The sequence below is a fragment of the Hordeum vulgare genome, chromosome 2H, assembly GCF_904849725.1.
Source record: "Hordeum vulgare subsp. vulgare chromosome 2H, MorexV3_pseudomolecules_assembly, whole genome shotgun sequence".
Classification (NCBI taxonomy): Eukaryota; Viridiplantae; Streptophyta; class Magnoliopsida; order Poales; family Poaceae; genus Hordeum; species Hordeum vulgare.
Window position 1 is genome coordinate 25,356,397 of NC_058519.1, and position 144,179 is coordinate 25,500,575.

Sequence of the window (144,179 nt, forward strand, 5' to 3'; positions counted from 1 at the left end):
GCTTACTAGCTGCTGCCGCCGTTGGTGCTTACAACTGTTGCTCCTAGCTAGCTGTTGTGTTGCTGTGTGCGTGGGTGTGTGCAATGAGTGTGTGTGTTGTGCGTGTGGCCGGTTGGGATATGTCCACTAGTGGTCGGCCCTTGTTTAAATTATCATTAGGTTTAGCTAGTACAGTATAAATTAGTGCTAAATCAGTTTAGTAACCTATGACATATGTGTCCCATTTGATTAGATTAAATAAATAAGTTTTGATATTTCGTAAAGCTCTCACGTGAGGACCCCCAACACTATTCAATTTGGCCAGTCAAATTTGACTTGGTCAATTCAGACTATTTAAATATAATAATTATATAAATTCCTAAATAATGATTAAAATTTCGAAAATTAATATAAAATAATCGGTAGCTCGTATGAAAAATAATTTATATATGAAAGTTGCGCAGAAAAATCTGACGAACCCGGATACACGGTTCATTCGTCTATCACGCGTTCCTAGCATAGCAAACATGAAACTTTTCAATTATTTTTAGTCTGATCGGTAGTAGCGAGAGACCCGGGAAATATCATCTGATATTCTCCTGACCCGTCTATGACGGATGTTTCCGCGTTACCTCATGCCTAGCGCTGCCTTTAGTCATGTCTTACTTTGTGATGCATTTGATTGCTCTGTTATTTATTATGTTTTCCCTACGTTACTTCCTTTCTCGTAAACCCCGAGACCGATGATGATCCGGTGATCGACTACTTCCCGGTCGAGGATCCGTTTTGTGTGCAAAGCAACAAGGCAAGCAAACTCCCCTTGATCATTCCTATATCGCCTATGCTACTGTTGTAGTTAGCCCCTATATCTGATGCATAGCCTATTTTTGATGAACTGCTACTTTTAGTCCTGTACTTTAAATATGCTTAGTATAGGTGGAGCAGTCATCCCCTCTGACCCCGTAGTTCAGTTGCTCCGCTTGTTTTTCAACCTCGATCTCTGATCGACGAGCCAGACCCGGCACATCACATTCACCCCCCCCTTCGTTGTACGGCGCTACAGAGATACTATCGGGTACCAAGGGTGACACCTCACTAAGTACTCCTGATGATGTCTCTGTAGTATAGCTAGTCGGTCGTGGTTATCGAGGGTGATTCCTCTTTTACCATTCCCGATGACACCTCTGTCGTGCAACCCCTCAAGTGTGGGACCCCCGAGGGTGATTCCTCTAAGCCCACCTTGACGGGTACATCGTTCGGAATCCAACGAGGGTGATACCTCGGATTCCCCCGATGTTACAACCACACAGTTACTCGACCATGTTACTGGGATCATTGGTGATTAGTTGTAAGACGGGTGGATTCCCGTGAGACTGTGTTGCTGGCCTAATTAAAATGCTAATGGATTTGGGTATTTGATCTGGGTTGGTCGGAGACCTTTTCGCACTAACCGGCTACGCGGGAAGAATTATGGGTACTCGGCGTCGCGGTATCAGCCGAAGCTTTTCAGATGCCAGCAATGTAGCGGCGCGCGCCCGAGTGGTCCCGAGATGCATCGCGCTTGTGATTAAGGGATGCTAGGACTGACGTCGGCCGCCCACGCCACGTGCAGGAGCGTGAAGGGGAACTGGGCCCACGAACCCTTTGTGCTTAGGATTTAGACCGGCGGGCTGGCCTCTCTGATTAGTCTTAGGTGGGGCTGCGACGTGTCGATATTCCGAGGCCGGGCAGGACCCAGAAAAGTATGTCCGGCCAGAGTGTTATCGAGCGTGACGGGACATGTGGTGCACCCCTGCAGGGATGAAAATTAACTATTCGGATAGCCGTGTCCACGGTTACAGGACGACTTGGAGTTGTGCCCCGATCTTTTACAACTACAATTGTTACTTAACTGGAATTAGTTTGCCTCGGGATTGCTTCCTCGCAGGGAGTCGGGGGAGGATCTTTAGGCGTGACCTCACTTTAATATTGCTGCAACAATATGACTATTAATGTTTTACCCCTGTTCTACTCTCGTCTATTGCTGCAAGACCCTGAAGATGCTAGTCTTTGATAGGACTAGGCCTTCTCTCTCTATTCTCGCATTGCTGCAGTCAGTCCACATATAACCCCCCTTCTTTGATACTGATGCATAATTAGGATAGTTCTGATGTAAGACTTGCGAGTACTTTGGATGAGTACTCACCGCTGCTTTGCTCCCCCCTTGTCCCCTTGATCCGTTGCTGCGACCAGATGATGGAGCCCAGGAGATGGAGGTCCCCGCCGCCGACGACTGCTACCCCGAAGGTGCCTACTACTACGTGGAGGCCGGTGATGATCAGGAGTAGTTAGGAGGTTCCCACGCAGGAGGCCTCGCCTCGTTCGATCGTTGTATCTTTTGTGCTAGCCTTCTCTAAGGCACCCCATGTTTTATGTCTGTACTCAGATATTTGTTGCTTCCGCTGACTCGTGTGTTTATCGAGCTTTCGTATTCTAGCCCTCGAGGCCCCTGGCTTGTAATATGAAGCTGATGTTATTTTATTTGTGTCTAGAGTTGTGTTGTGATATCTTCCCGTGAGTCCTTGGGTTTGATCGTACGCATTTGCGTGTATGGTTAGCGTACGATTAAGCCGAGGGCGTCACAAGTTGGTATCAGAGCCAACTGCCTGTAGGTAGCCCCCCCTTTCCAACTCCTTGGCCGAAGTTGAGTCTAGTGTTTGAAAAACTTTACTAACACTGATGTTGTGGCTTACGGGCCCACATCTCAATTGGGTGGTATTAGTATCTTTTACTCCTTTCCTATACTCTGGGATTCTACTCTCTCTTTTCTTTCGGGACAAAGATTTTGCTAACTCTAACATTAGGTTCTCGTAAATACTTCCTCCCGGAGAGCCCCGTATTCCACACGATGGCTTTATCCCTCAGAAGAACTGCAGTTACTCTTCGATGTTCTCTTGAGCTGTTGTGCTCATTGCTTCTGCAATTTTCCCTTCCTTCGTCAACCACTATGGATGACTACATACAAATGTCGTTCATACTTTCTTCTCCAATTGCTCTTGTTTTACGAGATGCAACGAATTATCTTATCGGGGATTCGTCCATCATCAGTTGTCATGGGTTTCGAAAGTTCTTCAACTTACTATTCGTTCTTCAGAAATCCTCCGTAGCCTAATGTTCATGACCTTTCTCACCTGCTTACATTATGGTTAAATCCATATGACTAGCCGCATTCATTAAAATTCCTTGGTGAATTTTCCTGTGATCTTATTGATTCTACCTTTGGGTGAATGCACACAATCATCTGATGATACTCATGAATTATCTTCCGGCTCAGACGTCCTTCCAGACGGAGCGGGTTCTCGACAAATCAACTTTGGTTGGCTGTCCATCTAAGTCCATTCAACCTACTGGTATTTGACCAGAGCATCTGTTTATGATACACCAATCTGGAAATCCTAATTCCTTTGGTAGTTAAGTATTGATATTTTTCAGATGTTCTATAATCCGATGCCTTGCGTTTTACCCCCTCTGATTGAGCACCGATACTGACATCAGATATTTTGTGTACTGCTATACTCATTCCATGCTATTAACCGACGACATCCTTTGCTTTAGAAAATTCTTGTGATTGCTTCCCGTGACACATGATGCCATTGGTAAATTGTGTCTTCTCCCTTTGATAAGTTGTACCATACGATTTGTCATCCATGCCCTTCAAGCATGTGTTAATTACTCTTGAAGTTTGTCGTATATGTTCCTAAGATGCCCCGATGGGTTGAACATGTGCCTTCCTTAATCAATATGACCTGAAGAGTTTTCACAAGTCTTGCCCTTCTGGTGTTTTGCCAAATGTTCTTTCAAAGCTACAACTTGATCAAAGGCGAGGAATAAATGGGAGGTGATGCATTGATGAAGTGGGAGTCGACCTTGAACTCTGTGTTCATGCCCATGGAAAACTACGTTGATCCTACCATAGAAACTTCTCGTATCAATAATCATTCATTCTGTGGTTTGAATCTGGTATCGGTGATCTTGTCCTTTGCAATCATGGTTCCGACCATGTTGTCCTACCTTGATTTCATTCTCGGACGAGTTAAAGTACTTGTCTTCTTCAGATCAACACGCCGGTCCAAACCTTAAAGTTGATCTACCTCCGAGTATTATTCCTTGTAGCTCGAGGATATCACGGAGCTATGGAACTTCTTGTGAGCTCCTCATCAACTATGATATTTTCCTTAATTCCAGTTGCCTCGTGTTTTAGTTGTTGGACATGCGAGTACATCGATAACTGAATCGAGTACGCATTGCGATTCAACATTTTTTTGTAATCTTCCTTGTTTACGAGTTTGTACTCGATCCTGTCATTCCAAGCTGTTAAGCTACATCATCACCGTCATGTTGGAGCTCGACCATGCTATCTATACCCTTCATCCCTGAAACACAATTCCAACTGTGCGTTAAACTTGCATCGAGCTTTCCACATCATGTTGGTTGTCTTGAAAGGCAATCTCAATTCTAAGCTAGCAGTCTTATCTGTGTTTCCGACAACCTCTTGCTTCATCATTCTCTTGCTTGATGCCATCGCTGATCGATTAAATCTTCATGACATTTCTCGACAGATGTGTCGTGATCATCATCAGCATTCTGAGCTCTTGCAGGGTATCAATCGAATGCATGTTGACAAATACCATCCTTGCCCCTCGATGGTTTGTGTTTTCATCGGCAACCTTTTTGCTTTCCCTCCAACACAAACGTGTTCATGTTTTATGTTGTCCCTTGAGTTCCTTGCTAGTTCAACTTATGTTATCTTCTACCTTGGAGTATTACTATTTTTTCTGTCAAGAATGTTGTGAGCATCATTGCACCTCTTAAGAATTCTTGATATAGTGATACTTCTCGACAACGCCATTCATTTCTTGGTCCCGTGTTGTTTCAAACCGGAATACCAACAAGTGAACTCTGATGTGTGATTCCAATACTTCTGGCAACCCTGTTGCCTTGAGGTTAACAACTGATTGATTCATTCTTAGTGTCTTGGGTGTTGACTAATAATTTTAGCATTTGTCGTGCTACTCACTCAGTAATTCCGAGTGCACCCTTTTACCAATGTTTAATTGTTGTTGTTCCCTCGAGCATACGACATTATACCATTTGATTTGACAAATGCTATCTCTTTGATATTATAATTTTGGCTGTCGAAATTTTGAGGGATTGTTGTTGAGCCCATCAGCCACACCCTCAACTTCTCTATGTTCCACGATGAAGCTCTTGAAATCATTATCCTTGTGCCTAGCTCATGAAGAATATGTGGATAGTAGAAGTGTATTTCCCAAAGTTCACGTGCACTCTTTCCGCCGTGAATATGGAAAGTTTTGTTTCGCTTCCTCTCGTGAAATACCAAATCATTCACGCATGTGCGAAGTGTTATATGTTTTGAAGATTTGCTATCCTCACTCCATATAATTTCTCTTAGCACGTCAAGCTACTGACTGATTTGATCAAGGAAAAGAAGTTCTTTCATAAGAGCTAATCCAGACTTACACATGGAGCCTTGTTATCCTCGATGATGGTGTCCAAATGAGAACCCAGTTGCATTTTGACGTACGAATTCTATGTGGGCACGAATGTCTTGACATTGTGTTCATATGTATTAAATCAAACTCTTGATTCAAGAATTGCTTGTGTAGCTCACCTCATGAGAATCTTGCATTTTCATCCTTCTTCTCAGGTATCTTGAGTCTGAGGTGTCCCGGCACCAATCAGATTTGAATATCGGGCACGTATCCCAATAATTATAACTTTGGTCTTTAGGAAAACCGGTACAGTGATGTCTTGTCTGGCACACTGGGTCGGAGGACCTATTGTTATAAATCCTTCCATATGTAAGGTTTGCCATTCTACCATGAGGAAATTGTATGACTGAGCTTTGTAAGTTGTCCCTCCTGGTTCCTCTTTGCATACCCATAAGTCCAACCTTTATCTGATGACCATGTCGATGCTACCCCAAAGCACGAATGTGGTACTTTAAATTTCAACAGGAACATTGGAAGCACGATGCTAAATTGTTCCCGATCAATTATCCAAACCATATGGTATGGATAAACATGATGATTCTTCTTGTCTCTTTACCAAGATGGTTATGTACTGGATGACCTATTATGTATACCATACTCTATGATTTCCTCGGGAATGGTATACTCTAATACTTGTGTGTGTGAACACATTTTCCCTTCCCATTGGTCTGTTTGATTTTTATTGTGGCATAACTTATCTAAGCAGTGTTAATTCCCTGCTTAGGTAAAATTCTTGGTGTACAACTCTGTCAGGAAGACCGTGTTACTATTGTGGATAACATTCCGGTAGCCGCCGGTGGACGAGAACCTTGCCTATTGGCCCGCCTCGTTTCAACGAGTAGGAAAATGGTTCTATTCGTTCCCCGCCCTTGGTATCGACGATGTTGCCAACATAACTGACAGGTTATCCTCTGACATGTCTTGTTACCAAGACCGTATAATATGTCACCCCTCTACCTACTCCCGGCCCACATGGTGGACCCATAACCCAAAGTTCCACAGGATTGAAACCTGGCTCTCCTGTACATCTTTGACTCCAAAGTATCCTTTGCACTTGGCTCATATGGAATTCCCGAGCCACCGTTCAATGGACTGATCACTCCTTGGTCCAGATGTTATCCAACATGCTAAAGATCAAGTTCGCATTAATTACGACAATCTAAAGGCTGCTCAGTCTCGTCAGAGGAGTCAGTATGACCGTCATCATCAAGATATGGTCTATCAACCTGGCGAAAGGGCTTACCTTCGTGTCACACCAATGAGAGGTGCACATTGTTTTCAGATCAAGGGCAAGTTAGCTTCTCGCTATATTGGTCCTTTCACTGTTCTCGAAAGGCGTGGAAGAGTGGCTTATCAATTGGAACTGCCGGCGAACCTTTCCCAGGTTCATGATGTCTTCCATGTGTCTCAGCTCCGTCGCTGCTTCAAGGATCCTATTCGAGAAGTGGATCATGGATATACTTGAGCTGCAACAAGACCTCTCTCATAAAGAGCATCCGGTCTGCATTCTCGACCAGACTGAACGTCAGGCTCGTCGCAAAAGTCACCAAGTTCCTCAAAGTGAAATGATCAAATCATTCTGAAGATGAGGCCACTTGGGAACGCGAGGATCATCTTCGTGATGAATAACCCGAGCTCTTTCCTTCTACCTCTTAATTCTCGGGACGAGAATTCTTGTTAGTAGGGGAGAGTTGTGACGCCCCGGGAAAATTAAGCTACAATAATCACACACTAATTCTCCCACGTCATCAAGTTTATCTAAAATAAGTTGTCACTTAAATAAAAGCAAAGCAATTATCATATCTAATTTAAAGTCAAATGAGGGAGGTTTCGAATGCAAAAATAAAAATGTCGAATGAGTTACAAATATTCCCAAATGATTTTGAATATGAATCATGCATTTTTAGAAATGATTTAGAGCCTCTAAATGAATAAAACATAAACTATAAAAAATTAACTAAAAAAAAGATAGAAAAAAAACAAATCCCACCGGCCCAACTAGGCCACCGACCCAGCAGGCCGGCCCACGCAGCCAACCGGCTCAGCCCCCTCGCTACAGCAGGGCGTCCCAACCCTAGGAGCGCCCCAGGCTCTCCTGTTCGCTGTCGCGCCGCCAGGAGACGAGGGAGCCACCCCTCGTCACCTCACCAACCCCCGTACCCCCAGCACCCCACGCGCCCCACCTACCGCCCCTGCCTCCCCTCGATCCTTCCTCCCGCGCCCTCGCTCGACCCCCTCTTCCTCCTGCACGCCCAAAGCTGCAGCCGCCATGGCCGTCATCGTCGTGGCCAACAGACTCCCTGTGCCATGAGACCTCGTCCATATTCTCCGCCGTCGGCCACTGCCTCGACTACGACCACCATCGCGAGCAGAGGAGCGCTGCATTGCCGGGATCGACGTCGTCTTCCTCGCTCACGGCCATCACTACGTCGCCCGATCTACCTCACCGGAGCTCCTTCGCCCTGCCAAACGTGTCCTCCGCGGTTACCTGTGAGCGCCATCCCCATTCCCCTTGTCTCCCCCTCGATCCGTCGCCGTAGCTACTGTCCCCGAGTTCGTCCGAATGTACGCGTACGTACGTGCGCGTCCGTGCGTGGCCTCGCTCCTGAAGTTGACTGCTATTGTTGCCTTGGCCGCCACTACCCGACGCTCGCCGCGCGCGCGTGTGTGTGTGTGTGTGTTGTGTGTGCTCCCCTGCGTCCGGTCGCGCTCGTCTTCACGTGGCCGCGCCCCGGCTGCCTGCCCCTTTGTGCTCGCTGCTACTGCTCTTCCAAGCTGCTGGCTGCGGCCGCTGCTACTGCTGCTTGTGTTGCGGCCGCTGCTACTACTGCTATGCACGGCTGTTGCTACTGCGTGTTGCTGCCTTGCTGTTGCTGCTCTTCTTACTGCTGCCGCCGCCGCATGCTGCTCCTATTCTGCTGCTAGCGCCGCTGCTATGGATGCTGCTTGCTAGGTGTTGTTGCTTAGCCGCCACTGTTGCTTACTAGCTGCTGCCGCCGTTGGTGCTTACAACTGTTGCTCCTAGCTAGCTGTTGTGTTGCTGTGTGCGTGAGTGTGTGCAATGAGTGTGTGTGTTGTGCGTGTGGCCGGTTGGGATCTGTTCACTAGTGGTCGGCCCCTGTTTAAATTAGCATTAGGTTTAGCTAGTACAGTATAAATTAGTGCTAAATCAGTTTAGTAACCTATGACATGTGTGTCCCATTTGATTAGATTAAATAAATAAGTTTTGATATTTCGTAAAGCTCTCACGTGAGGACCCCCAACACTATTCAATTTGGCCAGTCAAATTTGACTTGGTCAATTCAGACTATTTAAATATAATAATTATATAAATTCCTAAATAATGATTAAAATTTTGAAAATTAATATAAAATAATCCGTAGCTCGTATGAAAAATAATTTATATATGAAAGTTGCGCAGAAAAATCTGACGAACCCGGATACACGGTTCATTCGTCTATCACGCGTCCCTAGCATAGCAAACATGAAACTTTTCAATTATTTTTAGTCTGATCGGTAGTAGCCAGAGACCCGGGAAATATCATCTGATATTCTCCTGACCCGTCTATGACGGATGTTTCCGCGTTAGCTCATGCCTAGCGCTGCCTTTAGTCATGTCTTACTTTGTGATGCATTTGATTGCTCTGTTATTTATTATGTTTTCCCTACGTTACTCCCTTTCTCGTCGACCCCGAGACCGATGATGATCTGGTGATCGACTACTTCCCGGTCGAGGATCCGTTTTGTGTGCAGAGCAACAAGGCAAGCAAACTCCCCTTGATCATTCCTATATCGCCTATGTCTTTCTTCCTACTGCTTGCATTAGTATTTTGCTACTGTTGTAGTTAGCCCCTGTATCTGATGCATAGCCTATTTTTGATGAACTGCTACTTTCAGTCCCGTACTTTAAATATGCTTAGTATAGGTGGAGCAGTCATCCCCTCTCACCCCGTAGTTCAGTTGCCCCGCTTGTTTTTCAACCTCGATCTCTGATCGACGAGCCAGACCCGGCATATCACATTCACCCCCCCCTTCGTTGTACCGCGCTACAGAGATACTATCGGGTACCGAGGGTGACACCTCACTAAGTACTCCTGATGATATCTCTGTAGTATAGCTAGTCGGTCGTGGTTATCGAGGGTGATTCCTCTTTTACCATTCCCGATGACACCTCTGTCGTGCAACCCCTCAAGTGTGGGACCCCCGAGGGTGATTCCTCTAAGCCCACCTTGACGGGTACATCGTTCGGAATCCAACGAGGGTGATACCTCGGATTCCCCCGATGTTACAACCACACAGTTACTCGACCATGTTACTGGGATCATTGGTGATTAGTTGTAAGACGGGTGGATTCCCGTGAGACTGTGTTGCTGGCTTAATTAAAATGCTAATGGATTTGGGTATTTGATCTGGGTTGGTCGGAGACCTTTTCGCACTAACCGGCTACGCGGGAAGAATTATGGGTACTCGGCGTCGCGGTATCGGCCGAAGCTTTTCAGATGCCAGCAATGTAGCGGCGCACGCCCGAGTGGTCCCGAGATGCATCGCGCTTGTGATTAAGGGATGCTAGGACCGACGTCGGCCGCCCACGCCACGTGCAGGAGCGTGAAGGGGAACTGGGCCCACGAACCCTTTGTGCTTAGGATTTAGACCGGCGGGCTGGCCTCTCTGATTAGTCTTAGGTGGGGCTGCGACGTGTCGATATTCCGAGGCCGGGCAGGACCCAGAAAAGTATGTCCGGCCAGAGTGTTATCGAGCGTGACGGGACATGTGGTGCACCCCTGCAGGGATGAAAATTAACTATTCGGATAGCCGTGTCCACGGTTACAGGACGACTTGGAGTTGTGCCCCGATCTTTTACAACTACAATTGTTACTTAACTGGAATTAGTTTGCCTCGGGATTGCTTCCTCGCAGGGAGTCGGGGGAGGATCTTTAGGCGTGACCTCACTTTAATATTGCTGCAACAATATGACTATTAATGTTTTACCCCTGTTCTACTCTCGTCTATTGCTGCAAGACCCTGAAGATGCTAGTCTTCGATAGGACTAGGCCTTCTCTCTCTATTCTCGCATTGCTGCAGTCAGTCCACATATAACCCCCCTTCTTTGATAATGATGCATAATTAGGATAGTTCTGATGTAAGACTTGCGAGTACTTTGGATGAGTACTCACCGCTGCTTTGCTCCCCCCTTGTCCCCTTGATCCGTTGCTGCGACCAGATGATGGAGCCCAGGAGATGGAGGTCCCCGCCGCCGACGACTGCTACCCCGACGGTGCCTACTACTACGTGGAGGCCGCTGATGATCAGGAGTAGTTAGGAGGTTCCCAGGCAGGAGGCCTCGCCTCGTTCGATCGTTGTATCTTTTGTGCTAGCCTTCTCTAAGGCACCCCATGTTTTATGTCTGTACTCAGATATTTGTTGCTTCCGCTGACTCGTGTGTTTATCGAGCTTTCGTATTCTAGCCCTCGAGGCCCCTGGCTTGTAGTATGAAGCTGATGTTATTTTATTTGTGTCTAGAGTTGTGTTGTGATATCTTCCCGTGAGTCCTTGGGTTTGATCGTACGCATTTGCGTGTATGGTTAGCGTACGATTAAGCCGAGGGCGTCACAGGGAGTCCTTCCCCCCTTTGGCTCGGCCGACCCCCTTGGGGCTCCTTGAGCCCCAAGGCAAGGTCCCCCCTCTCCCACCTATATATACGGAGGTTTTAGGGCTGATTTGAGACGGCTTTTCCACGGCAGCCCGACCACATACCTCCGCGGTTTTCCTCTAGATCGCGTTTTTGCGGAGCTCGGGCGGAGCCCTGCTGAGACAAGATCATCACCAACCTCCGGAGCACCGTCACGCTGTCGGAGAACTCTTCTGCCTCTCCGTCTCTCTTGCTGGATCAAGAAGGCCGAGATCATCGTCGAGCTGTACGTGTGCTGAACGCGGAGGTGCCGTCCGTTCGGTACTAGATCGTGGGACTGATCGCGGGATTGTTCGTGGGGTGGATCGAGGGACGTGAGGACGTTCCACTACATCAACCGCGTTCACTAACACTTCTGCTGTACGGTCTACAAGGGTACGTAGATCACTCATCCCCTCTCGTAGATGGACATCACCATGATAGGTCTTCGTGCGCGTAGGAATTTTTTTGTTTCCCATGCGACGTTCCCCAGCAGTGGCATCATGAGCTAGGTTCATGCGTAGATGTCTTCTCGAGTAGAACACAAAAGTTTTTGTGGGCGGTGATGTGCGTTTTGCTGCCCTCCTTAGTCTTTTCTTGATTCCGCAATATTATTGGATTGAAGCGGCTTGGACCGACATTACTCGTACGCTTACGAGAGACTGGTTTCATCGCTACGAGTAACCCCGTTGCTCAAAGATGACTGGCAAGTGTCGGTTTCTCCAACTTTAGTTGAATCGGATTTGACCGAGGAGGTCCTTGGATGAGGTTAAATAGCAACTCATATATCTCCGTTGTGGTGTTTGCGTAAGTAAGATGCGATCCTACTAGATACCCAAGGTCACCACGTAAAACATGCAACAACAAAATTAGAGGACGTCTAACTTGTATTTGCTGGGTATGCTTGTGATGTGATATGGCCAACGATGTGATGTGATATATTGGATGTATGAGATGATCATGTTGTAATAGATAATATCGACTTGCACATCGATGGTACGGCAACCGGCAGGAGCCATAGGGTTGTCTTTATACTAATGTTTGTGCTTGCAGATGCGTTTACTATTTTGCTAGGATGTAGCTTTAGTAGTAATAGCATGAGTAGCACGACAACCCCGATGGCGACACGTTGATGGAGATCATGGTGTGGCGCCGGTGACAAGAAGATCGTACTAGTGCTTTGGTGATGGAGATCATGGAGCATGTGATGATGGCCATATCATGTCACTTATGAATTGCATGTGATGTTAATCCTTTTATGCACCTTATTTTGCTTAGAACGACGGTAGCATTATGAGGTGATCTCTCACTAAAATTTCAAGACGAAATTGCATTCTCCCCGACTGTGCACCGTTGCTATAGTTCGTCGTTTCAAGACACCACGTGATGATCGGGTGTGATAGACTCAACGTTCACATACAACGGGTGCAAAACAGTTGCGCACGCGGAACACTCGGGTTAAGCTTGACGAGCCTAGCATGTGCAGACATGGCCTCGGAACACATGAGACCGAAAGGTCGATCATGAATCATACAGATGATATGATTAGCATAGGGATGCTTACCACTGAAACTATACTCAACTCACGTGATGATCGGACTTGAGCTAGTGTAAGTGGATCATGAACCACTCAAATGACTAGAGAGATGTACTTTTTGAGTGAGAGTTTAGCGAATAATTTGATTAAGTTAAACTCTAATTATCTTGAACATAGTCTAAGTCCACTTTGAATATATTTGTGTTGTAGATCATGGCTCACGCGACAGTCACCCTGAATTTTAATACGTTCCTAGAGAAAGCTAAGTTGAAAGATGATGGAAGCAATTTTGTAGACTGGGCTCGTAATCTTAAGCTAATCTTACAAGCTGGGAAGAAGGATTATGTTCTTAATGCTGCGCTAGGAGATGAACCACCCGCTACGGCTGATCAGGATGTTAAGAACGCTTGGTTAGCACGTAAGGAGGACTACTCAGTAGTTCAATGTGCAGTCTTGTATGGCTTAGAACCGGGACTTCAACGTCGCTTTGAGCGTCATGGAGCATTTGAGATGTTCCAGGAGTTGAAGTTTATCTTTCAGAAGAACGCCCGGATCGAGAGGTATGAGACCTCCGATAAATTATATGCTTGCAAGATGGAGGAGAACTCGTCTGTCAGTGAACATGTGCTCAAAATGTCTGGGTACTCAAACCGTCTAGCTGAGCTGGGGATTGAACTCCCGCAAGAGGCTATCACCGACAGAATCCTTCAATCACTGCCACCAAGCTATAAAGGCTTTGTGTTGAACTACAATATGCAAGGGATGAACAAGTCTCCCGGCGAGTTGTTTGCGATGCTGAAAGTCGCAGAGTCTGAACTCCGTAAAGAGCATCAAGTGTTGATGGTGAATAAGACCACTAGTTTCAAGAGAAACGGCAAAGGCAAGAAGGGTAATTCAAAGAAGAGCGGCAAGCCTGTTGCCAATCCGACGAAGAAACCCAAAGCTGGACCTAAGCCTGAAACAGAGTGTTACTATTGCAAGGGTATGGGTCACTGGAAGCGCAATTGCCCCAAGTATCTGGCAGATAAGAAGGCGGCCAAAGAAAAATCAGGTATATCTGATATACAAGTTATTGATGTGTACTTAACCGGCTCTCGTAGTAGTGCCTGGGTATTCGATACCGGTTCTGTTGCTCATATTTGCAACTCGAAACAGGAACTGCGGAATAGACGAAGGCTGGCGAAAGATGAAGTGACGATGCGCGTAGGAAATGGTTCCAAGGTTGATGCAATCGCCGTCGGCACAGTTTCACTTCAGTTACCATCAGGATTAGTTATGAACTTAAATCATTGTTATTTAGTGCCTGCGTTGAGCATGAACATTATATCTGGATCTTGTTTATTGCGAGACGGTTACTCTTTTAAGTCAGAGAATAATGGTTGTTCTATTTCTATGAGTAACATCTTTTATGGTCATGCACCCAATGTGAGAGGATTGTTCATATTGAATCTTGATAGCGATACACACATACATAACACTGAGACCAAAAGAGTTAGAGTTAACAATGATGGCGCCATATTTTTGTGGCACTGCCGCTTAGGTCATATTGGTGTAAAGCGCATGAAGATACTCCATGCTGATGGACTTTTGAAGTCACTTGACTTTGATTCACTTGACATGTGCGAACCATGCCTCATGGGCAAGATGACTATGACTCCGTTCTCCGGAACAATGGAGCGTGCAAGTGACTTGTTGGAAATCATACATACCGATGTGTGTGGTCCGATGAGCGTAGAGGCACGCGGCGGATATCGTTATTTTCTCACCTTCACTGACGATTTGAGTAGATATGGTTATGTCTACTTAATGAAGCACAAGTCTGAAACATTTGAAAAGTTCAACAATTTCAGAGTAAAGTTGAAAATCATCGCAACAAGAAGATCAAGTTCCTACGGTCTGATCGTGGGGGTGAATATCTGAGTTTCGAGTTTGGTGCTCACTTAAGACAATGTGGAATTGTTTCACAGTTTACACCGCCTGGAACACCACAGCGTAATGGTGTGTCCGAACGTCGTAATCGTACTTTATTAGAGATGGTGCGATCTATGATGTCTCTTACCGATTTGCCGTTATCGTTTTGGGGTTATGCATTAGAAACAGCTGCGTTCACTTTAAATAGGGCACCATCAAAATCCGTTGAGACGACACCATACGAACTGTGGTATGGCAAAAGGCCAAAGTTGTCGTTTCTTAAAGTTTGGGGATGTGATGCTTATGTCAAAAAGCTTCAGCCTGAAAAGCTGGAACCCAAAGCGGAAAAGTGCGTCTTCATAGGTTACCCAAAAGAGACAGTTGGGACACCTTCTATCTCAAATCCGAGGGCAAAGTGTTTGTTGCTAAAAACAGAGCTTTTCTCGAGAAGGAGTTTACCTCGAGAGAATTGAGTGGGAGGAAGATAGAACTTGACGAGGTTGTCGAACCTCTCATCCCTCTGGATGGTGGCGCAGGGCAAGGGGAAACCTTTGTCGTTGCGACGCCGGTTGAGGAGGAAGTTAATGATGATGATCATGAAACTCCGGTTCAAGTTTCTATCGAACCACGCAGGTCGACGAGACCACGTGCTGCTCCAGAGTGGTACGGTAATCCCGTCTTGTCAATCATGTTGTTGGACAACAATGAACCTGCAAATTATGAAGAAGCAATGGTGGGCCCAGATTCCAACAAATGGCTAGAAGCCATGAAGTCCGAGATAGGATCCATGTATGAGAACAAAGTGTGGACTTTGGAGGGACTGCCTGAGGGCCGCAAGGCTATTCAGAACAAATGGATCTTTAAGAGGAAGACGGACGCTAACGGCAATGTGACCGTTTATAAAGCTTGACTTGTGGCAAAGGGTTTTTCACAAGTTCAAGGAGTTGACTACGATGAGACATTCTCACCCGTAGCGATGCTTAAGTCCTTCAGAATCATGTTAGCAATAGCTGCATTTTTCGATTATGAAATCTGGCAGATGGATGTCAAAACGGCGTTCCTTAACGGTTTCCTTAAGGAAGAATTGTATATGATGCAACCCGAAGGTTTTGTCGATCCTAAGAATGCTAACAAGGTGTGCAAGCTCCAACGATCCATTTATGGACTGGTGCAAGCATCTCGGAGTTGGAACAAACGCTTTGATGAGGTGATCAAAGCATTTGGGTTTATACAAGTGGTTGGAGAATCTTGTATTTACAAGAAAGTGAGTGGGAGCTCTGTGGCATTTCTAATATTATATGTGGATGACATATTGCTGATTGGAAACAACGTAGAGTTTTTGGAGAGCATAAAGGATTACTTGAATAAAAGTTTCTCTATGAAGGACCTAGGAGAAGCTGCTTATATTCTAGGCATTAAGATCTATAGGGATAGATCAAAACGCCTGATAGGACTTTCACAAAGCACATACCTTGATAAAATTTTGAAGAGGTTCAAAATGGAACAGTCCAAGAAGGGGTTCTTGCCAGTTTTACAAGGTACGAGATTGAGTAAGACTCAGTGCCCAGCAACTGATGAGGATAGAGAGTATATGCGCTCCGTCCCCTATGCTTCAGCCATAGGTTCTATCATGTATGCAATGCTGTGCACTAGACCGGACGTTAGCCTGGCCATAAGTATGGCAGGTAGGTTCCAGAGTAATCCAGGAGTGGATCACTGGACGGCGGTCAAGAATATCCTGAAGTACCTGAAAAGGACTAAGGAGATGTTTCTCGTGTATGGAGGTGACAAAGAGCTCGCCGTAAAAGGTTACGTCGATGCAAGCTTTGACACAGATCCGGACGACTCTAAGTCGCAAACCGGATACGTATTTATTCTTAATGGGGGTGCGGTAAGCTGGTGCAGTTCCAAGCAAAGCGTCGTAGCAGATTCTACATGTGAAGCAGAGTACATGGCTGCCTCGGAGGCGGCTAAGGAGGGTGTCTGGATGAAGCAGTTCATGACGGATCTTGGAGTGGTGCCAAGCGCACTGAATCCAATAACCTTGTTCTGTGACAACACGGGTGCCATTGCCTTAGCAAAGGAACCACGGTTTCACAAGAAGTCCAGACACATCAAACAACGCTTCAACCTCATCCGCGACTACGTCGAAGGAGAGGACGTAAATATATGCAAAGTGCACACCGATGTGAATGTAGCAGACCCGCTGACTAAACCTCTTCCACGGCCAAAGCATGATCAACACCAAAACTGTATGGGTGTTAGATTTATTACAATGTAATTCGCATGATGATGTGAGGGCTAGATTATTGACTCTAGTGCAAGTGGGAGACTGTTGGCATTATGCCCTAGAGGCAATAATAAATATAGTTATTATTATAATTCCTGTATCAAGATAAGCGTTTATTATCCATGCTATAATTGTATTGAATGAAGACTCATTTACATGTATGGATACATAGACAAAACACTGTCCCTAGCAAGCCTCTAGTTGGCTAGCCAGTTGATCAAAGATAGTCAGTGTCTTCTGATTATGAACAAGGTGTTGTTGCTTGATAACTGGATCACGTCATTAGGAGAATCACGTGATGGACTAGACCCAAACTAATAGACGTAGCATGTTGATCGTGTCATTTTGTTGCTACTGTTTTCTGCGTGTCAAGTATTTGTTCCTATGACCATGAGATCATATAACTCACTAACACCGGAGGAATACTTTGTGTGTATCAAACGTCGCAACGTAACTGGGTGGCTATAAAGATGCTCTACAGGTATCTCCGAAGGTGTTCGTTGAGTTAGTATGGATCAAGACTGGGATTTGTCACTCCGTGTGACGGAGAGGTATCTCGGGGCCCACTCGGTAATACAACATCACAAAGAAGCCTTGCAAGCAATGTGACTTAGTGTAAGTTGCGGGATCTTGTATTACGGAACGAGTAAAGAGACTTGCGAGTAAACGAGATTGAAATAGGTATGCGGATACTGACGATCGAATCTCGGGCAAGTAACATACCGAAGGACAAAGGGAATGACATACGGGATTATATGAATCCTTGGCACTGAGGTTCAAACGATAAGATCTTCGTAGAATATGTAGGATCCAATATGGGCATCCAGGTCCCGCTATTGGATATTGACCGAGGAGTCTCTCGGGTCATGTCTACATAGTTCTCGAACCCGCAGGGTCTGCACACTTAAGGTTCGACGTTGTTTTATGCGTATTTGAGTTATATGGTTGGTTACCGAATGTTGTTCGAAGTCTCGGATGAGATCACGGACGTCACGAGGGTTTCCGGAATGGTCCGGAAACGAAGATTGATATATAGGATGACCTCATTTGATTACCGGAAGGTTTTCGGAGTTACCGGGAATGTACCGGGAATGACGAATGGGTTCTGGGAGTTCACCGGGGGGGGCAACCCACCCCGGGGAAGCCCATAGGCCTTGAAGGTGGCGCACCAGCCCTTAGTGGGCTGGTGGGACAGCCCAAAAGATCCCTATGCGCATTGGAAGAAAAATCAAAGAGAAAAAAAAATGGAGGTGGGAAAGGAAAGAGGGACTCCACCCACCAAACCAAGTAGGACTCGGTTTGGGGGGGAGTCCTTCCCCCCTTTGGCTCGGCCGACCCCCTTGGGGCTCCTTGAGCCCCAAGGCAAGGTCCCCCCTCTCCCACCTATATATACGGAGGTTTTAGGGCTGATTTGAGACGACTTTTCTACGGCAGCCCGACCACATACCTCCACGGTTTTTCCTCTAGATCGCGTTTCTGCGGAGCTCGGGCGGAGCCCTGCTGAGACAAGATCATCACCAACCTCCGGAGCGCCGTCACGCTGACGGAGAACTCTTCTACCTCTCTGTCTCTCTTGCTGGATCAAGAAGGCCGAGATCATCGTCGAGCTGTACGTGTGCTGAACGCGGAGGTGCCGTCCGTTCGGTACTAGATCGTGGGACTGATCGCGGGATTGTTCGCGGGGCGGATCGAGGGACGTGAGGACGTTCCACTACATCAACCGCGTTCACTAACACTTCTGCTGTACGGTCTACAAGGGTACGTAGATCACTCATCCCCTCTCGTAGATGGACACCACCATGATAGGTCTTCGTGGGCGTAGGAAATTTTTTGTTTCCCATGCGACGTTCCCCAACACTCATGCTACTAGGAGTACTAGTAAAGTACACATCAACATCATGTATATCAAATATACTTCTTTCGACTTTTGCCAGCCTTCTTATCTACCAAGTATCTAGAGTTGCTCCGCCTCAGTGACTGTTCCCCTCATTACAGAAGCACTTAGTCTCGGGTTTGGGTTTAATCTTGGGTCTCTTCATTAGTGCAGCAACTGTTTTGCCGTTTCATGAAGTATCCCTTCTAGCGCTTGCCTTTCTTGAAACTTAGTGGTTTTACAAACCATCAACTATTGATGCTCCTTCTTGATTTCTACTTTCGCAGTGTCAAACATCGCGAATCGCTCAAGGATCATTGTATCTATCCTTGATATGTTATAGTTCATCACGAAGCTCTCACAGCTTGGTGGCAGTGACTTTGGAGAACCATCACTATCTCATCTGGAAGATTAACTCCCACTTGATTCAAGTGATTGTCGTACTCAGACAATCTGAGCACACGCTCAACGATTGAGCTTTTCTCCTTTACTTCATGGACAAAGAATCTTGTCGGAGGTCTCGTACCTCTCAACAAGGGCACGAGCATGAAATCACAATTTCATCTCTTTACAACATCACTTATGTTCCGTGACGTTTCAAAACGTCTTCGGTGCCTTGCTTCTAAGCCATTAAGTATTTTGCACTGAACTATCGTGTAGTCATCAGAAACATGTATGTCGGATGTTCACAGCATCCACAGACGACGCTCGAGGTGCAGCACACCGAGTGGTGCATTAAGGACATAAGCCTTCTGTGCAGCAACGAGGACAATCCTCTTCAAAGTTTGCTACTATCAACTTTCAACTAAATTTTCTCTAGGAACATATAAAAACAATAGAGCTATAGCGCAAGCTACATCGTAATTCGCAAAGACCATTAGACTATGTTCATGACAACTAGTTCAATCAATCATATTACTTAAGAACTCCCACTCAAAAAGTACATCTCTCTAGTCATTTGAGTGGTACATGATCCAAATCCACTATCTCAAGTCCGATCATCATGTGAGTCGAGAATAGTTTCAGTGCTAAGCATCTCTATGCTAATCATATCAACTATACGATTCATGCTCGACCTTTCGGTCTCATGTGTTCCGAGGCCATGTCTGCACATGCTAGGCTCGTCAAGCTTAACCCGAGTGTTCTGCGTGTGCAACTGTTTTGCACCCGTTGTATGTGAACGTTGAGTCTATCACACCCGATCATCACGTGGTGTCTCGAAACGAAGAACTGTCGCAACGGTGCACAGTCGGGGAGAACACAATTTCGCCTTGAAATTTTAGTGAGAGATCACCTCATAATGCTACCGTCGCTCTAAGCAAGATAAGGTGCAAAAAGGATTAACATCACATGCAATTCATAAGTGACATGATATGGCCATCATCATGCGCTTCTTGATCTCCATCACCAAAGCACCGGCACGATCTTCTTGTCACCGGCGTCACACCATGATCTCCATCATCATGATCTCCATCAACGTGTCGCCATCGGGGTTGTCATGCTACTCATGCTATTGCTACTAAAGCTACGTCCTAGCAATATAGTAAACGCATCTGCAAGCACAAACGTTAGTTTAAAGACAACCCTATGGCTCCTGCCGGTTGCCGTACCATCGACGTGCAAGTCGATATTAACTATTACAACATGATCATCTCATACATCCAATATATCACATCACATCGTTGGCCATATCACATCACAAGCATACCCTGCAAAAACAAGTTAGACGTCCTCTAATTTTGTTGTTGCATGTTTTACGTGGTGACCATGGGTATCTAGTAGGATCGCATCTTACTTACGTAAACACCACAACGGATATATATGAATTGCTATTTAACCTCATCCAAGGACCTCCTCGGTCAATTCCGATTCAACTAAAGTTGGAGAAACTGACACCCGCCAGTCATCTTTGAGCAACGGAGTTACTCGTAGCGATGAAACCAGTCTCTCGTAAGCGTACGAGTAATGTCGGTCCGAGCCGCTTCGATCCAACAATACCGCGGAATCAAGAAAAGACTAAGGAGGGCAGCAAAACGCACATCACCGCCCACAAAAAACTTTTGTGTTCTACTCGAGATTACATCTACGCATGAACCTAGCTCATGATGCCACTGTTGGGGAACGTCGCATGGGAAACAAAAAAATTCCTACGCGCACGAAGACCTATCATGGTGATGTCCATCTACGAGAGGGGATGTGTGATCTACGTACCCTTGTAGACCGTACAGCAGAAGCGTTAGTGAACGCGGTTGATGTAGTGGAACGTCCTCACGTCCCTCGATCCGCCCCGCGAACCGTCCCGCGATCAGTCCCACGATCTAGTGCCGAACAGACGACACCTCCGCGTTCAGCACACGTACAGCTCGACGATGATCTCGGCCTTCTTGATCCAGCAAGAGAGACGGAGAGGTAGAAGAGTTCTCCGGCAGTGTGACGGCGCTCCGGAGGTTGGTGATGATCTCGTCTCAGCAGGGCTCCGCCCGAACTCCGCACAAACGCGATCTAGAGGTAAAACCGTGGAGATATGTGGTCGGGCTGCCGTGGCCAAGTTGTGTCAAATCAACCCTAAAACCTCCGTATATATAGGGGGAAGAGGGGGAGCCTTGCCTTGGGGCTCAAGAGGCCCCAAGGGGGTCGGCCGAGCCAAGGGGGGGGAGTCCTCCCCTTCCAAACCGAATCCAACTAGGTTTGGAAGGAGGAGTCCTTCCCCCTTTTCCCACCTCCTCTTTTTTTTCTTTTCTCTTTGATTTTCTTCCTATGGCGCATAGGACCTTCTTGGGCTGTCCCACCAGCCCACTAAGGGCTGGTGCGCCACCCCCAAGGCCTATGGGCTTCCCCGGGGTGGGTTGCCCCCCCCCCCCCCCGATGAACACCCGGAACCCATTCGTCATTCCCGGTAACTCCGAAAACCTTCCGGTAATCAAATGAGGTCATCCTATATATCAATCTTCGTTTCCGGACCATTCCGGAAACCCTCGCGACGTCCGTGATCTCATCTGGGACTTCGAACAACATTCGGTAACTAACCATATAACTCAAATACGCATAAAACAACGTCGAACCTTAAGTGTGCAGACCCTGCGGGTTCGAGAACTATGTAGACATGACCCGAGAGACTCCTCGGTCAATATCCAATAGCGGGACCTGGATGCCCATATTGGATCCTACATATTCTACGAAGATCTTATCATTTGAACCTTAGTGCCAAGGATTCATATAATCCCGTATGTCATTCCCTTTGTCCTTCGGTATGTTACTTGCCCGAGATTCGATCGTCAGTATCCGTATACCTATTTCAATCTCGTTTATCGGTAAGTCTCTTTACTCGTTCCGTAATACAAGATCCCGCAACTTAAACTAAGTCATATTGCTTGCAAGGCTTGTGTGTGATGTTGTATTACCGAGTGGGCCCGGAGATACCTCTCCGTCACACGGAGTGACAAATCCCAGTCTCGATCCATACTAACTCAACGAACACTTTTGGAGATACCTGTAGAGCATCTTTATAGTCACCCAGTTACGTTGCGACGTTTGATACACACAAAGTATTCCTCCGGTGTTAGTGAGTTATATGATCTCATGGTCATAGGAACAAATACTTGACACACAAAAAACAGTAGCAACAAAATGAAACGATCAACATGCTACGTCTATTAGTTTGGGTCTAGTCCATCACATGATTCTCCTAATGACGTGATCCCGTTATCAAGTAACAACACTTGCCTATGACCAGGAAACCTTGGCCATCTTTGATCAACGAGCTAGTCAACTAGAGGCTTACTAGAGACAGTGTTTTGTCTATGTATCCACACAAGTATTGTGTTTCCAATCAATACAATTATAGCATGGACAATAAACGATTATCATGAACAAAGAAATATAATAATAACTAATTTATTATTGCCTCTAGGGCATATTTCCAACAGTATGTCCCAATGTCAAAGGTTGGGCATTTGTTGCTGGTGAATTCTGAATTATCATGCTCTTTTCTGGTTGCTGTCGAATGCTGAATTCTGGACCAATATTCAGTCAGAAATCAGTAGCAACATTGTAAGATTGGAATCATGACAGAAAACTGAAGATTATCACTAAAGTCTTCAAAATTGGAGCCTGTCAAACTATAATTGAAGTTTAACTGAATTCATCTACATAACTGAATTTTTAGCTTCTTTTTCTTCATGTAGTAGCTGATGGATTACAGTAGCTGACATTTTTATTTACTCCATTGGGACTATAAATTGATGAGGAGTACAATAGTAAGGCACTGTAAATTGATCATAATTTTTTTATTACAACATGGGAGTCGTACATGACCTGTAGAACATCTAAAGTTCTGTTAGATCAACTTCTTGGAGTTTATTTGCCAAGGACCGCCACACTAAATTTTGACGTTCTTGGTTTTTAACCTTGTGAGCTGCTGGAACTAGAAGCACTCAAATTTTAGAGGAAATAAAAAAGGCCGTATTTGATATGCATCGTGAAAAGGTGCCCGGACCGGATAGTTTCACCTGTCTTTTTTCAGGAAATGTTGGGAATTCATCGTGGGTTTTTGTAACGCTCCATTATTGCGATTCTACCAATAAAGAAAATAATCAGGTTGGTCAAGGTGAGGGGAATGTGCCTCCTCCAGTATTAAATTACATCTGGTACTCTCTAATTAGATGCATGCTCACTATAATGCCTCATTTTCTTGTAATTTGCAAATTTAGCATTCTACCCACAAGACTTACAGTTATCTCCGTTTAATTTAAGATTAGGAGAGTTGGCTAATCTCTTGTGCATACATAGAGTGTATATTTCTCAACATGGAGAGTAACAAATTGTTTTATCTCTTTGGTGTTGGTATATAACATAATTTTTGTCTTTTGTCTATTTATTGCATGTAATGTTTTGTTACGGGATTGTAAATTTAATAGACATCGAGGTCCGTTTGTATCTATGAGCAAGAATTATCTTCACCTTGTCGTGGCAATGATCAAGATTTCACCGGAATATCTGTCAGAGAGCCTCTCAGATCAATACATATTTTATAATTCTGTAGAATAATTCTTCATACAAGGCCTAGATTATGAGCAATCCAGTAATCCACCCTTTGTTCTAATGGTAGCAATGTGTTCTGAACCCTGATCATGCTTATATTTGAATTTTCTGTGCAAGTAGGGACACATTTGATTGATGGTGATTATGGTTTGAGCAATCAAAGCGTTCTGTCCCCTTTTCATTTTCATTTGCTTTTTTCTCTCTCTTAAGCAAAGAATAATGAATGATTCATATCTGACTGAACATCCAAATCTGTACTATCTATGTAATGTAAACTACTGATAGAATTTAAGACTAACAGTCAGGCCCTTCTGTTTGTTTCAAGACATCTTTGAACTTTGATATGTGACTATGCATGAACAGAAACTACGATGGCGGCTGGTTCCGGGAGGCAGGCCGTGGCCGGTGCCGTGGAGCTCGCCCCGCTTCACTATAGCAAGCCACATCGGTAGATATATGCTGCAAGTTGTCTAGAGAATCAACAAGGTTGAGGCTAGAAGATCGGTGGCTGCATTTACAAATTAGATTTGAGTCATAACAAAAGGAGGATGAAGCTAGAAGAATCAATAGAAGATCGGTGGCTGCATTTGCAAATAAGAAATAAGAATCAAGCAGCAGCCGGAAACTGAAGAAAGATCATAGCAGGTCGGAGTGATGTATTAGCCTATTGTAAAAAAAAAGTTGATCACTTACAAATGTATGTTTATACACATAAAAAATTCTTCCGTTGCAATTTTTGCTAGTATGCAATCATACTTCACAGAACACCCACAATTTTAACAGAAAATACTCCAATATAACCTAGCCTGGCCATCCTGTAGTTTAGCCGCAGCAAAACAAGTCAGATTTGTCAGGGGTCAGGCAACTATGTAATCCACTCTCAGCCGGTCTATCTATCAACCTTCCAAGTTCCAACTAGTCCCAACTCCCATGCAGCATCCAGAGTTCCAGACTATCTACCTTCCCTTTGGATCCAATATCTGCGAGAAGACCCTCGTCGCCACCCCGGCATCCGTCACATCACCAGCAATGCTGCAGCCGCCCGCCCTACTAACCCTGCCCGGAAGCTCCCGGACGCCATACGCAATGCTGCTGCTCCCCTCGCCGCCAGAGCGCAGGAACGCCTCCTGCATCCGGAGCGCGCACTCCAAGTTCCACAGCACGTCGCCCATCGCCGGCCGATCGACGCCGTACTCCGCGAGGCACTTCTCCGCGGTCTCGCCGAACTTGCGCAGCGAAGCCACACCGACACTTCCCGCGAGGTGGGGATCCATCACCCTCTCCAGCTCGCCGAGCCTCTGCCGCTCCATCGCCCAGTCCACGATGCTCGCCTGCTCGCGGGGGAGGCCCGGGTCGATGGCCGGCCTGGCGCAGAGCACCTCCATGAGCACCACGCCGAAGGAGTACACGTCCGACTTGTCCGTCAGGCTCTGCCGCCTGAAGTAGTCCGGGTCGAGGTAGCCGAAGCTGCCTTTCACCGTGGCGGTGCCGACGTGCGCCGCCTGTTCGATGGCCTGTGCCGACATTGACAGCCCGAAGTCGGAGACCTTGGCGGAGAGGGTGCCGTCGAGGAGGATGTTGGTGGTCTTCACGTCCCGGTGGATGATCGTCTCGGAGACGCCCGTGTGGAGGTAATGCAGGCCCTTGGCCGCGCCGATGCAGGCCTCGAGCCTCTGCTTCCACGACAGCGGCGGGAGCGCGCCGGGGCCGTAGAGGTGGTTCCGGAGCGGCCCGCCGGCCATGAACTCGTAGACCAGCGCCATCTCGTTGTCCTCGTGGCAGTACCCGATGAGGGACACCAGGTGCCGGTGCCGGAGCTTGGACAGCATTTCGATCTCGGTGCGGAACTCCAGCAGGCCCTGCTGTGACCGGGGGTTGCCGCGCTTGACGGCGACCGTGGTGCCATTCTCCAGGACCCCTCTGTACACTTTGCCGAACCCGCCGACGCCGATGACCCGGCCCTCGTCGAAGTCGTTGGTCGCCCGCCTTATCTGGCCGATGCTGAGGGAGGGCCCTGAGGATGGGTGGCTATGGCTTCTAGCAGCTGAAACCTTGGATGCAGAGATGCCGGTGTGCGTGTCGAGGCCTATGGAAGAGGACGGCAGCCGGCTGAGGGACCGACGTTTCTTCCTCCGGCGGCGGTGCCTGAAGACCAGCAGCATCCCCACAATGCAGATGACGATGAGCATTGCTCCACCGGCGGTTGAAGCGGCGACAACTGCAATCTCCTTCTTGCGTGCAGCCTTCGATGTCTGAGCGGTATTGAGGGCGTCGACACGGCGCACCGCCTCCTGGTCACCGAGCTTCATGATCTCAACGCCGTTGAGGATGGCATTCGGCTTTGAGTATGACAGACGAGGCGGCCCAAGCTGCAGCAAGATTTTCTCCGACCCTGGCTGGGCATCGGCGATGAAATCCAGGTAATAGGCATTGAACAGGCCGAGCTTGCCGGACAGATCGAAGGAGCTGAGCACGGCGTCGCCGTTGATGTAGACGTCGAAGACCAGGTCGGTGGAGTTGCGGCCGACGATGTCGCAGAAGTGCAGCCTGACGGAGTAGCGGAAGCCCGGATCGACGGGGAACGCCCACGACAGGTTGAACCGCTGGTTGCCCACGCCGGCGTCGGCCATCTCCTGCGCGTCAGCGTACACCGCGGCTGGAGCGGCGTACGGCGGGGTGGCCCCCGCGGGGTAGCGGACGGTAGACGGGTCGACGGAGACGGAGCGCGCGGCCGCGGGGTTGAGGAGGTAGGCGGCGTCGCCCTCCCAGACCCTCCAGAAGGAGTCGTTGAGCGAGGAGGCCGCCGCCTCCCCGCGCGCCGCGCCGGCATTGACGCGGTAGGAGGTCTCGGCGAGCCTGAAATCCTCCGGCAGATTGAGCGGGAGCGGGAGCAGGACGTCCGGCGCCGGGAAGAGCTCGACGGCGCTGAGGAGAGCGAGGGAGCCGAGGCGCGGCGAGACGCGGAGGCGCAGGAGGCCGCCGCCGCGGTGGGGCAGCAGGTACTCGCGGTAGCGGTAGAGACCCGTCGTGGTACGAGAGGGCGAACGGGGGCCGGAGACGAGCTCGAGGTCGCCCGCGGCGACGGCGAACTGGGCGGGCTGGGGGAAGTGGAGGCGGAGGAGGAGATGGCGGTGGGGCGAGCGGGGGACGGGGAGGGAGTAGGTGGCCTCGGCGGAGAAGGCGCGCGCCGTGGAGTAGAGCGGCGAAGATGCCGTGGTGGTGGTGGTGCGGGAGGCGTGGGGAGGGGAGATGGAGACATTGGAGTCCGGGAGGAAGACGCGGCCGTCGGGGAGGGTGATTGGGGCTGGCGCGCCGCACGCCAGGAGGAGAGGGTCGCCGGCGACCACCACCGCCACCGCAAGGTGGGAGAGAAAGAGGAGGAGGAGAAGGCCGCCGCCGCCGCCGGCGGCGGCGTCGGTGGTGGTGGTGGCCATGGCGCAATCTCTCGCTCACTCACTGAAGCAGTGAAGCTCCGTGCCACCGCCCACCGAGCTGGAGTGCTGGACTGCAAAGGGAGCCAATGGAAATGGACTGGGGCCGAACACAAAGCCCATACCCAGACCCAGAGCAGGCCCAACCCAACAAAAAACGAGGAGGGGAACAAGACGGTGGACCGGACGGTGGACCCAGCGCCACCATGCCGCCCCTGACCGCCGCCGACGCCTTCCTCGTGCTCGAGTTCGTCGCCGGCAACCGCCTACTCCCCCACTCCCTCTTCTCCGGCCTGCTCGCCGCTCTCCCGTCCGTCTCCCCCCGCACCTCCACGCGCCTGCGCAAGGCCGTTGCTCTCCGCGCCCTCGAGGCCGCCCTGTCGGGCTCCGACGCCGACGGCTCCGGCGAACTCCCCCGCAAGGCGCGCGACGTCCTCGACGACCCTGGCGTCGCGGCCTTCTTCCCCGACCACCTCGCCGTCGTCCGCGACGACGTGGCCGCACTCAGGCGCCTCGTGGACGCCGAGTGGGCGGGCCTGCCTCCCTCCGCGCTGGAGCTCGAGGCCGACCGGATCGCCGGCGCCGGAGCCCTCGACACGTGGGCCAACGCCGACCAGGACACGCGCAAGATTCTTCGCCTGCTCGGTGAGCGCCGCGTTCCCTTTCCTTCCCATCCAGATCTCCTTGAGAATTCCCAATCTCAGAATGTCCATGGATCATGTTGAAAAGAAAGCACCTCCGACTCTGGGATCTAATCTCGTTTTGAGATAGCTAGAACAAAAATTACATCTCCGTTAACGCAATTTTGTTGGTTGATGCAGTAGGGGAGTCGACGGAGCGTGAGATTTTAGGCAAGCTTGGGGAAGGTCCATCCAAGGCTCCTCAAGTTGATGAAGCGGCCAATGCGCCCGGCACAAGCGGTGCGAACGAGGATGGTCGTGCTCAGCAAGATGATGAAGCTAATCTTGGTAGGGGAAAAGGAGAAGGTAACCATGCCCAAGAGGATTGCGCTCGACATCAACAAGAGCCAGTAGAAAGAACAACGGATGCTCGAATTCCTGAAAAGCCGGTACCAAGCGCAGCAATCAAAGGCAAGGAGCAAGCTACGTCTTCTCATGTCACTGGACAGGCTGCCCCTGACCATAACAAGAGCCATCCAGTAACAGGTTTTAAGCCTAGTCTTATGGAGAGGAAACCTAGTGCAATCGTTTATGAGGTGATTTCACTTTCGCTTTTATTGACACTCTGTTAAAGATGCGATCCTGTGAGGCTTTTGCGTATTTAAATTGCTCTCATATAGCCTATAAAATCGTGCAGCTTCTAGCGATTCTGTTGTGGGCAATATATCAGCTTTCTTAGCTCTTCATCTTTGATGACAAAAAAATATCAACATTTTAGCATAAATCTTGTCATCTTGCACTTGGATAAGCTGGATTTACAGGAAGAATAAGCTGTATGTATGTTCTGGTTGCATGATGTTTGGTAAAACTGTTGGTTACTCTCAACACCATGTCAATTGTCATGCTCCTACTTCGGTGATCTAGGGGATGTCATGTCAGTTTTCTCAAAGTAAACCCAGGTATAAATTTAGGTAAGGACATAAATGCCTGATCACAGATTTGAGTTACAGACTTCACACAATCTGCAACAAAAACACTCGCTGAAAATGCACATGTCTGGTTGTTGATTATCGTTGGCAGTTTAACTCTGCTAGCAGACACAAAAAATATCCTGTTTAATATTGATTGTCTTCAAGGTTGTTTTTTGAGTTGCACATGGTGCAGTACTCCTGATGGTATGCTGTCATCCTGTAAATGCAGTGGGACGATTCGGGCGACTCCGACTCTGAAAGGCCGCCACGTAAGCGCCAGTTACCGACTTATGAAAGGAAGATGAGGCCTCCGCCCGGGGTTCCACACAAAACGAGAAAGAAATGGACCGAGATGCAAGAGAAAACCTTGATCGAAGGGGTTGAAAAGTACTCTCTCTTCTCCCGCTCTTACTTTTCACATTTGAAAGAAAACTTCCCTGAAGAGACCTTCTGTTTTCTGTTTCACCGCTCCCTGATGGTATCGATTCATTTGTTTCTTTGTGCTTCTGGTGCATGAAGCTACGGCAAAGGCAACTGGAAAGAGATCAAGATCGCCTACCCGGACGTGTTTCAAGACAGATCGACGGTATGTATTCCTTGGTTTCTGATACGTGGTCCTTCACCTCGGTGACATGATTTGTCTTTGGTTTTGCACCACGTCCGGGGCTGAAACGACGGTTCCTTTGCGCAGGTGGATATGAAGGACAAGTTCAGGAACATGGGGCGGCACTAACAAGGAATGTGCCTGGACATGGAGGCCATTCATTCGGCCAAGTAGACATTTCCGGCACATATACTAGGCATATGTACATAGAGCGACAAATTGCCATGGCGCAAAGGGGCATGAGATGTGAGGGAGAGCCCAGCTCAGCACCTTTCTCTTGTGCAGGGAGATGTGGGATATCTCTGCTAGCCATGATCTGATGTTCTCTGTAAGTAAGTAACTAACTGATGGGGATGATGATGACTGGCTGTAGCTTGAGCCTGTGCTATTCTTCTTCTTCTTCTTCTGTCTGCATCATCCATCTGGTGCATACTGTGATGCCAAGAGTTGTTTTTGGAGGCTGGCAGACGTCTGTGTCTGGTGGGTGGGCCGGTGTCGGCGTGGCAGATTAGATAGATCCAATCCACCTCTCTGACTGGCACTAATGCATCTCCCTTGGTTAATACTGTACGTGGGTGCAGATTAGTAGTTAAGCATGAGAAAAGGGGTGGCAATGGCATCGAATGAGAGAGCTGAGCTGAGGACGCACGTGATCTATACCTTGACGTCGCTGTTTGTTTGCTTGCGGATGTTAGTTAGTTGTACCAAACCCAAACGGTCTAGATCGTCCGTGCAGTGCAGCATTAACGGACATGCAAGCCGCAGAAAGAAAATTAAATTTGCTTTATGTTTGTTTGTATGTATACAATGTGGGTCCAAAATCAATGATTCTGGATGCAAACAAGCGTTGGATTTTCTGCTTGGGACACGGTTGTGCGCAATCAATGCCCTGTATGGCTTTTGCGGCTCTTCTTTGTGACGCTTCAAGGTATCTCCAACACCGCCCATCAAAATGGGCACGATCTACCCACGGATAGCGTTAACGAAGCCGGCCATCTAACACGGTGCATCAAATAAAAAACACGTAATTTTATTTTTCTTTCAGGATCACAACTAAATAAAGAAAAGCCGGTTCGCGAGCTTTTGAAACTCCAAGGTCGGGTGGAGGTGGATGTTATCGTTCTTTCAGAATCACACTTAAGTAAAGAAAAGGCGGTTGGTGAGCTCTTGAAACAACTTGGCATGCTTTTTGTTTTGAAACAAACATTTCAACCGTGGTATTATAGGAGCATACCACATCATTTGGAATCCTCTTCCTAGGGCGCTCGCCCTCAACATCACTTGTGTCATTGCTGCTGATCTTATAGCGCAATGCACCGCATACCGGGCATGCATTCAAATTCTCGTACTCCTCACCGCGATAGAGGATGCAGTCATTAGGGCATGCATGTATCTTCTGCACCTCTAATCCTAGAGGGCAAACAACCTTCTTTGCTTTGTATGTACTGTCGGGCAATTCGTTGTTCCTTGGAAGTATCTTCTTTAACATCTTCAGCAACTTTTCAAATCCCTTGTCAGATACACCATTCTTTGCCTTCCGTTGCAGCAATTCCAGTATGGTACTCAGCTTTTTCTTGCCATCTTCTCAATTTGGGTACGACATTTTTTTGTGATCCTCTAACATGCGCTGCAACTTCAACTTCTCCTTTTCACTTTCGCAGTTTCTCTTTGCATCAGCAATGGCCTGACCAAGATCATCAGCGGGCTCATCCGATGCCTCTTCTTCGGCTTCTTCTTCTTCTTCTTCTTCTTCTTCTTCATTCTCTTCCCTCATTGTAGTACCATCATATTTAGGGAAACCAAGATAGTTGTCACCATGCTTTTCTTCTTCATTCTCTTCCATTAGAACCCCTCTTTCTCTGTGCTTGACCCAACAGTTATAGCCGGACATGAAACCGTACGTAAACAGGTGGACGTGAATGAATTTTGAGCTAGAGTAATTCCTATCATTCTTAAATACACCACATGGACAACACATAAAACCATTATGCTTGTTTGCCTCAGCTGCATGCAGAAAACTATGCACGCCATCAATGAACTGGGGAGAGCGCCGGGCATCATACATCCATTATCGACTCATCTTCATTACACAACACCGAAAAGACCAAATTAATACAAGTTCACACATAAAGTTCATACACACTTATTCTCATAAAACAACATAAAACTATCTAGCTAAAGCTTTTAAATGCAACAACAAATGCGATTAAAATTACAACTAAGGTAATAATTGATCCAACAACATAATGATACTAAGCCTCTTTATTAACGGCATATTTTCTAATCTTTCTAATCTTCAAGCGCATTGCATCCATCTTGATCTTGTGATCATCGATGACATCAACAACATACAACTCCAATTGCATCTTCTCCTCTTCATTTTTTTTACAAATTTTCTTTCAGATACTCATTTTCTTTTTCAACTAAATTTAACTTCTCGACAAGAGGGTCGGTTGCAATTTCCGCTTCACATACCTCGTAGATAAAAAATATCCATGTCAACTTGAGGGGCATAATTATCATAAACACAAAATGCAACAAATAGTTATAGAATAGAATATACCACATCCGAATCATAAACCGGACGAGGGCCGACGGGCTCGGATATCAAATCCATGGCACTATGTATAACAGACAATCATAGAAGTAAAAAAATTATACAAGTAACTATCTAAATCATACAAATAATATTTTTTTATAAAAATTATAAGAACAAGAGGCTCACCAAGGTGGTGCCAGCGACGGGACGGTGCGGACGATCGACTGTGGTTAGGTCAGGGACGGGAAGGCACTAAGTAAACCACACCTACACATACGCAAACTAAGAAGTTAATTTGAGCTCAAATTGCATATAAATGAAATAAACTCCCACATAATTACTCCCAAACTAAAACCCGCAAAGCATTATACTTATAGAGCATTGCACGAGCTAATCTAGCAATGAGAGATGAAAGGGAAAAAGTTGCTAACTTTGTGAACACTTGGATAGATGGGGTGGCTCAAATCTTGACAAATCTTGGCAAAAATGGAGGATGAGCTCGAGCAAGGGAAAGATAGAAGAGGAGACAAAGGAGAGCTCTTGGGATCGGGCTAGACGAAGCACTATATATAGTGACATCTTTAGTCCCGGTTGGTGATACAAACCCGGGACTAGAGATGGACACCTAGTCCCCATTGGTAGCACCAACCGGGACGATTGGGGATCGCAGGGGCCCAAGCCTGACGCAACCGTGCCACGAACCCCTTTAGTCCCGGTTGGTAACACCAACCGGGACCAAAAGGTCACAAATGAACCGGGTCTAAAGCGTGGCCTTTGGAACCAGGACTACTGGTCACATTAATCCCGGTTCAAAACCAGATCGGGACTAATGCTCCGGACGAAAACCCTATTTTCTACTAGTGACCATACCCCTATGGGCGCCCCCGAGAGAGTGAGCCGACATATAATCTTAAGATTTATGAAGTCACTGTAGGCACCTCGTCGTCGACGGGAATGTCTCCTCCCACTGAAAGCGTGTCACCGAAAATCGTTAAATAAATTCAGAAATAATGCAAGCACGTGGTGGACTGGGGATACCACAATCCCTCTAACCATCCAACCACAGGTTGGTTTGCATGTGTTCTTGAATTTTGATGACTTACATCAGGTCTCAAAATGAGTAGGAGAACGGCGGCCCACAGCTGAGAGGGAGGATCTATAGACAAGGAAGGTTCAAGCCATCCCCCGATCTCCCTTTTTAGCCCCGTCCATAATCGACTATCCCATGATGTCTGGACGGTGAGTTTCGATTTCTAGAAGTTGTTTATTCTTTTCATCTATTATAGGCGGCTAATATTACAAGATCCCAGACATGTCTTCATTTAGAACGCATGAATCTGGTCACCAAAAGCATAGGAAGAAACGGAAAAAATCGAGGATTTAACTCAATCTCAAAAAGGAGATATGGATAAGCAACAAAAATCCAAGTCATGTCCTTCGATAATCAATCGCTTGATCAAGACTAAGCACATGATAATAATGTTGACAATGACCATTGTTCTAACGATGTCCATATGAAGACATAAGATAACGTTGATGCTAAAGAATAGCTGCACTTATTGATATTTCCCATTGTTATGTAACATATATGTTCTTTATACTATTATAGATCATTGTCCTACCTTGATGTAGTTCGTTTTTAATAAGGTAGGGTCCATTTTAAACACATGGCCTTGGACGTGTCGACCCTGACTCTATGGTACGGTGGGTGGTAGCCGGTGCAGCAACCAACAAAGAAGGATGTGGAAACCACCGCCTAACGATGGTACGACCGACAGTTAGGGATACGACGACCGACAAATGGAATGTGAGGACCACATATGAGGATGATGGAGATAGGTGCGAGGATACTGGAACCACCATCCGTCGATGTTATGACTAGCAATCGGGGATGCAGCGACCCACAAATGGAATGTGGGATCACAAATGAGGATGATAGACATGGTTGTGAGGATGCTGAGACCACTAATCATAGCGTTGCTACCACAACCGACATGACTGCGAGGGGAGCGTGTGGTACTGGGGAAGGGGGGCGTCGATCTGCTGCCAGCGATGACTACCAGAGTTAGGCGTGGCGAATATTAAGAGGATGAAGACCTTCATTGACCTCAAATACCACCCAAACAATTTAAGGTGAGTGAAACTGTACACATCAAGGTAAGTGGAAATGCCAAATTATAAAAATACCCCCAAACCAACATTTATCATAGAGTTGATATGTTCACATCGCTTCGAGGGTTTTTACCCTCCCTTCCATCCTCTACTACGCAATCCCCTCTCACATGTTTTTTTACGATTTTCTTCCTAAAAACCACATGCACATTAACTCAACCCTCTTCCCTTGATCTCCCACGTTCTACATTAATTCAATCAAATCAAATTTTATTAAAATCTCAACTAAATCAAAAGAGTTCTTGTCTTCCTTATCCATACCTAAATCAAATCATTTTTTACCAAAGACCAACTAAATCAAAACGTGTGTTGTCTTCTTCTATTCATACCCAAAACAAATCAAATCATACCAAAACCTGAGATATAATGTATATAAGCTTACATCGAACATGATTATGTTGGAAATATGCCCTAGAGGCAATAATAAAATGGTTATTATCATATTTCCTTGTTCATGATAATAGTCTGTTGTTCATGCTATAATTGTATTAATAGGAAACAGTAATACATGTGTGAATAAATAGATCACAATGTGTCCCTAGCAAGCCTCTAGTTGGCTAGCTCGTTAGTCAATAGATGATCATGGTTTCCTGATCATGGGCATTAGATGTCATTGATAACGGGATCACATCATTGGGAGAATGATGTGATGGACAAGACCCAATCCTAAGCATAGCACTAGATCGTATTGTTCATATGCTAAAGCTTTTCTAATGTCAAGTGTCTTTTCCTTCTACCGTGAGATTGTGCAACTCCCGGATACCGTAGGAGTGCTTTGGGTGTATCAAACTGTTGGGGAACGTCGCATGGGAAACAAAAATTTTCCTACGCGCACGAAGACCTATCATGGTGATGTCCATCTACGAGAGGGGATGAGTGATCTACGTACCCTTGTAGATTGTACAGCAGAAGCGATGTGAGATCGCGGTTGATGTAGTGGAACGTCCTCACGTCCCTCGATCCACCCCGCGAACAATCCCGCGATCAGTCCCACGATCTAGTACCGAACGGACGGCACCTCCGCGTTCAGCACACGTACAGCTCGACGATGATCTCGGCCTTCTTGATCCAGTAAGAGAGACGGAGAGGTAGAAGAGTTCTCCGGCAGCGTGACGGCGCTCCGGAGGTTGGTGATGGTCTTGTCTCAGCAGGGCTCCACCCGAGCTCCGCAGAAACACGATCTAGAGGAAAAACTATGGAGGTATGTGGTCGGGCAGCCGTGAGAAAGTCGTCTCAAATCTGCCCTAAAAGCCTCATATATATAGGAGGAGGGAGGGGGACCTTGCCTTGGGGTCCAAGGGAACCCCAAGGGGTCGGCCGAGCCAGGGGGGAGGACTCTCCCCCCCCAAACCGAGTCCTACTTGGTTTGGTGGGAGGGAGTCCTTCCCCCTTCCCACTTCCCCTCCTTTTTTTCTTTCTTTCTTTGATTTTTTCTTCCTTGGCGCATAGGATTTGGTGGGCTGTCCCACCAGCCCACTAAGGGCTGGTGTGACCCCCCAAATACCTATGGGCTTCCCCGGAGTGGGTTGCCCCCCTCCGGTGAACCCCCGGAACCCATTCGTCATTCCCGGTACATTCCCGGTAACTCCGAAAACCTTCCGGTAATCAAATGAGGTCATCCTATATATCAATCTTCGTTTCCGGACCATTTCGGAAACCCTCGTGACGTCCGTGATCTCATCCGGGACTCCGAACAACATTCGGTAACCAACCATATAACTCAAATACGCATAAAACAACGTCGAACCTTAAGTGTGCAGACCCTGCGGGTTCGAGAACTATGTAGACATGACCCGAGAGACTCCTCGGTCAATATCCAATAGCGGGACCTGGATGCCCATATTGGATCCTACATATTCTATGAAGATCTTATCGTTTGAACCTCAGTGCCAAGGATTCGTATAATCCCGTATGTCATTCCCTTTGTCCTTCGGTATGTTACTTGCCCGAGATTCGATCGTCAGTATCCGCATACCTATTTCAATCTCGTTTACCGGCAAGTCTCTTCACTCGTTCCGTAATACAAGATCCCGCAACTTACACTAAGTTACATTGCTTGCAAGGCTTGTGTGTGATGTTGTATTACCGAGTGGGCCCCGAGATACCTCTCCGTCACACGGAGTGACAAATCCCAGTCTTGATCCATACTAACTCAACTAACACCTTCGGAGATACCTGTAGAGCATCTTTATAGTCACCCAGTTACGTTGCGACGTTTGATACACACAAAGCATTCCTCCGGTGTCAGTGAGTTATATGATCTCATGGTCATAGGAATAAATACTTGACACGCAGAAAACAGTAGCAACAAAATGACACGATCAACATGCTACGTCTATTAGTTTGGGTCTAGTCCATCACGTGATTCTCCCAATGACGTGATCCAGTTATCAAGCAACAACACCTTGTTCATAATCAGAAGACACTGACTATCATTGATCAACTGGCTAGCCAACTAGAGGCATGCTAGGGACGGTGTTTTTGTCTATGTATCCACACATGTAAATGAGCCTTCATTCAATACAATTATAGCATGGATAATAAACTATTATCTTGATACAGGAATTATAATAATAACTATACATTTATTATTGCCTCTAGGGCATAATTCCAACAGTCTCCCACTTGCACTAGAGTCAATAATCTAGCCCTCACATCACCATGTGAATTACATTGTAATAAATCTAACACCCATACAGTTCTGGTGTCGATCATGTTTTGGCCGTGGAAGAGGCTTAGTCAGCGGGTCTGCTACATTCAGATCCGCGTTCACTTTGCATATATTTACGTCCTCCTCCTCGACGTAGTCGCGGATGAGGTTGAAGCGTCGTTTGATGTGTCTGGTCTTCTTGTGAAACCTTGGTTCCTTTGCTAAGGCAATGGCACCAGTGTTGTCACAGAACAAGGTTATTGGATCCAGTGCACTTGGCACCACTCCAAGATCCGTCATGAACTGCTTCATCCAGACACCCTCCTTAGCCGCCTCCGAGGCAGCCATGTACTCCGCTTCACATGTAGAATTTGCTACGACGCTTTGCTTGGAACTGCACCAGCTTACTGCACCCCCATTAAGAATAAATACGTATCCGGTTTGCGACTTAGAGTTGTCCGGATCTGTGTCAAAGCTTGCATCGACGTAACCTTTTACGGCGAGCTCTTCGTCACCTCCATACACGAGAAACATCTCCTTAGTCCTTTTCAGGTACTTCAGGATATTCTTGACCGCTGTCCAGTGATCCACTCCTGGATTACTCTGGAACCTACCTGCCATACTTATGGCCAGGCTAACATCCGGTCTAGTGCACAGCATTGCATACATGATAGAGCCTATGGCTGAAGCATAGGGGACGGAGCGCATATGCTCTCTATCTTCATCAGTTGCTGGGCACTGAGTCTTACTCAATCTCGTACCTTGTAACACTGGCAAGAACCCTTTCTTGGACTGTTCCATTTTGAACCTCTTCAAAACTTTATCAAGGTATGTGCTTTGTGAAAGCCCTATCAGGCGTTTTGATCTATCCCGATAGATCTTAATGCCTAGAATGTAAGCAGCTTCTCCTAGGTCCTTCATAGAGAAACTTTTATTCAAGTAACCTTTTATGCTCTCCAAAAGCTCTACGTTGTTTCCAATTAGTAATATGTCATCCACATATAATATTAGAAACGCCACAGAGCTCCCACTCACTTTCTTGTAAATACAAGATTCTCCAACCACTTGTATAAACCCAAATGCCTTGATCACCTCATCAAAGCGCTTGTTCCAACTCCGAGATGCTTGCACCAGTCCATAAATGGATCGCTGGAGCTTGCACACTTTGTCAGCATTTTTAGGATCGACAAAACCTTCGGGTTGCATCATATACAACTCTTCCTTAAGGAAACCGTTAAGGAACGCCGTTTTGACATCCATCTGCCAGATTTCATAATCGAAAAATGCAGCTATCGCTAACATGATTCTGACGGACTTAAGCATCGCTACGGGAGAGAAAGTCTCATCGTAGTCAATTCCTGGAACTTGTGAAAAACCCTTTGCCACAAGTCGAGCTTTATAAACGGTCACATTACCGTCAGCGTCCGTCTTCTTCTTAAAGATCCATTTGTTCTGAATAGCCTTGCGGCCTTCAGGTAGTATCTCCAAAGTCCACACTTTGTTCTTATACATGGATCCTATCTCGGATTTCATGGCTTCTAGCCATTTGTTGGAATCTGGGCCCACCATTGCTTCTTCATAATTTGCAGGTTCATTGTTGTCTAACAACATGATTGTCAAGACGGGATTACCGTACCACTCTGGAGCAGCGCGTGATCTCGTCGACCTGCGTGGTTCAACAGAAACTTGAACTGGAGTTTCATGATCATCATCATTAACTTCCTCCTCAACTGGCGTCGCAATCACAGGGGTTTCCCCTTGCCCTGCGCCACCATCCAGAGGGATGAGAGGTTCGACAACCTCGTCAAGTTCTATCTTCCTCCCACTCAATTCTCTCGAGAGAAACTCCTTCTCGAGAAAAGTTCCGTTCTTAGCAACAAACACTTTGCCCTCGGATTTGAGATAGAAGGTGTACCCAACTGTCTCTTTTGGGTAGCCTATGAAGACGCACTTTTCCGCTTTGGGTTCCAGCTTTTCAGGCTGAAGCTTTTTGACATAAGCATCACATCCCCAAACTTTAAGAAACGACAACTTTGGCCTTTTGCCACACCACAGTTCGTATGGTGTCGTCTCAACGGATTTCGATGGTGCCCTATTTAAAGTGAATGCAGCTGTTTCTAATGCATAACCCCAAAACGATAACGGCAAATCAGTAAGAGACATCATAGATCGCACCATTTCTAATAAAGTACGATTATGACGTTCGGACACACCATTACGCTGTGGTGTTCCAGGCGGTGTTAACTGCGAAACAATTCCACATTGTCTTAAGTGAGTACCAAACTCGAAACTCAGATATTCACCCCCACGATCAGACCGCAGGAACTTGATCTTCTTGTTACGATGATTTTCTACTTCACTCTGAAATTGCTTGAACTTTTCAAATGTTTCAGACTTGTGCTTCATTAAGTAGACATAACCATATCTACTCAAATCGTCAGTGAAGGTGAGAAAATAACGATATCCGCCGCGTGCCTCCACGCTCATCGGACCACACACATCGGTATGTATGATTTCCAATAAGTCACTTGCACGCTCCATTGTTCCGGAGAACGGAGTTTTAGTCATCTTGCCCATGAGGCATGGTTCGCAAGTGTCAAGTGAATCAAAGTCAAGTGACTCCAAAAGTCCATCAGCATGGAGTTTCTTCATGCGCTTTACACCAATATGACCCAAGCGGCAGTGCCACAAAAATATGGCGCTATCATTGTTTACTCTTACTCTTTTGGTCTCAATGTTATGTATATGCGTATCTCTATCGAGATTCAATATGAACAATCCTCTCACATTCGGTGCATGACCATAAAAGATGTTACTCATAGAAATAGAACAACCATTATTCTCAGACTTAAAAGAGTAACCGTCTCGCAATAAACAAGATCCGGATATAATGTTCATGCTCAACGCAGGCACTAAATAACAATGATTTAAGTTCATCACTAATCCCGATGGTAGTTGAAGTGACACGGTGCCGACGGCAATTGCATCAACCTTGGAACCGTTTCCTACGCGCATCGTCACTTCGTCTTTCGCCAGCCTCCGTCTATTCCGCAGTTCCTGTTTCGAGTTGCAAATGTGAGCAACAGAACCGGTATCGAATACCCAGGCACTACTACGAGAGCCGATTAAGTACACATCAATAACATGTATATCAAATATACCTGATTTTTCTTTGCCCGCCTTCTTATCTGCCAGATACTTGGGGCAATTGCGCTTCCAGTGACCCATACCCTTGCAATAGAAGCACTCTGTTTCAGGCTTAGGTCCAGCCTTGGGTTTCTTCGACGGATTGGCAACTGGCTTGCCGCTCTTCTTTGAATTGCCCTTCTTGCCTTTGCCGTTTCTCTTGAAACTAGTGGTCTTGCTCACCATCAACACTTGATGCTCTTTACGGAGTTCAGACTCTGCGACTTTCAGCATCGCAAACAACTCGCCGGGAGACTTGTTCATCCCTTGCATGTTGTAGTTCAACACAAAGCCTTTATAGCTTGGCGGTAGTGATTGGAGGATTCTGTCAGTGATAGCTTCTTGCGGGAGTTCAATCCCTAGTTCAGCTAGACGGTTTGAGTACCCAGACATCTTGAGCACATGTTCACTGACAGACGAGCTTTCCTCCATCTTGCAAGCATAGAATTTATCAGAGGTCTCATACCTCTCGATCCGGGCGTTCTTCTGAAAGATAAACTTCAACTCCTGGAACATCTCAAATGCTCCATGACGCTCAAAGCGACGTTGAAGTCCCGGCTCTAAGCCATACAAAACTGCACATTGAACTATTGAGTAGTCCTCCTTACGTGCTAGCCAAGCGTTCTTAACATCCTGATCAGCCGTAGCGGGTGGTTCATCTCCTAGCGCAGCATTAAGGACATAATCCTTCTTTCCAGCTTGTAAGATTAGCTTAAGATTACGAGCCCAGTCTACAAAGTTTCTTCCATCATCTTTCAACTTAGCTTTCTCTAGGAACGTATTAAAATTGAGGATGACACTTGCGTGAGCCATGATCTACAACACAAATATATTCGAAGTGGACTTAGACTATGTTCAAGATAATTAGAGTTCAACATAATCAAATTATATGCTAAACTCCCACTCAAAAAGTACATCTCTCTAGTCATTTGAGTGGTTCATGATCCACTTACGCTATCCCAAGTCCGATCATCACGTGAGTCGAGAGTAGTTTCAGTGGTAAGCATCCCTATGCTAATCATATCAACTGTATGATTCATGATCGACCTTTCGGTCTCATGTGTTCCGAGGCCATGTCTGCACATGCTAGGCTCGTCAAGCTTAACCCGAGTGTTCTGCGTGCGCAACTGTTTTGCACCCGTTGTATGTGAACGTTGAGTCTATCACACCCGATCATCACGTGGTGTCTCGAAACGACGAACTGTAGCAACGGTGCACAGTCGGGGAGAACACAATTTCGTCTTGAAATTTTAGTGAGAGATCACCTCATAATGCTACCGTCGTTCTAAGCAAAATAAGGTGCATAAAAGGATTAACATCACATGCAATTCATAAGTGACATGATATGGCCATCATCACGTGCTTCTTGATCTCCATCACCAAAGCACCGGCACGATCTTCTTGTCACCGGCGCCACACCATGATCTCCATCATCATGATCTCCATCAACGTGTCGCCATCGGGGTTGTCGAGCTACTTATGCTATCACTACTAAAGCTACATCCTAGCAAAATAGTAAACGCATCTGCAAGCACATATGTTAGTATAAAGACAACCCTATGGCTCCTGCCGGTTGCCGTACCATCGACGTGCAAGTCGATATTTCTATTACAACATGATCATCTCATACATCCAATATATCACATCACATCATTGGCCATATCACATCACAATCATACCCTGCAAAAACAAGTTAGACGTCCTCTAATTTTGTTGTTGCCTGTTTTACGTGGTGACCAAGGGTATCTAGTAGGATCGCATCTTACTTACGCAAACACCACAACGGAGATATATGAGTTGCTATTTAACCTCATCCAAGGACCTCCTTGGTCAAATCCGATTCAACTAAAGTTGGAGAAACCGTCACTTGCCAGTCATCTTTGAGCAAAGGGGGTTACTCGTAACGATGAAACCAGTCTCTCGTAAGCGTACGAGTAATGTCGGTCCAAGCCGCTTCGATCCAACAATACCGCGGAATCAAGAAAAGACTAAGGAGGGCAGCAAAACGCACATCACCGCCCACAAAACCTTTTGTGTTCTACTCGAGAAGACATCTACGCATGAACCTAGCTCATGATGCCACTGTTGGGGAACGTCGCATGGGAAACAAAAATTTTCCTACGCGCACGAAGACCTATCATGGTGATGTCCATCTACGAGAGGGGATGAGTGATCTACGTACCCTTGTAGATCGTACAGCAGAAGCGATGTGAGATCGCGGTTGATGTAGTGGAACGTCCTCACGTCCCTCGATCCACCCCGCGAACAATCCCGCGATCAGTCCCACGATCTAGTACCGAACGGACGGCACCTCCGCGTTCAGCACACGTACAGCTCGACGATGATCTCGGCCTTCTTGATCCAGCAAGAGAGACGGAGAGGTAGAAGAGTTCTCCGGCAGCGTGACGGCGCTCCGGAGGTTGGTGATGGTCTTGTCTCAGCAGGGCTCCGCCCGAGCTCCGCAGAAACACGATCTAGAGGAAAAACTATGAAGGTATGTGGTCGGGCAGCCGTGAGAAAGTCGTCTCAAATCTGCCCTAAAAGCCTCATATATATACGAGGAGGGAGGGGGACCTTGCCTTGGGGTCCAAGGGAACCCCAAGGGGTCGGCCGAGCCAGGGGGGAGGACTCTCCCCCCCCAAACCGAGTCCTACTTGGTTTGGTGGGAGGGAGTCCTTCCCCCTTCCCACTTCCCCTCCTTTTTTTCTTTCTTTCTTTGATTTTTTCTTCCTTGGCGCATAGGATTTGGTGGGCTGTCCCACCAGCCCACTAAGGGCTGGTGTGACCCCCCAAATACCTATGGGCTTCCCCGGAGTGGGTTGCCCCCCTCCGGTGAACCCCCGGAACCCATTCGTCATTCCCGGTACATTCCCGGTAACTCCGAAAACCTTCCGGTAATCAAATGAGGTCATCCTATATATCAATCTTCGTTTCCGGACCATTCCGGAAACCCTCGTGACGTCCGTGATCTCATCCGGGACTCCGAACAACATTCGGTAACCAACCATATAACTCAAATACGCATAAAACAACGTCGAACCTTAAGTGTGCAGACCCTGCGGGTTCGAGAACTATGTAGACATGACCCGAGAGACTCCTCGGTCAATATCCAATAGCGGGACCTGGATGCCCATATTGGATCCTACATATTCTACGAAGATCTTATCGTTTGAACCTCAGTGCCAAGGATTCGTATAATCCCGTATGTCATTCCCTTTGTCCTTCGGTATGTTACTTGCCCGAGATTCGATCGTCAGTATCCGCATACCTATTTCAATCTCGTTTACCGGCAAGTCTCTTCACTCGTTCCGTAATACAAGATCCCGCAACTTACACTAAGTTACATTGCTTGCAAGGCTTGTGTGTGATGTTGTATTACCGAGTGGGCCCCGAGATACCTCTCCGTCACACGGAGTGACAAATCCCAGTCTTGATCCATACTAACTCAACTAACACCTTCGGAGATACCTGTAGAGCATCTTTATAGTCACCCAGTTACGTTGCGACGTTTGATACACACAAAGCATTCCTCCGGTGTCAGTGAGTTATATGATCTCATGGTCATAGGAATAAATACTTGACACGCAGAAAACAGTAGCAACAAAATGACACGATCAACATGCTACGTCTATTAGTTTGGGTCTAGTCCATCACGTGATTCTCCCAATGACGTGATCCAGTTATCAAGCAACAACACCTTGTTCATAATCAGAAGACACTGACTATCATTGATCAACTGGCTAGCCAACTAGAGGCATGCTAGGGACGGTGTTTTTGTCTATGTATCCACACATGTAAATGAGCCTTCATTCAATACAATCATAGCATGGATAATAAACTATTATCTTGATACAGGAATTATAATAATTACTATACATTTATTATTGCCTCTAGGGCATAATTCCAATACAAACGTCACAACGTAACTGGGTAACTACAAAGGTGCACTACGGGTATCTCTGAAAGTGTCTGTTGGGTTGGTACGAATCGAGATCGGGATTTGTCACTCCGTGTGACGGAGAGGTATCTCTGGGCCCACTCGGTAGAACATCATCATGAGCTCAATGTGACTAAGGAGTTAGTCACACGATGACGTGCTACGGAACGAGTAAAGAGACTTACCGGTAACAAGATAGAACAAGGTATGGGTATACCGACGATCGAATCTCGGGCAAGTTCTATACCGACAGACAAAGGGAATCGTATATGGGATTAATTGAATCCTTGACATCGTGGTTCATCCGATGAGATCATCGTGGAGCAAGTGGGAGCCACCATGGGTATCCAAACCCCGCTGATGGTTATTGGCCGGAGAGGTGTCTCGGTCATGTCTGCCTGTCTCCCGAACCCGTAGGGTCCACACACTTAAGGTTCGATGACGCTAGGGTTATAGGGAATTGTTATACGAGGTTACCAAAAGTTTTTCGGAGTCCTGGATGAGATCCCGGACGTCACGAGGAGCTCCGGAATGGTCCGTAGGTAAAGATTGATATATAGGACGGATGGTTTCGGACACCGGAAGTGTTTCGGGCATCACCGGTAACGTACCGGGACCATCGGGACCACCGGAGGTGGCCTCGGGGGTCCACCGAAGGGGGGCAACGACCCCGGGAGGTAAGATGGGCCAAGTGGGGGAGGTAACCAGCCCCTAGGTGGGATGGTGCGCCTCCCCACTCAGCCCAATGCGCAGGGGAGAGGGAAAGGGGGCAAACCCTAAGCCAGGTGGGCCTAAGGCCCACCAGGGGTGCGCACCGCCCCTCCTCCCTGCCCTGGCCGCCGCCCCCTCTCCCATCTGGGGCTGCCGCACCCCTTGGGGTGGGAACCCTAAGGGTTGCGCCCCCTCCCCCTCCCCCTATATATAGTTGAGGTTTCGGGGCTGTTTTGCACACGGTTTCCTCTCTCTCTCGGCGCAACCCTGCCCTTCTTCCTCCTCCTCTCTGCCGGTGCTTGGCGAAGCCCTGCCGGGAGACCTCGTCTTTCCATCAACACCACGCCGTCGTGCTGCTGGAGTTCTTCCCCAACCTCTCCCTCCTCCTTGCTGGATCAAGGTGCGGGAGACGTAACCGGGTTGCACGTGTGTTGAACACGGAGGTGCCGTAGTTCGGCACTAGATCGGAATCATACCGTGATCGGAATCGCTGCGAGTACGACTCCATCAACCGTGTTCTAGCAACTCTTCCGCTTAGCGATCTTCAAAGGTATGAAGATGCTCTTACCCCTCTCTCGTTGCTGGTCTCTCCATAGGAAGATCTGAATATGCGTAGGAAAATTTTGAATTTATGCTACGTTCCCCCATAGTGGCATCCGAGCCAGGTTTTCTATGCATAGATTCTATGCACGAGTAGAACACAAAAGTTGTGGGCGATGATTTGTCAATTTGCTTGCCGCTACTAGTCTTATTCTTTTCCGACGGTATTGTGGGATGAAGCGGCCCGGACCGACTTTACACGTACGCTTACGTGAGACTGGTTCCACCGACAGACATGCACACCGTGCATAAAGGTGGCTAGCGGGTGTGTGTCTCTCCTACTCTAGTCGGATTGGATTTGATGAAAAGGGTCCTTATGAAGGGTAAATAGCTTTGGCATATCATCGTTGTGGCTGTCATGTAGGTAAGAAGGCGTTCTTGCTAGAAACCCAAATCAGCCACGTAAAACTTGCAACAACAATTAGAGGACGTCTAACTTGTTTTTGCAGGGTTTGACATGTGATGTGATATGGCCAAAGTTGTGATGTTGCATGTATGATGTATGAGATGATCATGTTATTGTAATAGGTTTCACGACTTGCATGTCGATGAGTATGACAACCGGCAGGAGCCATAGGAGTTGTCTTAATTTATTGTATGAGATGCAATGCCATGTGCTTACTACTTTTACTTCATTGCTAACGGTTAGCTATAGTAGTAGTGATAGTAGTAGTTGGCGTGACGACTTCACGGAGACACGATGATGGAGATCATGGTGTCACGCCGGTGATGATGATGATCATGCGATGCCTGAAGATGGAGATCGAAAGGGCAAAGATGATAATGGCCATATCATGTCACTATATGATTGCATTGTGATGTTTATCATGTTTTTCATCTTATTGCTTAGAACGACGGTAGCATAATAAGATGATTCCTCTTAAAAATTTCGATAACGTATTCCCCTAAGTGTGGACCGTTGCGAAGGTTCGTTGTCTCGAAGCACCACGTGATGATCGGGTGTGATAGATTCTAACGTTCGCATACAATGGGTGTAAGCCAGATTTACACACGCGAAACACCTAGGTTGACTCGACGAGCTTAGCATGTACAGACATGACCTCGAATACAAGAGACCGAAAGGTCGAACATGATTCGTATGGTTGAATACGATCAGCATGAAGTTGCTCACCATGGTGACTAGTCCGTCTCACGTGATGATCGGACACGGGTTAGTCAACATGGATCATGTATCACTTAGATAACTAGAGGGATGTCGATTTAAGTGGGAGTTCATACTTAATATGATTAAATGAACTGAATTGTCATGAACTTAGTCTAAAAGGTTTGTCTTTATAAATATTGTAGATGTTGGAAACATGCCCTAGAGGCAATAATAAATTAGTTATTATTATATTTCTTAGTTCATGATAATCGTTTATTATCCATGCTATAATTGTATTGATTGGAAACACAATACTTGTGTGGATACATAGACAAAACACTGTCCCTAGTAAGCCTCTAGTTGACTAGCTCGTTGATCAAAGATGGTCAAGGTTTCCTGGCCATAGGCAAGTGTTGTCACTTGATAACGGGATCACATCATTAGGAGAATCATGTGATGGACTAGACCCAAACTAATAGACGTAGCATGTTGATCGTGTCATTTTGTTGCTACTGTTTTCTGCGTGTCAAGTATTTATTCCTATGACCATGAGATCATATAACTCACTGACACCGGAGGAATGCTTTATGTGTATCAAACGTCGCAACGTAACTGGGTGACTATAAAGATGCTCTACAGGTATCTCCGAAGGTGTTAGTTGAGTTAGTATGGATCAAGACTGGGATTTGTCACTCCGTGTGACGGAGAGGTATCTCGGGGCCCACTCGGTAATACAACATCACACACAAGCCTTGCAAGCAATGTAACTTAGTGTAAGTTGCGGGATCTTGTATTACGGAACGAGTAAAGAGACTTGCCGGTAAACGAGATTGAAATAGGTATGCGGATACTGACGATCGAATCTCGGGCAAGTAACATACCGAAGGACAAAGGGAATGACATACGGGATTATACGAATCCTTGGCACTGAGGTTCAAACGATAAGATCTTCGTAGAATATGTAGGATCCAATATGGGCATCCAGGTCCCGCTGTTGGATATTGACCGAGGAGTCTCTCGGGTCATGTCTACATAGTTCTCGAACCCGCAGGGTCTGCACACTTAAGGTTCGACGTTGTTTTATGCGTATTTGAGTTATATGGTTGGTTACCGAATGTTGTTCGGAGTCCCGGATGAGATCACGGACGTCACGAGGGTTTCCGGAATGGTCCGGAAACGAAGATTGATATATAGGATGACCTCATTTGGTTACCGGAAGGTTTTCGTGCATTACCGGAAAAGTTTCGGGCTCATCGGTAGTGTACCGGGAGTGCCGGGAGGGGTGCCGGGGACCATCGGGAGGGGTGTCACGCCCCAAGGGGTCTCATGGGCTATGGGAAGAGATAAACCAGCCCCTAGTGGGCTGGAATAAGTTCCCACTAAGGCCCATAAGGTTTGAGAAGGAAAAAACACAAGGTGGAAAGAGTTTCCAAGTGGGAAGGTGGAATCCTACTCCAAGTAGGATTGGAGTAGGACTCCTCCACCTCCAATTTCGGCCAAACCTTTAGGTTTTGAGGCTGCCTCCTCCCCTCCCTCCCACCTATATATACGGAGGTTTTAGGGCTGATTTGAGACGACTTTCTCACGGCTGCCCGACCACATACCTCCATAGTTTTTCCTCTAGATCGCGTTTCTGCGGAGCTCGGGCGGAGCCCTGCTGAGACAAGATCATCACCAACCTCCGGAGCGCCGTCACGCTGCCGGAGAACTCTTCTACCTCTCCATCTCTCTTGCTGGATCAAGAAGGCCGAGATCATCGTCGAGCTGTACGTGTGCTGAACGCGGAGGTGCCGTCCGTTCGGTACTAGATCGTGGGACTGATCGCGGGATTGTTCGCGGGGCGGATCGAGGGACGTGAGGACGTTCCACTACATCAACCGCGTTCACTAACGCTTCTGCTGTACGATCTACAAGGGTACGTAGATCACTCATCCCCTCTCGTAGATGGACATCACCATGATAGGTCTTCGTGCGCGTAGGAAAATTTTTGTTTCCCTTGCGACGTTCCCCAACAGTGGCATCATGAGCTAGGTTCATGCGTAGATGTCTTCTCGAGTAGAACACAAAAGTTTTTGTGGGCGGTGATGTGCGTTTTGCTGCCCTCCTTAGTCTTTTCTTGATTCCGCGGTATTGTTGGATTGAAGCGGCTTGGACCGACATTACTCGTACGCTTACGAGAGACTGGTTTCATCGTTACGAGTAACCCCCTTTGCTCAAAGATGACTGGCAAGTGACGGTTTCTCCAACTTTAGTTGAATCGGATTTGACCGAGGAGGTCCTTGGATGAGGTTAAATAGCAACTCATATATCTCCGTTGTGGTGTTTGCGTAAGTAAGATGCGATCCTACTAGATACCCTTGGTCACCACGTAAAACATGCAACAACAAAATTAGAGGACGTCTAACTTGTTTTTGCAGGGTATGATTGTGATGTGATATGGCCAACTATGTGATGTGATATATTGGATGTATGAGATGATCATGTTGTAATAGAAATATCGACTTGCACGTCGATGGTACGGCAACCGGCAGGAGCCATTGGGTTGTCTTTATACTAACATATGTGCTTGCAGATGCGTTTACTATTTTGCTAGGATGTAGCTTTAGTAGTAATAGCATAAGTAGCACGACAACCCCGATGGCAACACGTTGGTGGATGATCATGGTGTGGCGCCGGTGACAAGAAGATCGTGCCGGTGCTTTGGTGATGGAGATCAAGAAGCACGTGATGATGGCCATATCATGTCACTTATGAATTGCATGTGATGTTAATCCTTTTATGCACCTTATTTTGCTTAGAACGACGGTAGCATTATGAGGTGATCTCTCACTAAAATTTCAAGACGAAATTGTGTTCTCCCCGACTGTGCACCGTTGCGACAGTTCTTCGTTTCGAGACACCACGTGATGATCGGGTGTGATAGACTCAACGTTCACATACAACGGGTGCAAAACAGTTGCACACGCGGAACACTCGGGTTAAGCTTGACGAGCCTAGCATGTGCAGACATGGCCTCGGAACACATGAGACCGAAAGGTCGAGCATGAATCGTATAGTTGATATGATTAGCATAGGGATGCTTACCACTGAAACTATTCTCGACTCACGTGATGATCGGACTTGAGATAGCGGATTTGGATCATGTACCACTCAAATGACTAGAGAGATGTACTTTTTGAGTGGGAGTTCTTAAGTAATATGATTAATTGAACTAATTGTCATGAACATAGTCTAATGGTCTTTGCGAATTACGATGTAACTTGCGCTATAGCTCTACTGTTTTTATATGTTCCTAGAGAAAATTTAGTTGAAAATTGATAGTAGCAACCTTTGCAGACTGAGTCTGTAAAACCGAGGATTGTCCTCGTTGCTACGCAGAAGGCTTATGTCCTTAATGCACCACTCGGTGTGCTGCACCTCGAGCGTCGTCTGTGGATGCTATGAACATCCGACATACACATTACTGATGACTACACGATAGTTCAGTGCAAGATACTTGATGGCTTAGAAGCAAGGCGCCGAAAACGTTGTAAAACGTCACGGAACATAAGTGATGTTCCGAAGAGATGCAATTGTGATTTCATGCTTGTGCCCTTGTTAAGAGGTACTAGACCTCCAACAAGATTCTTTGACCACAAAGTAAAGGAGAAAAGCTCAATCGTTGAGCATGTGCTCAGATTGTCTGAGTACGACAATCACTTGAATCAAGTGGGAGCTAATCTTCCAGATGAGATAGTGATGGTTCTCCAAAAGTCACTGCCACCAAGCTTTGAGAGCTTCGTGATGAACTATGACATATCAAGGATAGATACAATGATCCTTGAGCGATTCGCGACGTTTGACACTGCGAAAGTAGAAATCAAGAAGGAGCATCAATAGTTGATGGTTTGGAAAACCACTAAGTTTCAAGAAAGGCGAGGGCTAGAAGGGATACTTCGTGAAACGGCAAAACAGTTGCTGCGCTAATGAAGAGACCCAAGATTAAACCCAAACCCGAGACTAAGTGCTTCTGTAATAAGGGGAACAGTCACTGAGGCGGAGCAACTCTAGATACTTGGTAGATAAGAAGGCTGGCAAAAGTCGAAAGAAGTATATTTGATATACATAATGTTGATGTGTACTTTACTAGTACTCCTAGTAGCATGAGGGTATTGGATACCGGTTCGGTTGCTAAGTGATTAGTAACGCGAAATGAAAGCTACGACATAAACGGAGACTAGCTAAAGGCGAGGTGACGATACGTGTTGGAAGTGTTTCCAAGGTTGATATGATCAAACGTCACACGCCCCCTTTACCATCGGGATTGGTGTTGAACCTAAATAATTGTTATTTGGTGCTTGCGTTAAGCATGAACATGATTGGATCGTGTTTATTGCAATACGATTATTCATTCAAAAGGAATAATGGTTACTCTATTTGCTTGAATGATCACCTTCAATGGTTTATTGAATCTCGATTGTAGTGTTACACATTGGTGCCAAAAGATACGAGTTAAATGATGATAGTACCACTTACTTGTGGCACTGCCGCTTGAGTCATGTTAGTATAAATTGCATGAAGAGGCTCCATGCTGATGGATCTTTACTCACCTGATTTCGAATCACTAGTGACATGCAAATCATACCACATGAGCAAGGCCTTGTTTTCATTGAGTTGAAACAAGATAGTAACTTGTTGGAAGTGATACATTTTGATATATGCAGTCCAGTGAGTGTTGAGGCACGCAGTGGATATCATTATGTTCTTACTTCACTGACGACTTGAGTAGATACAGGAGTATTTACTTAATGAATCACAAGTCTGAAATATTGAAAAGTTCAATTCTGTTTCAGAGTGAAGTTCGTCGTAACAAGAGGATGAACTGTCTACGATATGATCATAGAAATGAATATCTGAGTTACGAATTTTTGGTACACAGTTAAGACAATGTGGAAATTGTTTCACAGTTCATGCCACCTGGAACATCATGGTGTGATGATGTGTCTGAACGTCATAGCCACGCACTATCTGGTATGGTGCATACTATGATGTCTCTTATCGAATTACCACTGTCGTTTATGGGTTATGCATTAGAGACAACCGCACTCACTTTAAATAGGGCACCACGTATTTCCGTTGAGATGACACAGTATAGACTGAGGTTTAGATAAATCTAAACTATCGTTTCTTGAAAGTTTGGGGCTTCGAAACTTATGTGAAAAAGGTTTTAGTCTGATAAGCTCGAACCCAAAGCGGATAAATGCATCTTCATAGGATATCCAAAACAGTTGGGTACATCTCCTATCTCAGATCCGAAAGCAAAGTGTTTGTTTCTAGAAACGGATCCTTTCTCGAGGAAAGGTTTCTCTCGAAAGAATTGAGTGGGAGGGTAGTAGAACTTCATGAGGTTATTGAACCATCACTTCAACCAGTGTGTAGCAGGGCGCAGGAAGTTGTTCATGTGGCGCCTACACCAATTGAAGTGGAAGCTGATGATGATGATCATTGAGCTTCGAATCAAGTTACTACAAACCTCGTAGGTCGACAAGGTCGCGTACTGCTGCAGAGTAGTACGGTAACCCTGTCTTGGAGGTCATGTTGTTGAGCAACAGTGAACCTACGAGTTATGGAGAAAGCGATGGTGGGCCCAGATTCCGACAAATGGCTGGAAGCCATAAAATCCGAGAGAGGATCCATGTGTGAAAACAAAGTGTAGACTTTGGTAGAACTACTTGATGGTCATGGGACTATTGGGTAAAATGGATCTTTAAAAGAAGACAGACGATGATGGTGATAAGTCACTATTAAGAAAAGCTCGACTTGTCGCAAAGATGTTTTCGACAAGATCAAACAGTTGACTATGATGAGTCTTTCTCACTCGTAGCGATGCTAAAGGTCTGTTAGAATTATGTTAGTAGTTGCTGCATTATTTATGAAATATTGCACGTAGGATGTCAAAACATTGTTTCCTCGACGGTTTCCTTGAGCAAACATTGTATGTGATACAACCAGAAGGTTTTGTCGATCCTAAAGATACTAGCAAGTATGCAAGCTCCAGTGATCCTTCAATGGACTGGTGCAAGCATCTCGGAGTTGGAATAAGCACTTTGATGAGATGATCAAAGATTTTGGGTGTGTACAACGTTTATGAGAAACTTGTATTTCCAAAGAAGTGAGTGGGAGCACTATAGAATTTCTGATAGGTATATGTGGTTGACATATTGTGGATCAGAAGTAATGTAGAATTTCTGTAAAGCAGACAAGATTGTTTGAAAGAAGTTTTCAAAGGAGTACCTGGATTACGCTACTTGAACATTGAGCATCAAAGATCTATGGAGATAGATCGAAAACGCTTAATAGAAGTTTCAACAAGATGCATGCCTTGACAAGTTTTTGAAAGAGTTCAAAATAGATCAGCAAAGAAGGAGTTCTTGGTTGCGTTGTGAGGTGTGAATTTGAGTAAGACTCAAAACCCGACCACGGCAGAATAAAGAGAATAGACGAAGGTCGTCTTCTATGCCTTAGCCGTAGAATCTAAAGTATGCCATGCTGTGTACCGCACCTAATGTGTGCCTTGACTCAAAGTCTGTTGAGGGTACAGAGAGTGATCCATGATTGAATCACTAGCAGCGGTCAAAATTTATCCTTAGTAACAAATGGACTAAGGAATTTTTCTCGATTATGGAGGTGGTTAAAGAGTTCGTCGTAAAGGGTAACGTCGATGCAAGCTTTGACACTAATCTGAATAACTATGAGTAGTGAAACGGATTCATATAGTAGAGTGGATATTTGGAGCATTTCCGAATAGCACGTAGTAGCAGCATCTATAAGATGACATAAAGATTTGTAAAGAACGCACGGATCTGAAAGTTTCAGAACCGTTGACTAAAACCTCTCTCACAAGCAAGACATGATGAGACCCCATAACTATATGGGTGTTGGATTCGTTGGAATCACATGGTGATGTGAACTAGATTATTGACTCTAGTGCAAGTGGGAGACTGTTGGAAACATGCCCTAGAGGCAATAATAAATTAGTTATTATTATATTTCTTAGTTCATGATAATCGTTTATTATCCATGCTATAATTGTATTGATTGGAAACACAATACTTGTGTGGATACATAGACAAAACACTGTCCCTAGTAAGCCTCTAGTTGACTAGCTCGTTGATCAAAGATGGTCAAGGTTTCCTGGCCATAGGCAAGTGTTGTCACTTGATAACGGGATCACATCATTAGGAGAATCATGTGATGGACTAGACCCAAACTAATAGACGTAGCATGTTGATCGTGTCATTTTGTTGCTACTGTTTTCTGCGTGTCAAGTATTTATTCCTATGACCATGAGATCATATAACTCACTGACACCGGAGGAATGCTTTGTGTGTATCAAACGTCGCAACGTAACTGGGTGACTATAAAGATGCTCTACAGGTATCTCCGAAGGTGTTAGTTGAGTTAGTATGGATCAAGACTGGGATTTGTCACTCCGTGTGACGGAGAGGTATCTCGGGGCCCACTCGGTAATACAACATCACACACAAGCCTTGCAAGCAATGTAACTTAGTGTAAGTTGCGGGGTCTTGTATTACGGAACGAGTAAAGAGACTTGCCGGTAAACGAGATTGAAATAGGTATGCGGATACTGACGATCGAATCTCGGGCAAGTAACATACCGAAGGACAAAGGGAATGACATACGGGATTATACGAATCCTTGGCACTGAGGTTCAAACGATAAGATCTTCGTAGAATATGTAGGATCCAATATGGGCATCCAGGTCCCGCTGTTGGATATTGACCGAGGAGTCTCTCGGGTCATGTCTACATAGTTCTCGAACCCGCAGGGTCTGCACACTTAAGGTTCGACGTTGTTTTATGCGTATTTGAGTTATATGGTTGGTTACCGAATGTTGTTCGGAGTCCCGGATGAGATCACGGACGTCACGAGGGTTTCCGGAATGGTCCGGAAACGAAGATTGATATATAGGATGACCTCATTTGGTTACCGGAAGGTTTTCGTGCATTACCGGAAAAGTTTCGGGCTCATCGGTAGTGTACCGGGAGTGCCGGGAGGGGTGCCGGGGACCATCGGGAGGGGTGTCACGCCCCAAGGGGTCTCATGGGCTATGGGAAGAGATAAACCAGCCCCTAGTGGGCTGGAATAAGTTCCCACTAAGGCCCATAAGGTTTGAGAAGGAAAAAACACAAGGTGGAAAGAGTTTCCAAGTGGGAAGGTGGAATCCTACTCCAAGTAGGATTGGAGTAGGACTCCTCCACCTCCAATTTCGGCCAAACCTTTAGGTTTTGAGGCTGCCTCCTCCCCTCCCTCCCACCTATATATACGGATGTTTTAGGGCTGATTTGAGACGACTTTCTCACGGCTGCCCGACCACATACCTCCATAGTTTTTCCTCTAGATCGCGTTTCTGCGGAGCTCGGGCGGAGCCCTGCTGAGACAAGATCATCACCAACCTCCGGAGTGCCGTCACGCTGCCGGAGAACTCTTCTACCTCTCCGTCTCTCTTGCTGGATCAAGAAGGCCGAGATCATCGTCGAGCTGTACGTGTGCTGAACGCGGAGGTGCCGTCCGTTCGGTACTAGATCGTGGGACTGATCGCGGGATTGTTCGCGGGGCGGATCGAGGGACGTGAGGACGTTCCACTACATCAACCGCGTTCACTAACGCTTCTGCTGTACGATCTACAAGGGTACGTAGATCACTCATCCCCTCTCGTAGATGGACATCACCATGATAGGTCTTCGTGCGCGTAGGAAAATTTTTGTTTCCCTTGCGACGTTCCCCAACAGTAGATGGCCAACGTCAACCTCAATTTCAACGCATTCCTAGAGAAAAACAAGCTGAAAGATGATGGTAGCAACTATGCGGACTGGGTTCGCAATTTGAAGCTCATCCTTGAAGCATCTAAAAAGGCTTATGTCCTTGATGCGCCACTAGGTGACCCTCCCGCTCCCGTAGCAGCCCAGGACATTCTGAACGTCTGGCAAACGCGGAGTGATGACTACTCTCTGGTTAGGTGTGGCATGTTAAACAGTTTAGAAACGGGGCTCCAAAGGCGTTTTGAGCAACACGGTGCATATGAGATGTTCCAAGAGCTGAAGCTAGTTTTTCAAGCTCATGCCCGTGTCGAGAGATATGAAGTCTCCGACAAGTTCTTTAGCTGTAAGATGGAGGAGAACAGTTCTGTCAGTGAGCACATACTCAAAATGTCCGGGTTACACGGTCGTCTGACTTCACTTGGAGTCGAACTTCCGGATGATGCTATAATTGACAGAATCCTCCAGTCTCTCCCACCAATCTACAAAGGCTTTGTGCTTAACTACAACATGCAAGGGATGGAGAAGTCCATTCCCGAGTTGTACTCGATGCTCAAATCTGTAGAAGTAGAAATCAAGAAAGAGCATCAAGTGTTGATGGTCAACAAGACCACTAGTTTCAAGGAGGGCAAGGGTAAGAAGAACTTCAAGAAAGACGACAATGTTGTTGCCGTGCCCGGTAAGCCAGATGCCGGGAAGAAAAAAAAGAATGGACCCAAGCCTGAGACTGAGTGCTTCTATTGCAAGGGAAAGGCTCATTGGAAGCGGAACTGCCCGAAATACTTAGCGGACAAGAAGGCCGGCAACATTAAATGTATATGTGATATATATGTTATTGATGTGTACCTTACCAGCGCTCGTAGTAGCTCCTGGGTATTTGATACCGGTGTTGTTGCTCACATTTGCAACTCGAAACAGGAACTGCGGAATAAGCGGAGACTGGCCAAGGACGAGGTGACGATGCGCGTCGGGAATGGTTCCAAGGTCGATATGATCGCTGTCGGCACGCTACCTCTACACCTACCGTCGGGATTAGTTTTAAACCTTAATAATTGTTATTTAGTACCAGCTTTAAGCATGAACATTGTATCAGGGTCTTGCTTAATGCGAGACGGCTACTCATTTAAGTCAGAGAATAATGGTTGTTCTATTTATATGAGTGATATGTTTTATGGTCATGCTCCGCTGGTGAATGGTTTATTCTTGATGAATCTCGATCGTGATGTTACGCATATTCATTGTGTGAGTACCAAAAAATGCAAAGTTGATAATGATAGTCCCACATACTTGTGGCACTGTCGCCTTGGTCATATCGGCGTTAAGCGCATGAAGAAGCTCCATACTGATGGACTATTAGAGTCTCTTGATTTTGAATCATTTGACACATGCGAACCGTGCCTCATGAGCAAGATGACTAAGACTCCATTCTCAGGAATAATGGAGAGAGCAACCGACTTATTGGAAATAATACATACTGATGTGTGTGGTCCAATGAACGTTGAAGCTCGCGGTAGCTATCTTATGTTTTCACTCTCACCGATGATTTGAGTAGGTATGGGTATATCTACTTGATGAAGCACAAATCAGCTGAGACATTTGAAAAGTTCAAGGAATTTCAGAGTGAGGTCGAGAATCAACGTGACAGAAAAATTAAGTGTCTACGATCTGATCGTGGAGGTGAATATTTGAGTCACGAGTTTGTCACACACCTAAGGAAGTGTGGAATCGTTTCACAACTGACGCCGCCTGCCACACCGCAACGCAACGGAGTGTCTGAACGTCGTAATCGCACTTTATTAGATATGGTACGATCTATGATGTCTCTTACCGACTTGCCGCTATCATTTTGGGGATACGCATTAGAAACTGCAGCATTCACTTTAAATAGGGCGCCGTCTAAATCCGTTGAGACGACACCGTATTAACTATGGTTTGGCAAGAAACCTAAGTTGTCGTTTCTTAAAGTTTGGGGTTGCGATGCTTATGTGAAGAAACTTCAACCATAAAAGCTCGAACCCAAAGCGGAGAAATGCGTATTCATAGGATACCCTAAGGAAACTATTGGGTATACCTTCTATCTTAGATCCGAAGGTAAAACCTTTGTTGCCAAGAAGGGATCCTTTCTAGAGAAAGAGTTTCTCTCGAAAGAAGTAAGTGGAAGGAAGGTAGAACTTGATGAGGTAATTACACCCCCTCTCGAACATGATAGTAGCGCAACGCGGGAAGTTGTTCATGTGGCGCCTACACCAACTGAAGAGAAAGTTAATGATGATGATCATGAAGCTTCGGATCAAGTTACTACTGAACCGCGAAGGTCCACAAGGGCACGCTCCGCACCAGAGTGGTACGACAACCCTGTGATGGAAATCATGTTGTTAGACAACGGTGAACCTTCGAACTATGAAGAAGCGATGGCGGGCCCGGATTCCAACAAATGGCTTGAAGCTATGAAATCCGAGATAGGATCCATGTATGAGAACAAAGTATGGACTTTGGTGGACTTGCCCGATGACCAACGAGCCATAGAAAATAAATGGATCTTCAAGAAGAAGACTGATGCAAACGGTAATGTAACCGTTTATAAAGCTCGACTTGTCGCAAAGGGTTTTCGACAAATTCAAGGAGTTGACTACGAAGAGACTTTCTCTCCCGTAGCGAAGCTGAAATCAGTCCGAATCATGTTAGCAATTGCCGTCTTTTATGATTATGAAATTTGGCAAATGGACGTCAAAACGGCGTTCCTTAACGGGAACCTTAAGGAAGAGTTGTATATGATGCAACCAGAAGGTTTTGTCGACCCTAAGGGTGCTAACAAAGTGTGCAAGCTCCAGCGCTCCATCGATGGGCTGGTGCAAGCATCTCGGAGTTGGAACATTCGCTTTAATGAGGTGATTAAAGCGTTTGGGTTCATACAGGTTTACGGAGAAGCCTGTTTGTACAAGAAAGTGAGTGGGAGCTCTGTAGCTTTCCTCATACTGTATGTGGATGACATATTATTGATGGGGAATAATATAGAGATGCTGAAGAGCATAAAGGCCTATTTGAACAAGAGTTTTTCAATGAAGGACCTTGGAGAAGCTGCAGACATATTAGGCATCAAGATCTATAGAGATAGATCGAGACGCCTCTGTTGGAAATATGCCCTAGAGGCAATAATAAATTAGTTATTATTATATTTCTTAGTTCATGATAATCGTTTATTATCCATGCTATAATTGTATTGATTGGAAACACAATACTTGTGTGGATACATAGACAAAACACTGTCCCTAGTAAGCCTCTAGTTGACTAGCTCGTTGATCAAAGATGGCCAAGGTTTCCTGGCCATAGGCAAGTGTTGTTACTTGATAACGGGATCACATCATTAGGAGAATCATGTGATGGACTAGACCCAAACTAATAGACGTAGCATGTTGATCGTGTCATTTTTTTGCTGCTGTTTTCTGCGTGTCAAGTATTTATTCCTATGACCATGAGATCATATAACTCACTGACACCGGAGGTGCCGTCCGTTCGGTACTAGATCGTGGGACTGATCGCGGGATTGTTCGCGGGGTGGATCGAGGGACGTGAGGACGTTCCACTACATCAACCGCGATCTCACATCGCTTCTGTTGTACGATCTACAAGGGTACGTAGATCACTCATCCCCTCTCGTAGATGGACATCACCATGATAGGTCTTCGTGCGCGTAGGAAATTTTTTGTTTCCCATGCGACGTTCCCCAACAGTGGCATCATAAGCTAGGTTCATGCGTAGATGTCTTCTCGAGTAGAACACAAAAGGTTTTGTGGGCGGTGATGTGCGTTTTGCTGCCCTCCTTAGTCTTTTCTTGATTTCGCGGTATTGTTGGATTGAAGCGGCTTGGACCGACATTACTCGTACGCTTACGAGAGACTGGTTTCATCGTTACAAGTAACCCCCTTTGCTCAAAGATGACTGGCAAGTGACGGTTTCTCCAACTTTAGTTGAATCGGATTTGACCGAGGAGGTCCTTGGATGAGGTTAAATAGCAACTCATATATCTCCGTTGTGGTGTTTGCGTAAGTAAGATGCGATCCTACTAGATACCCTTGGTCACCACGTAAAACATGCAACAAACAAAATTAGAGGACGTCTAACTTGTTTTTGCAGGGTATGATTGTGATGTGATATGGCCAACGATGTGATGTGATATATTGGATGTATGAGATGATCATGTTGTAATAGAAATATCGACTTGCATGTCGATGGTACGACAACCGGCAGGAGCCATAGGGTTGTCTTTATACTAACGTTTGTGCTTGCAGATGCGTTTACTATTTTGCTAGGATGTAGCTTTAGTAGTAATAGCATAAGTAGCACGACAACCCCGATGGCGACACGTTGATGGAGATCATGATGATGGAGATCATGGTGTGACGCCGGTGACAAGAAGATCGTGCCGGTGCTTTGGTGATGGAGATCAAGAAGCACATGATGATGGCCATATCATGTCACTTATGAATTGCATGTGATGTTAATCCTTTTATGCACCTTATCTTGCTTAGAACGACGGTAGCATTATGAGGTGATCTCTCACTAAAATTTCAAGACGAAATTGTGTTCTCCCCGACTGTGCACCGTTGCGACAGTTCTTCGTTTCGAGACACCACGTGATGATCGGGTGTGATATACTCAACGTTCACATACAACGGGTGCAAAACAGTTGCACACGCGGAACACTCGGGTTAAGCTTGACGAGCCTAGCATGTGCAGACATGGCCTCGGAACACATGAGACCGAAAGGTCGAGCATGAATCGTATAGTTGATATGATTAGCATAGAGATGCTTACCACTGAAACTATTCTCGACTCACGTGATGATCGGACTTGAGATAGTGGATTTGGATCATGTACCACTCAAATGACTAGAGAGATGTACTTTTTGAGTGGGAGTTCTTAAGTAATATGATTAATTGAACTAATTGTCATGAACATAGTCTAATGGTCTTTGCGAATTACGATGTAGCTTGCGCTATAGCTCTACTGTTTTTATATGTTCCTAGAGAAAATTTAGTTGAAAATTGATAGTAGCAAACTTTGCAGACTGAGTCTGTAAAACCGAGGATTGTCCTCGTTGCTGCGCAGAAGGCTTATGTCCTTAATGCACCACTCGGTGTGCTGCACCTCGAGCGTCGTCTGTGGATGCTATGAACATCCGACATACACGTTTCTGATGACTACACGATAGTTCAGTGCAAAATACTTAATGGCTTAGAAGCAAGGCGCCGAAAACGTTGTAAAACGTCACGGAACATAAGTGATGTTCTAAAGAGATGAAATTGTTATTTCATGCTTGTGCCCTTGTTAAGAGGTACGAGACCTCCAACAAGATTCTTTGTCCACAAAGTAAAGGAGAAAAGCTCAATCGTTGAGCGTGTGCTCAGATTGTCTGAGTACGACAATCACTTGAATCAAGTGGGAGTTAATCTTCCAGATGAGATAGTGATAGTTCTCCAAAGTCACTGCCACCAAGCTGTGAGAGCTTCGTGATGAACTATAACATATCAAGGATAGATACAATGATCCTTGAGCGATTCGCGATGTTTTGACACTGCGAAAGTAGAAATCAAGAAGGAGCGTCAATAGTGGATGGTTTGTAAAACCACTAAGTTTCAAGAAAGGCAAGGGCTAGAAGGGATACTTCGCGAAATCGCAAAACAGTTGCTGCACTAATGAAGAGACCCAAGATTAAACCCAAACCCGAGACTAAGTGCTTCTGTAATGAGGGGAACAGTCACTGAGGCGGAGCAACTCTAGATACTTGGTAGATAAGAAGGCTGGCAAAAGTCGAAAGAAGTGTATTTGATATACATGATGTTGATGTGTACTTTACTGGTACTCCTAGTAGCATGAGGGTATTGGATACCGGTTCGGTTGCTAAGTAATTAGTAACACGAAATGAAAGCTACGGCATAAACGGAGACTAGCTAAAGGCGAGGTGACGATACGTGTTGGAAGTGTTTCCAAGGTTGATATGATCAAACGCCGCACGCTCCCTCTACCATCGGGATTGGTGTTAAACCTAAATAATTGTTATTTGGTGCTTGCGTTAAGCATGAACATGATTGGATCGTGTTTATTGCAATACGATTATTCATTTATAGAGAATAATGGTTACTCTATTTCCTTGAATATTCACCTTCAATGGTTTATTGAATCTCGATCGTAGTGTTACACATGTTCATGATATTGGTGCCAAAAGATACGAGTTAATGATGATGGTACCACTTACTTGTGGCACTGCCGCTTGAGTCATGTTAGTATAAATTGCATGAAGAGGCTCCATGCTAATGGATCTTTGTACTCACCTGATTTCGAATCACTAGTGACATGCAAATCATACCACATGAGCAAGGCCTTGTTTTCATTGAGATGAAATAAGAAAGTAACTTGTTGGAAGTGATACATTTTGATGTATGCAGTCCAATTGGTGATGAGGCACGCAGTGGATATCATTATGTTCTTACTTCACTGACGATTTGAGTAGATACAGGAGTATTTACTTAATGAATCACAAGTCTGTAATATTGAAAAGTTCAAATCCATTTCAGAGTGAAGTTCGTCGTAACAAGAGGATGAACTGTCTACGATATGATCATAGAAATGAATATCTGAGTTACGAGTTTTTGGTACACAGTTAAGACAATGTGGAAATTGTTTCGCAGTTCATGCCACCTGGAACATCATAGTGTGATGATGTGTCTGAACGTCATAGCCACGCACTATTTGGTATGGTGCATACTATGATGTCTCTTATCGAATTACCACTATCGTTTATGGGTTATGCATTAGAGACAACCGCACTCACTTTAAATAGGGCACCGCGTATTTCCGTTAAGATGACACAGTATAGACTGAGGTTTAGAGAAATCTAAACTGTCGTTTCTTGAAAGTTTGGGGCTTCGACACTTATGTGAAAAAGTTTCAGTCTGATAAGCTCGAACCCAAAGCGGATAAATGCATCTTCATAGGATATCCAAAACAGTTGGGTACATCTCCTATCTCAGATCCGAAAGCAAAGTGTTTGTTTCTAGAAACGGATCCTTTCTCGAGGAAAGGTTTCTCTCGAAAGAATTGAGTGGGAGGGTAGTAGAACTTGATGAGGTTATTGAACCAGTGTGTAGCAGGGCGCAGGAAGTAGTTCCTGTGGCGCCTACACCAATTGAAGTGGAAGCTGATGATGGTGTTCATTGAGCTTCGAATCAAGTTACTACAAACCTCGTAGGTCGATAAGGTCGCGTACTGCTGCAGAGTAGTACGGTAACCCTGTCTTGGAGGTCATGTTGTTGAGCAACAGTGAACCTACGAGTTATGGAGAAAGCGATGGTGGGCCTAGATTCTGACAAATGGCTGGAAGCCATGAAATCCGAGAGAGGATCCATGGATGAAAACAAAGTGTAGACTTTGAAAGAACTACTTGATAGTCATAGGACTATTGAGTAAAGATGGATCTTTAAAGGAAGACAGACGATGATGGTGATAAGTCACTATTAAGAAAAGCTCAACTTGTCGCAAAGATGTTTTCGACAAGATCAAACAGTTGACTATGATGAGACTTTCTCACTCATAGCGATGCTAAAGGTCTGTTAGAATTATGTTAGTTGTTGATGCATTATTTATGAAATATTGCACATAGGATGTCAAAAACATTGTTTTCTCAACGGTTTATTTGAGCAAACATTTTACGTGATACAACTAGAAGGTTTTGTCGATCCTAAAGATACTAGCAAGTATGCAAGCTCCAGTGATCCTTCAATGGACTGGTGCAAGCATCTCGGAGTTGGAATATACACTTTGATGAGATGATCAAAGATTTTGGGTTTGTACAAGGTTTACGAGAAACTTGTGTTTCCAAAGAAGTGAGTGGGAGCACTATAGAATTTCTGATAAGTATATGTGGTTGACATATTGTTGATCAGAAGTAATGTAGAATTTCTGTGAAGCATAAAAGGTTGTTTGAAAGGAGTTTTTCGAAGGAGTACCTGGATTGAGCTACTTGAACGTTGATCATCAAAGATCTATGGAGATAGATCGAAAGTGCTTAATAGAAGTTTCAACAAGATGCATGCCTTGACAAGTTTTTGAAAGAGTTCAAAATAGATCAGCAAAGAAGGAGTTCTTGGTTACGTTGTGAGGTATGAATTTGAGTAAGACTCAAAACCCGACCACGGCAGAATAAAGAGAATAGACGAAGGTCGTCTTCTATGCCTTAGCCGTAGAATCTAAAGTATGCCATGCTGTGTACCGCACCTGAAGTGTGCCTTGACTCAAAGTATGTTGAGAGGTACAGAGAGTGATCCATGATTGAATCACTAGCAGCGGTTGAAATTTATCCTTAGTAACTAATGGACTAAGGAATTTTTCTCGATTATGGAGGTGGTTAAAGAGTTTGTCGTAAAGGGTTACGTCAATGCAAGCTTTGACACTAATCCGGATAACTATGAGTAGTGAAACGGATTCGTATAGTAGAGTAGATATTTGGAGCATTTACGAATAGCACGTAGTAGCAGCATCTATAAGATGACATAAAGATTTGTAAAGAACACACGAATCTGAAAGTTTCAGAACCGTTGACTAAAACCTCTCTCACGAGCAAGACGTGATCAGACCCCATAACTATATGGGTGTTGGATTCGTTGGAATCACATGGTGATGTGAACTAGATTATTGACTCTAGTGCAAGTGGGAGACTGTTGGAAATATGCCCTAGAGGCAATAATAAATTAGTTATTATTATATTTCTTAGTTCATGATAATCGTTTATTATCCATGCTATAATTGTATTGATTGGAAACACAATACTTGTGTGGATACATAGACAAAACACTGTCCCTAGTAAGCCTCTAGTTGACTAGCTCGTTGATCAAAGATGGCCAAGGTTTCCTGGCCATAGGCAAGTGTTGTTACTTGATAACGGGATCACATCATTAGAAGAATCATGTGATGGACTAGACCCAAACTAATAGACGTAGCATGTTGATCGTGTCATTTTGTTGCTACTGTTTTCTGCGTGTCAAGTATTTATTCCTATGACCATGAGATCATGTAACTCACTGACATCGGAGGAATGCTTTGTGTGTATCAAACGTCGCAACGTAACTGGGTGACTATAAAGATGCTCTACAGGTATCTCCGAAGGTGTTAGTTGAGTTAGTATGGATCAAGACTGGGATTTTTCACTCCGTGTGACGGAGAGGTATCTTGGGGCCCACTCGGTAATACAAACATCACACACAAGCCTTGCAAGCAATGTAACTTAATGTAAGTTGCGGGATCTTGTATTACGGAACGAGTAAAGAGACTTGCCGGTAAACGAGATTGAAATAGGTATGCGGATACTAACGATCGAATCTCGGGCAAGTAACATACCGAAGGACAAAGGGAATGACATACGGGATTATACGAATCCTTGGCACTGAGGTTCAAACGATAAGATCTTCGTAGAATATGTAGGATCCAATATGGGCATCCAGGTCCCGCTATTGGATATTGACCGAGGAGTCTCTCGGGTCATGTCTACATAGTTCTCGAACCCGCAGGGTCTGCACACTTAAGGTTCGACGTTGTTTTATGCGTATTTGAGTTATATGGTTGGTTACCGAATGTTGTTCGGAGTCCCGGATGAGATCACGGACGTCACGAGGGTTTCCGGAATAGTCCGGAAACGAAGATTGATATATAGGATGACCTCATTTGATTACCGGAAGGTTTTCGGAGTTACCGGGAATGACGAATGGGTTCCGGGAGTTCACCGGAGGGGGGCAACCCACTCCGGGGAAGCCCATAGGCATTTGGGGGGGTCACACCAGCCCTTAGTGGGCTGGTGGGACAGCCCACCAATCCCCTATGCGCCAAGAGAGAAAAAAATCAAAGGAAAGAAAAAAAAAGGAAGAAGTGGGAAGGGGGAAGGACTCCCTCCCACCAAACCAAGTAGGACTCGGTTTGGGGGGGGGGGGGAGAGTCCTCCCCCCTGGCTCGGCCGACCCCTTGGGGATCCCTTGGACCCCAAGGCAAGGTCCCCCTCCCTCCTCCTATATATATGGGGCTTTTAGGGCAGATTTGAGACGACTTTCTCACGGCTGCCCGACCACATACCTCCATAGTTTTTCCTCTAGATCGCGTTTCTGCGGAGCTCGGGCGGAGCCCTGCTGAGACAAGATCATCACCAACCTCCGGAGCGCCGTCACGCTGCCGGAGAACTCTTCTACCTCTCCGTCTCTCTTGCTGGATCAAGAAGGCCGAGATCATCGTCGAGCTGTACGTGTGCTGAACGCGGAGGTGCCGTCCGTTCGGTACTAGATCGTGGGACTGACCGCGGGATTGTTCGCGGGGCGGATCGAGGGACGTGAGGACGTTCCACTACATCAACCGCGTTCTCTAACGCTTCTGTTGTGCGATCTACAAGGGTACGTAGATCACTCATCCCCTCTCGTAGATGGACATCACCATGATAGGTCTTCGTGCGCGTAGGAAAATTTTTGTTTCCCATGCGACGTTCCCCAACAGCCTCATAGGTCTTTCACAAAGCACATACCTTGACAAGATATTGAAGAAGTTCAATATGGAAAACTCAAAGAAAGGGTTCTTGCCAGTTTTGCAAGGTATGAGATTGAGTAAGACTCAATCGCCGACCACGACAGCAGATAGAGAGAAGATGAGTTATGTCCCCTACGCTTCAGCCGTAGGCTCTCTTATGTATGCCATGTTGTGTACCAGACCTGATATAAACCTTGCAATAAGTTTGGTAGGGAGGTACCAAAGTGATCCCGGTATGGAACACTGGACAACGGTCAAGAATATCCTTAAGTACCTGAAAAGGACTAAGGAAATGTTTCTCGTTTATGGAGGTGACGAAGAGCTCGTCGTAAAGGGTTACGCCGACGCTAGCTTCGACACAGATCCGGATGACTCTAAGTCACAGACCGGATATGTATATGTTTTGAATGGTGGGGTAGTGAGCTGGTGCAGCAGCAAGCAAGAAGTCGTGACATCATCTACATGTGAAGCGGAGTACATAGCTGCTTCAGAAGCGGCTCATGAAGGAATTTGGATGAAGGAGCTCATCACCGACCTTGGAGTGGTTCCAAGCGCGTCGGGTCCAATGACACTCTTCTGTGATAACACTGGGGCCATTGTCATAGCCAAGGAGCCCAGGGTTCACCGGAAGACGAAGCACATCAAACGCCGCTACAACTCCATCCAGGACCATGTCCAGAGTGGAGTAATAGATATTTGTAAAGTACACACGGATCTGAATATTGCAGACCCGTTGACTAAACCTCTTCCACGAGTAAAACATGATCAACACCATAATGTTATGGGTGTTCGATACATCACAATGTAACTAGATTATTGACTCTAGTGCAAGTGGGAGACTGTTGGAAATATGCCCTAGAGGCAATAATAAAATGGTTATTATCATATTTCCTTGTTCATGATAATAGTCTATTGTTCATGCTATAATTGTATTAGCAGGAAACAGTAATACATGTGTGAATAAATAGATCACAATGTGTCCCTAGCAAGCCTCTAGTTGGCTAGCTCGTTAGTCAATAGATGATCATGGTTTTCTGATCATGGGCATTAGATGTCATTGATAACGGGATCACATCATTGGGAGAATGATGTGATGGACAAGACCCAATCCTAAGCATAGCACTAGATCGTATTGTTCATATGCTAAAGCTTTTCTAATATCAAGTGTCTTTTCCTTCGACCGTGAGATTGTGCAACTCCCAGATACCGTAGGAGTGCTTTGGGTGTATCAAACGTCACAACGTAACTAGGTGACTATAAAGGTGCACTACGGGTATCTCTGAAAGTGTCTGTTGGGTTGGTACAAATCGAGATCGGGATTTGTCACTCCGTGTGACGGAGAGGTATCTCTGGGCCCACTCGGTAGAACATCATCATGAGCTCAATGTGACTAAGGAGTTAGTCACACGATGACGTGCTACAGAACGAGTAAAGAGACTTACCGGTAACGAGATTGAACAAGGTATGGGTATACCGACGATCGAATCTCGGGCAAGTTCTATACCGACAGGCAAAGGGAATCGTATACGGGATTGATTGAATCCTTGACATCGTGGTTCATCCGATGAGATCATCGTGGAGCAAGTGGGAGCCACCATGGGTATCCAGACCCCGCTGATGGTTATTGGCCGGAGAGGTGTCTCGGTCATGTCTGCCTGTCTCCCGAACCCGTAGGGTCTACACACTTAAGGTTCGATGATGCTAGGGTTATAGGGAATTGTTATACGAGGTTACCGAAAGTTGTTCGGAGTCCCGGATGAGATCCCGGACGTCACGAGGAGCTCCGGAATGGTCCGTAGGTAAAGATTGATATATAGGACGGATGGTTTCGGACACCGGAAGTGTTTCGGGCATCACCGGTAACGTACCGGGACCACCGGGGCCACCGGAGGTGGCCCCGGGGGTCCACCGAAGGGGGGCAACGACCCCGGGAGGTAAGATGGGCCAAGTGGGGGAGGTAACCAGCCCCTAGGTGGGCTGGTGCGCCTCCCCACTCAGCCCAATGCGCAGGGGAGAGGGAAGGGGGGGGGGGGGGGGGGAAACCCTAAGCCAGGTGGGCCTAAGGCCCACCAGGGGTGCGCACCACCCCTCCTCCCTGCCCTGGCCGCCGCCCCCTCTCCCATCTGGGGCTGCCGCACCCCTTGGGGGTGGGAACCCTAAGGGTTGCGCCCCCTCCCCCTCCCCCTATATATTGTTGAGGTTTCGGGGCTGTTTTGCACACGGTTTCCTTTCTCTCTCTCAGCGCAGCCCTGCCCTTTTTCCTCCTCCTCTCTGCCGGTGCTTGGCGAAGCCCTGTCGGGAGACCTCGTCTTTCCATCAACACCACGCCGTCATGCTGTTGGAGTTCTTCCCCAACCTCTCCCTCCTCCTTGCTGGATCAAGGTGCGGGAGACGTCACCGGGCTGCACGTGTGTTGAACGCGGAGGTGCCGTAGTTCGGCACAAGATCAGAATCACACCGCGATCGGAATCGTTGTGAGTACGACTCCATCAACCGCGTTATAGCAACGCTTCCGCTTAGCGATCTTCAAAGGTATGAAGATGCTCTTACCCCTCTGTCGTTGCTGGTCTCTTCATAGAAAGATCTGAATATGCGTAGGAAAATTTTGAATTTATGTTACGTTTCCCGAGAGATTAATCGTTGAACAACTAAATTATGTATGTTTTCGTCGCAACACACGAGCAATTAGATAGTTAGTGCAAAAATGCCACTATACAGTTGACCTCAAACAGGACGCTTCGACCCGACTCGCTGCGCTAGGATTGTCTCGACCCACCGCCGCCACCCCGCCCAGCGCCGCCGCGGGCAGTTCCTCCGTCCCCTCCTCCCTCCATGAGAAGCACCGGCTAGCCGCCTCCCGCTCCCCCGCCAGCTGCTCCGCCTGCGCCTGCCCCCGCTCTGCTCCGCCGCCAGTCCCCGGCGCCGTCAGGTGGACACAGTTCCAGGTTGACGTTGAGCCGAGCGCGGCGTTCTTCTCAATCCTGTACGTGTTACAGTTCAATTCGTTGTCAAAACTGCATCATACCCCACACATGGTCCGCATGTATGATTTGTTAATTTGGCTATATTGCCACATATCGTGATGAACATAGATACAACCCAACCCTTTTGCGCATACAGTGAGAGATGAGAAGGCTGTCCTACTCTGTCTGTTTCCTGACTAGAGTCGTTCAGTAAGAAATATGTATTTTTCTCTAGCATGTTGTGCTGCTACCAGTTTTGTTATGTGTACCTAATTATTCAATTTCCGAGTGCCATTTTGCTATTATGTTGTAGAGACGAGGACATCGTATCATGTGACATGCTTTTTCAGCGGACGGGGACGTCATAACGCACACGCCAGATATACATCATTTACCATGTCTATGTACCCATCAGGATGCTTCTCCATACCATATAGCCAGGTGTGTTTGAATTAGTTCACTCTTCTCTCTTATGTAAATGCTTCTTTGTCTACTCTATTCTGAGCCACATATATGCCTAAGCTTTGTTATGGTCATTGCAACATTGATAATTGCTAACTTCTTTATGATCCCTTGTTAACATTGATAATTGTATCTAATTCTCTTAGATATTTAATTATTTCATTTATCGGCCAGCTTATATACTTCTGCAACATTTCCTTGGTAGGATATACTAATTCACCCTGCAGTTAGAGGATTGATAGTAGGAACTGCCACTAAACGTTTAAATAGGAGAATATGAACTGCAGCCTGGGGTAATTATGAGACACAAAGTCTCCTATTTTTGTGTGTTTAGTGTTTGCATTTTGTTGTTTCTATCACATAATTTGGATCATCCTTGAAATTAAAACCCTCGAAGATTTTGTGGGTGTCTTGTCATTGTATGGTACATGTATTTCTATTAAGTAATTTTGTGTAATAATGAAAACCAATTGACATTGTTTTGCAGTTTTAACACGGATCCCAACATGAAGCAGCTTCAAGGGATCCTGATTGACATAGAAACAGACGCGGAGCAACTTCTTCTGGCAAGACATCAGGTCTGTCGGTGCTACTGGCTTTTTCTATTCATGCTAGAAGTCTCAGTATTGATTTGTTTTGATCTGTTCCGTGTATGATCAGCTAGTGGAGAACGATAGGATGAGGAATGCTAATAGGGAGGCCCTCACAGCCCTCAGGAAAAGAGCTAAGACAACTAAGACCAGTGTCCCATATCCATTTGAGATCGTAATGAAAGAGATGGAAGGAACTTCTACCAAACAGCTAGTAAAGGAGATATGCTCAACTTGTGGGAATCACGACCCCAAAGAACATACCTGGCTAATGTTTCCAGGCTCGGATATTTTTGCTCGTGTTCCATTTCACGTAGCGCACACTGTTCTAGATAAAGGTATTTACCTTCTTGGGTTTTTGATCCATGCAATCTGATTTATTTCAATTTACTATCTAGTAGGTTTGATATAAGTTTGTACCAACGACTCTGCCATCGATTTCAATATTCAGGTGGTTCATGCTTTCAAATTTATTCACATGTGTTGTTAATCTGCTATGAGGTTTAAATTAGTTATTGTATTTTGTTGTTTTACTTGTATTCACCAAAAATCATGTTGGGCTCAAGTATGTGGTCTTTCGATACCGTTGACATGTGAAGTGGTGCTTGGAGTCCCTGTCTGTTCTAAGGTTGCATTTTATCTGCAACCTCTTCTGAATGCAAAATGCCAACATGGTATGTTGCAAAAGCTTGTTTAGCCGAATGCATCTGTTTATGTTCGCAAATGATGTCTCTGATGCTCATAAGTCTTGATTATCATTGTTTTTGCTACATAATTTGGGGAAATTTCAAGAATATCTTGTTGAAGGACCGTTAGCTCGTTGAGATTGCGCTGATGGTTGCGATTTCCAAATGATGCAGATCAAGAGCGTCTAGACTACAACACCAAGAAGCTGCAAAGCTTTGTCAAGGAGAAATCGTTTGCGATCTCCGAGAAAGGCGCCCTTGCGGACAAGATCAGCCCAGGCATCGTGAGATCCTTCGTCAGCCTTGCAGACAAACCTAAGTAGTAGGCACACGCCGCAAGGGGCAGATGAGTCATGTCCGCCGGTCCTGGTCCTCGACAGCTCGAACATCTCCTGAAATGAAGCTTCTGCTGGGTTCAGCAATTGTTTTATTAACGGCCCCGCGCTTTACCTGCGTCTCGGTTTGGTTTTGCCATGCTGTGAGATTAGGGTGTTGCTAGGAACGAGAGAAGTGTAGTCGATCGACATTTAACCCTTGTTATCTATCATCACCAGGTGTGCTGTGTTGGCAAACCTGAGTCCTGAACCTGAACCTATTCTTGTAGCATGTTATCTTCATTCATATGAAGTTGTAACAGTATTACGACGGGAAAGAGCCAAGACAACTAAAACCTGAGTCCTTTTTCTCATGGATGACTTGTTTATCTTTGGAGTACAAACATGATGATCTATTTTGCCTTAAGTGAGGGCCTTTATCTCTCGTCCATAAGTGAGGGCATGTTTAAGTAGTAAGTACAGTAAATCTGAAATTCAAATGATGGTTTATTTTGCGCAGGTGGACATGAAGGACAAGGTGACAAAGATGGGGAGGCACTAACAACAATGTGGCTGGACAGGCGTATGTATCTAAGCAATGTGGTTGCCAAATAGCCATTGTTGCAAAGGGCATGAGACATGTTGGCTTTTTACGTTGTTGCAACAGGCAAGGCAAAGGTGTGATGGGAGAACCCGGCACATCACTTTTCTCTTGAACAGGAACATGTGTGCTATATCTCTGGTAGCCAAGCCATGACCCGCTGCTCTCTGAAAGTAAGTGCTTCCTTTTTCTTTTTTACTTACATATAAGATTATAAAGGTTTGTCTGAAGGCAAACTTCGACCAAATATATATTACCTCTACAATATTAAAGCTATATAATACGAAAGTTAATTCCATGATGCATCTAACAATATCTGTATGGCATTATGGATGCTGACGTTTTTTCCTATAAACATGGTCAAACTTTTATGAAGATTTTTTTTTTAAATGAAAGCAAAAGATTTGTCTCATCGATTAGTTAAGCCGAAGAGAGGATGAATGAAGTTTGACTTTGGACAAATCTTGTATGCGAAGTAAAAAAGAAACGGAGGGGGTAACTAAAACTGATGAGGTTTGCGACGAAGATGATGATTATGATGATGATGACTGGCTGGCTATAGGTTGGGCCTCTGTGCCATTCTTCATCCGTGTGCATCCATCTGCTCTAGTCACTGGTGCATATTGTGAGTAGTAGTGGTATCTTTTCTTTGTCCTTAATGCCACTTGCCACAGATGCCAAGTCTTCTTCATTGTTCTTTTGGGGGGAAAGTCCAAATACTAGGCAGACGTCTGCATCCGGTGGGTGGACCGGCGTCGGTGCGGCGGATCAGATCCAACCCACCTCTCTGACTTAACACAAATGCACACACCTTGATTAAGTACTCAGATGCAGGTTAGCAGTGCTTCCTTTTGCAGCAGAGCACTTGCTGCTTAATTAAGGTTAAGCATCCATGAGAAAGGGTTGGCAATGGCATGCATCACATGACGACAGACAGAGAGCTGAGGACGCATGTGATCTATGTATACGTTGACGTCTCTGTTTGCTTGCTTGCTTGCTCCCGGTGGTTAGCTAGCTGTACCAAACCCCCAACGGTCCAGATCGTCCGTGCAGTGCATGCAGAGGGCGGCGTTAACGTACGTACGTGCACGCCGCGGAAACAAAATACAAAATCAAAATGACAATCGATGGATCTGGATGCAAGCAAGCAAACAAACCTTGGGTTTTTCTTCTTCATGACGGGCCACGTTCGCGCGATGAATGTGCCGTGCGGCCTTCTGCATGCGGCTCGTCTGATGATGCTGCCGTTGCGCTCTAGGGCTTTACCTTGGCACTTTTTCTACGTGGAGTAGCATATATTTTATGGACTGATCATTGCCGGTTATGGGTGGTGATGATGGAGGAAACAAAAGGGAATGGGGTGTCCATTTTAAATGAGAAAATCATACAAGGAACAGAGGGCAGAACAACACGATGATTTCATATGAATTTAGAGGATTCCAATCCACGATTTCTTGCGGAAGCCCTTTGGATCATAGGACTCTGGGATGATCGAACTAGTACCATGGAATACAATCCTTTGCCCCTCATGCAATAAGAATCCTATCAAATTTCTTAAAGCAACTCCAACGCGTCCATCCATTTCGTCCACGCGCGTTCGTTTGGGTTACGGTGGACAAAAAGTCCGCCCAACGAGACGACCTAAATGGACGCGCGTTCGTTTTTCGTTCGCTCGCGGCTCATTCTGAGTGTAAATTTGACCGTCGTTTGCCTCACCACGGACACGAAGCGGACACACGCCTCGCCCGCGTGCTCCTTCCCCTGACCCTCTAGTCGGCGTCACAGTCTCTCCTTCTTATCCCCTTCCCCCACCCACCACCCGCAAGCACACAAATCCTAGGCCGGCGACCCCATTTCCCCCGGCCACCCTAGCTCTCTAGCAACAAATCCATCAGCGGGGTGCCTCCTTCGTCCCGGTGCGGATTTGCAGCGGAGGCGGGTTTGGCGAAATTTTGCGCATCTTGCCGGAGGGATTTGACGAATCCGGTCGCCGGCAGACTGCGCTTGCCATGGACTGGCCGGGTGTCGGCCCACCAGGTCCGGACAATCCCTCGGTGCCACATGCAGGCGCTCAATCCGCCTCTAGCCGCTCAGGTCTGACCCGTCGCAGGTTTTGCCGGCAAGTCCACGGCTGGCCGTCGCCCTGGCTCGAAGAATTGATAAAAATGTATGTATTAAAATGCATTTGATGAAATAAAAATAACATTCAAATCCAAAACAAAGCAAAAAGGGTGATTAAAAAATGGATGATGGAGAGCCGAGCGGACGAAAAATGGGTCGGTCCGTTGGACGACCGGCCCATTTGCTAAAGAGGATGGACATGTCAATTCGAACGGATAAAAGACGGATAAAAACATGCGTCCGTTTGGGTCGCGCGGTTGAAATTGCTCTTAGAAACACTATTACTACTCTCCCTCTAAAATTCCCGTGTTTTTAGGTGAGATCGCGGATCAAACCTCAATACTCAATCTGCGGATAGAGATTCAAAACAGACAACCGGTGAATCGCATTTGTGAGTATTCATATTCAATTATCTCTTTTTTGGTTTTCTAAGTGTGGTTGAATTAGGAGCTAAAACGTTTTAATGTTGTACATATACGTTGATGTGCGTCTACAAATGTTCTGAATACTATGTAGTTTCGGAAAAAACGATCTTCCCTAAAGCAAAGTCTTACCCATACTAGTTGCCCTTGGTCAAAGAGCAAGGATCAATTTGGGAAGTGTTAGAATAAATGAGCTTGGTCCATTAACAAATACTCCCAGCGTGAGTGATAAGTTTAGAACCACATTCACACGTAATGATCCAAGCATGACATTCAGAAGGAACAAAAAAGAAACGAAAGATCAACTAAGATACTCTTAAATTGTCGGTTCACTCGTGTACTTAGCTAGCGCTACAAGGCTGGACATCTATTTTGCTGTGACCGAATTGAGTAGGTCCATGTCCAACCCGAATGATGATCATTGGCATGCACTTGAAAGGATCTTGCGTTATCTGAGAGGTACTATGAGTTATGAAATTCACCATTCAATGCATCCTACTGTGCTAGAAGGATACAGTGATTAGAACTGGATCTTCGATTTGATCTACACTCCGCGCCGCAAGTGGATACGTATTTACTCACGGAGGTGATCCACTGTCATGGAGGTATTGCAAGCAGACCATATTGGCCGGGCCGGGGCGGAAAGGCGCATAAGTGCAACATGCGCGTGAATGGCCCGTCGAAATTTGGCCCGTTGCCTTGCGGGGGGCGTGACTTCCTTCTGTCATTTTAATTTCTATGTCTTCACGGGCAAGTTAATTATTGCTTGTCCGGCAAGTATATGACTTCAAAACCAAGTTAGTTTGAGATCGTGATCGCCACATGATCACGACACAATACCGACTTCGGTCTTAATACATATACTGCTATCGGTTACGGGCAAAGACACACCGAAAACATCTATGATTTCGCCTCATCTCGCAACTTGCACCATCACCATAATCTACCTCATCTCAAACGTCGGTGTGCATCGGTATGCGGGAGAGCAGGTCTTTGAAACCGTTTGTCCTTGCGATCCTACACCGAAAGAGGACGAATTAGGTTTTTGACAAGCGCTCTGCACGACTGCTCAAATTCGCCATCATGGGTAGCATATTGTCCAAGTCGGGCGGTGCTACCCATCGCCGTATCCATCGTTGTCAACAACAGATCGTCGCCAACATCATCATCAACACATGTCGCTCCTGCAACAGCTGGCGAACAATATGTTCTTCGTGATATGTTAATGTCTCTCTTTGTAGTTGCTACTTTGTGTGTGCTGATGATGTGCATGTTCTGTTATAAACAACTTTTAATAATAATGTGTAATCAACAACATTTCATGACAACAGCACATTCTTGTAAACAACAACACATTCTGTACTTGGGCTAGTTGTGAGAATTATGTACATATAATATGTTTAATATTCCCTCTGTATCACAATACTTGTTGTTGTAGGAAACTAGTTTAGTTCTCTTGAACAACAAATATTTAAAAACGGAGGGAGTACATGGATAAATAATGTTTAAGGTCTATTTTCCATATTATATGAGTATACATGGATACATGAGTTTGGGTTATACTAAAAGATACCCTTACCTCCGATGGAGTTTAAATTTTTCCCATTTATATATCCATTATTATTATTTTACTCACATCCTTATCCTAATAGGTTTTTTATCCGACGGATGTGCAATATTTAAGCTACTTCTAGATGCACTTTAGCAAACCGGGTGCCGAGAAAAGACAAAGCGCGAGGGCTTGACTGATAAAAGCGCAGTCCCCTCCCCCCCTACCTCTTCCCTACAGGCCAGGGTCACAGGTTCAACAGAGAGAGGCAGAGTTTCCTTCTCCCCCGTGCTCACTCACTGCTCCGCTCACCTCCCCTGTCTTGTCCAAAAGATCCCTGGCCCATCCCCCCGCCCGCCGAGATGGGGGGACTCCGCCGCGGCGGAGCCACGGACGGTCTCCTCTCCCACTCCCACCGCCGCCGCCGCCACCCCGGCCCCAATGCTCCGCCCCATCTCGCCGCCGGTACGCCTCCTCCCTGCACTCTTCCTGCTCATTTCCGTCTCCGAATCCTAGCCCCCCTTGAGAAGTTCCCCCCTCTTGGATTCGCTCGTGGGCGCTTCAATGCCGAGTCCGTCTCTTGTGGTTGTGGAGATTTCATTTTCTTTTCTTTTCCTTATCTGCTTTTGGAGCGGCAGCTCGGGGTTCATGTGAGGACCGGCCGTCGGCATTAAGCTCCCGGCCGAAAAAGTTGTGCTTTTCCTCTTCCCGTTTTGCTTCTCGGCCCTAAAAAGCAATGCGTTTCTCATGGGGGGAGCTCCGGCTGGCTCCAGGGCCTTCATCCATCCATCCGGGAGGAGACAAGGGAAAGAAAGAAAGTAAAAATCCATGCCTGCCTTGTCTTTCCGGAGACACTGTCGAATGAATCACGGCATTTCGTAGTCAAATCGGTCTGCCCGCGGCATTTTCGCCCAAATTCACGGCGATGTGCTTTGGATCCTTTCCTGGTCGCCGATTAGTAAATTATTCCCAGCCCCGCTAGATCACGCGAAACAAGCCGTGTTTTCAGGAACATGGCGCCACTCTCAAGGTCAGAAACCGTGCGGGGAAATGTATACTATCCTAGTGATGCGCCCACATGCTCACGAAGCACTATGAAGCTTCGTTGACAATGGGGATTCCGTATTCTAATCGGCAATAAATAAACCAACATGTCGGCTTAAACAAACCTTGGGTTGGGTTGTTTAGCCTCTGACAGGTACATTTTACTGTACTCGCTAGCTGGGCTGAACAGTGTTGTTGGGAGTAGTAAATCTGTACTAAAAGTAAGCTTTGCCTGGCCATTGTGTCGGATCCAAGTTAACACTTAACAGTACTGCTCGTATGTACCTACGCACTATCCGTTGGATGGTTGGTCGTACATAGCTTAGCTTGCTCTATGTATATCTTGCGTCGTCGTTGCTGATTCCGGATCTATCGCTGTCGTCCACCCACCCACCATTCATCAGCTCTAAGGTTTACTGGCACAGAGTGCTTGCAGAGATATCTGCAATTGTTACCACAATCCTAGCGTAGCAACTAAACATATCGGTAATAAAATGTCCGCTCTCCCTTTCCTTCAGTGTTACTATCTTTGATCGCGACGTGCCTCGTTACTTTTTCCACCCTGAACTGTCCCTGTGGAGTTTATTCATCGGTGCCTTTATCTTTGGTTCAGGAGTTGGATCCTCGAGGAAACAAGGAGGTGAACCTGGGATGCATTCCAATTCCTTGGTGAGTGTGTGCTTTTTAATCTTTAAACCTTTTTGCCGTGTGTAGGTAAAATGAAATTCCTAAGCTAAGCCTATGAAAACTACTCACTCCGTCCCAAAATAAGTGTCTCAACTTTATACTAGTTCTAGTATAAAACTTATTTTGGGACGGAAGAAGTATATAGCAAGTTAGCAGTTGACTCAGCTGAGATGACCTCTTGCACAGCTTAAAGTAAAAGCGGGATTAGTTAGTACTTTGTTCTGTAGTAATTAGTTTGAGCATGTAAAAAGGGTTAAACATGTCAAATGCTCTATTGTTTTCAAGCTTTTGTCTACATGACAGTTTATTAGAGAACCAATTTCTTGTAATGTGCAGATTTTAGCTAAGTGCTTCATGGTTCAGTTCTCTCTTCTCTTTTGCTACTAAAGCTATATCTTCATTTCTTACTATGCAGTTCAGTGTGTGATATCATTTCAAGAGCAAGCTAACAATTTCAGATGTAACTTTTCTCTTTCCTCAGTTTGATGGGAGCAGGCTTTGTACACCCAAAAGAGCCGGTCGCACCCCGATGAAAATGCTCATAGACGATGATGTCTACAGAGATGCCACTGCTAGGCATACGTCTCCTGGTATTGTGGGCAGGCTCATGGGCCTTGACATAATGCCTTCACTTGGAGCGCGCATCCAAGATACATGTAACGGGGACCGTTCACAGGGCAGGTCGCCACGGAGTTGCAGTGAGATATCCGGGAATTATAGTGACAGACACGCCTTCTCGGGGGATGTTCCACGTAGGGCAAGCACTGATGAGATTCCGGAATTCAAAGATGTTTTCGAAGTAATGGAGACCACCAGAATGAAGAACCGAAACCGCAACACTTGTTCTGGGCATGAGAGGGTTAACAGTGCTGACCTTAATTTTGTAAGGCAGAAATTTATGGATGCAAAACGCCTTTCTACTGATGAGTCTTCTCAGAGATCGAAAGAGTTCAATAGTGCGGTTGTCGCGAGTGATCTGCCCAGTCTCGGTTGTCCTCCATCCTCTGGCGTAAACCGGATCACGCTATTGAAACCATCCAGAAGAAGTAAGTTTGTTGATGCAGATTTTGTCTATCCACCAGAAGATGACACTGAACGGTGCTTCCACTCACCAAAAGAAGCAAAACATTCTCCAAGGAAGCCTCGTGCTAACTTTTCTAGTGAAGCTCCCAAAGAAGAAACCGGTTCTTTCAGACAAAAGTTGTCCAGGTCAACCTACAGGGAGAACATCGATAAGCGCATTTCACCCACTAGGATTGTTGTCTTGAAACCATGGCTTGATAAAAATCTGAACATGGAAGGGGCATTTCCAATAACCAATGACATGTTCTGCTCCAGTTACAGAAGGTCCGAAGCATGCGTAGATGATGGTACAAGGCAGTATGCAGAGGAATCCGTGCCTCAGACCTCTGCAGCATATTCCGATGCACGGCGCCAAAGAGGTAAGGGGTCCAGAGAAATTGCTCGAGAGGTTTCGACACAAATGAAGACAGCTGCTGTCAGGGGAGATGCAAATGGAAAACAGAAACTCAGTCTAGATATTGGGACATCCAACCGGGATGAACAGGTGTCTTTGTTGACATCCATGACCAAGCTAAAAAGTTCGGCAGCAGTAGAAAGATCTTCCGGTCTACATGATGCTCCAGATGGTCCTTGCGCAGGGACTTCACCGACACATTCAGCTAAAAGATCAATTAGGAGGGAAGCAAGGAGACGCCTAGCTGACAGATGGAAGACGACCCAGAAACATCAACATCAACATCCATCAGAAGATGCTAATACTACATTCAGCACACTTGGGGACATGCTTGCTCTCTCTGACAAAGAGACCTCAAAGTTTACTTCAGGGGCAGCAGCTTGCCGGCAATGGCCAGAAGGCGAGTTGCATCGAGATGTGATGCCAGGATCATGTGGTTATCCTCTTGGTATCAGTAGCAATGATGGCTGGAAAGATGATAACATATGTGGCTTAACAAGGTTGGAGTCTGTTTCTACTTCATCCATCAACCAAGGGAGTCCGAAATCGAGCAGCAGAAAAGCAGGTTGCATGCATGGTGAGTATTCTATGGCAGAGAACATCATCGGATCAGGGCCATATAATTCTGAAGATCTGCATCAGGACAGACCAAGGAGATCGTTAGTCAGAAGTTCGACATATCGCTCTGATGAAAGCGATGTGCAGTCTCTGGATGAAGCGCAAAGTGTGGTGACCGAGCGCGAGATACATGTGAATTTTGAAGAACCAACTTACAGCGGTGCAGTGCCAGAGCTATCTGAAACTGGAGGAAGACTTGTGCATGGTGGAAATTCTGACCATAGTTTATGTGGTGAACTACATGCACCGAAGTGGTCGGACTCTTCCCCGGACCCTGCGCAAGCGGGAGCTACATGCACCGGGCTAACCTTTAGTTTATGTGGTGAACACGGTTTATATAGCAGTCATGCAGTTCCAGAGTGGCAGGGGGAGGCTCAGTCTTCTGCACAGAACATGATTCTGGACCAAGAGCAGACATTTGCAATAGATGACCATTTTATTGTCCCTAGCCCACGATATTCTGCATCTCAGGTATGTTCATTTTATGCTACTCAAGTTTCTTCAAAGTATGGCTAAGCATTCATTTCATATACTGTATGAATTTATTATTTCTAACCCCTCTGCTCGACAGATCGAAGGTTTTTGGTTGGTCTATGAATTACTTATCTGTAGTTTACTATTCTTTATCATTTGTAACAATGATCGACGAACTGACTGTTCTCTGTACTCAGATTGAGAGGAATGAGCACGATCGGTGTGAAGATAATCAAGCTCCATCCGATCATCTGACAGAAATAGTATCCGTCGTGAGCTCCAACGAAGACGAACAACCGAGTCCGGTGTCTGTCCTCGGATCTTCGGTGGACGCAGAAGACTGTTGCTCAGGAGGTTTTGAGAAAATAAGTGCAGACCTTCAAGGCAAGTGCACAAACCGTACACTGCCAAATCCATTTCCCTGGCACTGTCCATATCACTCACTTGCTTACTTTCTCTGCTACAGGGCTCAGGATGCAACTCCGCCTGCTCAAGATGGAGGCGACGGACGACGCGGACGACACCGACCTCGCTCTATTCAGCGACGATGAAACTGCCGCGAGCTGCGAACTATCCAACGAAAGCGCACCGACAGCGTCCCGTGCTTTCAAGGACGAAGACGAGAGGGACTTCTCTTATGTGGCTGATGTGCTCGCATTTCTAGCCAACCAGAGTTCTGAGTACGATCTTCTGCTCAGCGTGCGCTATCTATCGTCGGGGTCTCGGGCGTGCGACGACGCGTACGATGACCTCGAGAGGAAGTACGGTGAGCTCGTCCTGTGGCCGCAACCGGAGAGACGGCTCCTCTTCGACCTGGCGAACGACGTCCTCGTGGATGTGATCGCCTGTTTGACACAGTGTAGCAGTCAGGAGTTGGCGAGGAAGTGTGGGCTGGGCATGGAATGGGACAGGGAGAGGATTGTGGAGGAGGTGTGGGAGAGGGTGTGCCGGCAACGGCGCGAGACGGAGTGCTTCCAGGAGGAGAAGCTGATGGGTGTGGGGTGGCTGGACTGCGAGGATGTCACCGATGAGATGGTGGAAGACATTGGGAGCATGCTGGGTGAGGATCTCCTGGAGGAAGTCATAGGTGACCTCTATCTGCTGGATCTTTTTGGGTAGGGTGGAGGGTTTTTTTCTGCGATTTTCGCGCACCGGGAAATATCAAGATTTGTGAAAGTAATGCTCGTGCTTGGTTTAAGAATGAAAATTGTTAGTGAGAAGCAAAACTCTGTAGCTTGTTTATGCCAGCCCAGGTAGACAGGTGGCTGATGCGAATGTAATATTCCAGTTCCATGTATCTATATTATTCTATATATAGGGACGATAATCGACGGTAAAGAATGTAATTATTTATTTATATATATGGCAGCAGCAGCCATTTTTTTCCTTCTTCTGCGTGTTGTGCATTTTCCAGTATGGATTCAGTAATCAGCTGGTGATCTGTTGGTGTCATAAGGAAGGTTTTTGTTTGTTTCGCGTTGGTGAACCGTTGCCCTCACCAGTTTTCTCATTCATACTAGTATATGTACTTATGTAGAGCGGAGCGACCAGTGGTACATCAAGTGACCGCATAGCGCAGTGGATTAGCGCGTCTGACTTCGGATCAGAAGGTCGTGGGTTCGACTCCCACTGTGGTCGCATATCTTTTTAAATTTTTCCATTCCTATACTGATTTCCTTTTGCTCTCTTTAATCTCTTGATACTAATTTGCATTATAACCACCATCTGCTTCCCCATATCGACTGCAGTTTACTGCGAATTTACTTTCATGTTAATTTGCGTTAAAGATCACAGTTGCTTCCTTTACTGCGAATTTACTTTCATGTTAATTTGCGTTAAAGATCACAGTTGCTTCCTTTACTGCGAATTTACTTTCATGTTAATTTGCGTTAAAGATCACAGTTGCTTCCTTTACTGCGAATTTACTTTCATGTTAATTTGCGTTAAAGATCACAGTTGCTTCCTTTACTGCGAATTTACTTTCATGTTAATTTGCGTTAAAGATCACAGTTGCTTCCTTTACTGCGAATTCTCCCTTTTTTTCATTAAAAAAACTCTCCTTTTTTTGCGGGGGACTATAAACTCCCTCTTCTAATTCACATATATGTTTTATTTTTGCATTTCTATGCTAATTTTAAAATAATAACCAGTTTGCTTCCTCTACTATAACTTTATCTTTTTCATTTTTCACTTCGACTAGTTAGCATGCACGTGCAACGCACGTATCTCCAGTGATATTGTCGGGGCGACGACCTCATAAATGATACCGGTTAAGTGCGCAAGGCATGTTGGAGCAGTGAACGTCGGGGCGACGGCCTTGATAGCTTTGCAACTTCAACGACATTCATGCCGGTTACAACTATTGTAGACATATGAAACATTCGGATGGGTTAGAACTATTGTAGACATATGAAATACGTATATCTTCATCGCCATGGGACAGTGCATGACTTCTTTCAGACAATAATGAAAGAGCGGCTTGGTTGACGGAGCGAGTTCCCCAACTAACATGCACGTGCATTGCACGTCTTAATAGAATTTAAAATTAAAATATATACATATTATAATGTCAATTCACATGTAGTTACTTGTGTCGCAATCCTACATGTGCAATAATTTGTAGAGATCAAATGTTGATGGAATATTTTTGTTTGCAAACATAATTAATTACATTCACTTTGAGGCTTATTTGTTCCCATATCCCCTTCCTGTTACCATTCAAACGTTACAATAAATACATCTGTATTTCAAGCATTCAAGTGTTGCAAAATAGTACAATGAGGTACATGTAACGGTGAACATTTTCATGGCCTAGTGACCCGATAATTCTACTTCCGCTACATTTTTACTATGATTCAAATGGGATTTGAAGGCATTAGACATTACAAAACAAAGACATAGAACTTTCATAATTTACAACAGGCTTTTCGCTTCTCGAACCATTTCCTAAGTGATCTGCTGCTTGTACTTTCGCTACAATGATGTAGTGATACAAGTAGGATCTGAAGGCCTTAGGCACTACAACAAAAGGAACATAGCTGCCATAATTTAGAACATGATTTTGGTTTCTAGAACCATTTCATGCCCAAGTAATCTGATGCTTGTACTTTCGCTACAATGATACAACGATATAAGCATGATCTAAAGGCATTCAGAAAATCTTCGCCGTTCAGGAGATCAAACTCATCACTGTTACTGAAAAAGGGAAAATCCATGTAATCACCTTCTGGCATTGATGCATCATCTAAACCAGGCATGCAAATCCCACCATCTGCTTGCAATGCTAGATGGTCTCTGTTGGCTGTCTTTATTTTCTTACCATCAGTAAGAGTGAGTGTGTCTGTTTCATCAACCCCGTTCCAGATTGCTTCTCCACTGTTATTAGGAGGGAAATGGACGTGTTCAACTCCAACTTGATCAGTAATCAACATTTCTTTTGATTCTGCTACTTCATTGCCGCATTGGTTGCTAGATGCCAATTGTTGAAACTGCATAGAATCCTGAAAATCTGTAATACCTCTAAGAGAGACATTGTTCACTTCACTTGGCTCAGGAACTTTTTATGCGTAGGCGTCATACATTTGAATGTCTGAATAGACATATGGTGCATTATTGGTGGCATCTTCATTTTTTATCATGCTCCCAGGATGCTGTGCATGGAAAGAATGACCATGTATTTCAGGATGTGTCTGTTGTGCACCACTGTAGCTTCCACCTACTTGCGCATAACAGCTCACTGTACTCATCCCTGGTTCAATATTTTGAACTACATGCTGATCATGTGAAGGTTTAGGTATGCCTCCACAGACACACTCCCCACCAATCGCCATGCAAGAACAAGGGGCAATGAGAAAACCAAGGTCGTTGGTGTTACAGGGTTCATTGCATACTCTCTTTCTCATCGCGTAGTATAAATTCTTGACACTCTCTATTTTCCGCTTCTGAAATGAGAAATCTTTTGCCTTTGAGTTGACAAGTTTATGTAGCTTGGCAGGGTTGGAAGTGGAAAGTTCAGCCTCATACTCAACCATCCGAGCAGAAGCTTGTGCTGAGATCTCTGGGTCATATAGCAATGAAGTCCAACAACAATAGGATTCATAGCCCAACCCTTGCAGTAGAAAACTGGTATGCTCTCAGGCAAGCTGATCGACTTCGGTATCTAAGTTCTCCGGCAAACCAGAGTGCCCCTCAAGAAATATACCTTTAGCTTCTTGCATGTCCTTGCAGCCATATGCATCAATGCCTTCAGTTCCAGCTCCATTGGCATAAAATTCTGAACTAAGTTGCTGAACTGATTGAGCCTTTAGCTTCTCTAATACCAATGTGAAGCTAAGCTCATTTTCCTGCTCGGCAGATTGTTGCTGTTGTTGCACTTCAACGCCCTTACTGAACAGTGCATGATCCTTCCACTCTGGTGGTGTCTCTTTGCAATCGAGATCATCGAAACCATTGGAAGATTCTTAGCTTGAGCTGGCATGCCCATTGTCCACTTCTGCCGTTCCAACTCCCTCAACCTCAAACTGTTCTGCTTTACCATGTCTGCATATGACACTAAACCCTTTTCTGGTTTGAGCTCATTGCTCCGCTCATTGTTCCACCCATCATCCACATCTCTCAGTCCAACTCCCTCAACCTCAAACTTGCTTTGCTTTACCGCATCTGCATATGACACAAAAATCTTTTCTGCTTGGAGCTCATTGTTACCCTCAAATTTTTGTACCCACACAGGAGGTAGTGTTGGTTCTCTCACATGCTCAGCTCCTGGTTGTGAAGCAGGCGGCATCCAGAACTTGCTGGGGGAAGGTGAAGGAGTAAACATAGCCATCAAAGCACGTGTTTGAGCATGATCCAATTCAAATCGGAAGAAGTGAGGCTTCTGGCCATAGACAGTGGGCATCTTCTGGTAATAATTGCCTATAATAGCATTCCTAAGCACGAGTGGTAAAATAATGCTTTGGCTCAACTCCAGCCCCAGTTGTACCTGCAGTTCTTTATAAGAAAATTTTGATTCCAGGAATCTGGTCAGTTTCTTTGATTACTGACTGAGTTACTGCTAAATTTGGCAGGTTGGCACACTTGCTTTATTTGCAAGCAGCCGCCATCCTATCAATGCTTCTGCTGTCCAGATGTATCTGTGTGTGTCTCTTGCATGACCAAAGCACAATTTGCAAGCTTGACGGAAACAAAGGGATTCCACATCAACTGTCTAAGGAAGGATAATGGTCACAATAGAGAGGAATAGTGATTTTAATTCATCAAGAATATTTTGTTTTGGCAATTGCACTGATTTATTTTGAAGTATGGTACTAAATAATTTTGAGTCAAGGTAACATCTGACTCATTTTCTGATAGTATTTAATAGTTATTCTTTGGCTATGGCATTTGGCCCCTCGAGTTTCTTTCCTTTTTTAATCAGATGACCGGTCGGAGTATGCATCTCTTCAAGCAATTCTATTCGGGCCATTTTTTCTTGCGGGTCTCTCCTCCAGTGATTGTGATGCAAAAACCGGCAGTGTTGTTTCAGACTGGATCACTGAGCATCCGCCGGTGCCGCTGCAGCTGACCCTAAGGATCAGGGCACGGGTGTTCGTGCTGGGCATCCACGAATTTGACAACAAATAAATGTTGTATAAATAAATTCTCAACTTAAATCCAAGGACCTAGTATGCTCCATATAATTTCAAATCCCTTTGGCACACCTTGATTGTTCTAATTTGTCATCTTCCTGTAAAGATGCCATGACCCCCCTCCCAATTTAAACATGCATTATGTGGAAAATAAAGTGATATTGCAAAATATACTTCTTATTAGTTGCAAGATATCTTGTTTACATATTGTTGATGAGAAGGTGCGTGCATGTCTTTAGGGTGAATTTATCATTTGATATTGGACACAGCAAGTGATTATATGCCATTTAGTGTTTTGAGGTCATGGGTCATAAACTTGGTTAAGACTTTTTGCAGCATATAGTAGTCTTCATGCAATTTTGAATGTAATTCAGTTCACAAAATGCTGATATTTTAACCGCTTCTATAATAACTACATTGAGTTAGCTTGGTTTACTGCAAGTCATATAACTCTAGGTTAGTTATTCTCAGTTGATGTGTTGCTATTGGAAAAATCTTATCCTTGCAATAGTTCCTCTGTTTACCATTCACTTTCTTACATGAATCATCTATGCACAGGTGGTGGAGGATGAATATGAATTCTTTGCTGTTATCTGAAGGTTAGTGGAGTGATATTTTTGTTTTCACAACCACTGCAACAGCCTCTTGATATAACAGCTCTTGGTCAGCCGATCAACTTCTCTCCGTCCCCAAGCTATCATCTAATCCATCTGTCCCACAATATAAGAGCATTTTTCAAGCTATTCTTATTGCGGGATAAAAACACTTCAAACACCAGGAGAACTGATTTATCACTTGCGTCTAAGAAATGGCATGAACTTACGGTGGATAAAATCGATGGCTTGACAAATATCTTTGAGGGATGGTGCGAAGAGGTAGTCTGTTGTGGGAGAAAATAAAAGTTATGTTAACTTCATAGATAAGATGCACTTGCAATTGTTGGAATTATGCCCTAGAGGCAATAATAAATATAGTTATTATTATAATTCCTGTATCAAGATAATCGTTTATTATCCATGCTATAATTGTATTGAATGAAGACTCATTTACATGTGTGGATACATAGACAAAACACCGTCCCTAGCAAGCCTCTAGTTGGCTAGCCAGTTGATCAAAGATAGTCAGTGTCTTCTGATTATGAACAAGGTGTTGTTGCTTGATAACTGGATCACGTCATTAGGAGAATCACGTGATGGACTAGACCCAAACTAATAGACGTAGCATGTTGATCGTGTCATTTTGTTGCTATTGTTTTCTGCGTGTCAAGTATTTATTCCTATGACCATGAGATCATATAACTCACTGACACCGGAGGAATGCTTTGTGTGTATCAAACATCGCAATGTAACTGGGTGACTATAAAGATGCTCTACAGGTATCTCCGAAGGTGTTAGTTGAGTTAGTATGGATCAAGACTGGGATTTGTCACTCCGTGTGAACGGAGAGGTGTCTCGGGGCCCACTCGGTAATACAACATCACACACAAGCCTTGCAAGCAATGTAACTTAGTGTAAGTTGCGGGATCTTGTATTACGGAACGAGTAAAGAGACTTGCCGGTAAACGAGATTGAAATAGGTATACGGATACTGACGATCGAATCTCGGGCAAGTAACATACCGAAGGACAAAGGGAATGACATACGGGATTATATGAATCCTTGGCACTGAGGTTCAAACGATAAGATCTTCGTAGAATATGTAGGATCCAATATGGGCATCCAGGTCCCGCTATTGGATATTGACCGAGGAGTCTCTCGGGTCATGTCTACATAGTTCTCGAACCCGCAAGGTCTGCACACTTAAGGTTCGACGTTGTTTTATGCGTATTTGAGTTATATGGTTGGTTACCGAATGTTGTTCGGAGTCCCGGATGAGATCACGGACGTCACGAGGGTTTCCGGAATAGTCCGGAAACGAAGATTGATATATAGGATGACCTCATTTGATTACCGGAAGGTTTTCGGAGTTACCGGGAATGTACCGGGAATGACGAATGGGTTCCGGGAGTTCACCGGGGGGGGGGGGGGGCAACCCACCCCGGGGAAGCCCATAGGCCTTGAGGGTGGCACACCAGTCCTTAGTGGGCTGGTGGGACAGCCCAAAAGGGCTCTATGCGCCAAGAAGAGAAAATCAAGAGAAAAAAAAAGGGGGGGGAGGTGGGAAGGAAGGGGGACTCCCTCCCACCAAACCAAGTCCAACTCGGTTTTGGGGGGGACTCCTCCCCCCTTGGACTCGGACGACCCCCTTGGGGCTCCTTGAGCCCCAAGGCAAGGTCCCCTCCCTCCCACCTATATATACGGAGGTTTTAGGGCTGATTTGAGACGACTTTTCCACGGCAGCCCGACCACATACCTCCACGGTTTTTCCTCTAGATCGCGTTTCTGCGGAGCTCGGGCGGAGCTGTGCTGAGACAAGGTCATCACCAACCTCCGGAGCGCCGTCACGCTGCCGGAGAACTCTTCTACCTCTCCGTCTCTCTTGCTGGATCAAGAAGGCCGAGATCATCGTCGAGCTATACGTGTGCTGAACGCGGAGGTGCCGTCCGTTCGGTACTAGATCGTGGGACTGATCGCGGGATTGTTCGCGGGGCGGATCGAGGGACGTGAGGACGTTCCACTACATCAACCGCGTTCACTAAACGCTTCTGTTGTACGATCTACAAGGGTATGTAGATCACTCATCCCCTCTCGTAGATGGACATCACCATGATAGGTCTTCGTGCGCGTAGGAAATTTTTTGTTTCCCATGCGACGTTCCCCAACAGCAATAACAAAATGTTTATCTTCTTATCCTTGAGTATCCTCGACATTATATAATGCAAATAAATTAATCAATCAGAAGTTTAGAAAATGGTCCAAAGTATTAGAGAATGAAGAAATGGGGATGTGACTGCATGCATCTGTCAAGTTGATAAGGTGAAACCCGCCATATGGATCACAAATACCATTGACTCATCTTGACCCTAAAAAAATAAGAAGCAATATGCTGCTGTCATCCTTGAAAAATGCCCAGACCTTGGTATTCTCAACCTAGATCTTTACTTGGATAACGGGGAGGACAATGGCAATATTTGCAACAAAGGAAGATTTTTGCAACAGGGAGTACTTAGACAGGTTCAAACAAAGGTACAGGGGAGAAACAAGAATCAACTTGCATATGGTAATGTATCAAGCATGAACACACATCGACAAGCACGGTCTTTCACTTATCTGCCTATCTCTAGTTTTTTTGTCAAACCCCACAAAGCTAACAACTAATCGATCCTAGAAACATTATGTTCGGACAAATGTAAAACACCCAATTTATCTATACCATTACTATCAGGTTGGTGGATCAACATCCATCCAGAATATGAACTTGAATTGTGTGGATCTGTATGGATGCATATAATGACAAGGAGCAGCACACATAAATGTTGTCAACAAGTATACAAGTATATCTACCATAAATATGCTAATAAGTTACTACTCCTTGAGGGAGAACATTAGTCTGACCGCGAATCATTACCGATGAAGGCGAGGGAGTAGGGGGTGCCGGCGAGCAGGACGGCGGCGTGCAGCTTCTCCTTGAGGCCGTCGCAGAGGCAGCACCCCGGCTTGGTGTACAGCACCAGCCTCCGGGGCGCCGGGGCCGAGCTCGACGCATCCCCCGCCGCCGCGGCACAGAGGAGGCGGGGCGCGTGGAGAGGAGGACCGGCGATGGCGGGGCACGGGGAGAGGAGGGCCGGCGGGGCGCGTGGCTGGGGAGGCTGCGGTGGCCGGGCGTGGGGAGAGGAGGGCCGCTGGGGCGCAGGGCGGGGAGGCCGCGGTGGCGGGGCACGGGGAGGCCGAGGTGGCGGGCACAGGGGGAGGAGGGCCGATGGGGCGCGGGCAGAGGAGGGCCGACGGGGCATGGGGCGGGGAGGCCGCGGTGGCGGGGCGCGGGGAGAGGAGGGCCGCGGGATCGTGGGATGGGGAGGCCGAGGTGGCGGGGCACGGGGCGGGAGGAGTAGGCATCGATGGCGGAGGACCGGCGGTGGCGGGGCGCGGGGTGGGAGGAGGATGCGTCGACAGTTTGGGGAAGGAAGAGGCTACGATCGTGGGTGGGGAGGGGTGTTTACGGCCTGAGGGGGGCGACGGGGGCGCGAGGCGAGCGGGTTGAGCGAGGAGGTGGAGCACGGTCAGCCTTATTTTATTTGGTAAATGCACACGGTGGTGCTGCGTGGATGGTGGAAGGCCGTTAGATTGTAATTTGTTGTCTATTTGTGTGGTGGTGATTGGTGTTTGTTTTTGTGGGGGTAATAGTTGTGTGTATCTAGAGAAGTTTTCGTTTGATCTTTTATTAGTAGTATAGATACGGAGTTTTTGAAAGTCAGCCATTTCTTCCGCTATTGTAATTTTTTTATGTTCCTTCTGCTATTTTGATACTATTTGCATCATATATCACCATATGCTTCCTCTTATCGACTGCAGTTTCCTTTTTATGTTAATTTGCGTTAAAGATCACCAATTGCTTCCTTTACTGCAAACTCTCTTTTTTTTCACGGTGGACTGTAAACTCTCTTCTACAGTTTATCTTTTCCATGAGCAAATTTTACCTTTTTTGTCATTAATTTGCATTGGAAATCAAATAACCACTTGCTTCGTCTGACCACTGTGAATTCTCTCTTCTGCGGAATAACAATTCACATCAGCAATGACCACTTGCTTCCTATATCCAATGTAAAACCGATACAAGCTTAACAGTTTATTACAGTGCTAGCACTAGCAGAGGATAAACGAGCAGAATTTGATACAGTTACGCGAATGGATCAGTCGTTCAGGTTTGCAGTCCTTGGGCCTGAACCTGAATTTCCATGATTTACAGGCTTACAGCGCTAGCAGTCCGGGGGCCTGGGCACAGGCTGCCACCCGGCGCAGAGCTGAATGACCTCCTTGAGCGCCGGCGACGCCGCCTCCATCGTCCACTTGTCGTAGTACTCCTCCGGCCTGAAGACGCACTCGGCGCCCGGGCCGTCGACCAGGCACGGCAGCGCCCCGTGCAGGAACGCGTCGCCCTCCGACCTGATCCACCCGGCCACCGTCTCTTCTCTGTCAGCAGCCTGCAGCATCAATCAGCAATGCACTGAGATAGTAGATATCAGTAGCAATGCAATCAGATGTATGCAAAATGCTCAGCCTCATCTCATCTTGTCTGAAGATGCAGAGTACCTTCTCCGGCATGTACTTGAAGACCGTCTTCTTATGTCCTCCTTCGTATATGTTACACTGGGACACAATCTGGAAACGAAGGAACTGATTCATTAGAGATCGATGGTTTCCAAGCGCTGTCGGCTGCAAGCATATGGAATGGCGCATCCGAATGAGCTACCTGAGCTTCTACGCCGGCGCAGACGGCGTATACGCCCCAGTCCCTGGTGTAGTTGTTGTAGAGGTGGACCTTGCCGAAGCGCAGGCGCGGGTGCCTCTGCCGCGTGCCGTCGAAGAAGCAGTGGTGGATGGTGACCCTGATGCACCTGTCGTCGACGTGCGTGGGGTCTGCGCCGATGAGCATCGTCTTGTCATGCCTTGCAAAGTGGCATCTGTGCAGCACGAATGCAGTCACATGTTCATCAGCACAATCATCAAACGAAATAAGGTGAAGATTGCGTGATGCTGTACACAGAAATATACTGTAGTTGGTGTCAGGAGGGACAGTGGAAAAGCGGGAAGGACCTGGAGACGGTGATGTCGGTGCTCTGGCGGGTGATGTCGATGAGGCCGTCGTCGTAGTCGGCGAGGGAGCAGCGGTCGATCCAGATGTTGGTGGAGCCGGGCTTGATCTGGACGCCGTCGACGTCGTGCCCGCGGCCGGCCTCGAACCGGAGGTTGCAGACGATGACGTGGTGGCAGTCCTTGAGCTGGAGGCCCTTGCCGGTGAGCCTGACCCGCTGGCCGCGCCCGTCGATGGTCTTGTGGGAGGAGACGCGGAGGTAGGTGCGGAGGTGGATGTCGCCGGACACCTCGAAGACGATCCACAGCGGCTCCTTGGCCCGGCACGCCTCCCGCAGCGTCCCCTGCCCGTCGTCTGCGCGCCGAACCGAACGGTCAGTTCATGGGTTGATCCCCAATTTGCTGGTGGGATTCCAGGGTGCGTGATGGGAGGAGGAGGGGGGAAGGACCTTGGAGGGAGGTGACGTGGTAGAGGGCGCCGTGGAGGCCCCCGATGGCGCGGCGGCCGAAGCCCTCGGCGGCGGCGGCGAGCGCGCGGAGGGTGCGGTCCGCGTCGGCGTAGGGCGTCCGCGGATGCGGGGGGAGGCGGGCCTCCGTCGTCGCCGCCCCCGGCGCAGTCCCCGTGTCCATGTCGGGGCAGGGGAGGTAGGCTATTGCGGCGGCGGCGGGTGGAGTCGGAGGAGGACGCGGGGCGGAGGAGGGGAAGGAGATCCAGCAGCAGCAGAGGCGGGAGAAAGAGAAACAGGAGGAGGCACGGGCGCCCATGAAATTCGGCCGTGTCGGTCGGTCGCCGCGCGCGTAGATCGGAGGACCGGACTGGAGACTGGAGTGGGGGTGGAACTCCGCCAAATGTGGTGAGGAATCCTATCCAACACTCGCTCGCTGGGTGCTCAACCCAAGTCTTCTTTTTTCTCTCTCTTTCGAAAGCCGGCGAATGCATCTTCCCATTGCTTTTATAGGAAAGAATTACTCCCTTTGTCTCAACTTTATACCACCTATAATACAAAGTTATACTCCCTCCGTCCCAAAATAACCGTGTCAACTTTATACTAGCTTTAGTACAAAATTGTACTAAGCTTGAGACACTTATTTTGAGACAAAGGGGGTATTAAGTTTAAGACACTTATTTTGAAACGGGGAGAATATGATTTATTCATCGTCTGATCGTATCATGGCAATACAGAAAACACAAGGAAAAAAAAACAATTGCATCTAAATCGGTAAACCATCTAGCGACGACTACAGGCACTTGAGTGAATCAAATATGTGTCCTCATCATCCTCCCTCTCTCATTGAAGCGAGACAACACTTACCGTAGTAGACAGTACGAAATCATCGTGTTACCAACACACCAGAACATCAACTGTCGTGAAGAGAACATGGATTAGAATGAGGCAACATATAGGCACACGAACAAAGGTTGGATCCATGAAGATCAATCGAACATCAACACCGTCCGAACTCCATGAGATCCATGAAAGACACGCCTCCACATGCTATTTGAAGGCGCTAGATGCATCGCTGGAATGACGCTACACGGAGAGGGCCTTATTCCATTATCAAGGGGTCATCGCCGCCTCGCGCTACCTTAATAGGACACAAACCCTATTTGATGAAAAAAAAAACCTAAAACAAAAACACTCTTGCAGGCAAGGGTCTATCGTGGCTCCATGGCCCTAAGGCTAACAAAGATGAGGTGAACCGGTGGTGACGGAGGCAGAGAACCCCTAATTACATGTGTCATATGCAATTGCCATGAACTGTAAAATCTAAAAATAATAATAATAACAGTTGAAAATGACTTTTTTTTCAACAAACATTGCTTAGTGTTTTATATATGTGTAAATTTTGGAGTTTTTTTTTTTTTGGAATTCATACTTTTCGTGCATACGTGCTCAGGGAACCAAAATCCATTATCTTTGGAAATAAAGACCATGTAACTGGACCAACCCCCCTATCATTCTTCTTTTAGGTACCATTCATTCCTAGACAGGACCAGTGTTTGATGACCTAACCGTTTTTTCAAGCAGACCAACTGCCATTTAATGTTTGGTTTTAAATTCTTCTACGATCTCGCATACGTTCTGGTTGAACAAGAAATGTTTGAAAATAGCAAAAAAATGATGTTTTTTCTCTGTAAAATGTTCGAATGTTCTAATTGCATGCAAAAAAATCCATTAAAAAAACAACACTCATGTTGCTCTAAATAAAGAAACAAAATCAGTACTTGCAAAAGGTTCAGGAAACAAAACGTGTTCAAGATGCTCTGAACTTGCAGAAGGGTACCTGGGGCTCGAATTTTGTGATTAGGGCATGTTTGGTTCGTATCCCATTGCTAAATTCTGTCCCAAAGTGTTCAAGTCTAGCCATGAACCAAGCATGCCCATAGTGTTCCCCCAAATGCATGAATGACAACCACTTTTGGTTCCAATGTATGTCAAGCTAATCAATCCCCAAAATGCCACCAAATGTCCCGTTGTGAGAATGGCTAATCCGGCCTGGTCACACTCGTGGCATTTTCGCAGTAGATCAATAATGTCAATTCAATTCATCAGAAATCAAAGCAACTAGTCATGATCAACAAGCCAAATAAACATTATAATAAATACAAGGAAAAATCTCAAGACAAATACCCAAGAGAAAGAATCCCAAGGATATGTATCTGCGGCAATCCAATGAGAACAAAGCATTACCCAGCATAGAGTGGATACAACAGTCTTGCTACACGATATATAATTCGTAACAAAGTAGCAATTTCGTTTATGTACAGATCACACAAGAACACCACACAGTTGGAAACTATATCATATATTCATATCAGGCGGTTCATGTGAGTGCTCTAAGCAGGCACGGCAAAGCTTGGCTCGGTCCAGCTGGTTGGGTCGACAACAATGCACGGATCGTCCTTCTTGAACTCAGCCACCTGCAGAGTTCATCATATGAAAAAAAAAAGGATTACACATAGAAGCAGAAGCTCAAGAAAGCAAGATGCATGACAGGGATATGATGCCAAACCATTTCTCCGCAGCTGGGGCAGTAGTGCTGTTTGTGCCAGAGGCAGTCCATTGAAGGGCATAGGAAGCACACGCCCAGAAAGAATGGCATCATGCAAGCCACAACTGATGCGACGCTCGGCTTTGACCTGTTCAATGTGCAACGAAAAAGGCTTAGCACGAATGGTTTCAATTACATTTCACCATCACGGCAAGTACTACAAGGAATATTGCGTTCACGTCTCCCTCGCCTATCTATTCCCACTTCTGCACGCAAAACTACAGGAGTGCTAATTAGCAATCAAATATACAAGTAGGATAGACAAGCACAAACTGAATGATAACAAAAATATTGTTTATCCACAAAGATAATGAAAGTAGCCCCCCGCTCTTTTCATGCCTATATACTGTAGTTGAGGTAGCAGTGGCTGACATCAAGCAATGTGTGGACAGAAATACAAGATACTGCCAGAAAATTGTATTAAGATAGATTTCTCAACACAGGATAATGCTCATTTAAGTTAGCCAGTCAACCAAAATCCCTAGAGAACGCACTAATGACATCCCCAAAAGGTGTTACAGCATTGAGATAAATGACACTAGGAAATGCGAACAGAATAATCAGATGCTATCAAGCTACAGGTAATATATTACTTGGAAGGTCTTTGCATAACAGAGAAATGCTAGATTCAGGTTCAGTTTGCTAATTAATAAAAATGTCTTTCCAACATATCTGCTACTAGCATTCTTAAAAAATACCAAACCCTGAAGAATACAAGACAACAAATAATATAAATACATACATTAGATGTCATGGTATATGTCTTGAGGCTAATGTTATTTCAGAGAATCATTGGTCTCACCAAGCAGGGTTCAACATCAATTCAAAGTCAAAGCTGAACTTCGGATCACCTTTGGATAAAGCTCATATAGTCTCGAGCTATGAGCTTGGTTTGAAGGGCTAAATAATAGTTACAAAATAAAATACCACGCATTAAATTTTAAACTTCAGTAATAATGATGGTGTGCCCAGCTAGAATTAGAAATCAGAACCTACAAGTTAAGAGATTTTGCTTGCTGCTTGGTTCCATTTCGGATGTTCTGTTTGGAATTGTACAAGAAGTGTGATCAGGCATGAACTATACAGAGTTCAAACTATATTTAGCATAGTCATTGATTGTATTTGCAGCTATGTCACAAAAAATGGAAAAATCATGATGGCCGAGTGTGAGAATGTCATACGACTCTCCCCCCTCCCACAACCCCTCTCAAATTGTACAGTGAGGCAACCACAATGTCATGTATCTCTCACAATATCAGTAGCTACCATCTCTTATCCCGTTACCCACTAAAACTGAATATAACTATAATGTTTCTATGTTAGACTAGAGTCAGGTCTTTTGACTTTTAGCATTCAGGAATCATTCATACATTCTAGTGATAAAAGGAGCAAAAGATGGCATAGAAGGCTGATGATTGCAGGGCACCCTTGCCAAGGGAATTTTTTATGGTTGTAAGGATATCTTCAGTAGAGGGAAGATCCATCTTGAGTGCCCCGGTGGGCCTTTTAAGGTTAGCGGAATATCAGTAGGTACTTTAGGAGGATACCCTAGAAGGTGGACTCGGGTGAACCACCATGTGCCATTCCATTTTATCCATAGAAGGAAAATCACTTCAATCCTTCACACCAAAGCCATCAGGCAACTCCCAGAATACAAACACTAGCTAAATAGCCGTGCCCTGCTAGGGAATAATAAATACATGGTGCATGGAGACGCGTAAATGTCTTGTTTTCTTTGTCTTCATTTGCAAATTTTATCTGTCTCATTTGGTATCTCGGATTGGTAGGGACGCGAAAAAGGCAACATTTTATACCATATTGCAACATCAACCAGGACATCAATGTAGAATATTGAAAAAGAACTCAGGGGCTCTAAGATGCTGGGGCAAAGAAGTAGCAGAGCTACCTAATGTTACCTAGCATTAGAAAAAACAGATTAAGGAAGTAAGATCTTCACACATATTGTTCGCCAAATTAAAAGGGCGAATCAACCTAAGCTAAATACCACTCAAATGGAAGTCAGGATCATAACAGTACAAAGAATGCTACCAGAATGAAACTCCACTTTAATAGTTAAGATATCCTCTAACTCAGCATCACAATAAGCGTCAATCCTGATGAGTCTCCCACTAATAAACTTTGAAGTCAGGATCATAACAGTACAAAGAATCCTGATGAGTCAATTCCTCTTTCCAACCGAGGCAGCCCCATACGTCAAGATAAACAAGGACTCTGCTTATAAACACAACAGCATGAAAAGCACCTCAAGGATCAAGATCCCCCATTGGCAATCCAGATATCACAGAAACTATCTCTATGTCGCACAAGACTTCGAGATAACCATCATCTCTATCTTCCACGCTAATTTATCACTAGACCATCACTAATCTATACTGTTTCACTCGAATCAAGCTAGACATCCGAACGCGCCAAGGAAGAGGGACAGCTAAAACAAAATTCGGTCAGCATTGAAGGGTTCGATCAATCCACAAATCACTATAATCTCATCCTCGAAGCGCACCTAAACCTCATAGAGATGGCATACTACTGCAATTAAACGGCGCAATATACCACGGGGGGACGGGGAAAAAAAGAGGGGTGGAAGGGGAAGGAGGGGGGGATTAGGGGTTGGTTGGTTCCTGACCGGACGGAGGTGACGGCGGCGTCGCCGCAGGACTGGCAGTGGAAGGGGGCGGGCGTGTCGCGGAACATGGTGTGCTGCAGGGGCACCCCCTTGGGCGCGCCGGCGTAGATCGCGTTCGGCGGCACCCTCCCCGCCGCGTAGGGGTCCGGCGGGTAGTAGTAGCTGCCCTGGGCCTGCGCCGGGTTGTAAGGGATGCCGAGGGCCGGCTCCTCGCCTGAGGCCTTGGCCGTCGCCATGGTCGTCGCCGGCGGGCGGAGATCTGGGGTTGGCGGGGCGGGGCGGTGCGCGGTCGGCGGTGGCGGGCGTGGTTGGGGGTTCTGACTTCTGTGCCGCGCGCGCGCGATGACGGACGGACAGACGCGTCGAGGATTGATGAGGGGGCCTGGAGCTTGGAACGGACGGCCGGGATGATTTTATATCCCCTTCTTCTCCGTGTTGGAAAAGTATATGCGATCGGTTCGGCCACCTTCCATGAAGGTTCCACTTTCCATGTCTTAGACGTGATCTAGGCTTATGCATCGTTTGGTACATACGCATACGCATTTGACATCTTGCAGTTGTTCTAGATCAACTCTAGAAGATTTTTTGACATGACATTGATCACCTTCTGTCATATTCTGTTCCTGATGGCATGGTATGTCGTCTTCGTCGCTCTTTCTATGGCCTTAAGAAAGCTCCACGCGCCTGGTTTGAGCGTTTTGCCTCTGTGGTCACCGCCGCTGGTTTTTCACCCAGTGTTCATGATCCAGCATTGTTTATTCACCTTTCTTCTCGTGGTCGGACTTTTCTTCTTCTCTATGTTGATGACATGGTCATCACTGGGGATGACCCCGAGTATATTGCCTTTGTCAAGGCCCGTCTTAGTGAGCAGTTTCTTATGTCTGATCCTGCATGTACTTTTCCTGGGATATAAAGAAGCCATCAGAGGTAGAAGAGACTTCAATCCCAAGAAAGTAGCGAATTCGATTCTAAATACTCCCTCCGTTTTAAAATAAATGATTCGATTTTTTACTAATTGTACAAAATTAGTAGAAAGTTGAGCGTCTACTCCCTCTGTTTCTAAATATAAGTCTTTTTTAGAGTTTTCATTAAAAAACTACATACGGATGTATATAGACATACATTAAAGTATAAATTCACTCATTTTGCTTCGTATATAGTCTCCTAATGAAATCTTTTCAAAGACTTATATTTAGGAACAGAGGGAGTATCTTTCTAAAGATTGCACTACGAACTAAGTACGGAGCAAAATGAGTGAACCTACACTCTAAAATATGTCTAGATAGTTGTCGTCCCCTTCCGTGCCACCTTATTGCCGTTGGTCCCGGGGGTAGGATGTCTTAACCTACCGCCGGGGTCTCTGGCAGTAGGCTCTAGACAGTTATCAGCCGTGGGCCCGCCCGCCCCACCCCACCCCATCTCTTCCTCCGAGCGTTGTTGAAACAAAGGAGTTCTTCCTCTCGCCCCCTCTCATCTCCTTCGCTTCCTCCTCGGATATTCTTCGTTTCTTCATCGTTTTTGCGGATCGAGATGGCCCCAAAACGAGAAAAGTAAGCTCCTCTTATCCCTCCAATTAGTTTTAGTCAAATAGCTTCCGATTCGACGCATTATTTGCTTCAAATCAACCCTATTTTTAGTTCTATAATTTTTTATCCTAGGTTTGTTTTAGGTTGATTCTAGATATTCTATGGGGTTGAATGTGAACTCCAGCCACTAGTTGCAACGGTAGTGTGAATATGAACTCTAGTTCATGTTTATTTTTTGAAAAATTTATGATATGATGCATGTTGGAGGAATAAACTGCTATGTTTGTTTTGATATGATGCATGTTGTATAGTGGATGTTGTTGAAGAAATTATGCTTCAAATGAACCCTAGTTTATATTTTTTTGAAAAAATGATGATATGATGCATATTGAAAAAAACATATACGCGTATAGTGGATGTTATATGAATGAATGAATCATGTTGCATTTTATTTATTTATGCTTATGCAATTTTATTTAGGCGGCCATCTCTTGCGGACAACATCGACATTAGGTACTCCATGCTTGACCCTACGTTCAACAAGGATCATCGTGCCCGTTTCATAAAAAAATGGAGTGGTAAGTACTATGATCCAAATATTGATTCAAAGTATTCAAATTGATGAAAATAAGTTACTAATTTCTGGTTGATTCAACGGTGCGGGATAATGCCACATTTTTAAGGCAAAGCATGACGTCCACTTCTGTCGAGGCGGTCATCAACATGGGTCGAACTAGTCGAGGACGGCGGGGAGGCGCGTGCAGCCAACAATTGATTTAGCCTTACGACAACTGTCCTCCTCGACCCATTGGAATTAGCCGCCCTCTCCACATAACTCTTTCTCGGCGCGATCCTCTTCAGTCTCACCAACGACATGTCTATGACAAGGGTGTAGACATGCAACATCGGAGCTACATGTAAGTCTGAGGGGACAGTGCCCCCCTACCACCCCAACCAAAGTGAGATTATCTATCACTTTTGGCCAATTCAATTTCACATGCATGCACAAGTCCATTTTGGCAATAGTTGCTACTCCTTTTCGGTTTATAAGGCTTGCGTGTGTCCCTAAGTTAATAAATGAACCAACTTAATACAAATTATATATCACAAAAACATATCATTAGAAACTTCACATCGTCTTCTTTCTAATGATATAACTTTAAACTATACAACTCTTCTTATGTTGGTTGATTCAGCCTTACGATAGCTGTCCTCCTCAACCCATTGAAAGTAGTCACTCTCTCCACATAACTTTTTCTCGGCGCGGTCCTCTTCAGTCTCACCAACGACGTGTCTATGACAAGGGTGTAACCCTGACATGCAACGACAGAGCTACATGTAAGTCTGAGGGGACCGTGCCCCCCTCCCACCCCAACCAAAGTGAGATTATCACTTTTGGCCAATTCAATTTCACATGCATGCACAAGTCCATTTTGGCAATATCACGCATGTTGGGCGCACCTGCTCAACTGTTTCATCTATGTTCCTACTACTCTTTTCCAGTTTATAAGGCTTGTGTGTATCCCTAAGTTAATAAATGATTCAACTTAATACAAATTATATATCACAAAAAACATATCATTAGAAACTTCACATCGTCTTCTTTCTAATGATATAATTTTTAAACTATACAACTCATCTTATGTTGGTTAAATTATAGACCTAGAGATACGCATAAGTCTTATAAACCGAAACGAAGGTAGTATTTCCCAACCAAGCCCGTCCATGGCTGCTCCGTGATCCACCCATGAACCAGCCGCCTTGTCGTCGACGAACAACCTCGCTGCCGACAGCGAGGAAGAGTTTGCCTCTAATACGAGTCTGGCCCATAGCTTAAAAAACCGGACCGGGCCATCAATCGGAGTGGAAAAAACCGAAACCAGCAGGCTCGACGTCCTTTTAAGCTATGCGGATTGTTCTGCAGCCGAACCGTTTATCGAACCGCCCTTTTTTTCGAAAAACTGAGTGATAAAACCGGTCCATGTACAAGGGAAATTATGACTATAGGAAAATATGTTTGCAAGTGTTAGGATTTTTTTTTGCGGGAAAGTGTTAGGATTCGAACATGCACCACCTTGCTATGGGCCAAAGTGTGACAACCCGATGCCGACGTTCCAGAAAATTCCCCTCTCTTTCCGTTTTCGTCGTGTGGCTTATTTTATTTGTCGTGTCATCATCGCATCATTCGCATCATCTGCATTGCATCGGCATCTCCGTTGCCGCCCGTTTTCAAAACTTGCATCCGCTGTTAGTTGTCGGTTCTCGTAGTTGTTTGTTCTGAGCCCGACTGCACTCGCACGCGCCCGCGGCACCGTTGTAACCCTGTTTTTAAATCGTGTATAAAACTTTCTCCGATTGAGCTCGAATTTGTCGTGCGGTATTTTCTTTATATAGGTAGGCCGCCTGTCAAGTTTCGTCGCAATCGGAGACCGTCTGGTACCCGAACGGTCGACCGTAGCGGCACCGTCTTCGGTCTGCCGTCGGACGTCTGTCGGTGTTTTAAAAGTCGCTGTCGCGCCGCACCACTCCCCTCTCATCTTAGCCAACGCCACTCTACACACCTAACCCTAACCCGCCTCTCCAATCAGACCGCACGATCGCGACCGGAGGGTCGAAAAACCCCCAAATACCCTGCACCCTAGCCCCTTTCCCTATTTAAGAAGCCCTCCCTGCCATTTTAGGCAAACCCTAGAGTTTCCCTTGTTTTCCGCGCCCACCAACCCAGCCGCCGCCACCTGGTCTCCCTCCTCTCCCCGCAGCACCTCCTCCCCCCCAGCGGCCGGCCCGCACGAGCCCATCCGGGGCCCGCCGGGCCCGAGCCGCCGCCGCCCCGTTCTGCCTCCGCCACCAGCTCTGGATCGAGGAGTGCGCCAGCTCCTCCTCCCGCGCCGTCGGACTCCCTCGCCCCGCCATGGCAGCAGCCGGCCGCAGTTGACCTCGTCGCCGGCCTGCCCCGTAACTCGCGCCTGCGTCGCCGACCGAGACCTTCAAGCGCCGTCGCCATGTCCGCCTTCGTCGCCGGCCAGGACCTCCCGTGGTCGCCCGCCTCGCGCCAGATCCGGCGAGCAGCAACCCGGATCCGGCCGCCGCGCCCTCGCTGGACCGCCGTAGGCCTCACCGGCCTGCCCTGCGGGACCTCTCCCCGTGCGCCTGCAAACCCCGCCAACGCCGCCATGTCCTCTGGCCTCGCTCCCACGAGGCGACGGGAGGGAGACGAGGCAGTCCCTCCTCCAGACCGTTGACCGCGCCTGGGCCCCGCGGCCCAAGTCCCCAGTCTGCCCCACCAACCTCCATCGGCCCACTGCCTCCTCCGGCCCAAAGGTGAGCCCCTGCCCTATCCCACACCCATGGCGTAGCTTAGTTTTGCTGCGCCCCCTGTTCGGCCCAATAGTTTATTAGGTATTTTCGGAATTGTAATTAAATTCCAAGAAAATATGACGATTTAAAATGTCTGTAACTTTTTATCCGTGTGTCGGATCGAGACGTGCAATATATGGTTTTCGTGTAGTTTCTCGTGTAGTATCCGTTTTTATAACTTGCATAATTGTTTGACGTCGATTAGCTGCCGGATGCCTAGAATAGCGTGCTGTTTTAATAGGATACGTCCCGTATTTAATTTTCGCGCAAGTCCGGATTGCTCGTGTGCCGTATTAGAAATGCCTATGTTTTAGGAACTATTTTTCCATGTATTTTAGAGTAGTCATTCATATTTTTGCGTGTAGGGTTTGCCGGTAGTTTATTTTCCCGTATCTAGGTGTTTATCTCGCATTAATGTGCGACATTATTATTGTTGTGCAACCCCACATGTTTTATATGTTTTCGGGGTAGAAAAATCCCATGGATTTTCTGTGCAATTAGTTTTAGCTTTCGAGTAAGTTAGTTCGCGAGATATTTTGCTATGTTGCCCTTTTGATTAATTCGTAGGATTTATTCCGTGCCTCGTTTGAATTAGTTGTCAACTAGAGAGTTGATCTTGGATGTTTTGTCTAGCCCCTGGTATTTTTAGTTGCAATAGAAATGCATGTTTATGTGTGTTTTGCTAGCTCTCAAGTTGCTAGAAATAGTGCTGTTTTGGACGTGCTGAAATATTTCTAAGTCTGGAATCTGTTATATTTTGTTGCTGTCTTGTCTTGCTTGCATCTTGTGATCTGTAGCTCTTTTGAGGTTGGTCCAATGGAGTTAGTTGTACCCCTTGTGTTTCTCTAGCTTGCTGCAAATTTTCATGCCATTTGGAGTCCTGTAGCTATAGGTTTTGCTGGTGTCAATATTGCTTCAGGCTGAAAACTGCACTTTCATGAGGTGTAATTTTCACTAAGTTTGAAATAGTGTGTGAGATGCCATTTTGTGTCTTCTTTTCCTAGTGCTCCTTGCTGCCATGCTAGTTGTTGTTAGCTGTTCGTAGTAGTGCTTATTGCCCTCTTCCGTGCCATGCCTTGCTTGAGCATATCGAAGTTGTGTAGCCGTAGTTGTGAGGTGTAGGATGTGCTATGTGGCTGATTTTGGCAGATTGTAGTCATTTCCTGTTTTGCTCGTAGTTTTTGAACCATAGCTCCGATTTGATCGTGTCCTACATGAAACTTGCTTAGAATCTCGTGAAGTTTCATTTTCCCTTGCTGGTTGGATGTTTTGAAGTGCTCGTAGCCGCCGTTGCACACATATTGCATTCATGCCAACATATCTTGCGATGCTTGTATCTTTTGAACCGTAGCTCCGTTGGAGATGTTCTTTATGTGTAGATTGCTTGAAATGACGCGTAGAATCACGTGAACCTATTTTTTTGCTGTTTAACAACTAATTAAATGTGTTAGTTCAGATCTGGATAGAATTGTAAATTAACATGTGAGGTCGTTTCGGAGGTGCTATATGACATTTCCGACCTCATTTAAAATGCCTAGATAGGTAGTTTAATTACGCTTCACCTCTTGCCATGTTTAACCACAATTAATATTGCCGTGTACCTAATCGGGAGTGAACTAAACAATTAAACGTGGAGTTTCGTCAATATGCAACTCGTTGCATATTGAACTTCACTTAATGTGTAGTGTTTGATTGTGTGAATTGTCATGTCGTGACTTGCATGTATTCAGCTGCTCATGCATCATTTGTGTTGTGCATCGTGTGGTGAATTCCGTGTGATGATTTGTGTTTCCGGTTTTCCCTGTCTCTATAGAGTTCCGCAAGCGTGTCGGATGTGAGGACCCGTTCGACTACGTCGGTTTGTGTGCTTCACGGAGTCATTCTTCTTCTAAGCGGGATCTCAAGCAAGATGATCATTTCCCCAGATACCATTACTATCATTGCCATGCTAGTTTACCGTTTCTGTCGATTATGTCTCGTTGCCTACCACATGTTAAATACCAGCCTCTCAACAATGCCATGTTACCCTTCAACCTGTTCGACCTAGCAAACCACTGATTGGCTATGTTACTGCTTGCTTAACCCTGTTGATAGCGTTGCTAGTTGCAGGTGCAGATGCTTCCATGCGAAAGCATGGGTTCCTTGTTATATCACCATATTAAATGCTATTTAATTTAATGCACCTATATACTTGGTAAAAGTGGAAGGCTCGGCCTTTTCTAGCCTGGTGTTTTGTTCCACCTTTGCCCCCTTAGTTTCCGGCTACCGGTGTTATGTTCCATAATTGAGCGCTCCTAACACGACCGGGGTTGTTATGGGGACCCCCTTGATAATTCGTTTTAGATTAAAGCTGGTCTGGCAAGGCCCAACATTGGTACTACATTTGCCTAATCACCTAATAAAATTGCATAGGGACCCGTCGGCACCCGCGGACTATTTTAATCAACACCCGGGCCAGTGCTCCTCATGAGTGTTGGTCCAAAACAGAGCAGCTTATTAACGCTACCCGGGGCAACTCGGCGTTTGGCGTGGTAACCATCGCTCATCCGTCGTGTCCTGAGAACGAGGTACGCGACTCCTATCGGGATCGTCGACACGTCGGGCGGCCTTGCTGGATTAGTTTTACCTTTGAAGAGATATCTTGTGCATCGGGATTCCGGTGATGCTTTGGGTAATCTCAGAGTTGAGGTTTTCCACTAGGGAATCCGACGAGATCGCGAGCTTCGTGATTGAGGATTTCTATGCGGCTTGTGGTAATTTGTGATGGACTAGCTGGAGCACCCCTGCAGGGTTAAATCTTTCGGAAAGCCGTGCCCGCAGTTATGTGGCAACGTGGAAGCTTTGTTTAACACTGGTTCTAGACAACTTGAAGTAACTTAATTAAAACTTGCCAACTGTGTGCGTAACCGTGACTGTCTCTTTCGTGAGTTCCTTCTCCGATCGAGGACACGGTGGGGTTATGTCTGACGTAGGTAGGTGTCCAGGATCATTCTTTTGATCATCAGTATTTCACGTCCGTTATGCGTAGATCTTCCCCCCTCTTATTTCTTGTACTCGTAAGTTTTAGCCACCTCATATATGCTTAGCCGCTGCTGCAACCTCACCACTTAACCACACCTCACCCATTAAGCTTTGCTAGTCTTGATACCTTTGGAAATGAGATTGTTGAGTCCCCTGTGGCTCACAGATTACTACAACATCAGTTGCAAGTACAGGTAAAGGTTACTCGACGCGAGCGCGTTGTTTGTTCATTTGGAGTTGCTTCTTCTTCTACTTTGTCTTGTTCGATCTAGGATGGGTTCTAGGCCGGCAGCCTGGGATAGCAAGGATGGACGTCGTTCTTCTTTTCTCGTTTGTTTTCGTCCGTAGTCGGACCCTGCTCTTACTCTTGATGATTATGTAATGTACTGATGTGACTCTGATGTAGCTCGTGGCGAGTGTAAGCCAACCCTGATTATATATCTCATCTTTTCAGTACATGTACTTGTAACGATATCCATTCTTGCGACATGACGAGATGCGCTTCTATCCCTGACGAGGCCTTCGTGCCAAATTGAGGATAGGGTCGCATCTTGGGCGTGACACAAAGGGCCTATAGGTGGCATAGTGACCAACTGGACTACAATTTAATGTTGTACACATGAAAGAAAATCCACTGCTTGACCTTATTTTGTTAGAAATTTATACATACCGAACCAATATCGAACTGAACGAACTGACGGTTCGACCGATAAAAACCTGAACCGCTAGGCTCACCGGTTCGATTGTCGGTTCAGTTTTTAAAACTATGGCCCGCCCCTGACGAACAACCCGTCGCTGATATGTTTTTCTTTTCTTGCTCCCTCGCCATATATTCTTGTCAAGCTCCGCCACTGCTAACATGGATGATAAGGGTGAGTGTGATCACAATTGAGAAGGGTGAGACTGCGGTGGGGTCACATCCGACGAAGTGGGCGACAAGGTGAATGTGATAGGCTGGCAGCGACGGGGATGAGAGGACAGAAATAGGGAGTTGGGTATGCAGGGGAAGGAGAGCAATGAAAGTTTATATATCTATGAGGCTCTGTTCGGTTGAGAGGGTTTGGAAGGGGTTTTGACAGGGATTGAGGTGGATTTAATCCCGTGTAAGTCAAAACCCCTCCAAATCCCCTCCAATTCCCTGATGGCTGTAACCGAACAAGGCCTAAATGGGTGCGCTCAGACCAAAACACAAGGATGGATAACTTGCGCGCGGGGGATATATGTGTGTAACGTGACATCTATTATTAATTGACGCTTTTCCCTGATGAAAAGGCGGAGGGATGCAAGCACATTTGTACCACAACGCCATTGACCAGGCTACGCGTAGGGGGGGGGGGCACACAAAAACTTCCCTTCCCGTGCTAACGATTGCAGATGAAGGCCGCTACATGTTAGTGCCACAACCTTAAAATACAAAGGCTCATGAGCATGATTTGAATGTCTTCTGCACATTATGCAGGTCAAGGGGTGTATAACGATTCTCTTAGAGTGTCCTTCCAGACCATGATTGCCATATAATCAGTTATTATGGCGAAGTCGTCAATATGACGCACAAATTGCCTAAGTGCCACCAATGCTACATGTCACCCTCTACGAGGACTAGCGAGCCATCGCCTACACGCGCTCGCTAGCGGGTCGGCCCGACCGTTTCATGCGAGAGATTTTAGGAAGGATTGTGAAACTTCTAAGCCGTTATTTTTGTTTGTTTTCCTAATTATTTCAGATATGTTACGGTTTCTTTTTTAATTGTTTTACTTTTCAAGTTCACACACTCTTTTAGATAAACAAGTTCACATACTTTTTGAATTCATGAACAATTCTGGAACTCGTAGATATTTTTTCAATTTGTGATATTTTTTAAGTTTATGCTTTTATTTAAATTCATGAAATTATTTCAAAACATTACGCATTTTTTTTACTTTACAATCATTATTCTAAATCCATGAACTTATCTGAATTTTGTGAACATATTTCGAAACACACTGACCATCTTTGAATTTCCGCAATCATTTTTTTCTGAATGGACGGCCATTTTTTGAATCCTCTAGCATTTTTACGAATTCACGAATATTTGTTCAATCAACTTTTGTAAAAATTCATTAGTGATTTTGGGAGGGAGCATATTTTTATTCACAACATATTATTATTATTTTTTCTTCAAATTAATCCAAAATTAAAGATAAGAACTGGAAAAGAACAGAAAAATAGACATGTGCTATCGCTGTCTCTATTTGCGCCCGCCGGGTCAGTCCCATGTTGCTCGGGCGACGCGAGCGGTAGCACCACCGCCACAAATCCTCCTAATTCCTATTCGGCACCCTTTGCGCTAGTTAACGTGTATTTCGTTAAGTGGTGCCTGAAGGGGTTATGTATGGGCAGGCCCATCTAAGGTTATCAGCGGGAGAGAGATCTGTTTCCGTTTTTTGTTTTCGTTTAGGGTTTTCTGGACCTGTTTTGTTCGTTTTATTTTACCTTTTTATTTTTATTTTTAATTTTAAAAATGCGTTATTTTTTAAAAATTATAAATTTTCTCCAAATTCATGAAGTGTTTTGAAAATCTGCGGATGTTATGGTGGCACACTTCATTTCGTTGAGATAGCATTTTCCCCCCAAGTTCTCATGTTTGGTGAGGAAAAAGAATACTATGCGTCAGTTATGGCCATATATAAGCAGTTCATGGCATTTTTTCTTCTTCTTCTTCTTCATTTTGCCTAGCAGAGAAGGTGTATGCTGTTGGAGCAGCAAACTGAAGTTATGAGCATGCAAACTGTGCTTTGGTGATGTGGCACTTGATACGAAATTCTCTTCTCCTAATTATTACTCCCTCCGTCCCAAAATAACTGTCTCAAGCTTAGTACAATTTTGTATTAGAGCTAGTACAAAGTTGAGACACTTATTTTGGGACGGAGGGAGTACTTAGGTTCAGATGATACCATAGTGTTTACCCATTTGTTTACGGGTCCAAAATTGTCTTTGCGAAAGAGCCAGGCCAATCTAGCGCTAGGTGTTTGTTGACACATTTCACAAGGATTCAGGCTATTTATTTTTGAAGCTTTGTACGTACCATTCTATCATAAGGACTTTTTTGCTTTAAGGCCAGGAGTTAAGGACTCTGAAAACATACAAAACAGCAAAACAAAAAACATGATCAATAGCTCACAGGAAGAACCCACTGCATTCTGCACTCTGCATTTCTAAAGGGAATGAAGGACCATCAGCTCATTGCAAAAACTACTGCATTTTCCAGTTACGTGAAATGCATGGTCCAAAATAAAATAAAATTGCAGGACGATCAACTCATTGCAAGGACCCTACAGCGAAACGCTTTGTCGACCAAGCCGTGGCAATCACATCACACGATGAATGTCAGAAGAGCTACTACATTCCAGAATCACTAGAAAATTGTTCAGCCATTGGTCGCGACGCTTTCAGTAGATCTAGAGCCGCTGAGTTTTCTGAATCTGTATCTATCTAGCTAGATAGGCAAAAGTTGACGCCATCATATCCGAGGCAGCAAAACTTGTGAACAGGTGAAGTGTCGGACTCCCGCTCTGATCTTCCTCTACTGTGCATCGACATCTGGGTATTGCAGCGCATTGTAGCCTGAATTAGCAGAAATTATGGGCGAGTTAGGCGGCAGACCAATAATCAATAACAAGATAAAGAAGAAAAAACCTGAAACAATGTGTTGTGCAAGGAACTTAAGATTTTATACACCATTGTAAGATCCTGTACCTAAATTTTATTCACAGTTCGAAAATTAATATCTTCTCCGCAAAGGTGAAATGAGATGACTGACTTGATTTGGCTTGTTAGCTTCCATAATTTCTACTGGCGGCAAATGTTTCAAAATGGACAGATTAAATTATATACTCCCTCCGTCCCAAAATAACTGTCTTAAGCTTAGTACAACTTTGTATTAGAGCTAGTACAAAGTCAAGACAGTTATTTTGGGACGGAGGGAGTATGAAGCAAGGACATGGCACTTACCATTTCCATAAGTATATTTACTTTTCTACGAGACTACAACAGTGTAAGATAACTCAAAAATCGGAACAAAACATATCATAATATCCCTTTTCCAAGCACGACTAGATTAGCGCTCCGCTAAAGTAAGACTCCAAATATTATGTTCATGCAGAAAAATAGTATCTACACCAACATCTGTTCACTGAAGTGAAATGATATGACTGAAATTGATTTGGCCTTTTAGCTTCCATAATAATTTGTACTAGCGGCAAACATATAGAACGGACGAACTGAATTATCTGAATCAAGAACAGAAATGTGCAACTAGCTTTGATAAATCCACATGGCACCTACAATTTTCAACCAGCTACTTTAACTTTTCTACAGGACTAGACCAGTTTCAGACAACTCGCAGGTTCTAACAGAATGTATCACAATATTACAGGTCATGTACAGAACCTGAATACAAGATTTAAGTTTCTACTGTTGGAACCTGCATTTTGTTTACAGGTTATTCAACCCATGTAAAATGGGCAAAATCAAAAAGATATCACTATCTTCTGCGTTAACGCTGAAAAGGGGTGAATCATCTGATTTGGGGTTTCAGTTTCAGATCATCTTTTACTTATCTACAGTACAATATTACAACAGTTGCAGGCACCTCACACTATCAGTTTCAGACTTGACCAGATTCAGATAACTGTTTTTCAGACTAGAACAATTTCAGTAAACTGTTCTTCAGAGCACAACAGTTTCAGTAACAAATTTAGTCAAATACTAGCGGTTTTCACCATTAGGAGATATGTACTTCAGAGCACAACAGTTTCAGTGACAAATTCAGTAACAATTTCAGATATGTTTTCACCATTAGGAAGTTGGGGCTCTCACCAGGGGTCCCGATCACGAAGACGACGATCTCGAGGGTCCCGCCATAGCCACCGTCGGGCAGGTTGACGACGAGCGGGGTCAGCCTCCCGTGGCGGCCCGCTCGGACGCACATGGCGATGTTCTGGTCGTCGACGACGACGTGGGCCGCCAGGTTGCCTCTCAGGCTGAAAGCCGATCTCCCCCTGAACCAGAACTGGCGCCAGCTGTTGACCTCAGGGGGGTAGTCCCCGTCCTCCAGCGCCCGCACGAACCGGATGCGCCGTCCGACAGAACTGAATATGGAGGAGAACCTTGGGCCATTCTGCAGTTGCATCGCAGAGAAGCATCCATGATTAAGTTCTGGAGATCAAGAACTGCTCGAAAATTCTGCAAGAACAGAACTGCAATTCGCTCAATCGATAGGAGCGATTCAAGAAGCCGGTCATGGCGAACTCACCGGGCCATGAGCGGCAGGCATGCCCGCCTCTCCCGGGATGGGCTCGACGCCTCGGATCTGCCGTTCCGCTCCCCGGTGCGTGAATATGGCGGAGAATCTTGGGCGAGTCTGCAGTTGAACCATCAGCCATGGTTATGTTCGGGGGATCAAGAACTGCTCTCACTCAGGAAGCACAAATTTGGCAAGAAGAGAACTGCAACTGAAAGAAATTCGCAATCGCCGAAAGCAATTCAAGAAGCGGGTCATGACGAGCTCACCGGAAGAGGGCCAGGAATGGCAGGCATGCCCGCCTCTCTGAAGGGGATGGTCTCGACGATCCAGTGCATCATGGAGCTGACGCTGTCGTCGACGCTGATGCCGGTGGAGTTCCAGTGGAGGTACCTTCCGTTGGCGCGGAGGTAGCGGCCGTCGACGTGGCGGAGCAGGACGACGTCGTCCGCGAAGCCTGACCCGACGGCCTCCCACCTGATGGCCTCCACCTCCGGCTGGTCGTAGTCGCGCAGCTCCGCGCGGAGGCCGATGAGGCCGGGCCGCGCTGGCATGTCCGTGGTGGCAAGGTAGCGGCCGTTGGCGGCGCTGTGGAGGAGCAGGTACGGGCCGTCCCCATTGCCGGAGCCATCGCCGACTCCGACTCCGCCGTCGCCGACTCCGCCGTCGCAGACTCCGATTTCGCCGTCGCCTTCTAATTCTCCGGAGCTGTAGTCGAAGACGAAGTCGGGAACTTCGACGTCTCCTCCCTGGACGTTGTAGATGTGCACCCGCCACGCCGCGTTCATGGAGGCGCGGGGCTGGCTGAGGGTGACGGTCTCCCCGTCGGCGTCGGCGTGGAGGTAGGTGCGGTGCACGCGGCTCCGCAGCCGCACGTAGTGCCCGTCCTGGAAGCGGTCCATCGGTCTCCGGCGCCGGAGGGCGGAGGCGGTGAGCTGCTGCGCGGTGGGGAGAGGAGGAGGAGGGGTTCTTGGTTTGCTGGGACTCCGGCGAGGAAAGCTGTTGGTTGAGGCGGTTGCGTTGGGCGCCAAAGGCGATGTATTTCAAGGCGCGGCAGCTGCGGGCTTTGGGCAGGCTTGCGGGCCGTTTCCTCTGCCCGGCCCACGCTACCGAACACCGTCTCTTCCTGCACAGGCCCGCACGAGCCTCTTTCCTTCCCCCCCCCCCCCCCCCCCCCCCCCCCCGATGTTCTGCCATCCACAGTGACACACTCTTTTATTTCTTGACAATTGGACACCTCCTCTATTCATTGTCAAGGTTACATCAGCTAGCAAGAGGGAAATTAACTCACTTGGAGCCTCTTCTAACCACTCATTTACACGGAGAGATTCTAGCAATCCTAGCCATTTCATGAGCTACTGAATTAGCTTCTCTAAAGCACTGCCCCAAAGTGATGAATTGCATAAAATTATACTGTCCCCGTCTTAAAATAAGTGTCTCAAGCTTAATACAATTTTGTATTAGAGTTAGTACAAAGTTAAGACACTTATTTTGGGACGGAGAGAGTATGCAACAGTCATCAAATATCGTAGCAGCCGCATCCCTGGACCAGCCACCCTCCTTCATGGTTGTGATGACCTTCTTATTATCTTTGCGAGCGAGAGACCAAACTTTAGGGGAAGTCGTTGCAGTGTATATTTTCTATTAGCACACACTATTAATCGGGGCAATAAATTCAGCTGCTTGTTCCCATCCCCATGCACCTTGTTTCTTCTCCCCCGCCAGATATACCACTCACCTACAACTATGGTTTTATGGTAGTTTTTCTAGCCAAGTATCTCAACCTCACGCTGACAAGGTTAATAGAGCCCGATCGGTCCTGGCAAACCACACGTTCAATCTCGTGTGATAGCCCTAGCTCCATCCAAATTGCATGCACCCTGGTACAAGTGAACAAGCAATATTCTATATCTTCTAATCCTATGGAACAGATCAGACATTGCAGGATCAGAGGAATATGTCTATTAGCAAGGACACCATAGCATGATAGAACCCCCTTCAGCACTTTTCAGCCAAAGTGTTTGATCCTCCCACGTAACCGAAGTTTCCAAAGATCTTTCCAAGATCCATTCAATGAGGCACTACTTGGGCTAGTTCGATTCAAGTGTTGTCTGAACTGATGCTCAAATTCAACATGGTATGCCTAACGCACAGAAAAGCTACCCGACCTTGTATGTTGCCAAGCTACAAAATCTTCAACGGCCTCCACATGAAGAGGAATTTGTAGAATTCTATGCACATCGACTGATGAAAAGACGTTGCGAATAAGTGTCTCATCCCATTGTCATGTATGGAGGTTAATTATCTCTTCCACTTATGTTAGCATAATACCCTCCCTAGTGGCAATAAGCTTCTTGTTCATACTAGTGGGTATCCATGGGTCATCCCAAACGTTGATGTTGAGCCAGAACCCACAAGCCATATGCATCCCCTTCTCAAAGTTTGAATACCAGCTACAAACTATGCCAAGTGAACGAAGAGCCTTTCTTGGGGCTAGATTTCATAATATCTCCATTGGGATAATATTTTACCCTCAAAACTCGTGTACACAAAGAGTCAGGATTTTGGAGTAGTCGCCAACACTGCTTTGCTAACATAGCAAGATTAAAGCTGTGAAGGTCTCTAAACCTCATGCCTCTTTTTTCTCCCTCTCCCATGAGTGGGAAGAAAAATTTATTCCACACAATAGATTAGTACTTATAAGTAGGCACCCCTCAATATTTTTTGGATTAGTAGAGTACTTTAAAATAAAAGTGCGTTCATCACTTGCAAAAATGAAATAAAAAATTAAGTGCCTTCACAGCAGCGCAGAGTTGTAGAAAACTAGTGGTTGGGGCGCACCCTGGGTGCGCCACCTGAGAGGGAGTTGGGGCGGTGCCAGGTGGGATGCGCCCTTCAACTGTCTTTTTTATTCTTTGGGTTATGCTTTTGGATACAAGTTCTGGTACTATTGCATACCATATTTGCATGAGATCAAGAAGAAAGTATAAACATTAAAAATATAGATACTAGTCTAATAGTATAAACATAAGAGTGACAGCATAATCCCGCCTCTAGGTTGGGGCGCCACCTTGTGGCGCCTCCTCAAAGGAAGCTGGGCGGTGACGGGTTGGCAGCCGCCCATTCCAATTTTTTTATTTTTTTATTTTTGATAATACATGGACATGACATTTAAGTAAGAAGTTGAAATAGAAATTTTGAAAGAGCTAAATAAATGACATTCAAATACAAGAAGATTAGGGCATCTAGAACACAAAACATTGGAAGGCATGATATAGAATCAGATAGAGGGAGAGAGGCCACCCATATCATGAAGTAATGAATTTCGTATTCAATTGTGACATGAAGTGATACACCAAAACTATAAAAACACAACCATTGAAAATTTAAAGGGGCTTCAAACTGAATGCTCAAATTGTAAAATCACCAAGAACTGCCACTCAGTTCCATAGTGAAAATACTTGAGCAAACAGGTACAAATCTCCTCTTAGGATATCAAGTTGTAGGTGAATACTCATAAGACATATTAACAGGTACCTGAAGCAATGAATACAATTGAAAATACTCTTCGCAAGGCCCTCAATAATAAGAGTAACCCCATTATTCTATAAAATAATATAATCAAAAGCATTGATGAACTAAAACATTCAAATGGAGTTTGAATTGATCTGGGAGCAGTTGCAATGTCCCACAGCAACATCACCTTACACCATTCGACCTGCTCTGTATTGCAACTGCCAACACCCACTACATTTATCAAAAACCAGAGTGATAAATACTTGGAAACAAACAATAATACATAACTGAATCAAAAGGAGATTTATCAGAGGTGATAGTCAGATGAGGAAGCAGTACAAAGTTTAGTAACGAACCCAAATCAATCCAAGGGACATGTTTTATAGAAAAGGATATTCATCTTCTTGGTATCGACGTACCTACACGTAGAATTACATCATGATAGAAAGGAACAAATTCAAATATAATATCTTATATTAATATTAACCCATCTAAAAGGAGAAGATGGGATTCTGACAAGGACATACTGTTTCGAGAAGCTGATCGATACTCAATACTCGTAAGATCTACATCAGGTACATATATTGCAGAAGTTATACTTTGTCAAGCTTTCCCAAATATAAATTTGTCATTTCCCAGGCCAGTCATCATAGCCAATTGAACACATTCAAATGTCTCATTCAGTGTTGATAAATTGAAAATTATTTATTTTTACACTCATGCAAAGTACTTTTTCAGTTTTCCTCGTATTGAGAAGGAACGAGAATAACAGATCATGTAATTCCAACAGAAGCTAAGAGAGGAGCATATAGTGTTACACAAATATTTTAGTTTTTCAAGAAGATCCTTTTCGGTCATCTATCCAAACATGCTGTTGCATTTCACATCCACGAAAATGTGCTACTTGGAATTTGTCTTCCCATACATAATAATTGTTTGTGAATGGAAGATGAGGGCCAATCAGACCAACAACGAGTCCTTTGTTTGCCGATTCCGCAGCCAGAGATAGCCAGCCTAGAGGACCACAACCATCAGCTATTTGCAATAGCTGCAAAGATTCAGATAACATAATTAATCAACTACCTGAAGAATGCTACGAGACACCAATTTACTTACACAATAACAATTAACTTTAAAACCAAATTAATTTATCCTTTAAGAAAAATAATTAAACAAAATATCAGTAGAAGGAGTGGAACATCTTAATACACAATGTATCTATTTATTGTTTGTGCAAAGAGTTTAGTTAAGTTTGTTAGAACCAGGATCAGAGCTTTGTTTCCTAGTAACAGCCGCACACAACAAACTAAAACTATCATAAAGGTACACTTTCAGAAATACATATTCGGATCACACTATATAGCTAGTAACTTCATCATTCTAGTAAAATAATTTGAATTCTTGTGCATATACCTATTTTCAATATACCAACAGGGTATTTGCAAAATGCTTCTCTAGAAGAAAAGAACAGATCTACCAACGTGGTATTTTCAAAATACATATAGACAATAAATACTACGAGCCAACAAAGGCACATGTCCAAAAATACATATCTTGGTCACACTATAACTATATAGCGAGTGACTTCATTATTCTAGTAAAGTATTGTCCATGCTTGTGCATAACTATTTTCAACTTGCCATACCAAATCTTAAAAGCATCAAACATATCCAAGCCCTAAGGTACTCAGTAAGAGGAGGTCAAGGAACGAAACACTTGCAAGGGGAGATTGAAAATGGAGAAACAAAGGCTAATTAAAACGGGGGGAATTTGTTACGAGCCATTTGACTCATGCATTGGTGTGTGGAGTGGTCATGAGCAGGTAAAAGAGTTAGGGAGAGCGCGTGAGGTGCAACCTGCTCTAGCAGTCGCTATGGTGTGAACCTTGAGCGATTATCGTAGTACTTGGAACTCCTACAAAGTCATATACATTTTTTTGCTTGAACATATATATGACCTGTCTAGTTTGACAAATGTTCAAGATTGTTGTGCATACTCATGCAAGCCTTCCTATACTCCACTGAACTATTAGGAAGTTTCGAGGATCACCACACATGAAACTTCTCTATTACTCTCTAGGCTCAACCAAGCATTAAATGAAATAGAAGTTGATGCACAGACAAAAGGAAATTATAATGATCTCATATTATTTTAGAAAATATGTCTCAAGTATCTTACCATGATCCAAAATGTCTGAAAAAAAGATTTCTCAAATTGGGAGCAATAAAAGAAGTTTTGATCATGACAAAACATTCATCGCCATAGACACAAAGTGCTCCAACTAGGATTGGTATCGTACAATCAGTTTTAGCATGCAAATAAAACACTCATAACATTAGCAACGCAGCTATATGGTGATATTCACTTATATGCATGCCATGTAAAAAGGTAACCCGCACAACTTGATAACGTATTGAATAAACTACACGGTACTAACTACCATACCATAGAAAGGGTAAAAGGAAATATATAAAATCCTAATCAGCTAATTCACATTGTTGGCATGCTATGAATGGATGTGCATGTACAATAGCTTCCACTACACATGATCACGGTACTAACTACCATAGAAAGGGTAAAAATAAATATATAAATCCTAATAAGCTAATTCACATTGTTAGCATATTATGAATGGAGGTGCATGTATAATAACTTATACTACAAATGATCACACATGAAAATATAAGGAAATTCAGAGACACATATGAATCAATCGAACAGAGAACCTTGAATTCCAGCCAATCAACACAAAATTCAAATCCACTAAAATCATTATACTTGCGAAGGGAGACGGAGCACCGTTAGATACACATAAAGATCTCACCTCAAAGACCATCACTACCTTACAGAGCTTTGCTGACTTGCAACTATTCCTGACTTGATGCCTCCACGGTAACAGAGCCAGAAAAGAGCTCGTCCCAATTGCTCAACAATTAGAAATTGTCTTGCAATAGCCCACCAGCGCGTGGGATCGCGGCAGTTTTCGAGGATAGAGTATTCAACCCAAATTAGTTGGTTCGCGCGACGGGAAGTAAAAGAATATTCTCAAGTATTAGCAGCTGAATGTGTCAGATTCAACCACACCTGAAAGATTAGTGTCTGCAAGGAAAGTATCAGCAGCAAATTAGTATGATAGCAATGGTGCCAGAAACCATCTGGTGACAAGGCAGACTATTCCTAATTGTTGTATCAATGACGCGAGAAGTTGCCCGTGGACGGGAAACATTCTTTCCCAGCAACGGTGAGAGAAAAAGTATTGTAGCAGGTAGCAATAGTGTAACGAGTAACAGGAGTGGCAAGGAACAACAGTAGTGACAGCAGTAGCAAGTAGCAACAGTAGCAAGTAGCAGTAGTGGCAGCAGCAGGAGGGAAAAGCAAGTAACAGTAGCAGCAAGTAACAATAGCAACAATAGTAGTAACACCAGCAGCAACAGTAGTAACAGCAGCAGAGCAAAAAAAGTAACAACAACAGTGGGACAAACTCGTAGGCAATGGGTCGGTGATTTGTCGGATGATATTCATCATGCAACAATTATAACACGGAGAGATATGTGGCTAGCTCCCGTTCGTCAATGTGATGTAGGCATGCATTCCGTGTGTCGTCATACGTGCTTAGGGAAAAGAACTTGCATGACATCTATTGTCCATCCCTCCCGTGGCAGCGGGGTCCAAAAGGATACTACGGGATATTAAGGTTCTCCTTTTAATAAAGAACCGGACCAACGCATTAGCACTTGGTGAACACCTGAACTCCTCAAACTACGGTCATCACCGGGAGTGGTTCCGGTTATTGTCACTCCGGGGTTGTCGGGTCATAACACGTAGTAGGTAACTACAACTTGCAAGATCGGATCTAAAACACACATATGTTGGTGACAACATAATAATTTCAGATCTGAAATCATGGCACTCGGGCCCTAGTGACAAGCATTAAACATGGTAAAGTAGTAGCAACATCAATCTCAGAACATAGTGGATACTAGGGATCAATCCCCGTCAAAACTAACTCGATTACATGATAGATCTCATCCTACTCATCACCGCCCAGCGAGCCTACGAATAGATTACTCACGAACGATGAAGAGCTTCATGGAATTGGAGTGGGAAGAAGGTTGATGATGACGATGGCGACGATTTCCCCTCTCCGGAGCCCAAAACGGACTCCAGATCTGCCCTCCAGATGAAGAACAGGATGTGGCGGCGCCTCCGTATCGCAAACGCGATGAAATCTTCTCTCTTGATTTTTTCTGGGACGAAAGGGAATAAATAGCGCTGGAATTGGGGGCGGCAGAGCCACGTGGGCCCCACAAGCTTGGTAGCCGCCACCAGGGGGGTGGCTACAGTGCTTGTGGCCCACTGGCCCGTCCCCTCTGGTGGATCTTTGCGCAGGTATTTTTCATATTTTCCAGAAATATTCTCTATAAATTTTCAGGACGTTCCGAGAACTTTCATTTCTGCACAAAAACAACACCATGGCAATTCTGCTGAAAACAACGTCAGTCCGGGTTAGTTCCAGTGAAATCATGCAAATTATAGTCCAAAACAAGGGCAAAAGTGTTTGTAAAAGTAGATACGATGGAGATGTATCAAATCCCCCAAGCTTAAAACCTTGCTTGTCCTCAAGCAACTTAGTTGACAAACTGAAAGAGAAAGAAAAACTTTGACAAACTCTGTTTGATCTTGTTGTTGCAACTATGTCTAACTCATAACCAAAATTTCAGCAAGATCACAAGTTAACCACATAAGCAAGTGACACAAAGGTATCATGGTAAACTAATATCAATGGCATAATCAGCTAGCGAGCAAATAATAATGAGTTTCAGATACCAACAATTCAATCAAAACAAGCATGAAGCAATATGAATAGGTGGTATCTCGCTAGCTCTTTTTGAGACCGCAAAACATAAATGCAGAGCACTCTCAAAGATCAAGGGCTGACTAAACATTGTAATTCATAGCAACGAAGATCCAGTCATAGTCATACTCAATATCAATCAAAAGCAAAGCATAAAAATGACAGAGGTGCTCTCTAATTGGTGCTTATATAAGAAGAGGATGACTCAACAGGAAAATAAATAGACAAACCCTTCGCAGAGGGAAGCATTGATTTGCAGAGGTGCCAGAGCTCAAGCTTTGAAAACAGAGATAATAATTTTGGGTGGCATGCTTTCATTGTCAACGCAATGACCAAGAGTTCTCAATATCTTCCCTGCTACTCATGCTACAGGCGGTCCCCAAACAGAAAAGTAAAGTTTTAACTCCCCCACCACCAATCAATCACACTCCACGGCTAGCCGAATCCTCGAGTACCATCCATACTAACAGCAATCCGGGGGGAGTCTTGTTTTACAGTTATGTTTTCGATTTAAGCGTGGAACTGGGCATTCCAATTACCGGCCCCTTTCTCGTGAATGACAGTGAATAAACACATGTTGATGATAACACGCCTAACATGGAAGATACCAATAGCCCCCTGTCACCACATGAGCGGTTCGGGCATGCAAAATAGATTATTTCTTGAAGGTTTAGAGAATGACACATGCAAATTTACTTGGAATGACACGTAGATACCGCAAATAGGTAGGTATGGTGGACTCTCATGGAAAAACTTTTGGGTTTATGGAAGTGGATGCACAAGCAGTATTCCGCTTAGTACAAGTGAAGGCTAGCAAAAGACTGGGAAGTGACCAACTAGAGAGCGACAACAGTCATCAAGATGCAATGAGTTTGACTAACATTGAGTGCAAGCATGAGCAGGATATAAATCACCACGAATACGAACATCATAGAGGCTATGTTGATTTTGTTTCAACTACATGCATGAACATGCGCCAAATCAAGCCACTTGAATCATTCAAAGGAGAATACCATCCTATCATACTACATCATAGTCATCTCAAAATCTATGTTGGCATTCAAGACAAACCATTTTAAGCTCTCAGCTAATTAAGCATGGCATCAGAAACTATGATCTCTAAGTTGTCATTGCAAACATGGTTCTCTCACAACAAAGCTGAATCTGGAACGACAAGCTAGTCATAATTACAAAAAAATAGATAGAGTTCATACCAGCTTTTCCAGTCTCAGTCACTTCATCATATATCATCATTATTGCCTTTCGCTTGCACGATCGAACGATGTGAACAATAATAAGAGTGCTCATGCATTGGACTAAGCTGAATCTGCAGGCAAACACAAAGGAGAAGACAAAGTAATATGGCTTTTTGAAAGCTAAACAGGTATGCATGCAAGAGCCACTAAACATTGTAACCAATATCTTCTACCTTGACCCAAAGAAAAAGAAAACTATTTACACGGGAAAACTCCCAACAAGCAAAAGAAGAAAGGAAAATCTTTTTGGGTTTTCTCAAAAGGACACAAAACAAGAAAACAAGAAAACAAAAATAAACCAGCATGGATAATACAGTGGCAAAGTGTAAACACCGACTAACAAAGTGAAAGCATAAGCATGAATGTAAGGTCGGTGAGAACACGTGCTCCCCCAAGGATGGTCCTGGCGAAACCCAAAATCATAATGGGTGTTATACGGGAGTGCTGCAGCCACTGCCTGAACAGCTGCCTCATGGAGACGAACAACCTTTGCCTCCCTCTCATACTCCTCTGCCTCTCCTCTGGTTATGTAATATCTCCGTTTTACCTAGAAGTCAAAGAGAGCAGGAGCAGGAAGGGTAATATGGAAAACACGCTGCCGGTTAAATATCAAACGGTATAGGAGGGATTCATCATCCCTCTCAAGGAACTGGCAGCGTGTTAGAGTGACACGATCAAGGTAGGCTGTACGGAGAGGGGGGTCTCCTGAACGGATGGGTACTCCAAGAAAATTTGCTAAGCGCGTAGCATAAATTCCACCAAAGAAATCCCCATCAATGGCATTATTATTCAGCCTCCTTGCTATTATAGCTCCCATGTTGAAGCTCCTGTCACCTATTACTGCGCTCTTAAGGATACTAAGGTCGGATGCGCATAGGTGACAATGTGAAACCTTGCCATTAATGCATCTACCTATGAAGAGGGCAAAGTAGTGCAAGGCAGGGAAATGAATGCTTCCTATGGTAGCTTGCGTGATGTCTCTAGTTTCTCCAACAGTTATACTAGAGACAAAATCTCTAACCGAAGACTTAGCAGGATCATTAAGACTACCCCCATCGGGTATCTTGCAAATCCTATTGAAATCCTCCAAATCCATGGTGTAGGATTTATCATACAGATCAAACAGTATGGATGAGTCACGGCCAACTAAAAATTTAAATCTACGCACGAAAGAGGTAGTGAGCATAGCATACTGTTCACATTTATCTGAGAGGAATTCTTCTAACCCGGCATTGCGGACAAGTGTATCAAACTCATCCTTGAAGCCTTCTTTGATCATGAACTCATCGGAAGGCCATTCACATGGTTATACTGGTGCGTCCCTTAGTTGAAAAGGATCGGGCTCCCGAATAGAAAGACGGGGACCCTTCTTACTTGAGGAACCACCATGAAACTTCCTCCTGAACATAATTTCCTTTTGCTGAAATTTTTGAAGTTCAAGAGAAAAGTGAATAAAGACCAACCACACCTTCTGGCAATTACTCCTACTAGTGCCTAGAAACCATATCACGCGCTAAAACTACTTGGGACTAGCTAAAATCAACATTTCAAGCTCAAGAACAAGGTCACCAAGGTAGCAAGAATACGCGAAGGATAAAGCACTAGAGCAAAAACTAATTGGACCAATGGAGGAGTCACTTACCAAGGAGTAATTTCCCCAAAACGGTTTGGAGAATGGTGCTTTGAGCAAGGAGATCGAAAATCTCAGCCAAATGAGCAAGAACACGGGTTTGAGCTGCGAAACGATTTCTTCTGGAGGTAGAGGAAGAGGATGGGAGCTGGAATGAGTGGAGGGGGTCCCTGTGGGCCCCACAAGCTTGGTAGCCGCCACCAGGGGGGCGGCGACTACAGGGCTTGTGGCCCACTGGTGTGGCCCCGAGGCCAGGTCTCAGTTCCAGTATTTTTCACATATTCCAAAAAAAATCATACTAGATTTTCAGGACCATTGGAGAACTTTTATTTTCGGGGTATTTTTCTCCGGGGCGCTAAAACAGAAAGCAGGAACAACTAAACTAAATCTATAATTTTTCTTCTAAGCAACAGAAAGTGAAAGCTTAAAACAGAGGTGTGTGACTCCTTGATTCATCCATTTCATGGTCATTGAAAGAAATCCGTCAATGGGGTTCATCAAATCCTCATGACAAAACCTTCTCGAATCGCAAAAGAGAACGGAGAATTTTCGAATAGCCACTAAGTCACCTCAATGGGGATATGTATCTCCACAACAAGCAAATCATACTTCATCTTGACACGAGGAATAGGGAATTCAAAGCACCCAATAAGAATCGATGAAGTTTTTTCGATAGCATTGATGCAATGTACTTGATATCGTTTCTTTGGAAAGTGCACTGTATGCTCATTACCGTTGACATGGAAAGTGACATTGCCTTTGTTGCAATCTATAACAGCCCATGCAGTGTTTAAAAAGGGTCTTCCGAGGATGACAGCCATGGCATCGTCCTCGGGAATATCTAAGATAACAAAGTCTGTTAAGATAGTGGTGTTAGCAACGACAACAGGCACATCCTAGCAAATGCCGATAGGGAAAGCAGTTAATTTGTTGGCCATTTGCAGAGAAATTTTAGTGGGTGTCAACTTATCCAGTTCAAGTCTACGATAAAGAGAGAGCGGCATAACACTAACACGGGCTCCAAGGTCACATAAGGCAGTTCTTACGTAGTTTCCTTTAATGGAGCAAGGTATAGTGGGCACTCTGGGATCACCAAGTTTTTAGGAGTTCCACCTTTGAAAGTGTAATTGGCAAGCATGGTGGAGATCTCAAGATCTGGTATCTTCCGTTTATTAGTCACGATATCTTTCATGTACTTGGCATACGGAGACATTTCAAGCATATCAATTAACCGCATCTACAGAAAGACGGGTCTTATCATCTCAACGAAGCGCTCAAAATCCTCATCATCCTTTTTCTTGGATGGCTTAGGAGGAAAGGGCATAGGTCTCTGAACCCATGGCTCCCTTTCTTTACCATGCTTCCTAGCAGTGAAGTCATTCTTATCATATCTCTTAGGTTGTGGGTTATCAGGATTAACCGTAGGTTCAATCTCCACATCCTCATCATTGCTAGGTTGAGCATTATTATGAACATCGCTGTCCATATTGTCACCAGGTTCATGTTCATCACCAGATTGTGTTTCTGCATCAGACGCAGAAATATCATTTGGTTCTTCATGTGTGACAGTATTTGGTACTGACATGTAGGTTTCTATCATCCTTCTTCTTAGGATGACTGGGTGTATCAGCATTAATTCCTTGAGAATCTTGATCAATTCTCTTAGGATGGCCTTCAGGATACAAAGGTTCCTGAGTCATTTTGCCTCCTCTAGTAATGACTCTGACAGAGTTGTCATTTAATTCATTTAGCAAGTCATTCTGAGCTTTAAGTACTTGTTCTACCTGAGTAGTAATCATAGAGGCATGTTTACTCAGAAGCTTCAGATCATTGACATTTCTGTCTACACAAGCACTTAAATGACTAAGCATACGAGTACTTTGTTCCAAATGTCTGCTAACATAATCATTGAAACTCTATTGTTTGGCAACAAAGTTGTCAAATTCATCAAAGCATAGGCTAGCAGGTTTATCAAAAGGAATACCACTCTCATCAAACCTATGCAGAGAATTTACTTCTACTACTTGTATTGGGTTATCGAGACCATGAATCTCTTCGATAGTTGGTATATTTTTGACATCTTCAGATCTAATGCCTTTCTCTTGCATAGATTTCTTGGCTTCTTGCATATCTTCAGGACTGAGGAGTAGAATACCTCTTTTGTTAGGAGTTGGCTTAGGAGGTGGTTCAGGAATAGTCCAAGCATTATCGTTGATCAAGATGTTATTCAGTAGGATCTCAGCTTGTTCTACAGTTCTTTTCCTAAAAACATAACCGACACAACTATCTAGGTGGTCTCTAGAAGCATCGGTAAGTCCGTTATAGAAGATATCAAGTATCTCGTTCTTCTTAAGAGGGTGATCAGGCAAAGCATCCTGTAGCTGGATGAGCCTCCCCCAAGCTTGTGGGAGACTCTCTTCTTTGAGTTGAGCAAAGTTGTATATTTCCTGCAAGGCGGCTTATTCTTGTGGGCAGGGAAATATTTCTCACAGAAGTAATAGACCATATCCTGGGGACTACTCACACATCCAGGAGCAAGAGAAGTGAACCAGGCTTTAGCGTCATCCTTTAGAGAGAAAGGAAACATCTTAAGGATATAGTAGTAGCGAATCTTCTCCTCACTAGTGAAAAGGGTGGCTATATCGTGTAGTTTGGTAAGATGGGCCACGACCGTCTCAGACTCATAACCGTGGAAAGGATTAGATTCGACTAGAGAGATTATCTCAGGGTCGACAGAGAATTCATAATCCTTATCGGTGATAAAGATAGGTGAAGTGGCAAACTTCGGGTCGTATTTCATCCTAGCTTTCAGAGATTTTTCCTTCCACTTGAGAAGTAATTTCTCAGCGTCATAGGCATCCTTACACGCAAGAAAATCCTCATCTATTTCTCCCTCCATAACGTAACCCTGAGGTATATCAGGCAATTCATATCTAGGAGAGCTAGATCTAGCAGGAGCAAAAGCAGGTTCTATCTCAATAGTATCGGCAGTTTCGGAAGCATCATGAGCATTGGCAGTAACTCTAGCAATATGAGCATCAAGGAATACCCCTAGTGGCATATCAGGCAAAGTAGTATCCATAGCAGTATCAAGCATAACATCTCTAGCAGTATCAGGCATAGTATCTCTAGCAGTATCAGGCATAGTATCTCTAGCAATAGCAGGCATAGTAGCATCATAAGCATCATCAAGCACAAGCAACATATCAAGATTTCTAGCAGGAGGTGGTGTCGCAAACTTACTCATAACTGAAGGTGAATCAAATGCACAGCTAGATGGCAGTTCCTTACCTCCCCTCATAGTTGAGGGCAAGACTTTGGTTTTTGGATCTTTCAGATTCTTCATAGTGATCAGCAGATATAAATCCCAAGTGACTCAGACAATATAGCAATCCCTTCCCCGGCAATGGTGCCACAAAAATGTTGTTAGCAGATCCCCGTCAACGGCGCCAGAAAAATGCTGCTGACGTGCAACTATTGCTGACTTGATGCCTCCACGGCAACGGAGCCAGAAAAGAGCTCGTCCCAATTGCTCAACAATTAGAAATTGTCTTGCAATAGCCCACCAACGCGTGGGATTGCGACAGTTTTCGAGGGTAGAGTATTCAACCCAAATTTGTTGGTTCACGCGACGGGAAGTGAAAGAATATTCTCAAGTATTAGCAGCTGAATGTGTCAGATTCAACCACACCTGAAAGATTAGTGTCTGCAAGCAAAGTATCAGCAGCAAAGTAGTATGATAGCAACGGTGCCAGAAACGATCTGGTGACAAGGCAGACTATTCCTAACTGTCGTATCAATGGCGCTAGAACTTGCCGTGGACGGGAAATATTCTTTCCCGGCAACAGTGCGAGAAAAAGTATTGTAGCAGGCAGCAACAGTGTAACGAGTAACAACAGTGGCAAGGAATAGCAGTAGTGACAATAGTAGCAAGTATAATAACTTATACTACAAATGATCACACATGAAAATATAAGGAAATTCAGAGACACATATGAATCAATCGAACAGAGAACCTTGAATTCCAGCCAATCAACACAAAATTCAAATCCACTAAAATCGTTATACTTGCGAAGGGAGACGGAGCACCGTTAGATACACATAAAGATCTCACCTCAAAGACCATCACTACCTTACAGAGCTTTGCTGACGTGCAACTATTCCTGACTTGATGCCTCCACGGTAACAGAGCCAGAAAAGAGCTCGTCCCAATTGCTCAACAATTAGAAATTGTCTTGCAATAGCCCACCAGCGCGTGGGATCGCGGCAGTTTTCGAGGGTAGAGTATTCAACCCAAATTAGTTGGTTCGCGCGACGGGAAGTAAAAGAATATTCTCAAGTATTAGCAGCTGAATGTGTCAGATTCAACCACACCTGAAAGATTAGTGTCTGCAAGCAAAGTATCAGCAGCAAATTAGTATGATAGCAATGGTGCCAGAAACCATCTGGTGACAAGGCAGACTATTCCTAATTGTCGTATCAATGACGCGAGAAGTTGCCCGTGGACGGGAAACATTCTTTCCCAGCAACGGTGAGAGAAAAAGTATTGTAGCAGGTAGCAATAGTGTAACGAGTAACAGGAGTGGCAAGGAACAACAGTAGTGACAGCAGTAGCAAGTAGCAACAGTAGCAAGTAGCAGTAGTGGCAGCAGCAGGAGGACAAAGCAAGTAACAGTAGCAGCAAGTAACAATAGCAGCAATAGTAGTAACAGCAGCAGCAACAGTAGTAACAGCAGCAGAGCAAAAAAAGTAACAACAACAGTGGGACAAACTCGTAGGCAATGGGTCGGTGACTTGTCGGATGATATTCATCATGCAACAGTTATAACACAGAGAGATATGTGGCTAGCTCCTGTTCGTCAATGTGATGTAGGCATGCATTCCGTGTGTCATATACGTGCTTAGGGAAAAGAACTTGCATGACATCTATTGTCCATCTCTCCCGTGGCAGCGGGGTCCAAAAGGATACTACGGGATATGAAGGTTCTCCTTTTAATAAAGAACCGGACCAACGCAGTAGCACTTGGTGAACACATGAACTCCTCAAACTATGGTCATCACCAGGAGTGGTTCCGGTTATTGTCACTCCGGGGTTGCCGGGTCATAACACATAGTAGGTAACTACAACTTGCAAGATCGGATCTAAAACACACATATATTGGTGACAACATAATAATTTCAGATATGAAATCATGGCACTCGGGCCCTAGTGACAAGCATTAAGCATGGCAAAGTAGTAGCAACATCAATCTCAGAACATAGTAGAAACTAGGGATCAATCCCCGTCAAAACTAACTCGATTACATGATAGATGTCATCCTACTCATCACCGCCCAACGAGCCTATGAATAGATTACTCACGAACGATGAAGAGCTTCATGGAATTGGAGAGGGAAGAAGGTTGATGATGACGATGGCGATGATTTCCCCTCCCCGGAGCCCAAAGCGGACTCCAGATCTGCCCTCCAGATGAAGAACAGGATGTGGCGGCGCCTCCGTATCGCAAACAAGATGAAATCTTCTCTCTTGATTTTTTCTGGGACGAAAGGGAATAAATAGCGCTGGAATTGGGGGCGGTAGAGCCACGTGGGCCCCACAAGCTTGGTAGCCGCCACCAGGGGGCGACGGCTACAGGGCTTGTGGCCCACTGGCCCGTCCCCTCCGGTGGATCTTTGCGCAGGTATTTTTCATATTTTCCACAAATATTCTCCGTAAATTTTCAGGACGTTCCGAGAACTTTCATTTATGCACAAAAACAACACCATGGCAATTCTGCTGAAAACAACGTCAGTCCGGGTTAGTTTCATTCAAATCATGCAAACTAGAGTCCAAAACAAGGGAAAAAGAGTTTGGAAAAGTAGATACGATGGAGACGTATCAAGCGTCATGCCGCATCCTACACCATGTTGTCGTGGAAGGAGAAACCAGAGAGTAAGGCTCGTTTCGAAAGCTACTCAATTGGCCATTCCAATCCATTATATTTATTGAGTGAGTGGACTCCCATAAGGCTCACAATTATGGTCACAATCTATAAAAATATAAGCCATCAGTAGAAGTAGTTAACAGTAAACTATAAGCATTAATCATAGAACTATTCTTAGACAATGCAAGTAAACACATGTTTTATCAATGTAAACATAGAAACACATTTGCGTATGTATATACACTATAATCATGACGTAGTACGTAGTAGTGATGGATTGTTCCAACAGTGAAGACTCCCTAAAACCACACGGCCATGGCAAGAGCATAAAGCATAGATAATCAATACTATAAATTTAATGTATAAATAGGAAGGCCTCTACCAATTTAGTGCATTTCGTTCTTTTGATGGACTACATGAGATGTACACTTACCAAGAAAAATGTGGAACCATCGGATGTCTATTGCCTAAGCTGATCACAGAGATATGCAAGTGAAGAAACAATAGTTACAAATAAATAATTACTAAGAGTGAAGTAAAAACACGAGGTATACAATCGAATTAATGATGTGATGTACGAAGATGGTGAAAAAGATAGTGATATTGATAGAGAGATAATCGATGCATGGTTCCTTAGTGCACCCTTTGGCAAAATGAAAACAAAAACCAAAGCAAGACCACTAAATAACATACAGATCCCAAATGGCCCAAGCAAAAGCTCCGAGAGGACTTCCATTCATGATTAGAAAAAATATAAGAACATTTTTAACCAAAAAACTTTTCAGAAAATAAATTTACTTGACACTCTCGTTTTAAACAACCCGTGAGGGATCTGCGCCACACTAATTCAAATAAGCAATGTAGCAATTAATATTGATGGGAGCAGCTTAAAAATAGATTGATGTCCAGTGAACTAAACAGTAAAGAAAATCATAATAAAGGGTCTGCTCTGACCAAAATAGATACTACCCCCTTATGTCATATGGGAGAAAAAATAGACCCATCACCAAAGTAAGACATAAATCCGAAGTCTAGATGGATCTTCACTCACATCAACATAATAGAGGAATATACCAGAAAGACGAACACTATATAGTAGATAAGAAAAATGTGTGTATTCGTAGCATAGCAAAAGAGGGCTCAATTTTGTCTTTGATCTTCAAGCCGAACACTCACATCTCTTGCTGCATAACATACTTCTACCTCTTGAGCTTGTGTTAGTTTTTCCCTCGAAGAGGAAAGGGTGATGCAACACAGTAGCAATAAGTATTTCCCTTAGTTTGAGGACCAAGGTATCAATCCAGTAGGAGTATCAAGGCAAGTCTCCAAAGTACCTGCGCAAAACAAGCAAACTTGCACCCAACGCTACAAAGGGGTTGTCAATCCCTTCACGATTGATTGCAAGGTGAGATCTGAAGGCGGAAGGTACAACAAAGTAAAAGTGTAGAGCTGAAAATATGATGTGAAGTAGACCCGGGGGCCATAGTGTTCACTAGAGGCTTCTCCCATGATAGCAAATATTACGGTGGGTGAACGAATTACTGTCGAGCAATTGATAGAACCGCGCAAAGTCATGATGATATCTAAGGCAATGATCATACATATAGGCATCACGTCCGAGACAAGTAGACCGATACTTCCTACATCTGCTACTATTACTCCACACATCGACCGCTATCCAGCATGCATCTAGTGTATTGAGTTCATAACAAACAGAGTAACGCCTTAAGCAAGATGACATGATGTAGAGGGATAAATTCATGCAATAGATATAATCCCCATCTTTTTACCCTTGATGGCTGATATGTCTCCATCGTATCTACTTTTCCAAACTCTTTTGCCCTTGTTTTGGACTCTAATTTGCATGATTCGAATGGAACTAACCCGGACTGACGCTGTTTTCAGCAGAATTGCCATGGTGTTGTTTTTGTGCAGAAATGAAAGTTCTCGAAACGTCTTGAAAATTTACGGAGAATATTTATGGAAAATATGAAAAATACCTGCGCAAAGATCCACCGGAGGGGACGGGCCAGTGGGCCACAAGCCCTGTAGCCGCCGCCCCTGGTGGCGGATACCAAGCTTGTGGGGCCCACGTGGCTCTGCCGCCCCCAATTCCAGCGCTATTTATTCCCTTTCGTCCCTGAAAAAATCAAGAGAGAAGATTTCGTCGCGTTTGTGATACGGAGGCGCCGCCACATCCTGTTCTTCATCTGGAGGCAGATCTGGAGTCCGTTTTGGGCTCCGGAGAGGGGAAATCGTCGCCATCGTCATCATCAACCTTCTTCCCACTCCAATTCCATGAAGCTCTTCATCGTTCGTAAGTAATCTATTCGTAGGCTCGCTGGGCGGTGATGAGTAGGATGAGATCTATCATGTAATCGAGTTAATTTTGACGGGGATTGATCCCTAGTATCCACTATGTTCTGAGATTGATGTTGCTACTACTTTGCCATGCTTAATGCTTGTCACTAGGGCCCCAGTGCCATGATTTCAGATCTAAAATTATTATGTTGTCACCAATATATGTGTGTTTTAGATCCGATCTTGCAAGTTGTAGTTACCTACTATGTGTTATGATCCGGCAACCCCGGAGTGACAATAACCGGAACCACTCCCGGTGATGACCATAGTTTGAGGAGTTCATGTGTTCACCAAGTGCTAATGCGTTGTTCCGGTTCTTTATTAAAAGGAGAACCTTAATATCCCGTAGTATCCTTTTGGACCCCGCTGCCACGAGAGGGATGGACAATAGATGTCATGCAAGTTCTTTTCCATAAGCACGTATGACGACACACGAAATGCATGCCTACATCACATTGACGAACGGGAGCTAGCCACATATCTCTCCGTGTTATAACTGTTGCATGATGAATGTCATCCAACAAATCACCGACCCCTTGCCTACGAGTTTGTCCCACTGCTGTTGTTACTTGTTTTGCTCTGCTACTGTTACTTGTTGCTACTATTACTTGCTTTGCCCTGCTGCTGCTGCCACTACTGTTACTTGTCGTTGCTACTTGCTACTGCTGTCACTACTGCTGTTCCTTGCCACTGCTGCTACCTGCTACAATACTTTTTCGCGCACCGTTGCTGGGAAAGAACATTTCCCGTCCACGGGCAACTTCTGGCGCCATTGATACAACAGTTAGGAATAGTCTGCCGTCAACAGATCGTTTCTGGCACCGTTGTTATCATACTACTTTGCTGTTGACACTTTGCTTGCAGATACTAATCTTTCAGGTGTGGTTGAATCTGACACATTCAGCTGCTAATACTTGAGAATATACTTTCACTTCCCGTCGTGCGAACCAACAAATTTGGGTTGAATACTCTACCCTCGAAAACTGCCTCGATCCCACGCGCTGGTGGGCTATTGCAAGACAATTTCTAATTGTTGAGCAATCGAGAACAACACTTTTCTAGCCATTGCCAGGGATCTGCTAACAACATTTTTCTGGCGCCGTTGCCGGGGAAGGTGATTGCTATATTCTCTGAGTCACTTGGGATTTATATCTGCCGATCACTATGAAGAATCTAAAAGATCCAAAAACCAAAGTTTTGCCCTCAACTATGATGGGAGGTAAGGAACTGCCATCTAGCTCTGCACTTGATTCACCTTAAGTTATGAGTAAGTTTGCGACACCACCTCGTGCTAGAAATCTTGATATGTTGCATGTGCTTGATGATGCTTATGATGCTACTATGCCTGATACTGCTAGAGATGTTATGCCTGATACTGCCTTGCCTGATGATGCTATGCTTGATACTGCTTTGCCTGATGATGCTAGAGATGCTATTTTGCCTGATGATGCTATGCTTGATACTGCTAGAGATACTACTTTGCCTGATATGCCACTAGGGGTATTCCTTGATGCTCATATTGCTAGAGTTACTATCAATGCTCGTGATGCTTCTGAAACTGCCGATATTATTGAGATAGAACCTGCTTTTGCTCCTGCTAGATCTAGCTCTCCTAGATATGAATTGCCTGATATACCTGAGGGTTACGTTATGGAGGGAGAGATAGCTGAGGATTTTCTTGCATGTAAGGATGCCTATAACGCTGAGAAATTACTTCTCAAGTGGAAGGAAAAATCTCTGAAAGCCAGAATAAAATACGGCCCGAAGTTTGCCACTTCACCTATCTTTATCACCGATAAGGATTATGAATTCTCTGTCGACCCTGAGATAATCTCTCTAGTCGAATCTGATCCTTTCCACGGTTATGAGTCTGAGACGGTCGTAGCCCATCTTACCAAACTACACGATATAGCCACCCTTTTCACTAGTGAGGAGAAGATCCGCTACTACTATATCCTTAAGTTGTTTCCTTTCTCTCTAAAGGATGACGCTAAAGCCTGGTTCACTTCTCTTGCTCCTGGATGTGTGAGTAGTACCCGGGATATGGTATATTACTTCTGTGAGAAATATTTCCCTGCCCATAAGAAGCAAGCTGCCTTGCAGGAAATATACAACTTTGCTCAACTCAAAGAAGAGAGTCTTCCACAAGCTTGGGGGAGGCTCATCCAGCTACAGAATGCTTTGCCTGATCACCCTCTTAAGAAGAACGAGATACTTGATATCTTCTATAACGGACTTAGCGATGCTTCCAGAGACTACCTAGATAGTTGTGCAGGTTGTGTTTTTAGGGAACGAACTATAGAACAAGCTGAGATCCTTCCGAATAACATCTTGATCAACGATAATGCTTGGACTATTCCCGAACCACCTCCTAAGCCAACTCCAAAGAAAAGAGGTACTCTATTCCTCAGTCCCGAAGATATGCAAGAAGCCAAGAAATCTATGCAAGAGAAAGGCATTAGATCTGAAGATGTCAAAAATCTACCACCTATCGAAGAGATCCATGGTCTTGATAACCCGATACAAGTAGTAGAAGTGAATTCTCTGCGTAGGCTTGATGAGAGTGATATTCCTTTTGACAAACCTGCTAGCCTATGCTTTGATGAATTTGACAACTTTTTTGCCAAACAACAGAGTTTCAATGATTATGTTAGCAGACATTTGGAACAAAGTACTCGTATGTTTAGTCATTTAAGGGCTTGTGTAGACAGAAATGTCAATGATCTGAAGCTTCTGAGTAAACATGCCTCTATGATTACTACTCAGGTAGAACAAGTACTTAGAGCTCAGAATGACTTGCTCAATGAATTAAATGACAACTCTGTCAGAGTCATTACTAGAGGAGGCAAAATGACTCAGGAACCTTTGTATCTTGAAGGCCATCCTAAGAGAATTGATCAAGATTCTCAAGGAATTAATGCTGATACACCCAGTCATCCTAAGAAGAAGGATGATAGAAACCTACATGTCAGTTCACCAAATACTGTCACACCTGAAGAACCAAATGATATTTCTGCGTCTGATGCAGAAACAAAATCTGGTGATGAACATGAATCTCGTGACAATATGGATAGTGATGTTCATAATAATTCTCAACCTAGCAATGATGAGGGTGTGGAGATTGAATCTACGGTTAATCCTGATAACCCACAACCTAAGAGATACGATAAGAATGACTTCACTGCTAGGAAGCATGGTAAAGAAAGGGAGCCATGGGTTCAGAGACCTATGCCCTTTCCTCCTAAGACATCCAAGAAAAAGGATGATGAGGATTTTGAGCGCTTCGTTGAGATGATAAGACCTGTCTTTCTGCAGATGCGGTTAATTGATATGCTCAAAATGTCTCCATATGCCTAGTACATGAAAGAGATCGTGACTAATAAACGGAAGATACCAGATCTTGAGATCTCCACCATGCTTGCCAATTACACTTTCAAAGGTGGAACTCCTAAAAAACTTGGTGATCCCGCAGTGCCCACTATACCTTGCTCCATTAAAGGAAACTACGTAAGAACTGCATTATGTGACCTTGGAGCCCGTGTTAGTGTCATGCCGCTCTCTCTTTATCGTAGACTTGAATTGGATAAGTTGACACCCACTGAAATTTCTCTGCAAATGGTCGACAAATCAACTGCTTTCCCTATCGGCATTTGCGAGGATGTGCCTGTTGTAGTTGCTAACACCACTATCTTAACAGACTTTGTTATCTTGGATATTCCCGAGGACGATGCCATGGCTGTCATCCTTGGAAGACCCTTTTTAAACACTGCAGGGGCTGTTATAGATTGCAACAAAGGCAATGTCACTTTCCATGTCAACGGTAATGGGCATACAGTGCACTTTCCGAAGAAACGATATCAAGTACATTGCATCAATGCTATCAAAAAACTTCATCGATTCTTATTGGGAGCTTTGAATGCCCTATTCCTTATGTTAAGATGAAGTATGATTTGCTTGTTGGGGAGATACATATCCCCATTGAGGTGACTTAGTGGCTATTCGAAAATTCTCCGTTCTCTTTTGCGATTCGAAAAGGTTTTCTCATGAGGATTTGATCAACCCCATTGACGAATTTCTTTCGATGACCATGAAATGGATGAATCAAGGAGTCACATACCTCTGTTTTAAGCTTTCACTTTCTGTTGCTTAGAAGAAAAATGATAGATTTAGTTTAGTTTTTTCTGCTTTCTGTTTTAGCGTCCCAGAGAAAAATACCCCGAAAATAAAAGTTCTCCGATGGTCCTGAAAATCAAATATGATTTTTTCTGGATTTTTTGAAAATACTGGGACTGTGAGCTGGCCTGGGAGCCACCCCAGTGGGCCACAAGCCCTGTAGCCGCTGCCCCCTGGTGGCGGCTACCAAGCTTGTGGGGCCCACAGGGACCCCCTCCACTCATTCCAGCTCCCATCCTCTTCCTCTACCTCCAGAAAAAATCGTTTCGCAGCTCAAACCCGTGTTCTTGCTCATTTGGCTGAGATTTTCGATCTCCTTGCTCAAAGCACCATTCTCCGAACCGTTTTGGGGAAATTACTCCTTGGTAAGTGACTCCCCCATTGGTCCAATTAGTTTTTGCTCTAGTGCTTTATCCTTCGCGTATTCTTGCTACCTTGGTGACCCTGTTCTTGAGCTTGAAATGTTGATTTTAGCTGGTCCCAAGTAGTTTTAGCGCGTGATACGGTCTCTAGGCACTAGTAGGAGTAGTTTCTACGAGTTGGGTTAATCCTTACTCACTTTTCTTTCGAAGTCTCTAAAAATTTCAGAATTTTTCAGAGTTAGAAAAGGGAAAAGATGAGGAGGTTCTTGAGAGGCTCTTCAAGCCGTAACCCCAAGGAGGATGAGAAGAACCACCCCAAGCACGTGGTTCCTCCAGTCATAGAAGTTCGAGCGTGCGAGTGGCCAAGTGATGAATTTTTGCGCGCCGCTGGGCTTTATGAAGACTTTTATTACTTGGTGGAGAACGCAGGTCTTACCACGTTCGTTGAAGATAAGTGCTCACAATACCTCCTCCTCACCAATATTTTCGTTCAAAGCTTCAACTTTTATCCGAGGAAGAATCCTCCCATGATCGAGTTCATGTTATACGACATCCCCCAGTGCATGACACTACAGGATTTTTGCAACGTATGCAAATTACCTTATGTTGGGGATATTCATGACCCTCGTCCACGGGACTTGGAGGATTTCATAGGTACTATTGCTGTTGGAGAGGAGAGAGGAGTGTCTCGCGCTAGAATTGCTAGCATATATTTTCCTGTGCTTCGGTACTTCTCATTATTTGTGGGAAAATGTTTGATTGACCGTGGGAAGGCTGGATCACTTAGCTCTCTAGACCTTGCGGTTTTGCGCGAAGGCCTTTATAACGATAAGACTTATAGCCTAGGTGCTATAGTAGCTCAGCGGTTGAACACAAACCATTCCAAGGGTGTCGTCTATGGAGGTATCTATGCTACCCGTCTTGCCACACACTTTGAGATACCTGTTAGACTGTGGGAGGAAGGAGAGATGCTTCTTCCTGAGAAATATCTGGATTATGACAGCATGGTTCGCCATGATTTTCTGGATAGAGATGCTAGTAGACGGATGATTTATAACCTGGTATTTAGTCAGGGTACTCGAGAGACTATTACTTTGCCTGCTCCTTCTTTGTTCGATCTTCATGCAGGCAGGTACACTATTATGCCCTCGGACATCTACGCATATTGGGGCTTGGCATCCACAGTCCGCTCCGGAGTATCTCAGAGCTGGTTATTTCCCGCCTTGGGAGTAGACCAAGCTAGGCCAAAATGCTAAGCTTGGGGGAGTGATGTCTACTACGCAACCTTCTCCTTGTATACGTTGTTGGGCCTCCAAGTGCAGAGGTTTGTAGGACAATAGCAATTTTCCCTCAAGTGGGTGACCTAAGGTTTATCAATCCGCGGGAGGCGTAGGATGAATATGGTCTCTCTCAAGCAACCCTGCAACCAAATAACAAAGAGTCTCTTGTGTCCCCAACACACCCAATACAATGGTAAGTTGTATAGGTGCACTAGTTCGGCGAAGAGAAGGTGAAACCAGTGCAATATGGATGGTAGATATAGGTTTTTGTAATCTGAAATTACAAAAACAGCAAGGTAACAAATGGTAAAAGTGAGCACGAACGGTAATGCAATGCGTGGAAACAAGGCCTAGGGTTCATACTTTCACTAGTGAAGTTCTCTCAACAATGATAACATAATTGGATCATATAACTAGACCTCACCATGCAACAAAGAGTCACTCCAAAGTCACTAATAGCGGGGAACAAACGAAGAGATCATTTTCAGGTACGAAACCACCACAAAGTTATTCTTTCTGATCGATCTATTCAAGAGTCCGTAGTAAAATAACACGAAGCTATTCTTTTCGTTCGATCCATCATAGAGTTCGTACTAGAATAACACCTTAAGATACATATCAACCAAGACCCTAATGTCACCTAGATACTCCATTGTCACCTCAAGTATCCGTGGGCATGATTATACGATATGCATCACATAATCTCAGAATCATCTATTCAACCAACACATAGAACTTCAAAGAGTGCCCCAAAGTTTCTACCGAAGAGTCAAAACGTGTGCCAACCCTTGTGCATAGGTTCCCAATGTCACGAACCCACAAGTTGATCACCAAAACATACATCAAGTACTCACATGAATCCAACGTGTGCCAACCCATATGCATAGGTTCCCAATGTCACAAACCCGCAAGTTGATCACAGCAGATAGACACGTGCAAGACATACATCAAGTGTTCTCAAAGACTCAATCCGATAAGATAACTCCAAAGGGAAACTCAATTCATTACAAGAGGGAGAGGGGGAAGAACATCATAAGATCCAACTATAGTAGCAAAGCCCATGGTACATCGAGATCAAGACATCTCAAGAACACGAGAGATAGAGAGAGATCAAACACATAGCTACTGGTACATACCCTCAGCCCCGAGGGAGAACTACTCCCTCCTCATCATGGAGATCGCCGGGATGATGAAGATGGCCATCGGAGATGGATTCCCCCTATGGCAGGGTGCCGGAACGGGCTCCAGATTGTTTTTTGGTGGCTACAGAGGCTTGCAGCGGCGGAACTCCCGATCTAGGTTTCTTTTTGGGGGTTTATGAATTTATAGGAATTTATGGCGGTGGAACTGCGTCAGTTAGGCCCACGAGGAGGTCACAAGCCTGCGCGCCACCACCGGGGGGGGGTGGCGGCGTGAGGGCTTGTGACTCCCTCGTGGCCCACCTGGCCTTCTCCCAAAGCTTCAGTGGTCTCTTTTGGTCCAGAAAAATCATCGCAAAGTTTCATTCCATTTGGACTCCGTCTGAAAATGGGCCAAACACACGAAAAAAACAGAAACTGGCACTTGGCACTGAGTTAATAGGTTAGTCCCAAAAAAGATATAAAATAGCATATTCATGCATATAAAACATCCAAAGTTGACAAGATAATAACATGGAACCATAAAAAATTATAGATACATTGGAGATGTATCAAGCATCCCCAAGCTTAACTCCTGCTCCTCCTCGAGTAGGGAAGTGATAAAGAATGAATTTTTGATGTTGCATGCTACCTAGCATAGTTATCCTTTGTAACTTCTCTCACGTGACATGAATGTTCAGATCCGTTAGATTCAAAACAATAGTTTGCTATTGACGTGGAAACAATAATAATTCAAGCAAACTAGCAAGGTAATCATGAACTTTCAAAATAACAAGGCCAAAAGAGAGTTATCCCTACAAAATCATATAGTCTGGCTATGCTCTATCATCCTTGCACAACAAATTTAAATCATGCACAACCCCGGTATTGGTTAAGTAATTGTTTTCACACCTTTACTTTCTCAAACTTTTTCGACTCTCATGCAATACATGAGCGTGAGCCATAGTTTTAGCACTATAAGTGGTGTGGAGTGTGGTGAAGGTTGCAAGGCAAAAAGGAGAAGATGGTCACATTGACTAGGCATATCAATGAGCTATGGAGATGCTCATCAATAGATATCAACGTGAATGAGTAGGGATTGCCATACAAATGATGCACTAGAGCTAGGAGTATGTGAAAGCTCTTAAAGAAAACTAGTGGGGTGTGCATCCAACTTGCTTGCTCACGTAGACCTAAGGCAATTTTGAGGAAGCCCATCATAGGAATATACAAGCCAAGTTATATAATGAAAATTTCCCACTAGCTATATGGTGGTGGCAAAACGAGAGACTCTCAATCATGAAGATCATGGTGCTTAATATGCACAAGTGTGGAAAGGTGGTAGCATTGTCCCCTCTCTCTTTTTCTCTCATTGGTGGGCTCTTTGGCCTCTTTTTATTATTATTATTATTTTGGTGGGCATCTTTGGCCTCTTTTATTTCCTCACATGGGACAATGCTCCATCAATGATGATCATCACACTTTCAACTCAAAACTTAGAGCAACGATGACTCTATATGGAATGCCTTCGGTAGTGTACCATGGCAATGATCTAGCATGGCATAGACATTAATGGAAACATCATGCTAGATATCTTATGATCATGCAATGGCAATGTAGACGTGGTGGCACATGTCATGGTGGTAGTTGCATGGCAATATATCTTGGAATGACTTTGAAAAAGCCATGGTAGGTAGGTATGGTGGATGTTTTGAGGGAGGCTAATGGTGGGTTTTGTGCACCGGCGAAAGTTGCACGGCACTAAGAAGATAGTGATGGTGGAAGGTGAAAGTGCATCTAAACCATGGACTCAACATTAGTCATGAAGAACTCATATACTTGTTGCAAAAGTTTTATTAGTAATCAAAACAAAGCATTCAACGCATACTCCTAGGGGAAGGATTGGTAGGTATAAACCATCGCGCGATCCCGACCGCCACGCAAAGGATGACAATCAAAAGACTAATCATGCTCAGACTTCATCACATAGCGGTTACGTGCATGCTACGGGAATCACTAACTTCAACACAAGTATTTCTAGATCCACAACACCTTAATAGCATGACTTCAATATTACCAAAACCATATCTCAAAACTAATTGTGAGGAATCAAACTTCTCTAACTATTCAATGTACATGAAGGTGGAAGTTTTCGTATGCCTTTGGATAACTACCCCTTTTGAGACTACTTTCAAAGCATAGATCAACTACCAAGCCACGCACCGCTGTGCTCTAAAAGATATAAGTGAAGCACATAGAGCAAAAGTATCTAGCTCAAAAGATACAAGTGAAGCACATGTGAGCTGAATTGTCTACCAAAGGATATAAGTGAAGCTCGACAAAATCACGGTGAGTGCATGTCTCTCTCTCTAGGTGTGCAGCAAGGATGATTGTGACACAACAAAAATAAAAGACTCCTACGATACAAGACTCTCCAAGCAAAAACACATAACACGTGGTGAATAAAAATATAGCCCCAAGTAACGTTACCGATGGATTGAAGACGAAAGAGGGGATGCCTTCCCGGGGCATCCTCAAGCTTAGGTTTTTTCGGAATCCTTGAATCAACTTGGGGTGCCTTGGGCATACCCAAGCTTGGTCTCTTGCCACTCTTTATCTCTTTGTCCATAAGAACTTCACCCAGAACTTGAAAACTTCACAACACGAAACTTAAACAGAAACTCGTAATAACATTAGTATGAGAAAGCAAACCACCACTTCCTTAGGTACTGTAGCAAACTTAAATTCTACTTATGCTGATGTTGGGTTACTGTATTTTCAATCTTACATGGCTAATACCCCCCGATACTATCCATAGTTTCATCAAAATAAGCAACCAACACAACAAAAATAGAATCTGTTAACAGCAGACAAGTCTGTAGCAATCTGTATATTTCGTATACCTCTTTACTTAAAAAATTCTGAAAAATTACGGTAGTCTAAATAAATTGCGTAGCAATCAGTAGCAAAAAGAATCAACTCAAAAGATCTTACAGAAAAAAAATTAAAATTCTTTTCGTGAGCAGAAAGTTTCTGTCTTTTCCAGCATGACCAAACGATCATCCCCAAGACTAATCATAACGGTTTTGCTTGGCACAAACGCAAAAAGAAACACAAAAACACAATCATAACAGAATTATGAAAGTGTGGAAAACAGAAAACAGGAGGCAAAAAATTTATTCATTGGGTTGCCTCCCAACAAGCGCTATCGTTTAACGCCCTTAGCTAGGCATTGATTTCAATGATGCTCACATAAAAGGTAAGGATTGGAACACAACGAGAGCATCATGGATCAAATGGCTAGCACATTTGAGCCTAACCCACTTCCTGTGCATAGGGATTTTGTGATCAAACAATTTATTGGAGCAAGAATCAACTAGCATAGGAAGGCAAAACAAGCATAGCTTCAAAAATTTCAACATATGGAGAGGACGCTTGATACTATTGCAATAAGTAGAAGCATATGATCCTCTCTCATAGTAATTTTCAGTAGCATCATGAATGAATTCAACAATATAACCAGCACCTAAAGCATTCTTTTCATGATCTACAAGCATAGAAATTTTACTGCTCTCCACATAAGGAAATCTATTCTCAAGAATAGTAGTGGGAGTATCGTAAAAGACTTGAGTACTACAAATTGTGTCCACAATGAAAAAGAAAGGTTTAGCAAAGGGGTTCTCGAGAGTATGACAAGTTTTATCATCCCTCTTCTTTAAAGCATAAGTATCCTCACAATAATCATCATAGATAGGGGGCATGCTTTCATCAAAATAATTTTGATCATTCAAAGTGGAAGAACTAAAAAGATCATCTTCATCAAATATAGCATCCCCAAGCTTGTGGCTTTGCATATCATTAGCATCATGGGTATTCAAAGAATTCATGCTAAGAACATTGCAATCATGATCATCATTCACATATTCTATGCCAAGCATTCTATTTAATTCTTCTTTCAGCACTTGAGCACAATTTTCCTTCCCATCATGCTCACGAAAGACATTGAAAAGATGAAGCATATGAGGCATCCTCAATTCCATTTTTTTGTAATTTTCAGCGAAAGAACAAGAAACAAAAAGATTCGGTTGCAAGATCTACCTTCAAGCGCTAACCTCCCCGGCAACGGCGCCAGAAAAGAGCTTGATGTCTACTACGCAACCTTCTCCTTGTAGACGTTGTTGGGCCTCCAAGTGCAGAGGTTTGTAGGGCAGTAGCAATTTCCCCTCAAGTGGGTGACCTAAGGTTTATCAATCCGCGGGAGGCGTAGGATGAAGATGGTCTCTCTCAAGCAACCCTGCAACCAAATAACAAAGAGTCTCTTGTGTCCCCAACACACCCAATACAATGGTAAGTTGTATAGATGCACTAGTTCAGCGAAGAGAAGGTGAAACCAGTGCAATATGGATGGTAGATATAGGTTTTTGTAATCTAAAATTACAAAAACAGCAAGGTAACAAATGGTAAAAGTGAGCACGAACGGTAATGCAATGCGTGGAAACAAGGCCTAGGGTTTATACTTTCACTAGCGAAGTTCTCTCAACAATGATAACATAATTGGATCATATAACTAGCCCTCAACATGCAACAAAGAGTCACTCCAAAGTCACTAATAGCGGGGAACAAACGAAGAGATTATTGTCGGGTACGAAACCACCACAAAGTTATTATTTCTGATCGATCTATTCAAGAGTCCGTAGTAAAATAACACGAAGCTATTCTTTTCGTTCGATCCATCATAGAGTTCGTACTAGAATAACACCTTAAGATACATATCAACCATGACCCTAATGTCACCTAGATACTCCATTGTCACCTCAAGTATCTGTGGGCATGATTATACGATATGCATCACATAATCTCAGAATCATCTATTCAACCAACACATAGAACTTCAAAGAGTGTCCCAAAGTTTCTACCGAAGAGTCAAAACGTGTGCCAACCCTTGTGCATAGGTTCCCAATGTCACGAACCCACAAGTTGATCACCAAAACATACATCAAGTACTCACATGAATCCAACGTGTGCCAAATCATATGCATAGGTTCCCAATGTCACAAACCCGCAAGTTGATCACATCAGATAGACACGTGCAAGACATACATCAAGTGTTCTCAAAGACTCAATCCGATAAGATAACTCCAAAGGGGAAACTCAATTCATTACAAGAGGGAGAGGGGGAAGAACATCATAAGATCCAGCTATAGTAGCAAAGCCCATGGTACATCGAGATCAAGACATCTCAAGAACACGAGAGAGAGAGATCAAACACATAGCTACTGGTACATACCCTCAGCCCCGAGGGAGAACTACTCCCTCCTCGTCATGGAGATCGCCGGGATGATGAAGATGGCCACCGAAGATGGATTCCCCCTTCGGCAGGGTGCCGGAACGGGCTCCAGATTGGTTTTTGGTGGCTACAGAGGCTTGCGGCGGCGGAACTCCCCATCTAGGTTTCTTTTTGGGGGTTTCTGAATTTATAGGAATTTATGGCAGTGGAATTGCGTCAGTTGGGCCCACAAGGAGGTCACAAGCCTGCGCGCCACCACCGGGGGGGGGGGGGGTGGTGGCGGCGTGAGGGCTTGTGACTCCCTCGTGGCCCATCTGGCCTTCTCTCTTTTGGTCCGAAAAAATCATCGTAAAGTTTCATTCCATTTGGACTCCGTGTGAAAATGGGCCAAAAATACGGAAAAAACAGAAACTGGCACTTGGCACTGAGTTAATAGGTTAGCCCCAAAAAAGATATAAAATAACATATTCATGCATATAAAACATCCAAAGTTGACAAGATAATAGCATGGAACCATAACAAAATATAGATACGTTGGAGACGTATGAGGGAGTACGTGTTCTCACCGACCTTACATTCATGCTTATGGTTTCACTTTGTTAGTCGGTGTTTACACTTTGCCACTGTATTATCCACGCTAGTTTATTTTTGTTTTCTTGTTTTCTTGTTTTGTGTCCTTTTGAGAAAACCCAAAAAGATTTTCCTTTCTTCTTTTGCTTGTTGGGAGTTTTCCCGTGTAAATAGTTTTCTTTTTCTTTGGGTCAAGGTAGAAGATATTGGTTACAATGTTTAGTGGCTCTTGCATGCATACCTGTTTAGCTTTCAAAGAGCCATATTTCTTTGTCTTCTCCTTTGTGTTTGCCTGCAGATTCAGCTTCCAATGCACGAGCACTCTTATATTGTTCACATCGTTCGATCGTGCAAGTGAAAGGCAATAATGATGATATATGATGAAGTGACTGAGACTGGAAAAGCTAGTACTGAACTCTATCTATTTTTTTTGGTAATTATGACTAGCTTTCGTCCCAGATTCAGCTTTGTTGTGAGAGAACCATATTTGCAATGACAACTTAGAGATCATAGTTTCTGATGCCATGCTTAATTGGCTGAGAGCTTATAATGGTTTGTCTTGAATGCCAACATAGATTTTGAGATGACTATGATGTAGTATGATAGGATGGTATTCTCCTTTGAATGATTCAAGTGGCTTGACTTGGCGCATTGTAAGGACCAAGATGCGGTCCTTTCCGATCTGGGGGTTGAGGCCCCCGAATAGGAAAGAAGCGCATCTAATTGTTTTGCAAGCAAGTAAACATAGCACATAATAATAAATATAGTGGACAATCTGGGATTCAACTGTCTTCTTATTAATAATACAGAGTACATCGCAGATACAAACAAGGTAGTTCCGGTACGGACTACAAAACAAGGGAAATGCTATGCTACCCGCTGTAGGCCCACGATCACGACCACGACTCAGTCCTCTGGATAGTTCACGTAAAGGCGATCTGTCTCCTCGTCGTACTGCCACGCCAACTGGGAGCCGTCGGGATCATCTACCTCTGGGGTACCTGTACCTGCTGGGAGTTTCGGAGGAATCCGTGAGCCACGGGGACTCAGCAATCTAAGACCTTGGTGCCAGAACTAGTCATGTTATTGGGTAAGGGAGGGATGAAGTGTTTCAGGCGGCTGCATCCTATGATTAAATAAGTGGCTAACTTACGCGAGAAGGAAGTAAAAGTGGTCTACGCTAACGATCGAGAATACTTGGTCAGAAAGTGATCCTGAACACATACCTACGGCATTCATAACCCCACCGTGTTCCCGATCGAAGAGAGGGCTTCGAAGGGACAGTCACGGTTACACACACAGTTGGCATTTTTATTAGTTTATGTTCAAGTTCTCTAATACCGGATGTTAACAAAATATTCCAAGTTGCCACATAACCGCGGGCACGGCTTTCTGAAAGATTAAACCCTGCAGGGGTTCTCCAACTAGTCCGTCAGAAACGAACACAGGCCGCAAAGGCATCCTCTATCACGAATCTCGTGATCTCGTCGGATTCCTTAGAAGAAAACCTCAACTCTGGGGAAAACCAAAGCTTCACCGGGATTCCTATACGCAAGATATACCGCTAAGGCAAGACAAGACTAGCAGGACCTCCCGACGTGTCGATGACCTCGATAAGAGCCGCGTATCTCAGTCTCAGGACACGCCGGATGGAACTAGCTACAGGTGCCAAACCTCAAGTTTCCTTGTGGTGGCCCCGCAGGCAGACCAGTTTGGACCAACACTCATGAGGAGCACTGGCCCGGGTTGTTGATTAGAATCCTCGGGGTAGCTATTCCCTATGCAGTTTATTATTAAGTGATTAGCAAATAGTACCAATGTTGGGTCCTGCCGGACAAGCCTTAACACTACGTGATTTATCAAGGGGGTCCCCATAACAACCCCG

General features: G+C 45.1%; 7 protein-coding genes and 1 non-coding gene across 9 annotated transcripts; 4 read left to right on the forward strand and 4 right to left on the reverse strand.

Moving 5' to 3' along the window:
• Positions 1-24,607: 24,607 nt before the first annotated feature.
• Positions 24,608-28,092, reverse strand: LOC123425112 (receptor-like protein kinase THESEUS 1). Its single transcript, XM_045108781.1, has 4 exons — positions 27,552-28,092; positions 27,339-27,381; positions 24,811-27,254; positions 24,608-24,665 (listed from the first exon to the last, which is right to left on the reverse strand). Exons 1-4 carry the CDS (start codon positions 27,992-27,994, stop codon positions 24,608-24,610), a joined length of 2,988 nt encoding a protein of 995 aa, XP_044964716.1. The 5' UTR covers positions 27,995-28,092.
• Positions 28,093-29,224: 1,132 nt separating this feature from the next.
• Positions 29,225-70,779, forward strand: LOC123425113. Its single transcript, XM_045108782.1, has 6 exons — positions 29,225-29,259; positions 29,392-29,458; positions 68,488-68,738; positions 69,668-69,758; positions 69,841-70,108; positions 70,631-70,779. The coding sequence occupies exons 1-6, from the start codon at positions 29,225-29,227 to the stop codon at positions 70,777-70,779; spliced, it is 861 nt and encodes a 286-aa protein (XP_044964717.1).
• A 4,910-nt stretch (positions 70,780-75,689) lies between these two features.
• LOC123425114 lies at positions 75,690-78,430 on the forward strand. Its single transcript, XM_045108783.1, has 4 exons — positions 75,690-75,928; positions 77,121-77,176; positions 77,676-78,203; positions 78,389-78,430. The coding sequence occupies exons 1-4, from the start codon at positions 75,826-75,828 to the stop codon at positions 78,428-78,430; spliced, it is 729 nt and encodes a 242-aa protein (XP_044964718.1). The 5' UTR covers positions 75,690-75,825.
• On the forward strand, positions 78,162-81,149 carry LOC123424574. Its single transcript, XM_045108206.1, has 3 exons — positions 78,162-79,760; positions 79,961-80,147; positions 80,230-81,149. The coding sequence occupies exons 1-3, from the start codon at positions 78,489-78,491 to the stop codon at positions 80,880-80,882; spliced, it is 2,112 nt and encodes a 703-aa protein (XP_044964141.1). The 5' UTR covers positions 78,162-78,488; the 3' UTR covers positions 80,883-81,149.
• Positions 81,150-81,327: 178 nt separating this feature from the next.
• On the forward strand, positions 81,328-81,401 carry TRNAR-UCG. Its single transcript has one exon. It is a non-coding gene; the product is annotated as a tRNA-Arg (tRNA).
• An 8,657-nt stretch (positions 81,402-90,058) lies between these two features.
• Positions 90,059-91,996, reverse strand: LOC123424575 (pectate lyase 1). 2 transcript variants are annotated; one of them, XM_045108207.1, is made up of 5 exons: positions 91,530-91,996; positions 91,084-91,435; positions 90,740-90,950; positions 90,580-90,648; positions 90,059-90,470 (listed from the first exon to the last, which is right to left on the reverse strand). In XM_045108207.1, the coding sequence occupies exons 1-5, from the start codon at positions 91,843-91,845 to the stop codon at positions 90,246-90,248; spliced, it is 1,173 nt and encodes a 390-aa protein (XP_044964142.1). In that variant the 5' UTR covers positions 91,846-91,996; the 3' UTR covers positions 90,059-90,245. The 2 variants fall into 2 exon arrangements, with proteins under 2 accessions (XP_044964142.1, XP_044964143.1); XM_045108208.1 differs by having other exon boundaries at positions 90,386-90,493.
• Positions 91,997-93,743: 1,747 nt separating this feature from the next.
• LOC123425115 (GSH-induced LITAF domain protein) lies at positions 93,744-97,191 on the reverse strand (the record flags this gene model as incomplete). The annotated part of the gene is made up of 3 exons (XM_045108784.1): positions 93,744-94,003; positions 94,096-94,222; positions 96,779-97,191. Coding segments are annotated over 3 exons (624 nt in total), but the record flags the coding sequence as incomplete, so codon positions are not given.
• An 11,053-nt stretch (positions 97,192-108,244) lies between these two features.
• Positions 108,245-110,865, reverse strand: LOC123429351. Its single transcript, XM_045113397.1, has 4 exons — positions 110,699-110,865; positions 110,233-110,599; positions 109,540-109,840; positions 108,245-108,285 (listed from the first exon to the last, which is right to left on the reverse strand). The coding sequence occupies exons 1-4, from the start codon at positions 110,863-110,865 to the stop codon at positions 108,245-108,247; spliced, it is 876 nt and encodes a 291-aa protein (XP_044969332.1).
• Between the last annotated feature and the right edge of the window lie 33,314 nt (positions 110,866-144,179).

Excerpts from the sequence above, each read along its gene's own strand:
- LOC123425112 (XM_045108781.1), bottom strand. The coding sequence starts at position 27,994 with ATGGACATTCTGAGATTGGGAATTCTCAAGGAGATCTGGATGGGAAGG. Across the intron at positions 27,382-27,551 it reads GGAGAAGAGGGAGTGGGGGA|TCCATTTCCATTGGCTCCCT; the intron begins GTAGGCGGTTGC and ends GTTCGGCCCCAG. Across the intron at positions 24,666-24,810 it reads ATATTGGATCCAAAGGGAAG|GATGGCCAGGCTAGGTTATA; the intron begins GTAGATAGTCTG and ends GCTAAACTACAG.
- LOC123425113 (XM_045108782.1), top strand. The coding sequence starts at position 29,225 with ATGCAAGAGAAAACCTTGATCGAAGGGGTTGAAAA. Across the intron at positions 68,739-69,667 it reads GCGGCGTTCTTCTCAATCCT|TTTTAACACGGATCCCAACA; the intron begins GTACGTGTTACA and ends ATTGTTTTGCAG. Across the intron at positions 70,109-70,630 it reads GCACACTGTTCTAGATAAAG|ATCAAGAGCGTCTAGACTAC; the intron begins GTATTTACCTTC and ends CAAATGATGCAG.
- LOC123425114 (XM_045108783.1), top strand. The coding sequence starts at position 75,826 with ATGGGGGGACTCCGCCGCGGCGGAGCCACGGACGGTCTCCTCTCCCAC. Across the intron at positions 77,177-77,675 it reads GGATGCATTCCAATTCCTTG|TTTGATGGGAGCAGGCTTTG; the intron begins GTGAGTGTGTGC and ends CTCTTTCCTCAG. Across the intron at positions 78,204-78,388 it reads GTTGTCCTCCATCCTCTGGC|ACAAAAGTTGTCCAGGTCAA; the intron begins GTAAACCGGATC and ends CGGTTCTTTCAG.
- LOC123424574 (XM_045108206.1), top strand. The coding sequence starts at position 78,489 with ATGGAAGGGGCATTTCCAATAACCAATGACATGTTCTGCTCCAGTTAC. Across the intron at positions 79,761-79,960 it reads CACGATATTCTGCATCTCAG|ATTGAGAGGAATGAGCACGA; the intron begins GTATGTTCATTT and ends CTCTGTACTCAG. Across the intron at positions 80,148-80,229 it reads AATAAGTGCAGACCTTCAAG|GGCTCAGGATGCAACTCCGC; the intron begins GCAAGTGCACAA and ends TCTCTGCTACAG.
- LOC123424575 (XM_045108207.1), bottom strand. The coding sequence starts at position 91,845 with ATGGGCGCCCGTGCCTCCTCCTGTTTCTCTTTCTCCCGCCTCTGCTGC. Across the intron at positions 90,649-90,739 it reads GCGCCGGCGTAGAAGCTCAG|ATTGTGTCCCAGTGTAACAT; the intron begins GTAGCTCATTCG and ends CTTCGTTTCCAG. Across the intron at positions 90,471-90,579 it reads TCAAGTACATGCCGGAGAAG|GCTGCTGACAGAGAAGAGAC; the intron begins GTACTCTGCATC and ends TTGATGCTGCAG.
- LOC123429351 (XM_045113397.1), bottom strand. The coding sequence starts at position 110,865 with ATGGACCGCTTCCAGGACGGGCACTACGTGCGGCTGCGGAGCCGCGTG. Across the intron at positions 110,600-110,698 it reads GTCCAGGGAGGAGACGTCGA|CGGCGATGGCTCCGGCAATG; the intron begins AGTTCCCGACTT and ends CGGAGTCGGAGT. Across the intron at positions 108,286-109,539 it reads CTTCGTGATCGGGACCCCTG|GCTACAATGCGCTGCAATAC; the intron begins GTGAGAGCCCCA and ends CTGCTAATTCAG.